This window comes from Rattus norvegicus, chromosome 17 (genome assembly GCF_021556685.1).
Source record: "Rattus norvegicus strain SHRSP/BbbUtx chromosome 17, alternate assembly SHRSP_T2T, whole genome shotgun sequence".
Taxonomy (NCBI): domain Eukaryota; kingdom Metazoa; phylum Chordata; class Mammalia; order Rodentia; family Muridae; genus Rattus; species Rattus norvegicus.
This window is the reverse complement of record NC_141550.1, coordinates 71,709,132-71,853,310: the sequence shown is the minus strand read 5'-3', so window position 1 is coordinate 71,853,310 and position 144,179 is coordinate 71,709,132. Positions and strand designations below refer to the sequence as shown.

The 144,179-nt window shown below is 37.5% G+C and overlaps 1 long non-coding RNA gene across 3 annotated transcripts; it reads right to left on the bottom strand.

Annotated features, from left to right (window-relative positions):
• Positions 1-56,444: 56,444 nt before the first annotated feature.
• LOC120097925 (uncharacterized) lies at positions 56,445-113,020 on the bottom strand. 3 transcript variants are annotated; one of them, XR_015641330.1, is made up of 10 exons: positions 112,825-113,020; positions 111,208-111,360; positions 100,283-100,333; positions 97,864-97,995; positions 96,655-96,781; positions 86,607-86,763; positions 74,358-74,464; positions 74,019-74,254; positions 65,308-65,334; positions 56,445-57,707 (listed from the first exon to the last, which is right to left on the bottom strand). It is a non-coding gene; the product is annotated as an uncharacterized LOC120097925 (long non-coding RNA). The 3 variants fall into 3 exon arrangements; XR_015641329.1 differs by lacking the exons at positions 86,607-86,763; positions 100,283-100,333 and having other exon boundaries at positions 112,825-112,934; XR_015641331.1 differs by lacking the exons at positions 56,445-57,707; positions 65,308-65,334; positions 86,607-86,763 and adding an exon at positions 68,259-68,709.
• Between the last annotated feature and the right edge of the window lie 31,159 nt (positions 113,021-144,179).

Below are 144,179 nucleotides of genomic sequence, written 5' to 3'. Positions count from 1 at the left end.
GCGCGCGCACGCGCACACACACACACACACACACACCCACACACACACGCATGTGGTATATGTATATGTGTGCACATTTGAATGTGTTGGTGTTATTGTTCTTTTAGTATATGAGCCCACAAGGATGAGCATACCACATGGTTGTACATACACTAAAATAACAATAGCAACACCACCAAATAGTATGTAGCTTGGAATGATCGTGCTATGGTTTAGTATTTGGGAGATGGAGGCAGGACCATTGGGAGCTCAAGGTTACACCATGTTGCATGAGGCTGTGTCACAGAAAACCAAAACAAAGAGAAATCGTGATTGGGATCCAAGACAATTTTAATTTTCACAGGGACGTTTATGATAACAGAATTTCAAGCATAGGGGACATGCGCATGAGGTCCCATTCGATTTCAGGTGAGTCAAAATTCAGGAAACTGAGAAGCGATGGCTTGGTGGGCAAGTCTTTCTTTGAGGTAGAGGTAAGAGATAGGGTTGTGCACTGTGGACCACTGCCTATGTTACCCTCTTAAGGTGTTACTAGGAATTATGAATACGATTCATTTCTGCCTTGAGCAGTACAGAGAGGGCAGTGCGAACATGTAATTGGCAGTTTGGGACACAGCTCCTTTGCCTTGTAGTGTGAGGGTCATTCTGTCTACAGAGACAGTAGTAAAGACTTAGTATGGAATAGTAGAGAACCTATGTCTTTGACCTAATTGAGAAGGGTGGACCAGTACCATAAATGCATTTTGTATAGAAAATGTGCTTTTTTTTTCCTTTTTAGTCAGCAGCTAACAGTAAATGCCCCTCCATTGAATTCCTGGGAGAATGCATGAAAAAAAACCCTGTTCTCGGGCTCCCAAATGGCATACGGCTATTAGGGACAATGGACTGAATTTCAGAATAGACTTCAGTGAAGCGAACTATTTGTCCTTAAGCCTCTCCCTTGCCTCAAAGACAAATCTCGGTGACAGAAATTCCAACACTATACATTTATGAATATAAAAGGATTATGACTTGGAGGAATCCCTTATGAGAGTGAGACATATTCTGGGAGGAGTAACTCATTTCCCGTTTCTCAGCATAAGGTCTATTTAGAATTGGGTGAAAGCCTTTTTGCTTAGGGTAGGGCTATCAGAAACAGAAAATAGTCTTAATGGGCAAATAATGGGGCTGTGCAAATATGTCTGCCATGTCTTATTTTGACAAAAGATTTTGTACTCATTTGAAAAAGGGAAGAGGGTTTAGTATTTTGAAATTCTCAACATTCTTCATTTACTTGGCTCTATATGAAGAATCATCTTAAACATTGAATTGATCCCCTCTTAGAATATCAATTCTTCCACGAGGAGTAAGTAGAATAACCTCATAATATACAAAGATGGGAAAAGAGTGTTAAGGTCCCATAAAAAACCTGTTATCTGTCATTCACTTCTAGTCACACAGACAGCAGTTCAATAAAGTATTTCATATCTGAAGAGGGAATATTTCCTATCTGTGTTCAAGAATATGCCCCCTGACTGCCTACTAATATATAGGACCAATTTAGAGTACTGAGGACAAATATTAATTTTGATTATCTCAAAATTTAACTCACCCACTTTCTCTGCAGTTCCATGTGTTCTCTGTGTATGTGTTTATGTGTATGTGTATACATGTACGCTCACATGGTCTGGAGGTATGTCTGTGTGTATGGGGTATACAGAGAGGCTGGAGGTCACCCTCAGATATCAGTGCTTAGGAGGCACCAGATCTCCTACTGAGGCTCGGGGCTCCCTGAATAATCTAGTCAGGTAGCCAGAAAGCCCCTAGGAATTCCCCTGCATCAGCCTTCCCAGTGTGACAATTGCAAGAGCTTGCAGCCATTCTGAGGTTTTGTTTGCTGTTTGTTTTTACGTTGGCACTGGAGTTTGCACTGAAGTTCACATGCTTGTGAGTCTAACACTTTATTACCTGGGAAGCCCCACTGTCTCCTCTTGACTTAGAAGAGGCTGCCAGTTTTTGGCAACTTTAGTTTCCTGTAAGTGACTCAGAACAGATTTTACAAGGCATGCCATTGCAAATTTCTCCTGAGCCTTAGATTCTACGTTACATTTGACTGCTGCTGTAACCCAGTAAATAATAGCATTAAGCACTTCCTGCAGAAGCTGATGGTCTACACTTCATGCGGTCACACAAGTCCAAGCATACATTTCTGTTGAGCGGATGTAACGACAGTGGTGGCGGTTTTTTTTTCCCCTCAAAGGGTCAGTAGTTGCCGCTAAATGATTTTGCTAGTGAATAACCACTTAGCACATTAAGTTTCATTCCTTTTACTAGAAGCTCAGAAAGGCATAAAGGCCGTCTGATGGGAAGTAAAGTGGTTTCATATATGTAACCGACTTCCTGCCCTTGTGTGATAACAAGTGCATTGAACTGAAAAAAATCTCACTTCACAACTGGGTGACTGTAGGACCAGAAGTGACTGGAGCAACCTTTCTGAACTTTGGTTTCCTCTCCTGGAAAGCATTTGCTTTAGAGGAAAGTCAGTTCTCTAGACAGGTTTCTTACAAACTCTACACATACACCGATATGTTGTTCTCTTGGCCTAGTTTTAAAGCCACAGCACAACATTTACATTTTCTTCAATTCTGCTTTCTAGAATCCTCTAGGTAAATCAGTGTCTCCCAAGAAAAGGGAGAGTAGAGACATCTCTGGCAGGACATCCTGACAGCACTCAGTGTCCCCTGGGGAATGACTTTCCTAGATTTTGCTGAATAGCCATTAATATATACACTGGACATATTTCAGAGGCCTCTTCTCCCCTGTAGAACATGGACATTGCACAGCTGTGTCATGGAGTGGTGTATGTGAACAGTGTGTGTATGAATTTAGGAGGAGTAGGATATAAGCAGAGATTTCACTGCTGCTTCATCAACCTTAGGTTACTTCGTGGTTGTTGAAAATAATTTAAAAGGGCTTGGGGGAAAGCCTAGTAGGTAAAAGGACTTGCCACAGGAGTATGAAGATCTGACCAAAAACCCTAAAATACACACAAAGCTAGACATAGAAGTATGCGTCTGTGTATTACCAGCCCTTCTAATAAGAGATGGGAGGCAAAGTCAAGAGAGTCTATGGAGGCCCGTAAGTCAACTAGCCTAGTGTACTCAATGTCCCTCTACGGAGGGAGGGCAGTAAGGGAGGTGGAGGGGGGGAACACCTGTATGGGAGGGTGGGGGGATGGGGGCTTATGGACAGGAAACCAGGAAAGGGATAACATTTGATATGTAAATAAAGAAATACGTCTAATAAAAAAAGAAAGAAAGATGAAAGATGAAGACTGACACCTGAGGACAGTGTTCCATCTCAACTCACATGCTATGTCAGCAGAGTTGCTTTACTCACAGATACAGAGAGAGAGACAGAGAGAGAGAGAGAGAGAGAGAGAGAGAGAGAGAGAGAGAGAGAGAGAGAGAGAGAGAGGTTTACAAAAATCATTCCAGGCATGGATTAATTGTTATAGTCACCAATTGCCAATAAAGTTAAACTAGTCATTTTTCTATGATTTTGATATGTTTAAATGATTTTCTTTAGCCAATGTTTAAAATATATTATACATAAATTTCAACTATTTGGGAATTAACTTTATACAATAAGTCAAAGTATTAAAATATCTTTAAAGGTTAGGTCACAACACGTATAGTACATTGTTTTGTTGTTCTTTTAGTTTGCTTGTTTTTTTTTTCTTTTCTAATTTTGTTGTTGTTGTTGTTTTTAATTGAGATCAGAAGTGGAAGCTAAGGGTTGAATTTGCTTTTGCAGATTCCATTCAGCAGCTGTCTGTTCAAAGAGAGTGCTACACTTTATACAAAGAAAATATCAGATTTCCAGAAAGAAAGGGTTTATTTGGGCTTATAATTTTCCGGGGTCTAACATGGTAGGGAAGGTGGGACTGCAAGAGCTTATGGCAGCTGGTCACACAGTACCCTGCAGTCAGGAAACAGGAGGTAATAAATGTCAGAACGCAACAAGGATTCTCCTTTAATGCAGCACAGAATCCAAGTCCAGCGTTTGGCCCACTAATTTTATCCTGCTTCAGTTAATATAATCAGAATTATCCCATAAGAGCATAGCCATAGACTAAAAAAATCTAGACAATCCCCCGGAAATGTACTCAGAGGCTTGTCACATGATTGTTCTTGATGGCAAATAGATACTTGGTGTTAACTAGCAGAGCCTATTTGGAACAGCTCACTATCTAGTTGAGGCAAAGGTATAGAAACTGGAGTCAGTAACTGGGTCATTACCACATCAGTGTTAAGGACTCAAGCTTTTCAAGGTACAAGGGTCATTTTAAGCCTGGGTATTACTCTCTTAGGTCAGTGTATTATGGAGTTTTTCAAATCCAATTTCTTAGAAGAAAGTCATGCTCATTACCATAAGACTGGTGCCACACTGAGACATCATCTTGGTAAAATTTTGACCTTGACCCATTTCCAAACAGCTTGGCTTCAGTAGGACATTAAGTAGGTTCAGCAAAAGGCATTTGACCCTTGATATGGGATTCCCTAAAAATCTTACCAAAAACCACTCCTTTAAATACCTAAGCACCTTAACTTACCTTTCATTAAATTTTTCCTCTCTCTCTCTCTCTCTCTCTCTCTCTCTCTCTCTCTCTCTCTCTCTCTCTCTCTCTCTTCTATCTGTTTTCTGTTTCCATTGTTTAATGGATAGACTTTGAGGCTTATTCCACAGAAATTCTGTATCGGTCCCCAGAAACCATGAACTCATCTGACTGGTTGCATTCTACGAACATCTGTGGCTCTTTAAAACCATTGTTACATCAAATCTTTACCAAAAATATAAAATAAATGTGACTTTGGGGAATGCTTTTAAGACTTTCTCTTTACCTGACATGACAGCTGTCCTTAAATCATTCTCTTTCTCTAAACTCAGAACAAATGAATTCCATGTTGGTTTAAAAATTGTCTAACACATTGTAGTTTGTGCCAAATTTTTATCCCATTAGATCATTGTGTAATGTTTAGGCTCGTGTTCTTGCTCCCTAAACTGTTCTGGGAATCACCAGAACATTCACTCTAGGAGCAGCAACACTAATAAACAAGTCTCCTCAATGCATCCCTTGACATCCCATGCTGCCTCTCAAACAAATCTTGATTCTCTTCTTTTAAGGTCTGGTGCTTGGGACATCTGTGAGTTGACAATGGGCATCAGTAACTGATGCCACCTGACACTCTCCCCCTGTCTTATGCTGTTTTAACTTGGGGGAAAAGGACTGATCGCACATAGACCCACACACACCAAGAGAATTGTTTATCTTAGCATTTTAAGAAACAGTATTAAGTTAGTGTGGGTGAACTATGTCTGTGTGAAATGCAGATCCATTGTAGAAGGACACAGTAATCTCTTTGTAAGACCATGGTAAAGCTCTGTAATCCCTACATTAGAGAAGCAGAAGCAGAAGCAGAAGGATCTTGATTTCAAGTCAAGATCTCACTACACTGAAATTTTGAGGCCAACAACTCCCTACTCAAAAACTTAATGAATAAATAAAATAAGAGCTAATATCTAAGGCTATGTGAGGAGTGAACAAGCTAGTAGCTGGGGGCAGTTTACATAGCTGCAACTGTCCTAAGTGATGTGTACAACCCTGTATTTAGCTTTCACAGCACTGTACACACTTCCTTATCTCAGAGAGGAAACCTGGATTATCAGAAGTTAAATGTCTAAGACCACGTTGAATGAACAGCCAGATGACTGATCACTTAGACTCGGGTAGTAATTTGAGTTTCATTTTCCTTAAAGTAAGAAGTGTGTAGTAAGCCACTTTTACAGTTTCCTTAAGCTTAAAAGATGCACAAGGCTATAATCTGTATTTTAAAGCACTGGTCTGCAACAAGGATGGACATGGTTGTAGCTAAGAGATGGTTCTGTCATGTGATGTTTGCTGGGAAATGTAAGTTAGAGCAACAAGGATTTCCTTTTAAGGACTCCTGGTGCAAGTCAGTGAGGGGAGAATGGTGAATTCTTACTAGAAAGATGATTTAACTTACTTTACTGAAAAATTACCAAACCATAAATACTAGACATTTGAATGAGAGTTCAGTAATCCCTTTGGAAAGAAAGTCCAAAAATTGGGATCAAATGTGAAATTTTGTAATTTATCTAATCAGTCATTTAGACACATGCTGTGAAGAGGCCCAACATCTGCTTATTTAGTCGTTTACTACATTTTCTCTACTCAGATCTCAACTGTCAATCACAACAGATTTCATTGTTTGGTCCAGACCTATGCCTCATGTCAGTTTTAGTGCTGGCTAACAGTGGTGGGACAACACTTCCTGCTGCTGTTCACTGTGCCAACGTCAACTTTAGTTTGTCCAAGAAAACAGATCTCCAACCATTTTTGCACTTTGCTCTTTGTCATTAAATAATTATTTTGTGTCAGTTTGACTTTTCATATGGACTATAAATTTACAGAAATGGCAGGTTTTTGAGATGCTCTATGATTACTGTGCTCAAGAAATGTTAAAATTCAGATCAGGTAGAAAGCTATAATTTGCAGTGTGAGTGAATTAAGATCTTATGCCTTTCTCGGTTCTAACCATCCATACTTTTGTTCTAGCGAGGTTCTCTTACTCTCTCCATTCTTACTTGGAGTATCAGAGTTTTAAATGTCCCATGGGTTTTGTTGTTGAAAAATACCTCAATCTGCTTCAGTTATTTCTCTCACTTCTGTGAATTTGCCCTCAAATACTTACATTTTAGGTTTGGTTTTCCCTAAACCCCGGTGTCTGTAAATACATGTGTGGATAAGTATATGAGACATTAACATTTTGGAGTGTTTATTCTGACATAAAAAATAAAAATGATAAAATTACATTAACTGTAATAGATGTGATTATCACTTGTCTATCTATCATCTACCTATATTATCTATTATATTTATCACATTGTAACTGTCTCTAGACTTACTTATCACCTTTCTGTGAGTTCTTAAAGTAGAGCTTAGACCAGTTTAGCACTAAACAATGATTTTTGCATCGTTGGACCACAGAGCAAGAATGAAAATCTCTGGGTCCTTCCCTTCAATAATGGTGCAGGGTGTAGAAAATGGGGATGGAGAAGGATAGTGATGGATTATCTTTGTTCAAACTATGATCACACTCTTGACACTTGGCTATATGCTATTAAGTGTCATAGCTTGTTAAGAAAGAAGGAAGAAATCTGAGGGGGACTGTGGAAGCCCTGACAAGGAAGATAGCCAGTAGGAGGTGACAACGACAAAGCAGAGCTTGAGTGATGGATCCAACACTTTGAGTCCTAAGTTCACTGTAACGACCTTCATTATCCATACCACTTGATGTCTGAACTTTCCACTTTTGATTTCGATTTCTCTGACTTTTACCACAGAGAAAACATGCATGAGACTCATCTGAAGGGATATATTTGATCCCATCAGTGAGAAATAGAAAACATATTCCCATACCATACCTCCAGTAGGGAGAATTCAAGGAGCTCACCAGAGTGGATCCTTGGAAACTGGATAGAAATTCTCACGATTTCAATTTACTGACATTAATTGACATTAATTAATTAATGCTGGAGGTTTTAAAGAGTTAGGGTCAGAGGGGATGGGGGACACCTATAAACAAGTCCCCTACATCAACATTAGCAAAGCCTCATATGAACTTACCAAGTCTGAAGCAGTATTCACAGGGCCTTTACAGCACACAATGGGATCCGCAGCAGAACTTCTGAGCTTCTATAATGATTTCCAGTTTAGTGTGTGTATGAGATTCCAAAGTGTGGGAATGCGTAGTTATTTATTTCTTTTTTGTTTGCTTGTTTGTTTTAAGACAGTATTTCTCTGTGTAAACACGGTGTTATGCCTTCTCTTGGTATCTTTGCTTCTGTTGGTTTGTTTTGCCCAACTTCAATGTGATAGTTTTTTCTTTTATCTTATATTTTATTTTGTTATTTTTTTTAAAGATATGAATGAATGAATGAATGAATGAATGAATGAATGAAAACCTAGAGTAGAGTAAGTGTTAACAAGTGAACTGTCATGTATACCTTCCAGGAGAGTAAAAATCAGTTTTCTCCAATGAAACACTGGGTAAATCAACCATATCAGGCCAGGCCTCATGCTCAGGCATCATTGACCTACATCTGGTGGACTCCACATTGTTTTGTGTGTTTTATTTAGTTACAGTTTGGTAGGGTCTTGTTTGTTATTATTTTGGGGATTTGTTATTTTTTTGTTTTTCTTTTGGAATAGTATTTTTTTTATTTCTTGGGTTAGCTGGTTTTCTGTTGTATTGGATTTTTGCTTTTCTGTGTTCTTTTCCAGAAAGAATTTAAATTTCGGAGGGTGGAGGAGACATGATATGAAAGGACTTAGGAGAGGGGCAGAATTACATTGAAGTATATTGAAAGCTAAAAACTGTTTTAAATAAGAGAATATATAATTAAAAAAGGAGAATTATTTTCAATAAAAGGAAAACACTAAAAATATAAAACTTAAGAAAATAAAGTGTCTTGAGTACAATGATTTAACAGCATCTCTGAAATGCCTGAGAGTCCTTTCCATGATGGCTACTTTTAGGTGTTATGTCAGTAGCACTTTATTTTATAATGACTTATCTTGGCATTCTAAAGATTCTGTATGGCAGATATGTAACAATTACAAACATGTTCAATAAAGTAGAGATGCCTGATTTTTCTACTCTATATAAAGTAAACCATATATATCGATAAATGTCAGTAAATTAAAGTCCTGGTAATTTTATTCAGACTGATTGATCATTGGATCAATCCCTTTCTTTTAGCGAGCTCCTCAGGTTCTCCCTGTAGTAGGGCAGTTATGGGAATATATTCTATTTCTCATTGGCTGAATCAAATATGTCCCTTAAAAAATATATATGTGTGTGTGTGTGTGTGTGTGTGCAACATCTAACATGTAATGTGTAACACATGACATAAATGATACATGACATACACATGCTACATATGATATGTAATATGTAATATAAATAATAAAATATATTATTATATAATATGGACATATCTAGAGAGAATGAGTTGAATTTGTAATGATCTCATTTCTCCTTGGGATAACACTACTATGCATACTAAATATCAACGCAGTTTTGATTAGTACGATTAGTACAACATGTGATAAATTGTATTTGTTTTAACTAATTCCAATTTCCTTGACAATCTTTTTTTAAAAATTACATTTATTCTTTTTACTTTATTTATTTATTTACAGGGGTGAGACTCATGTTAATGAACTGGCAGAAGTCAGAGTACACCCTGAAGTAATTCATTCTGTCTTCCATGTAGGTTCCTGGACCAGTCAGATACTCTGCTTTAGAAGAACTGTCTTAAAGGCTGAATCATCTCAGGAGCCCCTCTTTAACAATCTTAATTATTAATAACATAATATAATTTAAGTATTGAATAGTATTGAATATATTGATTAGAATAAGAAATATTAACAAAAATATAAAATAAATATTGATTTTATAATTCATGGCATAGTACTTATATTACTGATATTTATAACAAGTAAACTTATGTTTTATAACTATTTTAATATAAAATATGTTCACCTTGTGGGAATATTTTTGGCATGGCTAGTAATATTTGGGAAAGAGAAAATGCTTGAGGAGCGAGTACTACATAATCACACAAAATATATTTTATATCATCACACAGGTTTTGATGTTAAGAAAATGCAAATTTGAGTTTTAATATTCTAATAAGAGAAAGTAGCAAAGGTGGGGACAGAAAAGAATGCAGAGCCGTGTTCTTAGCAGCTAGGCTAGTTCACGTAGGAGGACAAAGAGAAGAAAAGCCCAAGTTATCTCCAAAAGCAACTTGACACTGCTGTTGTGCTTAGATTTACGTACATGAAAGGCACAAACTTTTCTTGCAAAGTCAAGTACAGTGGCAGTAACTATTTTTGAAGGTAGTTTGAGTCTAATCTTCAGTGTTATAAAAACCAACAATAAAAACCACATGAATGCACTATTAACATTGAATTTTAAGAGATTTTTCCTGAATCCAGTGGTTACAAAATCCATGCCATGTAAGAGAAAGTTCTGACATCTGACATAAAGTTGCTAACTCATTCAATATTGACAATCATGGGCTTAACATGACAAGGACAGTATAATTAATCTCTACCCTTGGCTGTGATCATTACTAAGATTTCAGAACATATAGTCTAGTATCACATATCAATATTTAGGCACTCTTTCTTCTGACTGAATATCATAGAAGGAATTGTCTTTTAAAAATAATTATCAAGTTTCCAGTATATACGTTAATATTGAGAAACATTAAGAAAAGGGAGGGGAGTCACTTACTTAGGACTAGCACTTTACAAATTATCAGCTACGTGAATGGTAATTTCTTGGCCATCAATATCCAATTGTCATATAATTGAGCAATACAACCTTAAAAGAAAGGGCTGAAGTTTCTCTAGCATAATATAATTTAAAGTGTCTCGCTATAAAGTTTTATAGAATTATGGTCTGATAATCACCTTTATCACCCCAAATTTCCTCACATTTTGTGCTTTGCTAACATTGCCTCGTTTCTGGTTCTTAGAACTCAACATGTGCTTCATGCACGTCTTGCACGACTTGGAGCCTCTGCAGTGGGTTTTCTCTCCTTGCTCTCTGACAAACACACCATCCATGCTACATCATTTTCAGATGCATACATTTCTGGAAATACGATTCCCAGTCTCTTTCCACCTTTGTAGAATTATTAATTCCACATCCAAAGGAAATGCCCTACCACTAGCCCTTGCTTAATAACCCTTACACTATCCCTACCAGTGCACTCAATGGCTGCATAGCAGTTACACAGCGCGGCAGTTTCTCTGGTTAGAGTAATACCAAACTCTTCTGTTGTGATTACACCTCAAACTATATTTGCCTAATGAGCTATAAGCCAATTTTAAATAAGGGTTCATACCTTATGTTGATAACATGCGAAGCTCTCAAAGTCTAGTGTGGGCTCTTGGAACACAAAGGAGAACACGAATCCCTAAAAAGAAGGATTGCTCAGCCTTTCAGTAATACGACATTACCATTGGTGCTATATTTCTTGTATACTAGTGAAGCCTGGTGTTATTTAACAATCTATGGTGTAGTTCGGGCGCTCATGTTTCAATTACATTCATCCTGAGGACCTATTAACACCTAGAATTTGAGATTTCAAATGGAAGTTTGGCAAGGATATTTGAGAAAGACTGGAGAAATAGGTCAACTTTTTTTTTTGTTTTGTTAAAAGAGGGTTGGTAGGCAGAATAATGAAATGCAGTCACATGGGTCTTAGCTGTCAATAACAGTAAGGCAGTGGGGTCTATGGCATGCCAAATATCTTCCATTGCATTTGATTGATGGGACACACTGTACCTAACATAATGCATATTGAACTTTCCTTTAAGGATTAAAACGATGACACTGTGCAAATGAGAAGCTCTTTTCCATTTCAGCAGGGAAGATGCTTCTGCTGTGATTCACTGCAGGTAAAGCACTGCCACTAGGGCAGTGAAAGCAACAGAGTCTACCTTTTTACAGAAGGTGGCCTATTACATATATTGCCAGAGTGGAACATCTTATGCTATCATGTCCTAAGCTTTTATTGAAAAATACCATTATCGGAGTCCAATGACACAGGTAGAAAACAAACACTTTGGAAATGTGCCCGTAGGCATTCTGTCTGTAGGAAGAGGGGGGAAAAAAAGTCATTGTAAACTGACCTGGTCTATTCAGAGGAAAAGTGAGATCTGAAGAAATGTATCGTGATTAGTGTGAACTTAGTTCAACAGAAAGATAATAGGTTGAAAATATAAAATAGGTCCCGTTGGGCTTAAGTAAATCCTGGGATGACAGGTCTATTACAGCAATAGAGCTGGATAAACACTCCGAGTGGGGAATGTCTGAGGGGAAGGGCAGCATTCTCTGCGGAACGAGGCACTGCTGTTGTATTTTCGTAACCCTTTTCAAGGAACCGGGGGAGGACTGTGGTCTGTTTCTGGCTCTCCTCTCTTGATGTGAATGAGAAAAATTAGGGTATGTGTCAGAGAAATCACAATTAAAACAAGAAAAATGGGAGGCAGTCAGGTAGATGTAACTATTACTGGGTTGAAAAGTATAGGATTAAATTAAATAATTGGAATCTATGGATGCTTTACAGGTAAGAAAAATGACAAGAAACAAGTTGCTGATTTAATGTCACACAGATCTACTCAGATATGGAGTGATCATATGGACTTTCTTATAGCTACTGCAGTGTTCTTCACATGGCAAGAAGAATCTCCATAAAGCCATTAACAAAAAGAAACAGAGGAACAGAAACAGCAAAGCAATATTCATCTTACCAAACATCCCCAAGTACACGAAATATGGACAGTACATCCAAAGAAAACGTCGGTAATATTATGAATGTCATTATACGCAGAAGCTTTGACCAGTTTCCAGAGGGAAGTTCTCAGAAGTCAGCGTCTGGCTTTTGCTTGCTTTGTTTTTTTTTATTTAGCCTACTCACACTGGCTGAGTTAGTTTTGTGGGGAACTCGGGGCATAGGAGATGATCCTACGATTCTCTGACCATGAGAAATGGTCACTTCAGGGTAAGTATAAAGTCAAAGATTCCAGGGAGATACCCCGTGCATGGAAGTCCTAGTTCAAATCCTCAGCACCTACATTAAAAGCCATTGATGTAGCACACTCCTGTAACTGCAAGCGCTGAGTGAGGTGAAGATAAGAGGATCTCCAGAGCTCATTGGCCGGGGATCCCAGGTGAATCAATGACCATGAGGTCAGGCTCAGCAAAAGACCTTGTCTCAAAATGAACTGACCAATCAAAACAGTAGAAAACTGACCTGGCTCTGATTTCTTTCTTATACATACACAGACACACACAGACACAAACACACACACACACACACACACACACACACACACACACACACCATTATTTGTATACCCTAGAGACCAGATAATTTACTCTGCTCACCAAAAAAGATCATAAAAATGCCGAAACTTCACATCACTTTACAATAAAAGCAACGTACAGATGTTAAATTGGAAAAAGTCATTCAATTAAAACTTAATTATGATTTCTGAACAAAAAGGGGCTGTGCATTCTGCTTCTAAATCCATCCTGATCCTACTAAATGACTGCTGAAGTGATAACATTGGATTTATGGTTTGTTTGTTTGTTTGTTTGTTTGTTTGTTTTAATTCAGAATGATATCAGAAGAGAGGGTAGAAACGGCATCATCTTTAAGACTGGCTAAATAGATTCTCTGGCCTCTGCTTCTTTTTAATCATTTTTTTCTTATACAGGCACCTGTACAGAGAGCTTTAGTTGAAATATACTCCAGCCCTGGAAGTGTGGAAGCAAGACCCCACACCACAGATAAGCAAAGATCTTTCTGAGTATCTATGAATGTCCCTCAGAAATTGATATAATCTACTATAAAAATGCATTCTGGGGGCAGCTTTACCACAGATACTAAAATATCCGTGTCTTTGGATAATCATTTTCTGCTTACAACACGGTGTTGCTATGCAACAATGTCAGAGTGACCTGTAATTTCCCCTCCTGTTTATTCACCAGCAAATATGGGACAGCTGAAGGAAATCTTCCATGTGCGAAGTGCACTTTAATGTCAGCAGTGCCAGCTCTGTGCCCTGGTAGAGTCCATAATGAGCGAGGTGGTGCTATTTGGACTATCCTTGGCCTTGCAGTTGACCAAGTAAGATTTTCTGCAAAAGTACCATCGTACCAAATCGTTATGTTTATTAATAAGGATTACTCAGTTAGTCGACTGCCGTGATGGAATAAAAAATGCTGCCCTCCAGGAATGGAGAAAAGCTGGACTTGGTCAGTATAAACAGAATGTGAACTAGAGTAATAAAGATCCCAAAGAATCTCTGAAAATTTGGGGTGCAGTGGACTACGGGGTCAGAAGACTAAATAATGAGAAACTAAGATTCACCTTGCTCACACTAATTTCTGTGATCATGCTGATTCGTTTCACCCTCTTGCAAGTGCTCTATCACTAAGTAATGTTTCTAGATGTATGGATAGTAACATGGGGGAGGGTACATTTCCCTCCAGAAACATTCAGCTAATGGTGGATATGGTTTGTCCCATAAGGAACTCTCCCAACAACCAGATGTGATGGACAGAGAGGCAACACCTACAGCTACCACCAAAATGCCAACCCAAGGCCTATCAGACCCAGGAAGTCAGCAGGTACATCAGGGTCACACATACCCCTTGGTTCTGGGTAGGGATACAAACCCTGAATTCAGCTGAGTAAATTCATCAAAGGTAGAAATGCTTCACCAATGTTATCATTGTAAATGCAATCTTTTTTCCATCTTTATTAAATTGGGTATTTCTTATTTACATTGCAAATGTTATTTCCGTTCCCTGTTTCCAGGCCAACATCCCCCTAGCCCCACTCCTCCCCTTCTATATGGGTGTTTCCCTCCCCACACTTCCCCCATTACCGACCTCCCCCCAAGAATCACATTCACTGGGGGTTCAGTCTTAGCAGGACCTAGGGCTTCCCCTTCCTTTGGTGCTCTTGCTAGGCTGTTCATTGCTGCCTATGAGGTAGGAGCCCAGGGTCAGTCCATGTATAGTCTTTGGGTAGTGGCTTAGTCCCTGGAAGCTCTGGTTGGTTGGCATTGTTGTTCATATGGGGTCTCAAGCCCCTTCAAGCTCTTTCAGTCCTTTCTCTGATTCCTTCAACGGGGGTCCCATTCTCAGTTCAGTGGTTTGCTGCTGGCATTCACCTATGTATTTGCTGTATTCTGGCTGTGTCTCTCAGGAGAGATCTACATCCGGTTCCTGTCAGCCTGCACTTCTTTGATTCATCCATCTAGTCTAGTTTGGTGGCTGAATATGTATGGGCCACATGTGGGGCAGGCTCTGAATGGATGTTCCTTCAGCCTCTGTTCTAAACTTTGCCTCCTTATCCCCTCCTAAGGGTATTCTTGTTCCCCTTTTAAAGAAGCAGTGAAGCATCCGCAGTTTGGTCATCCTTTTTGAATTTCATGTGTTCTGTGCATGTAGGGTAATTCAAGCATTTGGGCTAATATCCATTTGCAATGAATAAATACCATGTGTGTTTTTCTGTGATTGGGTTACCTCACTCAGGAGGATATTTTCCAGTTCCATCCATTTGCCTATGAATTTCATGAAGTCATTGTTTTCGATAGCTGAGTAATATTCCATTGTGTAGATGTACCACATTTTCTGTATTCATTCCTCTGTTGAAGGGCATCTGGGTTCTTTCCAGCTTCTGGCTATTATAAATAAGGTTGCTATGAACATAGAGGAGCAGGTGTCTTTGTTATATATTGGAGTACCTTTTGGGTATATGCCCAAGAGAGGTATAACTGGGTCCTCAGGTAGTACAATGTCCAATTTTCGGAGGAAGCTCTAGACTGATTTCCAGAATGGTTGTACCAGTCTGCAATCCCACCAACAATGGAGGAGTGTTCCTCTTTCTCCACATACTCGTCAGCATCTGCTGTTGCCAGAGTTTTTGACCTTAGTCATTCTGACTGGTGTGAGGTAGAATCTCTGGGTTGTTTTGATTTGCATTTCCCTTATGACTAAAGATGTTGAACATTTCCTTAGGTGCTTCTTAGCCATTCAATATTCCTCAGCTGTGAATTCTTTGTTTAGCTCTGAATCCCATTTTTAATAGGGTTATTTGCCTTCCTGCAGTCTAACTTCATGAGTTCTTTGTATATTTTAGATATAAGCCCTCTATCAGTGGTAAGATTGGTAAAGATCTTTTCCCAATCTGTTGGTTGCCGTTTTGTCCTAACCACAGTGTCCTTTGCTTTGTAGCTTTTTGAGATCCCATTTGTCGATTCTTGATCTTAGAGCATAAGCCATTGGTGTTTTGTTCAGGAAATTTTCTCCAGTACCCATGTGTTCGAGATTCTTTCTCACTTTTTCTTCTATTAGAGTGTATCTGGTTTGATGTGGAAGTCCTTGATCCACTTGGACTTAAGCTTTGTACAGGGTGATAAGCATGGATCGATCTGCATTCTTCTACATGTTGACCTCCAGTTGAACTAGCATCATTTGCTGAAAATGCTGTCTTTTTTCCATTGGAAGGTTTTGGCCCCTTTGTCAAAAATCAAGTGACCATAAGTGTGTGGGTTCATTTCTTAGTCTTAGTTCTATTCCACTGGTCTATCTGCCTGTCTCTATGCCAATACCATACAGTTTTTACCACTATTGCTTTCTAATACTGATTGAGTTCAGGGATAGTGATTCCCCTGGAAGTCTTTCTACTGTTGAGGATAGCTTTAGTTATCCTGGATTGTTTGTTATTCCAGATGAATTTGCAAATTGTTCTGTCTAACTATATGAAGAAGTGGACTGGAATTTTAATGGGGATTGCATTGAATCTTTAGATCGCTATTGGTAAAATGGCCATTTTTACTATATTAATCCTGCCAATCCATGAACATTGGAGACCCTTCCATCATCTGAGATCTTCTTCAGTTTCTTTCTTCAGAGGCTTGAAGTTCTTATTAAACAGATTTTTACTTGCTTGGTTAAAGTCACACCGAGGTACTTTATATTATTTGGGACTATTATGAAGGGTGTCGTTCCCTTAATTGCTTTCTCAGCTTGTTCCTCTTTTGTATAGAAGAAGGCTACTGATTTATTTATTTAAGTTAATTTTATGCCCAGTGACTTTGCTGAAGGTGTTTATCAGGTTTAGTAGTTCTCTGGTGAAACCTTTGGAATCACTTAATTATACTAACATATCATCTGTAAATCGTGATATTTTGACTTCTTCCTTTCCAATCTGTATCCCTTTGATCTCCTTTTGTTGTCTGATTGCTCTGGCTAGGACTTTGAGAACTATATTGAATAAGTAGGGAGAGAGTGGGCAGCCTTGTCTAGTCCCTGATTTTAGTGGGATTGCTTCAAGTTTCTCTCCATTTAATTTAATGTTAGCTATTGGCTTGCTGTATATGGCTTTTACTATGTTTAGGTATGGGCCTTGAATTCCTATTCTTTCCAGGACTTTCATCATGAAGGGGTATTGAATTCTGTCAAATGCTTTCTCAGCATCTAATGAAATGATCCTGTGGTTTTTATCATTCAGTTTGTTTATATAATGGATTACGTTGATCATTTTCCATATATTAAACTATCCCTGCATACCTGGGATGAAGCCTACTTGATCATGATGGATGATTGTTTTGATGTGCTCTTGGATTCAGTTTGTCAGAATTTTATTGAGTATTTTTGCGTCGATATTCATGAGGGAAATTGGACTGAAATTCTCTTTCTTTGTTGGATCTTTGTGTGGTTTAGGTATAAGAGTAATTGTGGCTTCATAGAAGGAATTCGGTAGCATTCTGTCTGTTTCAATTTTGTGGAGTAGTTTGGATAGTATTGTTATGAGGTCTTCCATGAAGGTCAGATAGAATTTGGCACTGAACTCATCTGGACCTGGACTCTTTTGGTTGGGAGATTTTTAATGACTGCTTCTATTTCTTTAGGAGTTGTGGGTTGTTTAAATGGTTTTATCTGTTCCTGAATTAACTTAAGTACCTGGTATCTGTCTAAGAAATTGTTCATTTCCTCCAGATTTTCAAATTTTGTTGAATAGTGGCTTTTGTTGAAGGATCTGATGATTTTTGAATTTTCTCATATTCTGTTATCACTTTCTCATATCACTTTTCATTTCTGATTTTGTTAATTTGGACACACTCTCTGTGTCCTCTGGTTAGTCTGGCTAAGGGTTTATCTATTTTGTTGATTTTCTCAAAGAACCAGTTTTTGGTTCTGTTGATTGTTTGAATAGTCCTTTTTGTTTCTATTTAGTTGATTTCAGCTCTGAGTTTGATTATTTCCTGCTTTCTACTCCTTCTGGGTGTATTTGCTTCTTTTTGTTCTAGAGCTTTTAGGTGTGCTGTCAAGCTGCTGATATATTCTCTCTCCTGTTTCTTTCTGCAGGCACTCAGAGCTATGAGTTTACCTCTTAGCACAGCTTTCATTGTGTCCCATAAGTTTGGGAATGTTGTACCTTCATTTTCATTAAATTCTAAGAAGTCTTTAATTTCTTTAATTCTTCCTTGACCAGGTTATCATTGAGTAGAGCATTGTTCAACTTCCATGTATATGTTGGCGTTCTTTCCTTAGTGTTATTGAAGACCAGCTTTAGACCGTGGTGGTCTGATAGGACACAGGGGATTATTTCTCTCTTTCTGTATCTGTTGATGCCTGTTTTGTGCCTGATTATATGGTCAATTTTGGAGAAAGAACCTTGAGGTGGTGAGAAGAAAATATATCCTTTTGTTTTAGGATAGAATATTCTATAAATATCTGTTAAGTCCATTTGGTTCATATCTTCTGTAAGTCTGTCTATGTCTCCGTTTAATTTCTGTTTCCATGATCTGTCCATTGATGATTGTGGGATGTTGAAATCTCCTACTATTATTGTGTGAGGTGCAATGTGTGCTTTGAGCTTTAGTAATGTTTCTTTTATGTATGTAGGTGCCCTTGTATTTGGAGCATAGATATTTCGGATTAAGAGTTCATCTTGGTATATTTTTCCTTTGATGAATATGAAATGTCCTTCCTTATCTTTTTTGGTGACTTTTGGTTGAAATTTGATTTTATTTGATATTAGAATGGCTACTCCAGCTTGCTTCTTCAGACCATTTGCTTGGAAAGTTGTTTTCTAGCCTTTTACTCTGAGGTAGTATATGTCTTTGTCTCCGAGGTGTGTTTCCTGTAGGCAGCAAAATGCTGTGTCCTCATTACATATACATTTTGTTAATCTGTGTCTTTTTATTTGGGAATTGAGTCCATTGATGTTGAGAGATATTAAGGAAGAGTGATTGTTGCTTCCTGTTATTTTTGTATTTGGAGGTTATATTATGTTTGTGTGCTTGTCTTTTGTTTTGTTACAAAACAATTAGTTTCTTGCTTTTTCTAAGGTGTAGCTTGCCTCCTTGTGCTGGGCTTTACCATTTATTATCTTTTGTAGGGCTGGATTTGTAGAAAGATATTGTGTAAATTTGGTTTTGTCATGGAATATCTTGGTTTCCCCATCTATGTTAATTGAGAGTTTTGCTGTATACAGTAACCTGGGCTGGCATTTGTGTTCTCTTGGGGTCTGTATGACATCTCTCCATGATCTTCTGATTTTCAGTGTCTGGTGAGAGGTATGATGTGTTTCTGATTGGTATACCTTTATATGTTACTTCACCTTTTCCCATTACTGCTTTTAATATTCTTTGTTTTGTGCATTTGGTGTTTTGACTATTATGTGACAAGAGGAGTTTCTTTTCTGGTCCAATCTATTTGGAGTTCTGTAGGCTTCTTGTATGTTTATGGGCATCTCTTTCTTTAAGTTAGGGAAGTTTTCTTCTATGATTTTGTTGAAGATATTTACTGGTCCTTCGAGTTGGGAATCTTCACTCTCTTCTATTCCTATTATCGTTAGGTTTGATCTTCTCATTGTATACTGGATTTCCTGTATGTTTTGGGCCAGTTTCTTTTTCCGTTTTACATTATCTTTGACAGTTGTGTCGATGATTTCTATGGAATCTTCTGCTCCTGAGATTCTCTCTTCTATCTCTTGTATTCTGTTTGTGATGCTTGTATCTGTGGCTCCTTGTCTCTTCCTTTGGTTTTCTATATCCAGGGTTGTCTCCCTTTGTGCTTTCTTTATTGTTTCTATTTCCATTTTCAATTCTTTCACCTTTTGATTGTGTTTTCCTGTAACTCTTTCAGGGATTTTTGTGTTTCCTCTCTAAGGGCTTCTACTTGTTTACTTGTGTTTTCCTTCATTTCTCTAAGGGAGTTCTTTATGTCTTTTTAAAGTCCTCCATCATCATGATCAAATGTGATTTTAAATCTGGGTCTTGCTTTTCTGATGTGTTTGTATATTCAGTGTTTGCTTTGGTGGGAGAACTGGGCTCCAATGAGGCCATGCAGTCTTGGTTTCTGTTGCTTGGGTTCCTGCGCTTGCCTCTCACCATCAGGTTGTCTCTGGTGTTACATTGTTCTGTTATTTCTGACAGTGCCTTTAACATTCTATAGGCCTGTGTGTCAAGAGTGCTTTAGACCTGTTTTCCTGTTTTCCTTCAGCCAGTTATGGGAACAGAGTGTTCTGCTTTCAGGTGTGTAGTTGTTCCTGTCCACTGGCTTTCAGCTGTTCCTTTGTGTGTGTGTCCTGAGTCCACCAGGCAGGTCACTTGGAGCAGAAAAGTTGGTCTTACCTCTGGTCTTATACCTGAAGTCACTCCTCAGGGCTGAGTTTCAGCTCTCTGTGAAGGCAGCAACCAGAAGAGCCTGCCCCTACTTCTGGGTCCCTTTGCTCAGGGGGCCCTGACAGTGCTAGGTGTTTTCCTCTATAGTTAGAAATGTGGACAGAGAGTAGTCTCCTCTGGTTTCCCAGGCATGTCTGCCCCTCTGAAGGTCTATCTCTCCCTCCCATGGGATTTGGGTGACGGGGGATGTTTGACCAGGTCCCTTCAGATCCAGGCACAGTCTGGACCACAGGAGTCCTGCAGTTTGACTGCCCCTATCTTCCTGTTCCCAGAGCCCCTATGCAGTTTCTTCTTGGGCCAGGGATATTGGCAAGGGTGGGCAGAAGTGGCGGACTCTCCTGCCCTGCTGTCTCAGGATTGCCCACACGTCTGGGCAATGAGCTCTCTCTCCCATGGGGTTTGGGAGCAGGGAGCTGTGGGCCGGGATCAGTGAGGTTCGGGCGTCAGCTAGAAAACCCCAATCTTTGATATAGAATGATGGTTTGGTATGTTTTCTTGTCCTGTCCATCCTATGGAAAATGTTTTGTCAGATAAATGTCATAATACTAACCTCAGTGCTTTCTGATCATTTGAAAGTCACAGGAGAAACAACTAGACACAATGGAACTTCCACAAACCTTCAGGTCCTACTGGGACTAGATCAATTTAAATGGAACAAATCCAAAAGCAACCCTATGTAGTGTAAAGGAACATCCACAGAGACCATACTGTTTTTTGAATAAAAGCCCCATGCCAAGAGTGAGCTACATCCGTAGGACTTGTTGGCCATGGAAGGCTCTGAGGCCCCACAAAGCAGAAAAGCCATTGCTACCGTTGTTGGTTATATGCCAGACCAACATGTTAAAACCCTATTGCTGAAGACACCACATCCTTTCACTGCAGGACACAGAGAAATTAAACTAGGACTAAACTGGAAATTCCCACTCTGCTGGCTGGCTTTTATAGCACCAGAGGGAATCATGTAGGCTGCTAGTGAACAGTGAACAACATTCCTACATGATTATGGCTCCAGCTCGCTCAAATCCAACTTGCCAGACAGGAAGTGACAGCTTACGCAATAGTGGCTCCCTAATAATGGATAAGACCAACAAGCTTTGATTGATTTTAAGGCCTGTTTCTTAATAGCATGTTCACTCCTGGTAGTGTAAGCTAAAATAAAAACCCGTGACTTGGGAAGCTGTAAGTAGCAGTGAGTAAGCCACTTCTACAATTTTACCAGATAGATGTCAAATGTACCTACAAACATTTGCTTATGACCATAAATAACTGCTGTCAGCCTCAGCTCATAATCATCGATGAAGTTCCTATGAACAAGTGACTGTTGTGAAGGCATGGTGGCCTAATTCTTAGCCATAGGTGGACATGAACATTAACACCCTTCAAGGTCAGTTACTATTAGGGAAGAGGATGATCAATGAACATAAGAGGGGAGGAAGGTCTGGAGTTGTTATAGCAGTTCTGAGATTGAGACATTCCATCCATCAGAGAGTCTTATTAACTCAGAAGGTGAACAACTGAAAATGACTTCAGGAAATACCTGAAACTAAGCAGATTCACTAGGCCCCTCCCTTCCTAGAGTAAATAATAAAGAGTACTGAGAGTCACTGTGGACAAGCTAAAAAGATAAATGAAAGATTCTTCAGATGATAATACTCACTTAGAAAATGTACTTTTGTTTCAAAAGAATTTGGAGAATAAGGAATTATTTTATTATAACAAAAATTCACATCATTGACGCTTGCTTCTGTATAACTTTGCCCATGAATAACACTTGATAGACATAGAGAACATTACTCAGATGAATTGAACTCCACATAGGCACATACACACAGTAGTGAATTATGTGCAAGGAGCATTTGTGTTTACAGATGTGCCCTCTTGGCTACAACGGAGAGTTAAAAATCTTATAGTCACTGGAGGCAGCCCTGTTTAAACATAATAAATCACAAGATAAAAAGAAAATTACATGCATGTGCGAAAGGAACCTGTGAGGAGGAGGAGATTTGATAGGGCAATGAAGGGTGATAGGCTGGTGATAGGGAGACTAACCAGAGTGTGTTCACAATACATGTATAAAATTGTCAAAGAACATAAAAATAAAATAAAAGGAGAGATCACTGGTTCATAGAATCACTCTCTTTAGATACAGGTGCAATAAAATGACTGGTGCCCAAGTAAGGAATGCTCAATTCCTAGAAGTGAGGTTAAGAGCTTTAGCCCTGGCACCAGGGCATTCCAATCTGGATACCACAAACTACAGGAAGGGACCGGGTTGGAGGAGAGTATGCACAGTTAGCGCCATTCCTTAATGTCCTTAAAGTTCCCTGCCCACCTATTTCTCCATTAATGCAGTGCAGTGTTCCATGCAGCATCCTCCTTGTCATAAAACATGCTATCCTGAGTTATGAAATGGACGAATGCCAACAAGTAAATGTTTCCTCTTCCTGCCTCATAATCTACTCCTCAAGACTCATCGATGGTGCTGTCTCCAGTCTCCTTTATAGCCCTGGCCCAGCAAGCATTTTATGGCTGACTATGAAGCAGGCCCACCTGTGCCCCAAATCCTTAGCAAACAGGCCTAGCTGGCTGCTTTCCTATTTGGGGCACGTGAATGTAAACATGGGTAAATAATCACACTTCCATCCGTTCACTTGAGGAAAGTTATTATACTTCACATGCTATTAAAAACACAGAGTGTCGACGCGGTGCTTTACGGTGTCACTGCAGGCTAATCCATCATTGTCGGGTCTTCTTACTCTAATAAAGACACCTTATGGGTGATAGGTTTTATTTCTGAGTTTATGACAAATACCTAAAACATCAGGCATTTGTGTTGTAATCGCCTTTTATGAGCGTTAGCCTTCTCCCTGGCTCAGAAAGTGCATGCGCGCGCGCGCACGCACACACACACACACACACACACACACACACACACACACACACACACACCTATGCGTGGGATAGAGAAAGGCAGAAAGCGGGATAATTTACCTAGTAGCCTTGGGCATTTCTCTCAGTGTCTTCGTGTTACAGTCTTATATCTCTAATAGCTGTGTTGCTAATTAATTAGGCATTAATTCTAATGTTCTTTGAAGATTTGAATGAGCGCTGTGTGGCCATCCTTTGAGCATGTTTATGGGTATAAGTCTTTTTCATTAGTTTTCACTGATTGCTTTAAAAAATTAATACATTAACCCCTAAATAAGGATGTCTCTATTGTAGTAGTCTCGTTCCAGAGAGCAGCTTTTCTGTTTGGCAAGGGAAATGGTTGGGGATGTAAGCCAGCGTCTGTCTGACAGAGACCTGCTGTTGTCTTTGTTCTCTGATGCTGGAAGCTGAATGGTCTTCCATCCACAGAGAAGTTTGCACTACAGTCTGGTAGGGATTGTTCTGAGATATGTGTGTTAGTGATGTGTGACTGGATTATCGTAGTACAACCTAACTATCTGCGCTATCAAAGGTTAGGTCCATTTCCATGAGGACAGCTCAGCAATTGTTAACAAAGGGTTAATCTCTCAGACTACAGGGTATAACTCAGAATAGCATATATATATATATATATATATATATATATATATATATATATATATGATTCCCAATGATATATTGTAAAACCTATTCAGTTCCTCTAATATTAATTGTATATATCAGATTTCAGGGCTGACTACTTGATATTGGATAACCGCCTGGGGCCTTTTCTCTCATAAAGACCATTTCTCCTTTATTTAGTATTCCTGAGTTGCCTGTGCATCCTTGTATAGGAAATCTCTCTCTCTCTGAGGTTTCTCTGGTCACCTTCACTATGTCTAAGGCTCAGGAACATTTCAAAAGAGCAGACAGAGAGACTGTAAAAGCCAGAGCTGCAGAAATTTGCCATGAGGTTGAATCTCCTAGGGAGTCAGGGAGGCTCCACCCATGACGTCTCAATACCCTGCCCAAAGAACTCCTGAATAAGGATGATGCCAATAGACATGCTGCCTTTTTAAAAAGAGCAAAGCCTTTATTTTTATGTGTATGGGTATTTTGTCTTCGTGTGTATTCATGTACAACATGGGTGCAGTGGCTGAAGAGGGCCAGGAGAGGATTTTGGATCTAGAGTTACAGATGGTCTGAGTTGGCATTTGGGTGCTGGAAATTGAGCTTGGATCCTTTGTGAGAACAGCCAGTGCCCTTAACTGCTGAGCCATCTCTCTGGCCTCCAGCTTGCTTTCCTTTTCTGGGAGGAAAATGAGCTTCAGAGAGAAAAGTTGAGGGACTCTCTTTCTGGTCCCTGGAGAGTAAGGTAAGAGTCAACAATGTTATGAGTTTCTCAAATGCCAGAATAATGCTCTTTTCAATATATATATCATTGAGTATAATTCAGGCTACATACAAGTCCAAAAGTTTCTGGAAAATATTAGAATGGAAGTAAATTGAACCTGAACCAATATATATATATATATATATATATATATATATCCCAATATATATCATGTAGATATAGATATATATCAATATATCATATATATAAATGATATATTTTATGTAGGTTACTGAAATTTTAGGATCATCCTTTCTAGTTAAACAAATAAAATATTTTATTTTTCAGACTTTGAAGTGTGAATGAAATATCTTTGAATTTCACATAACAGGTGGGTATGTAGATAGAACATAAAGAAAAAAATTCAGAAGTTAATCCAATTCATGTATTAGAAATCAATAAAAGGTGCGTAGGCTATGATAATGAAAGTTAACACTTACATTTAGTTGTGGTTAATCTCAGTTTTCAACCTGACGAGATCGAGAATCTTCTGAGGGATAACCTATGGGAGATGGTTTTAATAGTTCATTGAGTTGAAAGACACACCCACTGTGGGTAGCACTGTTATCTGCTAGGACCCTGGACTATGAAAATGAGAAACTAGCTTCAAAAACCCCGTTCTCTCTCTGCTACCTGTGTTTACAACACAACTCCTCCTGCTGTTGTGGCTTCATCATAATGCATATTTCTTCCATAAGCCAGTGGCTTCTTCCTGCAACATGCTTCTCCGTGAAGCTTTCTGTTTATAGGGAAAGTCTCATCTGCCCAATTGCTAATGACTTCCAGTCTGTGTGTCACTTGCTTTGAAATTTTATATTTAATGTGTGTGTTTTTAGCCCTTGTAAATATGACAAGAAGGAAAAGCTACAATGATAAATGGCTATTTCTGTATTTCACACACGTGCCGTGGTGAGCCTAGCTTGATAGAACTCATTCCAACAAATGAATTTTCAATGTTTAATCTAGAAACTGCAGCCATTGTAAAACCTGTCAACACTGCAAAAATTAAGCAGGCTACATGGTCAGACATATAGTATAAAAGTGTGCAGGGATGAGTTAAGGCCTAGCATGTAGTATATAAGATTTTAACATTAAACTCAAATACTTAATACTCACAGTATTTTGGCCACATATTTGCAATTCAATAAGTTTCATAAAAGATGAAAATATTTTCAGTACATTGGGTTTATACCTTTTTCCATGCTAAGATCATAACAATAAGATATTCATAGAAGCTAACATAAGGACCCAAGGATCTTACAGATACATGTCTGTGCATGCATGTATTTTAATGCACGTATATATTATAGCCTTCCATGGTTCTATGCGTGTCTAACCCCAGCACTGGGAGGTAGAGATAGACAGATCCCTAGAGTTCTCTGGGCAGCCAGTGTAGCTGAACAGGTAAGCTTCTGGTTCAGTAACAGACACTGCCTAAAGACAATGATGGGTGAGAGCTAGTAGAAGTCACCTCACATTTTACTTTGATTTTCTAACACATGTGAGTGCTCACACCTAAATTGTCATCACTCTCTTCAACAATATATATGCACATGCGTGCATGCAGAAACACACACACACACACACACACATCTGCGAATATGTAAAGCAAGATCTATATTTATATATTTTACTAAACAACATGGATATGTTAATAATAACAGCTCATTAATTCATCAAGGCCTGTTTCAGTTTCAATGTGTTAATAAGCATGTCTGAAAGCAATTTATGGTTCACAAAGAGCTCTACCATATACTTTAGGAAATACAAAAGAATATATGCTCATTCAGTGGACGGTGATGTATGTGTTTGTCATTCAGAAATGCAATGAAATAGAGCTATAGTCATGTTTTGGCCCTCTTGTAATGGAGAAACACAATGGCTAAACTCCTGGAGGTGATAAGTTTTGGATGAGGTGAGTGAGAGAATATCCTACGGTAAAAGCTTTGCTATCGGGATGGGAATATGGAGGGTCGGTGGGGGGTGGGGAGAAAGATGTAGATTAGAAACACAGCTTGAGGACACATTTTATGTAGAAGGATCCAAGTGTCTTCCACTCTGTCCTCTCTGCTGTACTTCAGGACATCACATGTATACCCAGAACATGTTACAACACAGATTATTACCAAACATGCCACTCTGAAGACAACTTTAGCTAGGCTCCCAAAGGCTAATTACAGCCATGGTTATTTTCTCATAAGATCATTGAAAAAAGAATTGAGAATAAACAAAGAGGAAGAAATCAGACTAAAGTAGTAAGACCCAGAGGAAACTTCATCCATCTTGATGATTAGGTGGGACTCCTGGAGTATGTTTCCATCAGAAGTCCACTGGGTCCAAGTCTGAGAAACTTCTCCTATGGAATCTTTCCTTTCATTTTAGGGATGAGCTCCCTCATCTCGATGTCTAGGCCTGGGTGCTAGAGCATCCTTCATGATGTTCACAAAGAGCAGCTTTACCACAGAGCCTGTGACAAATACAGTGTCTCGGGCACAAATCCAGATCAGAATATGCATTCTAGTAAGAACTTTGGGTCAGCAGCTTGCACATTAAACTTCACCAAGACTGACTTAGGATTGACTGGGAGACTTTCTTCCCAAACCACATCATTATAAGCAAAAGTCAGTCTCGCGCAGCCTGGCCTTAAATAGGGGTTCCCTTTCTGTGGATTGGACATGAATTGAATGTATCTCCTGGGGTGGAGGGGCATGTTTGTAGGAGGTGCAGATAATTTAAGAGGTAGGATTCATAGCAGCTACTTAGGTCACTAAGGGTATTGTGAATCGAAAGAAAAACTCAGTCCTGAACTGAGTTCTCTGGTCACAGGGTTATAAAATTGCCTCAGAAATAGCTTTTGGGCTCCTTGATTCAAAAGGCAATCCTTGGTTTGCTAGTTGGGTGTTCAACACACAAAACTGTGAGTTCAAGTACCTCTTTCATTATAAGTACCTTGCCACAGACATTCTGTTAAGGTCACAGAAAGTGATTAGTTCATCTTAAATCCCTTGTCACTGGAAAGCACAAAGGAGATAAATGTGTCTGTGTTGGCTTCACAATACAGACTGTTCACCCCAACTGCTTGCCTACATGGATGAAAATAATTTTTTAAAAAAGTTCGTTTCACTTTTCTGGAGCTATAGAATACATAGCCATAGGCTCAACAACAGAGGAAGCCCAGGGGGAGACCTAAAGCAAAAATCTACCAGAGACAGATAGAAAATAATAAATACTGCAGCAATCGAGGCAAAGATGCTCGGGGCTTGCTGTCAAAGGAAAGGTCCAAGGCTCCAAAGCCCAGGGATCTTCTCACTCCTTGACCAATAAATACATTTCCCTTTTCAGCCTGTGTAAAAATTTCTGGTATAATCCCAAACTATTTTTCAAATCGCTTTCTCTCATTATACCCTTCATCCCATCTAGAGATGTTTCAGAAGAACTCGTCTTGCCTTCCCACAAACAGGATGAGCATCTCTGAGCTTCTGCCTATTATTTTCCCCCCTTGACACCCATGCCTGCACCGTTTTCACGTTTCCTTGCAGAACATTTCTCATCTCCGCTACCCAAGGACTTCTACAAGGATCTAGAAAGAATAATGGCCTCCCTCCTAGTTTTATCAAAAACCTCTCCATACCATGGAGGTTATGCTTACCAGAGTGAACTTGATTGTGGAACATTTAATGAATGGAGAAGGACAAAATATTGACCCTTTCCATAAATGTTTGACACATTTTAAAACTTTCCGGGTGCTTCTGTGTGTGCACAGATGGGTGGGACAGTAGGCTTACCAAATGGGTTCAGGAGAACTGGTTAAGTGAATCAAGCTTGACATGGGTAGAGCCAAGATGAAAATGTGAGATGCCAGCAACTCCATAGGAGTCTTTGTATGACACAATGAAAGGAAATATTGGGTTCTGGTGAAGAAGTTATGTGAAGATGTTTCTAAAACACAGGATGACCTAAAAGTCATGAAAATATCCTCCAAAATCAAATAATCAAATATAAACACATGCTGTAATAGCCTTCCCCTCACCTCCATTCTGATTTCTCATCCATACAGACTTATTTTTTCTTTTTCTTATTTTATTTGCCTACCCACAGGATATGTACTCTTCAAGCAACATAAACTAAATTTACAACTCTCCTCTCTTCTTGTTTGAAACATTAGAGTTTGTCTTTAGTCAATGTCTTATGCAATCCTTAGAATTAGAAACGCATTATGTTCTTGTTTTTACATTTGTGTTGCACTGTTTTCATATTTATGCTCTATTTGTTTATTGCATTCAGTAAATGATTTCACCATGGCTTACCTTAATAGACATACATGCTAGGATTATAATGACTTCTGTGTTATGCATTCTTGTCATTCCTCATTTCTGCATATTCCTTTGCCTTCTACATTTCTGTTCCTGTTCACTTGATCCCCATGCACATAGTCTTCCTTTAAACTCCTGTACTTGAGGAATGCAATGTGAGAGGTGTTGTTATAGGAACAGCTTATTTCACTTAGCATGATGATCTCCAGTGCCGTTTGTTTTTTATACAAACAAAAAATTTCCTTTTTCTACATGACTGAGTAAAACACTCTTGTGAATACACACTGGATTGTCTTCATCCAATCACTTGTTGGTGATTCCACAGCTAGGCTATTTTGACCAACCTTATAGCAAGCAATTAATTAAGTAATGTTCAATGCTCTAAGGGAACACAATATCATTGCAGAACAAGCCAAAATCAATCAATTAGGACATGTCTGTACAGAAAAAGGGATCCAGGGAATGTTACTAGCTGCACAATTTAACAGCAAAATATGAGAAAGAAAGGTAGAACTCCTCCTTGAAAAGTCATTTTATGGAGTTCCAGAAAAAAAGAAATGGGTCTCCCTTAGCTATCAGTCAAAAGCAGTGTTTACAATTCTTGTGTAAGTGTAATGACTTAGGTGACACCGTAAATATGTAGAGTCATGAAGCATTATCAAATAAACACCAGCCTCTGCTTTGCATCCTGGAGGCGTTAAACAAGAGAGATCAATCCTAATCTTCTTTAGAGCTCCAAACTGCATCAATGGTTTCCTCAAAGAAATTCACATCTGGCTGAGGCTGTTTTGGTGTTCTAAATTGCTTTTGATGTTTGATATTAATATTTGAAAATCTAACAGGTGGAAGACACTCTCCTCCCTGGTTCATTTCTGAAATTCACCAGTCAGAGAGACTGTTACAGTTTGATCTTTTATTACCTTCTTATCACTGTGGTAGCACTGGATGAGAGGCCAGGTCACATCTGCTAATGGGTGTTTGCTTAAACGAAGCATCATCTACCAAGAGGCAAATGTTGAAAAAAAAACGCCTTTGTAATGAAACCCTTTCAGCTTCCTCCTCCATAGCAGAGTTGACTTTTCCTTTGCAAGTCACATGCTGTGTCTCTCTGACAGAGAGAAGCATATGGTGCCAGAGGGGCCAGAGAGTGTGCAGCGGAGACCAGGGCCACATGTGGCCACCACAGAAAGATCTTCAAAGTTTATTTGTGCAGCTTTCTATAGTTAGGAGTTCTGTGCTGTCACTATGAGAGAGGAAATTCTATTCTCTATATGAATATAAGAAAACAATGAAAGTTCAGAGCCCATTCTAAAAGCAAACGTTGACAACAAAGCGATGTAGACAGGTCAGCAAGCAGGATGCCTTGGAATCAGACTAGGCCACTAAAGAAAATATTGAAAGAGTAATACACCATTTAAAAAAAGTCCCTTTGTTGGCTGAGATATTCAGATACTGGGAGCTAAAATTGTTTCAGGATTTTTTTTTCTTTTCTCCGATTCTAATCAGAATTCACACGAGAAAAACTGAACAAAGAAATTCAATCTTTTTATTTTATCACAGTTCATATGCTGGGCTTTAAAGCATGACTCCACCTAGGTCATCTTAAAGTCACCTTCATGAAACAAAGCTGTACGTATTTTTACACTGGCTTTGGATCAAGTAGGTAGCCAGAGACGGAACATTTCTTTATCTATGGGGAAGAAAATGAGATTGCTAGGCAGAGACTCTGTGTGGTAAAATAAGGCTTGTTCTTCTGAAGTGTTGGACTGAGGAACAGATAACTATCAAAAAGCCTAAATAAGTAACTCTTGATGGGACTTAATCATTGTGGTATTGGCTTCACCAACATTTTAGCCCCTTTACAAGAAGTAAATGTACTTTTGCTTTTTTGCCAGAGGATACCATTCAAGTATAATAAAACACATTATTTATTTTCTAGGCTAGGGCCAAATGCTCCACTTTACTTATTTAAGAGATCAATATAAGTCTCACCTATTAATTGTGGTCCAAGGTGAGACAGTGGTGGAAAGAGCTGATTCATGAGACAGATACACTGAAAAACAAAGCAAATGAAATGTGTGTCCTCAGTTCATTTAGAGGATCACTCTGAGTCAAGAGAAGCATAAGCTAGGTTTACCTCAGTGTAAGAATCTGGATGCACACAAAGAGAATCACTGTGTTGCCAATAAGAGGAGGCGAGGGGTCACTGTGGAAAGCACATGGTAGTTAGAGCCTATTTTCTTACAGCTCACCTCCATAAATGGAATCATACTTGTCATCTCCAGGAGATGCTCTTAGTCTTATGTTGTGGTAATTGTACTTTTCTTGCCTATGATGCTCATGGTATCTACTGATGAATATCTATTTCTTAGAAAACAACAGATTTTTTTTCTAAATTGCGTGCATAAATTCACTCAGTCAGTAAATAAAAGTATCTAAAGGATTCACTCAGAAAACAGAAAAGGAATTATTTTATTTGAAAAGCTCCTAGTTCATAATACAGATTTACTTCTGTGGCCACTTGACAAGCTTTGAATGAAAACTGTGACAGCATCATTATGAGTTTATAACCATTCTCTTCCTCCCTAATTGTATGTCAGTGACAATCTATTGTCATCACGGTGACAACCAGGACCGCCATCTTAAAAGTCAATCATTTCTCTGCAACGCAGCAGTTGCTATTCATGCATAAGAGATGACATATACTAAATTGTTTCTTTAGGAACAGAATTATTAGAAGGGATAATGAATGAATCTATCATATTACTTAACTATCTGTGTGTAAGTTCAGTACTATAGGAAGCTCAATCCTGTGTTGCTCTCTTTTTTATTGAATCTATATAATAAAATATCTGAAATATTATCCTGCTTCGATTTGCCAAAGAAAAGAATGTTGAATTGGAGAAATAGCCCATTCCAGTATCAGAGGGAAATTATAAGACTCATATTGAAAAAGATTTCTTAAGTGAAATTGTAGAATTTCTAGTCATGTGAATCAAAAGCACATTTTTATCCACTGTTATATAAAAATCATCTTTAACTAAAAATTTTAAGCCCAGCATTAATATATTATTATATCCAGAATATACAAAATTCAAGAGAAAAGAAGATATACTGTGGTTTGCTTCAAATGTTTTTGTGATTTGGAAATAAAACATCTCCCATAGGCTCCTATGATTTTGTGTTTGGTCCTGAGGTTCTAGACCTACTTTTAAGATTGTAGATCTTTTAAAGGTTGTACCTAGGAACAGGAAGTAGATTTCTAGATTGCTAGTAGATTTCTTGGCCTTGACGTTTATAGCTCAGCTCAACCTTCTGGATTCCTATGCTTTCTATGTGTCAATGTGAGCAAGCCTTTACCCCAAACTCTACCACCATGATGGGTTATAGCCCATAACCTGTGAGGTAAATAAACCCCTCACCCCTCGAGTTGCTCCTCATCAGGTATCTGGCTACAGACATGAGTAAAGTTACTAATGGAGAGTGTTACTTGAAAATAAAATGAGGTATGTTACTTGGTAGAAAAAAATCTTTTACAGCGACTATGTTCATAGTATTAGAATCTGATGATGCAATTCCAGCAGAGCTGTGAAACTGTCTCTTCTCAGGGACTCCCACGGTCTGGAATTGTTTTCAGAATAACAGGAAAGGGAAGAAAGTTGAATAGAGAGCCCATCTGCTTCTAATTCAGCATTCCCAAAAAACTGTTGTGCACGAACTCCAAAACAGAAAGCCACGTTAAATTGTTTCTAATTTTAGTCAGCAAGTAAGTAGAAAGTCCAAAGGTGGCGCTTCCTCTCTTTCAAAATACTACTTGCCCATGGTTACTAGACAGCCTGTAGCCATGGTCCCTGCTAAGGGTAAGCCAAAGACAAAGACTTTTAAGTTGATCATTTTGGATTATCTAAGAAGTCTCTTCGACTAAATGTCTTGCTTAACTTTGTCCAATCTAGAATAAAGTATTTTTCTTAGGCTTCACATTTGGTGGGCATGTGTGTGTGTGGATTTGCCCTTCCATTGGCCTTGCTGCTTTTCTCCAGGTTTGTGTACTCACAGACTACCCACTCCGGGCTTCCCTTCTACCAGACTGTGCCCTAAGTTTGCTGTAAGTTTGGGATGAGTGTAACCATATACTTAGCACAAAATTAAGGTCAGCTTGGTTGTTAATTCTCCACTTCTATTCTCTTGGACGTTTGGTCCTATGCAATTCTGGTTCAAAGAGTAAAGAAATATATATATATATATATATATATATATATATATATATATATATATATATGATCCTTGTAAAATTTGCAGACTAGTCTAACCTAATATTCAAAAGCATTTCATTTTGCAAGATAGATGTGATTTCAAAATACCTGTGAAATACTGTGAACATGAGGTTCTAAGCATAATGTGGAATTTATATCCATCCACCACAATAGTTTTATAGGATACAAAGTTGCTCTTAAATACTAACTGACCTGTAGACATACAGGAAATAATCAAGACTTAGGAAAGCATGTAACATTGAAAATAAGATCAAAATCAGACAAAACAAATCAACCAAAGCCAACAAACCTAATTTTCCTCAAGTTCTGGCACTAAATTGTCAAAATAAGAAGGATGCGAATGATATGATACATCTTGGATTCAGCAATTAATTATACAGTCAATTAATTTTTTACTTGTAATTGAAAAAATAACCAAGCCACATCCGTAAAGAGCCTAAGTGTGTGTGATTGGTGCACAGGATCTGGGTGATGTCCTTCCTTCCTCCCTTCATACATTCAAATTAAATTAATGCCACTTGTGAATTAATGAAATACATTTGAAGCACTTTCCACAACCATGAAGGACAGAGCACCAAGCCTTCCTAAAGCCAAAAGACCGCTGTCAGGTTTCATGTGTGTTGTCAGTTTATAATTCATTTAAAAAGTAAAATGTCTTGGCATTTTCTTCTAAATTATTTTTAAATTCGCACACCATATTGACTTCCTCTGAGTCAAAACTGATGCCTCTTTTACTTCATTTGCGCAATGTAGGATAAACTGTATATTGAATACAATGGGAGCTATACGTATGATTTCAATGTCTCTATAATACACAGTTATTTTTATAAATGAATACTGCTACCACGAAAAACGGCTTTTGGCCTGTGATTACTAAAACAGACACTATATTTAAAGATATATGGCATTTATATTATATTTATATGAGATACTTCTAAATATAATTTCTAAATGTCACATTTGTTTCTTTTCTTCACAAACTTAAATATCGTGGATATTCATTAAAAAATGCTTTCTCTAATCTGGAAAGCTGGAAATGCATCCTAGGAACTCCAAGTTTAGTTAACTACAATTATGCAAACAAAAACAAAAACAAAAGCCCAAAAGTTGCATACCAATTTAAGAAAAATTATATCTTGACTTCAAAACTCGCAGAGCATAATATGATCAATTTCTCTTTATTTACTTAAAGGAAAATAAGTCACAGGATTTAAAATAACTCATAACCCTTAATGGGTTTATGGTTTTTTTAAAGTGATTTAATACTCTGTAATAAAATGTTCACTATATCAGTAATAAATGAAAGTTAAGGAATTTTGTAGTAGGTGGCTTAGCCATTCACATGAAATGGATTGATATTTCCACACTGATTCATTCCTAGTATGCTATGTGAGTAGAAAGGATGTAAGATAAGTCATCTCTGATGTAAAAAATTTTATCTATTCTATACCATTAAATGGTTAGAGAGATTAGACAGTAATTAAAAATAGTGGTTGTAGAGAAGACTTTTTTCCCAAAAGAAAATACAGTATTCACGATGGTGCTTACAAATAAAATCCTTATTTCCAGACATATCAGTTTTGCTCTTTAGGGAAGATGTTTTCTAAGGACACAATGAGACACTGGGCTTTACATGTGAAAACATGGTATAATTTGCTACAGATCTGAGGCAATTTTCCCAAACACCCATAAAACAACATGCATGCAGACACAAGCAGAGCCATAGAGCTAACATGTATTCAGTTGATTCAGTTGAATTTTGAGGGATTAACTTTTCTTGGCAAACAATGCTGAAATGTGCTTCTTGCAGATTGACACTAGGAAACTGGATGAAAACATTGCTTAGCACATAAGTTTGGTTCTGTTCTGCACTATTTAGGTCGACATTGAACGCTGGCTGATTAGCTCATGGAAGAGGATGTCCCCAAACAAAATCAAGTATTCCCAGCAATGCTCAAACTATATACATTCATCATTTGATCATATCAAACACATATATACACAAACACACATACGTGCGTGCACACACACATACACACACACACACAAATGCATTCTATGCCACTTAACATATATGGATTAGAGTATGCATGAGTTTATGTGAACATGAGCACAGAAACATAAGCACACATGCTCATGCACTCACATGCACACACACATAGTAAAAGAGACAGACACACTTTGCACACTTCTTGCTTCTAAAGTAAAGAATATTCTTTTTTTTTCTCCATACCACACTATTGACTTATTCTTGAAAGCAATTTTAACAGAAACTTGACGATGGATCTTCTTTTAACATTATAGATAATTTTAGTTTACCATTTACTTTAATCTTCCAAGTTTTCAGAAACAAATGTATTAGCCACATTGCATTTCTCTTCTGGCCAGTTGTTCTTGGTATCTTTGATCTGCGCACCAAGGAACTGGCAAAGCCAACCCTGTTTTCTCTCCCTTTGAGAGTTGAAACTCTTTGGTCCCCCATCCCTTGTGTGGTCTTAACAGTTTTTATAAACAGGCTGGGGAGAGAACAATGAAATGTACATGATACCCTGTTCTATGTGTGTTCTTTGAATGTAGAATTAGAGGGGCCCTCCCTGTTGGCTACATATTGGTTTAATTTTCTTCCTACTTTGAAAACTTTTTGCTTCTGAATTACCAACTAGTCCTTTTTGTCCTAAGATCCTGCCTTGGATGTTGCCTGTGTTTTTCTTGAGCCATATTTCCATCCATCCCAGTAAGCTAGAATATGGCTAGACATCTGTCTGACATCTAGGTTATGATCACTGCAACCACAGAACAAGGACAAAATCACCTTGCCCTTGTAGACTGCTTAGACTTGCCAACCCTTACCATTCGGAACTGGGTTTCAATTCTTGCTCTTCGACTTCTGGTTCGAAAGTGGCTTTTGTGGCGATAAAAATCATTCTCACTGAAAGTGGTCCATCCTTCCAAAGCACTGTGACAGTGATATAATAAGAGAGAAATGTAAAAGCTTTTAACAATATTTGAAAAGAAAACTCTCTAAAATGTCAAGATCCTAAAGTATAGGAAAGGAATGAGATAACATGTTTATTAAAATGCAATATGTGAAAACAGATAAGGTCTTCTACATGCATTAACATGCACAATGGCATTTTGGACTGTTGAGAATGTGATCTGAGCTGGTGGAAGGAGAAGATGGAGATAATCTTTTTAAATATTATTTTGTTATTTTTAACTATGTAGACAGACAGACAGACAGATAGATAATAGATAGATAGACAGACAGACAGAGATATGCTCAGTGAAAGAGAGGCAGATCAATGTCCACCACTCTTGTGTGTGTGAATGTATTTGTGTATGCCACATACTTTGAGTGCTGGAGGAAACAAGAGCTGCATTGCACATTATAATGGGTTTTAAGAGGGCCTAAGCAAGGTACTAGGAACTGAACGGGGAGCAGCTATAGAAACAGGACCTGTTCTTAACTGCGGACCCATCTTTCCATTTTCAAAGTTAAAAAACTATAAGTAGAAGTAACTAAAACACTTGTTTCTTTTTTCTGAGGTTATTTTTGTGACAAAGCATCAGGCTGGCATGAGATATACAATACAGAGGTAGTTCTTCCCTTGTATTAGTATATTTTTGTTACTAATTTATCTCAAGACAATGATCTATCAGAGTCAAATAATATAATTGTATATTTATGCAAATAAAACCTTAACAAAGGACAATGTGTTACACTGTAGTGTAGTGTAGAGTAGTATAGTATACTGTCCTGTAATTAGCCACATAAAATACAAAACACCAGAGATTCTTAGCAAAAGTAAAGTATGCCAGAAGCTGACTGTTTTCCTGATTTTCAAAGAAAAATCATGAAGTTCATTCTGGACAAATTCTACTACAAATGTAAATGTATAAAGCAATTTATTGGAAATTACAACACATAAAACAAAACCAAAGCACTGTGATTAATGATTAAAATGCTTAAGGAGCTATGTTGTTCTTTCCGGTCAGTGACCCTGCAGTGTAAAGCTGTCTATCAGGTCAGAGCACTGAGTGTCAGAGCTTGTAACCTGATCGCTCTTCATCTGTGCAAGAGTGGGAAAGGTAAGGAGGCTATTTTCAGTATCATACCGATCTACCCACATGAAGTTAGTTTTGATCTTCAATGTGTCCTGTGTCAAGGCACTTCATTTGGTATACCAACAGGGCAAAGGACTACATAGAATGAGAGAGCTGCTCTTCCTCAGCTCATCATAAGAGACATTATCTACAGAACAGAGCTTTAGGAAGGAGAGGATGGGAGTGGTCTACCATGCAGGAAAAGGAAATGTGGTCCATGGATGTGACAACTGAAGATTGTTGCATTGATAAAGTTGGTAGTAATCTTGGCAGGACAATCTATCCAGAATGTGACCATGAACATGAATGAAAGATGGGTGGGTAATGATAGCAGAAATTACATAGCCTCCTGCTTTTTCTTCCATACAAATCAAACTAAGAAATTCTAAGCATCTGTTAAAGACCCTGACACATAATTAAAAGGATAACCTAAAATAACAACATGGGTAGGCTTTTAAAAAGAATCTTCCAAGCAGATGTAATGTGAGTAATTACTGACCCAGAGAAATAGTATCAAAGCCTAGTGGTGGGAAAATTACATAGCCAATTATTTATATAATTAATATCAGAAAACAAAGAACCACTAGACATATGAGAAGAATTTCTAACATGAAAACATTTCACACCAAGACAAGAACGAACAATAACAAATAATAACAAAGTGAACTTGAAAGAAACAGAAACAAAGCAGAGACAGTAAAACCCCCCATATATGTAAACACAACATTGTAATATTCAGAGAGACTAAAGCAGAGACTTCTTCTGAGAAACAAGAACACATGGTATATGGGAAAATATGAAATATCTTGAGATTAAAAATAGTACTCTAAATCATGTGCAGGATGTAAGAGAGCTCACTAGGAGAATGTCTGGAATTCATATTGAAAAGCCCTCTAAGAACAGCTAACCAAAGGAAGAAACTAGAAAAGAAAAATATTAGGAAAAAAATTTTTAAAGCTGGAGGATTTATGAGTGTCTAACTTTTAGGTAACAAAGAGACAAGAAAATGGAGATAATTCTGAGTAAGAAACCATCAAAGGACTACTTCAATCACATTTCCTAGAGCCAAAGGATTTCTATACCAAAATAAAATAAAATAAAATAAAGACGCAATGAGAGCTCACAGCAAGAGATGGAAATAGAATTACAGCAGATAATTCTGCTGGGAAGTTTCGCATAGTGTGTACAAAGGGAGGGTCTAACAGATTAAAACCAGATCGCATTTAGTAGATCAAAGGCCAGAATGGCTTTGGACTTCTTAATAGCAACTGTGAAAGCTTTGAAACAGCAGGACATCCCTTCATAACTCTAACATAATGATTGATTGCCACAAGAGATCCTATATCCAACTATTGTTTGTAAAAGCTAAAACATCTCCCAAAGTTCGTTTTCTGACATTTTGTCTTTAGGTGTTGCTTTAAGAGTTGAATTTATGGGGTTGGGGATTTAGCTCAGTGGTTGAGCGCTTGCCTAGCAAGTGCAAGGCCCTGGGTTCGGTCCCCAGCTCCGGAAAAAAAAAAAGAAGAAAAAGAAAATAAAAGAAAAAAAGAAAAAAGAAGAGTTGAATTTACCCTTAGAGAGGATGAGTTAAGGAAGATGTAACTATAGAAAGGAGAAATCCTAGTCTATTAGAGTAGGATGTGGGGACTCAATCCTGTGATGGTGGAGGGACACTGGGCAGTGAGCAGTAGTTACATAGGCAATGAATGAGCTGTAGCAGGATCTAGTAACTCCAGGAGAGATCTACTTCAATGGTACCTGGTGTACTCAGAGCAGAATCATGAGATCCTTGGAGAAAGTTTGGGGATAGAATAGGAAAAGAGGCCTTGGAAAACAAAGCCCAAAGATTCTCAGCCCGCAGAGGAAAAACAACCACAACTGCTAACTGTAAGAAGGAAATGAAGAGGAGATAGGGAGTTGGGGAGAAAATTTTTAGACACATGAACAGATCAATCGCATTTTGAGGAGCTTGTATGTGGTTGAGAGAGAAGGTAGACGGCATTGGAGGCTGTAGGTCAAAAGAGAGTTTGATGTTTGTTCACACTGTGCATGTTTTCTAGTCACAAACTTCTGAGATATGGTCTCTGTGTCTGGAAGAATCCATGGGTAGGTGAGAACGATAATTAGAAAAGCCACACAGAAGAAAAGATAAAACATGAGACCCGGAGGCAGAAGGAAAAGTGGGCTTTGCTAGTGAAGGCAGTCTTACTTCTAATTGGTAAACAGGGCCAGGTTGAATACAGGGGCAGGTATCTATGAATTTGGAGCTTTTCTACAGCCCAGAAATAAAACATTCTCTTTTAAATTCATTGAAGAGGAACTTTGATCCACGTTGCTATTTTTCTTTAAAGTGTTTTTTACATCCTCAAAAAGTTAAGAATTATAATAGACTCTGTTCTAGAACAGAGAAAGAGGGCTTAGAGAAGTTATGCCATGTTCCTGAAGTCATAGAAGAAATAAAAGTGCTAAAAATCAAGATCATGATCTATTGGTTTGCAGTGTCCTTGAACATTCTCAATAGCTTTCACACAGTACTGAGAGGAAAACCTCAAGTTGACCACCTGTATCCAAGCCCTGGATATGAAGTTTCTAAGGTGACTCACAACTGTCTACAAGATGAGCTTACAAGCACATGAGATATTATATCTGGAAGAAGGTTTTTCTCTTACCATTCCCTCTCCTGCCCTAATCAGAACATGAACACAGAGAAATAAGTATTATTTTTAGCCCAGTGAGAAATCTGATCAGTACAAAGTTCCCTGAGACCCTCTGAAAATATTGTTCCCTCTCAATAAGGTTCATTCTGACATTATATCTGGCAAATTCACCCTAATTCTCAGATTACAATCTGTGATCAGGTTACATTGAAGCCCAGAACAATCATAAAGCATGAGATGTTCTATCCAGTATATCCGGAGTGGCCATACCTTGTGGGAAGCAACATCCCAAGTCTTCACATATTAGACTTATTTCCCTAATGAGATGTCCTGAAAAAATTGTGAATAATACAGTTTCTGGGGAAGAAACAGAAAGCTTTGTCAAAGTCTAGACTGTTTTCCAAAAGGCCATTCATGTTAGGGGTTCCTAATTTCCCATGAAAGGCTTGTGTTCTGAGCCTCAGTTCAAGAGATGATGCTGTGGTGGAGATTCATAGAATTTCAAGAAGTCAGGGGCCAATGGAAAGCACCATCAAGCCTTTGGAGTAAGATAAGAGTAGAATCGATATCTAAAACTTCAACTTGTAGTTAATATTCAAATTAGCGTAGAAACATATTTTAGCAATAATGATAACGAACAAAATAAATTAGGAGTCTTATAAGGGTATATAGGAATATAGACAACTCTACATTGATCATATGTCCTTGTCTAGGCACAGAAATACAGGGTAAAAAGAAAGCTTCCATTTTTGGATTGGCTTTACTTCCGTTTTCCTGTTTCCCCAAATGGAATCATGCTTTCCATGCTGATTCCCACAGTGTTTGGAATTTAAAAAGGCACTGATTGAAATTGTTCACAGACTCGTTGTTACGTTCAGCTTTTACTTCTATCTCATTGTGTGCTGACACCTGTGGAGCTTACACTTAAAAGTTGTCATTAAGACACTCACGCTGCAACTGGCTGAGTCAGCACCACACCCTATCGCTCTGCCAGATTCTGGAACGAAAAGAAGCCAAAGGTTTCTCTGAATAACTTAAGGCCTTTCCTCCAGTAAAATTCCCGTCACACTTGTAAAAAGCTCTGCCTCACCCACTAAGACACTAAAATCTGGTGTGCCAGCCAGGCCCAAATCATCCCTTGCCAAAGACCTTTGGCTGAATTACAGCCATGGGACATTTGTCACTTTGCTAAGATCTTGCTGCACACAAGCGAGATTCTTATCATTTTTTTTCCCCGAGCACACCCAATAAAACTTGAAAATTCTCTCTGTGAATATTCAAAAATGGTATGTATTTAGAAGCCCGCAAAGCAAGTTATGAAGCACGTTACAAAGCAAGTTAGACTAGTCTGGTTTAGTGGCTTGGCCAAGTCAAGGAACATAAAGTAGCTTAAAATCAAGCTGTGAAAAATAACACAAAACAAGCACTGAAATTAGAAACAAGTTTGTTTATGAGTTAGCTATGTTTCGCTGCCTAATGAGCACTTAAAACCTTCTTTAGGCAAGCCTCTGCTAGTCTCTGTAATGAATTCCCAAGGTGTCAAACCTTCCTTTCTTTCACTGGGCTTCTTCTAGAGCCAATATACATATACATACATATATATATATATGTATATATATATATATATACACACACACACAAGACCATGAAAAATCCTAGTAACAAACCCCAATGTACAAGTTACCATGTTGAGAAACTGCCCACCTAGGAATATATTTGAAAAATGGCAAAAGTACCAAAAGACCACATCAGACATGATGCCCAAGCCAAGCATGTGTCTCAGGACAAATGCCTATTTCACAGCTACCATTATTCAATCAATCTAGTTATCATCTAATCACAGTAGGGTCTATTTGTTGAGCCCTCAACATAACTTAGCATCACCTGTACTCTATTACTTCATTGTTATAACTCCGCAATATGGGTACTTTCAACCATGTAAAGGTTACATTTCTGAACTTAAATCTTTTAGATTCTCTACCCCTGGTCAGGCAGAGCAGGGCAAGAGTAGGAGAAAATAGATTTGTTGACAGCAAGAGCCTTCAACTTAAGCATATTTCTCTCTTCCCACTGTGTTTGCCCTGTGCTAAGTAGGAGAGCATGGGGTATAAAGAGGCCGCATTATCAAATAATTCCTTGTTTCATTTCTAAATCAAATACGTACCCTACCTGACCTTGGTGGGTAGATTGGAAGGCTCACATTTGTTTCCTGAGTCTTGAGAGGATCATGAACTGGGGAATGACTCCAGAATCTTAGCATGCACCCATCGTTTCCATTGACACATAGACTTAATTTCTGAAAACTAGAAACTTAAATGAGGAAGAATTGTTTTGACTCCTAGCTTGATTGCACATCACAGTGTTGTAGTGTGGTCGCAGAATCTGTGATAGAGGAAACATAGTGTCGCCTATGTATAGCTCTGTGAACTGGATGGTTGAAAAAGAAACTGGGGTCACAAACCCAGCAGGCCATCACATTCAAGGCTTGACTCTCAGCAACTTATTTATGGCAACCACCCCTTACCTGCTCAAAACCCAACTACCTTGCAAATAATGGCATCAGCTGTGGACCAAATGTACACCCACAGGGCTGGGAGGGACCTGTTATACTCAAACCATAGGGCAGAGTAACAGAATAACATTTAGTTTGTTAATGTGTGGCCGGTAGAGTGTAAGTCAGAGGAGAGCTTGTCCAGCCAGGTCCTGTCATTCAAGGTGCTCATCCAATACAGCCTCTTTGTGGCTGTGTTGCATCTTCTAGAACAAAGAGCCATGAAAACATTGTGGTCCATTAAGAGAAAAATGTCACAGCAAAACAGACCCCTCATTAGTATTTCATTCGCCAAGTAAAACAGGACTTTTGATAGCCTGTACATTAGCAAGAAATTGTCACAGGTCCATCTACAGGGAAGAGGCTCACAATCATAAGGAAGAACATGGATATTTTATAGGCAGCGACTCAGTATTTGCTTATAGTCTTTTAGATACAGCCCCATTTATTTCTCACTTCAACCTCTTATGGCAAAGAGATAGCTTTTTTTTTTTCATATGTCAAGAGTATATGACACACATTCTACATACATACAAACGATCACAAGAACAAATGAATTTAATTGAAAGCATAAACTATAGAATAATATAATTTTAGAATGTAAGACAAGGGTGTTGAAGCAGGGACCAGTGAGGGAGTTTGAAGCAGTAAGAATAATCTGTGATTTTCCTGTCCGCTGCACGTGAAGGGGCATATCCAAAGGTCCCAGGCATATGAGGGAGCCCTCAGTCTCTGTTCCTTTTCCACCTACATTGATTGTTTATATGACTCTCTCCCATTTCTTTTCTCCCTCCTGATCACTGTCTCTCAATTCCTTCTCTCCATGTTTTTCTTTCTCCTTTCTTTTGCTATCCTGTTATCTCATATAGGAGAATCTGGCCACCTCATCATGACTAACATGCTTTCCTGTTATGAGATTCTCTCTCTCTCTCTCTCTCTCTCTCTCTCTCTCTCTCTCTCTCTCTCTCTCTCTCTCTCTCTCTCTGCTCTCTCTCTGTCTGTCTCAGTGAAAGCAACTGCAATCAAAAACATTTAATTCCAGATCTGGAGGGATGAAAGTGAGGTAGCTCAGCTTGGGGAGAGTAGCCTTTGCAGACTTAATCAGCCATAGGCAACCAGTGAGAACTGTTACAGAGATATACGTTAGAATGTTGTCCTTTAGGTGGGGAAAGGTATTTCTCTGATAATTTTTTTTAATTACTGTATGAAAGAGTACAGAATTTCTGGGAGGGGCGCAGTTACTAGACTGATCCAACCTGTTACAGAAACAGGTTGTCTGAGCATATAGCCACACCCTGGGAGGGTTTGTTTGGTTTTTTGATATTTTTTTCTGATGTTCATTGACTCTTATTATGATTTCAAATGTCACAGCTCAAAAGAGGGAAGCACACAGAATCATCCAAACATATTTGGCACCCAACCTTTAATTTACAAATATAATCATGATCTTATGCAACTCTATGAGAATTCCAGGCTCAAACTACCACTGAAACTGTCCAGTTATTCCCATGGCGTTCTAAAGCTGTAAAATGCAATGTTTCTTAACATCATCAGTTAAAATTCCACTCATTCCTCAAGGCCAACGTTTTTATTCTGATGACCTCTGTAACTTTCACCTCTGTATCCTTTCAATTGTTTGATCCCCCCATACCTACTAAATCATAATATTAGATAATTTAGTCAGCTCAATAAAACTGAAATATTCTGACACCCTTAGAAATAAAATGCTACTACTTTTTAAAAATAAACAAAAGTGAACTTTAGAATCCTAAATATACGACCATGTTACAACTTCTCATAATTGAAGTCACGAGTTCAGGCAACTTTCTAACATATCCTTACCTGAGTTCCCAATCTGTAAGTCATGAAGGATCTCAGTGGCCATCCCGTCTTGTCTTCTCTTGTCTCCTCTCCTCTCCATCTTCCTTCTGCACCTTCCCCCTTCTCATCATCTCTTTTCCTTACTCTTTTCTTTCTATCCTCTTGGAAATATATTAAATGACATCATTTGATGTGACTTTCTAGTACAGCGTGAATACATTATATGGAGGGAGCTACCCAGGCATTAAATTTCTTATACCTGTTGACTCCTCTTCCTTTCGTGCCCTATCTTTCTGTACTCCTATATCTCAACTAATGTTGTAGATCAACCTATGGAAACAGTGAAGGCCATCTAGAAGAAATGACAGAAAAACAAAGCAACAGAAGCCATTTAGAAAAGAAAGCACAACTTGCAGCACAGAAAGAAAACAACTAAAGCCTGCATTTTAAAATAAATGTTACTATATACTCATAATGAGTAATCACAGAAAACTTTTCATAGATGTCAAAGAAATGACTATGTTCCATGGCCTCAGCTTTTTCTACTCTAAAATAAAGCCTTTCCTGGTAATAGAAGCAAATTGATTATCCATCTAGTCCTCTCCTTTGTCTCTAGATTAAACATTTTCTTTATGCTGATTTCCATTTCTTACAGTTGGAAACCCATAGCATGGGTAATGGGTTACCTCTAAATGCTGAATTTGTGGTGACATATCTTTCACTTCCAGTCTGAGAATGAATTACAAACATCTATAAAGGAGATAACGTTGGGGGCCTTTTGTTTTCTGAGTTCCAAAGTACCTCATAACTCCCCTGCATGGCCATCATCCTTGACCATATTTGGAGAATACTAAATACGATTTTCTTTTCTTAAGCTTCCACCCTTGCAGCATGATCCAAGTTTCACATGCTATTGCCTTCCAGAGATTTGTGCTATGTCTTCCAATCTATCTTCTAGCATGAACAGAAAGACCAAGGACCACAGCACTCTACTCTGTAGAAACACAATGTGTTTTATGCCTCATTCCTTGCATGATTTTATTGACTTCCTTTGAATAACTTGTTTTTTTTACCACCAGTTTTAACCTCCTTCCTATTTACACATAGAATATTCACAGTTTTTTTTTAATTAACTTAGGTTTTTGCTTTGCATCCTCAAGGTAACTTCACTTCTCTCTTCTCCTCTCAGTCTCTCCCTTTCACCTCCTCTCCCATCCTTCCTCTCTGCCTTTCTTCACAGAGAGGGGAAGGGCTCCCATAGATAGAAACCTGCCTTGGAATAGCAAGTTGGAGTAGGACTACGTATATCTTCTTCTGTTGAGCCTAGACATCAGTTATTGGTCTAAAGGTGGTTCAGTCTCTGTGAGTCGCACGGGCCCAGGTTAGTCAATTGACTCTGTAGGTTTTCTTATTTTTTTTGACCCCTCTGGCTCCTTCAATCCCCCTCCACCCTTTCCACAGGATTTCCCAAGCTCTGTCTAATATTTGGTTCCACATCTATTTCCATCAGATGCTGGGTAAAGCCTCTCAGAAAACAGTTAGTCTAGGTTCCTGTCTGCAAGTATAGGAAAATGTCATCAATAGTGTCAGGGCTAGGCAATTTATCATGGCATTCATAATTTCTAGATGTCCTTACATATCTAGGCTGTTACTTTTCCTGTTTTAAAATAGCAAATGTTAAGACAATTATTGGCACATGCCCTCCCATTTGAACATAAGGATAGCTCTGGGAAGTCTCTTTGCTCCACACGCTTGTATTGAGTGGAAATGCAAAGAAAGAACAAAAGACAATGAACACTGACTTGGCTAAATATCATGCCAAGATAATTTGTAAAGGGAGTGGCAGAATTTGGAGGCCTCCAAGAAGGCATATGTGGTTATGAGTTTGTACTAAGATGTTGTCAGAGCTAAAAGAAAGAAAGCAGACGTAAGAAAATGGTCAATATATGGTAGTTAATTGTGTTCTTATGGGTGGGAAGGAAATGGAGCAAAATAAGTCTTGGAGGTGAGAAAGTCTCGTCTTGGGTATGTGGAGAGCCTCCCAAACATACTATTGAAATTAAAGGTAACGTCTTCAGGCTTTATTTCTTAGAACAGGCTAGGGCCCTGGAATTGGAAGATACTTTCAGAGTGGGAAGTAATTTAAAATCTATCTTCTTTCACTTCAGCATTCATTTGTGTTCCTCCCTCTCCCTCGCTCTATGCATTCCTACTGATGCAGATTAGAAAGTTCATAAAAATGCATCGTGGTCCCATTTAAGCTATATGATTAACTGCTAATATGTGGTATTAACTTGTAGGATGTTATGGAGATTAACATATATAATTACATTTGATGGTATATGATAATTACCTGTTTGGTTGCATTTAAAAGCACAGTGACTTGAGAATGTTCATCAATCCACATATAGTTCAAAGTCTGATGTGAATTGCAAGTCATTTTTTTTTCAGTAATCAAACTGGCATCTCTCCTAATGTAAAGCCTAATAGAGACCACCTAATTTTATGGAGATGAAGTTAATAATATGGTGATTGGAGGACTAATTGAAAAGTAATTTTTAGAAAATGGGATGTTCTGATCAATATTTTCCAAATGAGCTAATTAAGTGTGAATGTAATCCCTCTGAAGTTCTAACAAGACACACAGAACTTCAGCTTGGGTTCTGGCTTTTCTAAAAGGCTGCATCGAAGACACCTTGACAACAAAATTTTTGGAATGCAGCAGGGAAGTGTCTTCCTACAGAAAGTCTCAGGAGTGAGAGTGCACAAGGAAAGCAACTCAAAGCTCAACAGGGAAAGAAAATATCACAAAGTTCCTTAAAGGACCCAGCGGTCCTCAGAGTTTGTTGTACACTTTTCAGTTCACTTAAAAGCTGATTTGCTTTCTCTGCCACACAGTTCAGTCACACACATATGTCGTCTAGTATTGTCGACAATCCACGCCTCCATTTCCATTCTACTCCTGACACTGAAACTGACCTCTTACGTCATGTAAAATATTCCTTATCCATCATACTTCCTACGCCCATGCCCAAAGTCTTATCTTATGATTCTGAATGACATATAGATGATCTACAGCTTGCCTTGGACTACAGTTTAGCTTAAAGTTCAATTTCCCTTCAGACTTGAAGTATGTATACTTAATGGTCACTCACAGTGCTGATATAAATTAGGCAAGACCAAATCCAAATCCTAGATTTAAGACAGCCCTGCTTTTTGGGTGAACTCTGATTTGCTTTCCAAATAAGAAAAAGAAAAGACGTGGGTTATGACTCCTTGACTAAATAAGCATGTCTCTGACCTTAATGACTTGAGTTCTCTCTCTAGTAGCCACATGGTAGAAAATGTGAACCAAGTCCAGCAACCTCTCCTCTGACTTTACTGTATCTACTGTGGTACGTGAGCACATGTGCACACCACACACACACACACACACACACACACACACATGCACGCACTCACCTCACCTCTACAATATAGATAGATAAATAGATAGATAAATAAATAAATAAATTTAAAAAACAGATAAGCAAAGAAATACAAAAGATTCTTGGGAGGGAATATTTATGCTGTATTCAAAGACAATGAAGGAAGGGGAAGCTTTTCTGTGAAGTCTATCTAATACCAACTCAAAAGAAACCAACTGCTCATAATTCAGATATGGAAAGGCATGGAGAGCCTCTCATTAACTTAAATGATAAAAGATTACCTGACAAATTAAGGCAGAATTACTTAATAAAGGAAGTTTATTTGACTGGCAATATGACAGTAACTTGTTTTTGTCATGACTTTAATTATTACTTAAGAATATGCCTGTATACAGTGAAATATTATCATATCTACTTCCCATTTTCCCCACCCATCTCCCCTCATTTCCTAAAAACACATCTTCTTATATTATTGACAATCCTCTAAGTCTAACTAGCACTACCCACATGTGCTTGGACATAAGGCATCCACTGGAGCTTGGGAAAGCAATGGACATACCACCAAACAAGGATGATTCCTCCCACAGCAGATATCAACTACCTACAGCTCCTATAGACCTCAGCTGCTTATTGAACCAATAGTGTACAGAATAAATGCCAAGAATCTACAAACAAAGCAGATTTTTGCAGTTGTATGAGTAGGAATGGCATCATCATTTTCTCTACGCGCTCTCAAACATTAAAGCTTGACAGACTTTCCTCATCAAGGTACACCAATCAAGAAAGCTATGTGAAAGAATGAGAGACTAATCTGGTACCAAAGAAATCAGGAAGATGATTTGTATAATAGAGTGGAAGGGAGCAAGATGTTTGATACACAAACATGTCTGCTGGCAGAAGTAGAATAGAAATTAGAACAACACTCTGCCCAGGGATCCAGGGATGGTTCAGTATATGGAAATTTATGCATGTAATCCACTATATAAACAAACTCAAAGAAAATAAGCCACATGACCATTTCATTAGATGTCAATAAAACATTTGACAAAATTCAACACCCCTTCATGGAAAAGTCCTGGAAAGATCAAGAATTCAAGGGCCATACCTAAACATAGTCAGAGCAATATACAGCAAATCAGTAACTAACATTAAACTAAATTGAGAGAAACTAGAAGCAATCCCACTAAAATCAGGGACTAGACAAGGCTGCCCACTCTCTCCCTACTTATTCAATATAGTTCTCAAAGTCCTAGTCAGAGCAATCAGACAATGAAAAGAGGCCAAAGGGATACAAATTGAAAAGGAAGAAGTCAAATATCACTGTTTGCTGATGATATGATTCTGTACTTAAGTGACCCCAAAAGTTCCACTGGAGAACTACTAAGTCTGATAAACAACTTCAGCAAAATGTCTGGGTACAAAATTAACTCAAACAAATCAGTAGCCTTCCTGTACTCAAAGGATAAACAGGCTAAAAAAGGAATTAGGGAAATTACACCCTTCACAATAGTCACAAATAACATAAAATAGTTTGATTTGACTCTAACCAAGCAAGTGAAAGATCTGTATGACAAGAACTCAAGTCTCTGAAGAAGGAAATTGAAGAAGATGTCAGAAGATGGAAAGATCTCCCATGTTCATGGATCGGCAGGATTAATATAGTAAAAATGGCCATTTTACCAAAAGCAATCTAGAGATTCAGTGCAATCCCCAACAAAATTTAGCTCAATTCTTCATAGATTAGAAAGAACAATTTGCAATTCATTTGGAATAACAAAGAACCCAGGATAGTAAAAACTATACTCAACAATAAAAGAACTTCTGAGGGAATCACCATCCCTGACCTCAAGCTATATTACAGAGCAACAGTAACAAAAATTGTATGGTATTGGTACAAAGACAGGCAGATAGATCAGTGGAATAGAATTGAAGACCCAGAAATGAACCCATACACCTACGGTCACTTGATTTTTGACAAAGGAGCTATAACCATACAATGGAAAAAAAGATAGCATTTTCAACAAAAGGTGCTGGTTCAACTGGTGGTCAGCATGTAGAAGAATGCAAATCGATCCATTTTATTGACCATGTACAAAGTTTAAGTCCAAGTGGATCAAGGACCTCCACATCAAACCAGATAAATTCAAACTAATAGAAGAAAAACGGGAAGAGTCCCGAACACATGGCACTGAGGAAAATTTCCTGAATAAAACACCAATGGCTTATGCTCTAAGATAAAAAATCGACAAATGGGACCTCATAAAACTGCAAAGATTCTGTAAGGCAAAGGACACTGTCAAGAGGACAAAATGGCAACCAACAGATTGGGAAAAGAACTTTACCAATCTTATATCTGATAGAGGGGTCATATCTAAATTATACAAAGAACTCAAGAAGTTAGACCCCAAAGAGCCAAATAACCTTATTAAAAATGGTGTACAGGGCTAAACAAAGAATTCTCAGCTGAGGAATATTGAATGGCTGAGAAGTACCTAAAGAAATGCTCAATATTCTTAGTCATCAGGGAAATGTAAATCAAAACAACCCTGAGATTTCACCTCACACCAGTCAGAAAGGCTAAGATAAAAAAACTGAGGTGTCAGCAGAGGCTGGCGAGGATGTGGAGAAAGAGGAACACTCCTCCATTGCTGGTTAAATTGCAAACTGGTACAGCCACTCTGGGAATCAGTCTGGGGGTTCCTCAGAAAATTGGACATTGCACTACCTGAGGACCCAGCTATATCTTTCCTGGGCAACAGATGCTCCAACATACAATAAAGACACGTGCTCCACTATGTTTATAGCAACCTTATTTATAATCAACAGAAGCTGGAAAGAGCCCAGATACCCTTCAACAGAGGAATGGATACAGAAAATGTGGTACATCTACACAATGGAGCTATCAAAACAATAACTTCATGAAATTCATAGGTAAATGGGTTGAACTAGAAGATATCATCCTGAGTGAGGTAACCCAATCACAGAAAAATACACATGGTATGTATTCACTGATAAGTGGATATTAGCCCAAAAGCTCCAGTTACCCAAGACACAATCCCCAGACGACATGAAGCTCAAGAAGGACAACCAGAGTGTGGAAGCTTCACTCCTTCTTAAAAGGGGAACAAAAAAATCCATAGCAGGGGATTTGGAGACAACATTTGGAGCAGAGACTGAAAGAACGGCCATTCTGAGCCTGTCCCACATGTGGCATATAAATCACACTAGGAATGATAAACAAAAGACAGAGGAAATGAGAAGTAAAGCAGACCTGACAGTTTCTGTAGTTCATTCATAAGACAGGCTCAAGATTATGGGAATTCTTCCATACTAACTCATGAGTTAGAATAATAAAGAGAGTTAACCTTTTCATAGATAAGCAGTACAAGTGAGGCCACATAAGGTCTCTATTAATTATATCTCAACAAGATACTTTTAAATAGTTTTTATTGGTTATTTTATTTATTTACATTTCAAGTGTTATCCCCCTTTCCAATTTCCCCTCCACAAACCCCCCATGCCCTCCCCCTGCCTCTAGGAAGGTGCTTCTCCACCCATCCACCACTCCCTCCTCAGTGCTGCAGCATTTACCTACTCTGGGTCATCAAACCTGCACAGGACCAAGGGGTTCTCCTCCCATTGATGCCAGATAAAGCCATCCTCTGCTACACATCCAGCTGTAGCCATGATTCCCTGCAATGTGTACTCTTTGATTGGTAGTTTAATCCCTGGGATCTTTGGGGAGTCTGTTTGGTTGATATTGCTGTTCTTCCTGTGGGGTTGCAAAACTCTACAGTTCCTTCAGTCCTTTCCCCTAACTCCTCCATTGTGGTTCCCACACTCAATCTGATGTTTTGCTGCATGCATCTGCATCTGTATTGATCAGGCTATGGCTGAGCCTCTCAGGGGACAGCTATACCAGGCTCCAGTCAGCAAGAGCTTCTTCGCATCAGCAATAATATCTGGGTTTGGTGTCTACAGATGGGATGGATTCCTAGGTGGGGCAATCTGGATGGCCTTTCCTTCAGTCTCTGTTCCACTCTTTGTCCCTGCATTTCCTTTTGACAGGAGGAATTCTGGATTATTATTTTTGAGGTGGGCAGGTGGCCCCATCCCTCAAACAAAGACTGTGCCTATCCACTGGGTATGGTCTCTACAGGTTCTGTCCCCTTTGTTGTGTATTTTGGCTAATGTCCTTCCTGATGAATCCTGGGAACCTCTTGGGTCCCTGGCATCTGGGACTTTTAGTGGCTACCACCAGACTCCCATCCCCCACTGTTACACTCCACCTTTCAAATTCCTGACCCTCTGTACTTCTTCCCCATCTCCCTCAGAATCTGAACCACCCCCTTTTTCTCTCCCCTTCCTCTCTCCCTCCCAGATCCCTCTCTCTCTCTCCCACCCGGGATTATTTTCTTCCCTGCTTCTAACTGTAACATCCAGACTTTGGTGGCATCTTCTTTCTTCTTGGGTTTCATAAGACCTGTGAGCTGTATTGTGGGTATTCTGAGCTTTTTTTTTTTACTTATATCCATTTATCAGTGAGTATATACCATGTGTGTTCTTATGTGACTGGGTTACCTCACTCAGGATGATAATTTCTAATTCCATCCATTTACCTGCAAATTTCACGAAGTCATTGTTTTTAATACCTGAGTAGTACTCCATTGGGTAAATGAACCACATTTTCTATATCTATTCCTCTGTTGAAGGGCATCTCGGTTCTTTACACCTTCTGGGTATTATAAATTAGGCTGCTGTGAACATAGTGGGGGCATGTGTCCTTGTTATATCTTGCAGTGTCTTTTGAGTATATACCCAAAAGTGGTAGAGCTGGGTCCTCAGGTAGAACTTTTCAATTTTCTGAGGAGCCACCAGACTGATTCCCAGAGTGGTTATACCAGCTTGCAATCCCACCAGCAATGGAGGAGTGTTCCTCTTTCTTCACATCCCTGTCAGCATCTGCTGTCACCTGAGCTTTTTATCTTAGCCATTCCCACTGGTATAAAGTGGGATCTCAGAGTCGTTTTGAGTTGCATTTCCTTGATGACTAAGGATGCTGAACATTTCTTTAAGTATTTCTCATCCATTTGAGATTTCTCAGTTGAGAATTCTCTGTGTACCCCATTTTTAAATAGGGTTATTTGGTTCTCTGGAGTCTAATTTCTTAAGTTATTTGTATATTTTGGATATTAGCCCTCTATCAGGTGTATGGTTGGTAAAGATCTTTTTCTAATGTGTGGGTTTCTGTTTTGTCCTATTGACAGTGTGAGATGAAATAAAATAAGATGAAATAGAAAAGGTTAAAATAGTTGGGAGAAGGGAAGGTATTTATGGACGGATATGGGAAATGACACAGAATAGCAGACAGTGGATATGATAGAAATCAAATAAAAATTATGAGAATGCCACAAGGAAACACAACTGTGTGTGCGTGCATGTGTGTGCATGTATGCTTACAAAAGAATTGTTCTATATTATTCTTCACCTCTGTGCTCAAAGTAACTGAAAGAAAATATCTAAAGTGGGAAAACTGTATTGGTTCATGGGTTCACAGGTGTCGGGTTATCACGGTGGAATTGTATTTTGATATGGAGCAGTTTGCCTCATGGTAGACAGGAAACAAAAAGGGTATATAGGAGCAAGCCATGTGAGATCCAACCCCAAGGACAAATTTTCAGTAACGTATATCTTTTTCCTACACAGCCTCTCCAATAACATCTTCATACCATGAAATCATTGAAGGATTAATTTATTCAGTAGGTCATGGGTTGAAGACTCTAGAAATATCATCAGACATCCAGCTTGATGTGTACTTTAGCAAACATTCAGAAAGACCAGATGAAGTTACACAGATTGGTATAAAATAAGGCCATGAACTAGGCCATGGAAGGTAACTATCACAGGTATTAGGGGTGAGAAAACATACAAGTGCAGCAGAAACACTGAGCAAAGGATGCTCTGTAAAGCAAGTGTGGGGCTCATAAAGCCTATATATGGCTAATCTTACAGAAAGAAAGCAGTGCCAGCTTCAGTACGAGGGGAGATAGAAACCCCTATTTGCTGTTAACAGGGTTAAGAATTGTGGTAACTGCTTAGCATAATACTTTCTCCTTATGATCAAACTAATTATATATAAACTTGCCTGCTCTAATATAATCCACCTATTTGAATCTAAAATGAATCCCTAAGGAAATATGTACTGGTATACCCATTGTGGTGTCTCCTGTGGGTCAAGAGTTGGATGTGTTTTCCCAATTCCCATTTATATGAGATAGACAAGAGGCTATGAATTAAAGAGTGTTACTCTAACCAGAACCAACAAATCATGTCTACATGATTAAGGGGCCATTCATGAAAAGAGAATACTTAGTGAAAGAAAATAGTAAGTGCAGAACAAGTTATAAGATACTAAATACAGGAGACTGGAAAGATAGATCAGCAGTTGATCTTTGCTCTTTCAGGAGACAGGAGTTGGGCTCACAGCCTCTCCATGGCAGCTTACAGCCACTTAAAATTCCAGTTCCAGAGTATTGACTACCTTCTTCTGACCTCCACAGGTACCAGGTTTATACACGGTACTCAGACATTCGCACAGGTCAACACTCAAACAAGGAAAAATAGCCTAAATAAATATATGTAATATTTACTTAAAACAAAATTTGTTCCATTAAATAGAAACAAACACATGCGTCATACCCTTGCATGCATTTATTAAGTTATGATATTTTCCACAGGTTGATTAAAGTAGATTAAAAAAACCACAAAGGAGATGGTTAAACAAAATATATAAAGATAAGAGAGTAGAAAAAATGAAGATATCCCAGTGTATAGACAAAGAACAAATGTTGATAATTAAAGAATAATATAGAGTTGAGAAATTAGTGCACTTATATATAAATATATAAGAACTTGGAGAAAAGAAATCATACACGATGGTAAAAGAGCATGTTTTATAGGTCAGTAAAAACTAGATAGAGTTTTCAGAACATAAAATTAGGTTACTATATCACAAGCATTAAGACACAAATGTCAAAGACATATATAGAGATTTTAGAAAACGGTATAAAAATAGCTTCGTGTTCTTTATGTTCACAGAATAAGAAGTGATTTTTATAAGTATATGAAAATTCATAAATCATAAAGGAAATAGACTGAGCTATAACCCGTTGTGCTAAAATAATGATTCAAACTACATTTAAATTGGAATTATAATGCCATAAACTGAAATAAATAAATATAAAGCAAGAGAAGGTATTTCCAGGAACTTCCAAATGTATCAGTTTTTCAGTAATAGGTTGTTATAAAATTAAGGAAATAAATTCAATAATTCAATAGAAAAATGGACAGGACAAAAAAAGAGTAACTTGAAAGAAAAGTAAAAGCGAGTAGCCAAATAATTTGTGACATATGTAGAATAATGCAAATTATAAAATGAATTCAGATCCTAACCAAATGGATTGTCAAATACATATAAATATCTTAAAATATATAGTCTCTTTGAGGATATAATATTTTTCTAAAGCTTATAAAGGTATTAGTTTTTAATGAATATTTTGGAAAATCAAATGTGCATTATTGAGTAAAGAAAATTTTTGCTTTTAGTTATAAAGCTGTGTGTGTGTGCGTGCGTGCGTGTGTGTGTGTGTGTGTGTGTGTGTGTGTGTGTGTGTGTCTACACATTTATACTACACTTGGCATAAAACAAAATAAAACTCCACCTTTCTTCATCATTGGCCAGGATTGAATGTGCCTGCTTAATGTCTGTTTAGAGCAATATAACTAGATATACCTGGATACTCTAAATGCCCATTACCACAAAATGAATAATGATGTTTTATTAAATCCAATGAGCTAGTATCCATGAAAAGAACAGAAGATTGACACATAACCACGTATTTTAATCAAACCTAGAATTATTGAATTTATGTAAATGTCAAAATATGCAGAACTAAATAATATATTCAAGAATATATATATGTGTGTTCAGAATCCAGGAGAGGGGTTGGGGATTTAGCTCAGTGGTATAGTGCTTGCCAACAAACACAAGGACCTGGGGATTTGATTCTCAGCTATGAGAAAAAAAAGACAAAATAACAAAAAGACTAAACAAACAAACAAACAAAATAGAGGAAAAAAAACACCACCAAACAAATCAAGGGAGATGGCTCAGTGAGTGAAAACACTTGCCCATATACACGAAGGTTTGTTTTCTAGCCTTACACCACATAAAAGCTGGATAGGCTGTAGAGTACCAGTAATCCCACCCCAATTCTGAGATGAGAAGCAGAGATAGAAGAGTCTGGAAGCAGTGAAACGAAAGAAGGAGGGGAGACCCTACCTCCAAGCAAGGTAAAGGAGAACTAATTTTCAAAATTTGTCCTTTGACCTTTCCTCATAATCACACAATAGACAGAATAAATGATATTTTAAAAGTCTGTATTAATTACTTAAATATTAAGCAATAATATTGAGGATTTATACAGTAATCACATTCTATAGATTACATAGAGGCTGAGATTACATATGCATTAACAATATCTGTCTCTCTCTCTCTCACACACACACACACACACACACACACACACACACACACACACACACACACACATGAAAGTATCCGCAGAGACATGTTCTTAGTCTGAAGCAAACAGATATTTATTCTACCACTCTTTTTATTTTCAGAGGTCCAGTCTTTAAGTAGATCTTGAAATCTAGTCATTATTTTATAAACTGACAATATTTATTAATTTTTTGGAGCAACAAATGTCTGAGGCAGGATGTTAGTACAGAGATCAAGAGCAATATCAGATCAACCAGAAAAGAGTCAGTGGTTAGTGAAGTTTATACAATGGCTACATTTACACAGAACTTCCAAGGAAGACACAGTTATCCAGAGAGGAAGGCATAGATATTGATTCAAACCTGATACTTAGTTATTTTTTCTTTAAATATGCTCTTCTTTAACATGCATAGACATGCCTGGCAAAAGATCACTATGGCATTAGCCCTATCATAGTTCCTCACAATGATACAATTATATGCAGACTACCTCTGCATGTGGTTTAGTGAGTATCCCATGGTTCTATTGTGAATAGGAACAAAGCTACCTGGCACACAATATATGCAGTTTAGACTTACCTAGGTTATAAAACCATTGCCCATTAAATGTTAAATGTTTCCTAAGTGTTAACAAATGACAAAAGTTATATGCCATTGTTCAGTCAATCCAGTCTATTTGACAAGTTCCAGGCCAATGAGAGTGTCTGTCTCAAATATGATAGAGGTTCATTAGAAATGGAACCCAAGGTTGTCCTCTGGCCTCAGTAAACACACATGTACACTCATAAATACATGAACTTGTACAGACATTCACCTCACAAACTCACCAAATAAAAATTGTACTTAAATGGTCCTTTCCTTTCAGTCTTGTCTCATACATAATGATACAGGCCATTAGATTTTACTTCAGTGGACCAAAACCTCAAAGGTCCTGATTGTTAAGTCTGAAAGATTTTAGTCTTTAGAGGTGATATCAAGTGAGTTTTTGACTGGTTTGAACAGAGCTGGGAAGTTCCTAAACCCATTCTCAAGACAATCAAGGGCATTTCCAGGAAAGGAAATGGACAACTAATTTCCAGAGGTGTGAAGTCACATGATTGAGTACTAGCCCCAGTCTGCCAAAAATCAAAGGGTACAAGGAATCACAACTTACAGTCAAGAAGTGTAGCCTGCTGACTAAGCCACTGTGGTTAAAATATACAGCTAAGTATCAAGTTTATTAGTTATTTATTTTGGAAAATGTTCAGTCATTATTACTTGAAACAAACAAAATTTATCTCAGTTATGCAATGCTGATCTCCTGTTCCCAATGCAAATGATGCAATCTACCATTCCACCAGGCTGAAAAGAAAAGGAAACAAAATTGTGTGCAGGAAAACATTAATAAAATACAATGTCCGTTCATGATACATACACATAAAATGTAAGAACCTTGAAATAGACCAGAGATTCCTCAAACTGACATACTACTCCAAGGATGCCATCAGTATTTCTAGGGTGAAATTGGATACTTTCCTGCTAAGACTGGGTTCAAGGTAAGGATGGCTATTTGTTACAGTAAGAGTGGATGCATGTGTTCATTTTCTACACTTGTGGAGCTATACAGCAGAAAAAGTGGGACGTGACATATACCAATTGTGATGTCGATAAGAATCTATCCAATTGGGAAATCAATCGTAATAAATATATCACACTAATGGAAGATTTAAAATCATGGAAACCTACAAAAACACGATATAATTTTAAATCTGCACTCTGCTCCGAAGAAAAAAACATTCAATAGTTTTCTTTCTAAATTAGACTGTTTTCAGTCTGTTGGAGTTTCACCTATTTCTCATCAAACTTCATGGTTTTACTTTTCTTTAGAACTTCATGTTCTTGTGTCTGTGTGTGTGTGTGTGTGTGTTGTGTCTGTGTGTGTGTGTATGTGTGTGTTGTGTATGTGTGTGTATGTGTGTGTATGTTTGTGTATGTGTGTGTATATGTGTATGTGTGTGCATATGTGTGTATATGTGTGTATGTGTATGTGTGTGTATGTGTGTGCATATGTGTGTGTATGTGTGTGTTTATGTGTGTATGTGTGTTTGTGTGTGTATGTGTGTATGTGTGTGTGTTTATGTGTGTATGTGTGTTTGTGTGTGTATGTGTGTGTATATATGTGTGTATGTGTGTGTTTATGTGTATGTGTGTGTATGTGTGTGTGTGTGTGTGTATGTGTGTGTGTGTGACCACAGTTTATTTTGTTTGCATTATTTCTTGACTACTGTGGTAAGTGAAGTGACAAGCATAGAAGAGCAAGTCTCCCTGTGACATGTTAAATAGGAATCTTTGATTATGCACCTAAGAATGGTATGACTAGGTCATACAGTAGTTCTAGTTTTAGATTGGTAGAAGGACCTCCATCCTGATTATCATAGTGACTGTACAAGTTTGTATTTCCATCAGAAAGAAATAAAATCCTCCAGACACACATCCTAATAATTGTTGTTCGTTTTTTGTTGTTTGCTAAACTTGATGCTTTTTCTTCTACCTGGGGGGACATAGAATGCCAAAGCAATTTAAAGTTTTATTTCCTTGATGACAAACTGTATTGAAGAGTTTTCAAATATTTACAGATAATTTTATTTCTTCTTTAAAATTTATGTGTCTGCATTTGTGTGTATGTATGTATATATATATATATATATGTATTCAGTGTAGTTCATTTATTTAGAAAAGACATTAGGGAAGGGGAGGAATAAATCTTAAGTGTGGAGGGAGAGAAAATAATAGAATAGATGTCATAAAAAAGCAAAAGGGACCTGTGTGGGATCAAGGGAGCAAGGTGTAGACTTAGAGTTTTCAAAATCTACTTTAATTATGGTTAATAAGTGCTTCAACCTCTTTTCTACCCCAGGAAGCAAAGGGAGAGGAGAAGAAGGGTTGATAGGAAATGGAGGATGTGGACCACTAAAGGCTAAGATCAAAAACTCAGGTGACAGCAGATGCTGGCAAGGATGCAGAGAAAGAGGAACACTCCTCCATTGTTGGTGGGATTGCAGACTGGTACAACCATTCTGGAAATCAGTCTGGAGGTTCCTCAGAAAATTGGACATTGAACTGCCTGAGGATCCAGCTATACCTCTCTTGGGCATATACCCAAAAGATGCCCCAACATATAAAAAAGACACTTGCTCCACTATGTTCATCACAGCCTTATTTATAATAGCCAGAAGCTGGAAAGAACCCAGATGCCCTTCAACAGAGGAATGGATACAGAAAATGTGGTACATCTACACAATGGAATATTACTCATCTATCAAAAACAACGACTTTATGAAATTCGTAGGCAAATGGTTGGAACTGGAAAATATCATCCTGAGTGAGCTAACCCAATCACAGAAAGACATACATGGTATGCACTCATTGATAAGTGGCTATTAGCCCAAATGCTTGAATTACCCTAGATCCCTAGAACAAATGAAACTCAAGACAGATGATCAAAATGTGAATGCTTCACTCCTTCTTTAAAAGGGGAACAAGAATACCCTTGGCAGGGAAGAGAGAGGCAAAGATTAAAACAGACACAGAAGGAACACCCATTCAGAGCCTGCCCCACATGTGGCCCATACATATACAGCCACCCAATTAGACAAGATGGATGAAGCAAAGAAGTGCAGACCGACAGGAGCCGGATGTAGATCGCTCCTGAGAGACACAGCCAGAATACAGCAAATACAGAGGCGAATGCCAGCAGCAAACCACTGAACTGAGAATAGGACCCCCGTTGAAGGAATCACAGAAAGAACTGGAAGAGCTTGAAGGGGCTCGAGACCCCATATGTACAACAATGCCAAGCAACCAGAGCTTCCAGGGACTAAGCCACTACCTAAAGACTATACATGGACTGACCCTGGACTCTGACCTCATAGGTAGCAATGAATATCCTAGTAAGAGCAGCAGTGGAAGAGGAAGCCCTGGGTCCTGCTAATACTGAACCCCCAGTGAACTAGACTGTTGTGGGGAGGGCGGCAATGGGGGGAGGGTTGGGAGGGGAACACCCATAAGGAAGGGGAGGGGGAGGGGGATGATTGCCCGGAAACCTGGAAAGGGAATAACACTCGAAATGTATATAAGAAATACTCAAGTTAATAAAAAATAAATAAAAAAGAAGTGGTTCTTTGGGCCAATTGGAAACACAAACCAGTAGTGGCAGTCCAGCCCAATCGGCAAATGCTAAACATAAATCAGTAGCAATGGCTTCCCTCAGAAACAGCAAGAAGCAGGATACCACAGATATTAATGTGTTCTTTGGTACTTTTCTCTCTATGAAGTCAAAACAAGTGGAGATCAGCGAAGACTAGTGAAATGTTGTGAGGCGAACGAGTGCAAGAGCGTCATCAGTGAAGGCCATCGAAGCAGCCACTGTCTGTTGGGTAAAATTTGCACTCTTTCCAAGTGTCACATGGTCTCTCAAGTGTCTGCTCCAGCAACACATCAAATGCCCTTCACAAGTCAGCTTCCAGCAAAACACCACTTGTCTGTTCTCAGAGCAATACCCTCTCACATGTCTGCTCCAGCAAAACATTCTCTCCTATGACACCTTCTGAAAAAAACATCACGTGACACAATGAGTCTCCAAAGAAACCAGAAAATTCACTTCAGGGGAGTCCCCAAAATACAACAGAGAGCAGTGGGACTGTGGGTATGAAAATGCCATAACAAAACCAATGCACTTTTTGTTACTTTAGAAATTAGATCAGGATGCCCTTGGTCGGTTATATAAAAGTTATACATGAGCCTGTTTTATATTTTCTTCACAACTTTTCTATAAACTGAAAAATGTTATTAAGATGTAAGTCAGGGCAGGAGCTGGTATTTTTGCTTAGTGGGTAAGAAATCGGGTTGTTATTGTACAGGACCCGAGTTTGGTTTCCAGCACCAATATGAGGTGGCCCACAACCATCTTTAACTCATGCTTCAGGGGATTTGATATCCTCTTCTGGCTTCTCTTGGCACCTGTCCCCATGTGCCCATACCCATACACGCACACACTAAAGTTTATAAGTACATATATATTTTGTGTATCATTTAAATACACTTATATGATACAAACATATGATACACTATTATATTTATATATTTACATTTTTACATCTGTTTATATTTCTATATGGTATTAAATGAAGCACAATCAGTTATTGTTTCTTGCCATATTTTCCAACAATATATCACTGACGTTCACTATAAAATTTGAAAAGTGTACTATTTTAATTTCAAGTAAAACTTAAATGAAGGAATTTCAGTCAAGAAACAAGCATATCCAGTTAGTATTTGTTTAAATGACCATGGACATGCTCTGTTTTCCCAGCTCCTATTTGAAACAAAGACTTATTTTTTTATATTATTTTTTATTTTTTTTATTAACTTGAGTATTTCTTATATATATTTCGAGTGTTATTCCCTTTCCCAGTTTCCGGGCAAACATCCCCCTACCCCCTCCCCTTTCTTATCGGTGACCCCTCCCCACCCTCCCCCCATTGTCCCCCTCCCCCCAACAGTCTAGTTCACTGGGGGTTCAGTCTTAGCAGGACCCAGGGCTTCCCCTTCCACTGGTGCTCTTACTAGGATATTCATTGCTACCTATGAGGTCAGAGTCCAGGGTCAGTCCATGTATAGTCTTTAGGTAGTGGCTTAGTCCCTGGAAGCTCTGGTTGCTTGGCATTGTTGTACTTTTAGGGTCTCGAGCCCCTTCAAGCTCTTCCAGTTCTTTCTGTGATTCCTTCAACGGGGGTCCTATTCTCAGTTCAGTGGTTTGCTGCTGGCATTCGCCTCTGTATTTGCTGTATTCTGGCTGTGTCTCTCAGGAGCGATCTACATCCAGCTCCTGTCGGTCTGCACTTCTTTGCTTCATCCATCTTGTCTAATTGGATGGCTGTATATGCATGGGCCACATGTGGGGCAGATTCTGAATGGGTGTTCCTTCAGTCTCTGTTTTAATCTTTGCCTCTCTCTTCCCTGCCAAGGGTATTCTTGTTCCCCTTTTAAAGAAGGAGTGAAGCATTCACATTTTGATCATCTGTCTTGAGTTTCATTTGTTCTAGGGATCTAGGGTAATTCAAGCATTTGGGCTAATAGCCACTTATCAGTGAGTGCATACCATGTATGTCTTTCTGTGTTTGGGTTAGCTCACTCAGGATGATATTTTCCAGTTCCAGCCATTTGCCTAAGAATTTCATAAAGTCGTTGTTTTTGATAGATGAGTAATATTCCATTGTGTAGATGTACCACATTTTCTGTATCCATTCCCATGTTGAAGGGCATCTGGGTTCTTTCCAGCTTCTGGCTATTATAAATAAGGCTGCAATGAACATAGTGGAGCACGTGTCTTTTTTATATGTTGGGGCATCTTTTGGGTATATGCCCAAGAGAGGTATAGCTGGATCCTCAGGCAGTTCAATGTCCAATTTTCTGAGGAACCTCCAGACTGATTTCCAGAATGGTTGTACCAGTCTGCAATCCCACCAACAATGGAGGAGTGTTCCTCTTTCTCCACATCCTCGCCAGCATCTGTTGTCCCCTGAGTTTTTGATCTTAGCCATTCTCACTGGTGTGAGGTGAAATCTCAGGGTTGTTTTGATTTGCATTTCCCTTATGACTAAAGATGTTGAACATTTCTTTAGGTGTTTCTCCACCATTTGGCATTCCTCAGCTGTGAATTCTTTGTTTAGCTCTGAGCCCCATTTTTTAATAGGGTTATTTGTTTCCCTGTGGTCTAACTTCTTGAGTTCTTTGTATATTTTGGATATAAGGCCTCTATCTGTTGTAGGATTGGTAAAGATCTTTTCCCAATCTGTTGGTTGCCGTTTTGTCCTAACCACAGTGTCCTTTGCCTTACAGAAGCTTTGCAGTTTTATGAGATCCCATTTGTCAATTCTTGATCTTAGAGCATAAGCCATTGGTGTTTTGTTCAGGAAATTTTTTCCAGTGCCCATGTGTTCCAGATGCTTCCCTAGTTTTTCTTCTATTAGTTTGAGTGTGTCTGCTTTGATGTGGAGGTCCTTGATCCACTTGGACTTAAGCTTTGTACACGGTGATAAGCATGGATCGATCTGCATTCTTCTACATGTTGCCCTCCAGTTGAACCAGCACCATTTGCTGAAAATGCTATCTTTTTTCCATTGGATGGTTTTGGCTCCTTTGTCAAAAATCAAGTGACCATAGGTGTGTGGGTTCATTTCTGGGTCTTCAATTCTATTCCATTGGTCTATCTGTCTGTCTCTGTACCAATACCATGCAGTTTTTACCACTTTTGCTCTGTAATACTGCTTGAGTTCAGGGATAGTGATTCCCCCTGAAGTCCTTTTATTGTTGAGGATAGCTTTAGCTATCCTGGGTTTTTTGTTATTCCAGATGAATTTGCAAATTGTTCTGTCTAACTCTTTGAAGAATTGGATTGGTATTTTGATGGGGATTGTATTGAATCTGTAGATTGCTTTTGGTAAAATGGCCATTTTTACTATATTAATCCTGCCAATCCATGAGCATGGGAGATCTTTCCATCTTCTGAGGTCTTCTTCAATTTCTTTCCTCAGTGTCTTGAAGTTCTTATTGTACAGATCTTTTACTTGCTTGGTTAAAGTCACACCGAGGTACTTTATATTATTTGGGTCTATTATGAAGGGTGTCGTTCGCAAAAATACTCAACAAAATTCTGGCAAACCGAATCCAAGAGCACATCAAAACAATCATCCACCATGATCAAGTAGGCTTCATCCCAGGCATGCAGGGATGGTTTAATATACGGAAAACCATCAACGTGATCCATTATATAAACAAACTGAAAGAACAAAACCACATGATCATTTCATTAGATGCTGAGAAAGCATTTGACAAAATTCAACACCCCTTCATGATAAAAGTCCTGGAAAGAATAGGAATTCAAGGCCCATACCTGAACATGGTAAAAGCCATATACAGCAAACCAGTTGCTAACAGTAAACTAAATGGAGAGAAACTTGAAGCAATCCCACTAAAATCAGGGACTAGACAAGGCTGCCCACTCTCTCCCTACTTATTCAATATAGTTCTTGAAGTTCTAGCCAGAGCAATCAGACAACAAAAGGATGTCAAGGGGATACAGATCAGAAAAGAAGAAGTCAAAATATCACTATTTGCAAAGACTTATTTCTAAGTAGCATGTTCAATATACCAGGAAATGTAAAGATGGAGAAGTGAGGATCATGACATTTACTCTTATGAGACTTTGAATGTTATGGTGGTGGGACAAATGCCATTCAATAACAATAATGCTACAATAGATACTGTAAATTAACATAGCATCAAGTAAGCAGACCTTAAACACGAGGCACTTAGAATGGCCGAAGACTGTAAGAGAGATATATATCCCCTTGCTAACCTCTGTACAAAGTTCCAATATTTATTCTTCAAACAACATCAGAGATGTGAAGCATTACATCTACTGATCCAAAGTAATGCAATTACAATATTCTAAGAGATATGAGCAATAACTACCACAAAACCTATTCAGTTCCCAAGTAGGTAGAGTAGTACCAGCTTTGAACGGCTCAAAGCATTAATAAGATGATATGGAGTGAAAAGACCTGTGGAGACTCTAATAACAAACAATAATTAGGTTTCTTTGTGATTGTTATAATCTACTCCAGAGGTGTTCAACAACGGAAAGTGTTGTTACTGTACAGGCTAGTGTTCTTCCCAAGTTTATACCATTAGGGTACCAACATGGTATTGCTGTGGGTAAGAGCTTCAAAGAGGATATTAGTGCTGGAGGAGTCATGAGGATGGGGTCCTAATCCTATCCAATTAATGTCCTTACAAGGGGAAGAGCATCTAAAGATGCACAGAGTAAAGACACAGTAAGGACACACAGCAGCCACCTATAAGCCAAGAAGATCTTCAGTAACACGAGACTCATCCATACCTTGATCTTGGACTTCAGCCACCAGAACTACAAAAAAATAAACATATGTTATTTCAAATCTCTGGTCCTCTGTTTTCTTTTTATTGGCAGAACTAGTGGATTAATTCAGAGCCAGAACCCACAAGATAATTGATAGCCCTTAACGTATATTCATGTTTAAAATAATCCCAGAGACATGACTGTTCATTATAACTGCCAGAGGGAAACCAACATCTCACAGGCTGAGAGGTTGTCAGTTTCTATGCTTTATCATGAATTAGTTTTTATTATAGTGGAGGTTTAATATTGAAGGAGAAATGTCACCTGTAGGATCATGTGTTTGAACACTTGGTTCCAAATTTGGGGGTGGGAGGGTTGATAGAACCTTTAGAGAATGTAACCTTGCTGGAGGATATAGAATTTATAGTAGCCATATGGCATGGACCTTCAATGGTTATATCCTTGCCTTATTTCTTCTTGTACCCCATGCTCACTTCCTGTGTGCCAAAGAAATGTGCACCACCCTACTAATGATGCCTTGTCATGTCTTCCCTGTCATTATGAACACATAGACAACCTTGTGGTAAACATTACTCTACCTAAGTAATATGAAATCACAATAGAACATCAGTGACCTGTGGATTGCTTATAGAATGCAAAGTAATAGTTACTCTGTACTCATTGTTTTCTATTTACTTTAAATCATGATGCATAAAAGTGTCCTAAAAATGAGTCAATAATTATCAGAGTCCATAATGTTAGCCCGAGAAATGGAGAATGGTATTTCTAAACTTTATTATCTTTATTCATCAGTATCACTGTATGCATGTCTGTTGCAGTGAAAGCAATTTTAGCTTCAGAAATGTTTAGATCAAGCCAAAGTTGCATCACACTGATATTTTCCGTAGTGGCATTTGAAGAATAAAATAAAGGAGAATGCCCAAGCACTCCACAAGGTTGTCTTCCTTTTCCCGACTTTGCTATGTGTTGTTCAGTGTACAGGTTTAACCTACCCCAGGCCATGTCTGTGTCCTTTAGATCTACGACCTTGCCATTACAAATGAAAATTTTTGTCTTCAGAACATGATTTTTTTTTACCTACCAAGGTCAAACACAGGTAAAGTTAATCTGCTACCCCACTTAGTCCCACTACGTCAAACATGCCCATGATCTGCAGGACTTTACACAACAAATCTCTTCTTTACTCTCAGCCTCTCTGATTTCTCACAAGCATCTGGCTTCTACAACAAAGACTTTAAAGCCATATTTTAGAGGTTCGCCATGGAACTCATCTTCTGCCATATTTCAACATGCAATAAACATGTTTTTTGTCAGCTAGTAACCATGTATCAAGTCCCTCTTAGATATATCTTTCTTGGAATGTGTTCTAACAGTACTGGGCCCATACCCAAGAAGCACTAGAGACATCCCCGACCATCTCTTCTCAGAATCAGTCCCACGGGCGCTTGTCAAATTGACCAAAAAGAGGAAATAAATTACAAAATCTGCACTGACTACTGTATTTACAAGTGTGCCACTGTAATTCAATTAAATGTCCAGATAGAAACAGACACAAGAAACCATAAAACACAGTCAGTTAAGAATTGTATGTCTTCTACAGGGAAGCTTCCCCCAAGTGTCCATGTTCCCTGCATTTTGGGGGTTGGCGTGAAAACAGTTATTTGTGTCTTGCTGCATTACATGGATGATCTACTCCAGAGGTGTCCCACACAGTCAGCCTTTCTCAAAAGCTGAAGAAAACATTGTCTCTACCAATGCCAACAAAGCATGTTCTTTCATGATGAAAAGGGAGAAGTGGAAAATTAGAAAAAAAATCTATGGAGATTTGAAAGGAGGAGGAAGAGTTGCCAGTGGCCAGGTAGAAACAGTCTAACAGGGCACACACAACCCCTGAGTCAGCCACAAGCCACTTGCCTTCAAGATAAAAGCAGCATGGGTTCACAGCTCAGCATGAAATCCCCTTGACCTTGACCCCTACGGACTCAAAATGCATCATTCTTTAGGAGAAAAGCTGTCTTTAATCTATTTCTGTCTTCGGACTATCTTTAAACAGTTGAAAACTATATATCTGTATTATATAAACCAGTTTACATAAGAAAGTCCTCCCCCCCACTGAAACCCACCTATTTCATATTTCTCTCCTACTACTTCAGGGACTGTAATCTAGTCAGCATGAAGCAATATATATTTTCCATGATAAATTAATTATGAAATTATGAATGCTAAAGCACTCAGCTAATAGTGCTCAGACATAATCATATTAAAGAGACTATTTCTCTACACTATTATTTTCAATCTTGTTAATTATATCTTAAAACTGGGATAATCATAGGGTAATGAGCCATATGAGAAAGAAAGGCAAAAGAAACAAAATAAGGCAAAATGAGGCACTATGTAAAGGTCTACAGTCCCTAATTTGGTTAGCTACGTTCTTTGGAAAGTCTTATTCATCTTGTTATCCACTGACCAAGTTATTAGATAAAGAGTTGGAATAGTGGTTCTTAACCTCACGTCCTGGCTGCTTTGGAGTTGCATATCAATATTGTGCATATCAGATGTTTATATTATGATTCCTAACAGTAACAAAATTATGGTTATGGAGTAGCAACAAAAATAATTTTATGGTTGGAGGTCACCAAAACATAGGGAACTGTATTAAATGGTCACAGCATTAGGAAGGTTGTAACCACTCAATTAGATGCAAAGTATGAAATACTGGCATAGCACATATTCAAAGATTGGTGTTTGTGGTTTTGCTTTTCTCTTTCTGAGGGTCTGCTAAATCTGAAAACAAAGCAAATAAACAACTAATCAATAAATGTAATATACAGGTATTGCAGCTTTTGTATGCAACTAAAGTGAATTAAATTTTTCATCTAAAAATAGAAACACTGCCTCTATTTTTAAGGGAAATATATTCGGTTTTGTTTGTTTGTTATTATTTTATTTTTCACAGTCCAGTTGTTGCTCCCCTCCCAATATGCCTTCCCACAGTTCCTCATCCCATTCCTGCCCCCCTCTCCCCGGTCTCCAAGAGGATGTCCCCATCCTCACCAGGTCTCACTAATCCCTGGGGTCTCAAGTGTGTCAAGGGCTAGGTGCATCTTCTCTCACTGAGGCCAAATCCGGCATTCCTTTGCTGTATATGTATTGGGGTCCTAAAACCAGCTCTTGTATGTTGCCGGGTTGGTGGCTCAATGTCTAAGAGATCTCAGGGGTCTGGGTTAGTTTAGACTAGTGGTCTTCCTATGGGGTCTCCTCCCTCCTCAGCCTCTTCCAGCTTTTCCCTAATGCAACCACAGGGATCTCTGACTTCAGTCCAACGGTTGGGTGTAACATCCGCATCTGTCTTAGTCAGCTGCTTGTTGGATCTCTCAGAGGACAGCCAGGTTATGCTTCTATCTGTAAGCACAACATAGCATCAGTAACAGTGTTGGGCCTTGGAGGCGCCCCATGAGATGTATTCCAAGTTGGGCCTGTCACTGGACCTTCTTTCCCTTTGTCTTTTCTCCATTTTGTCCCTGAAATACATTTAGACAGGAACAATTCTGGGTCAGAATTTTTGACTGTGAGATGGCAACCCCTTGATACCTTGTCTTTTTACTGGAGGTGGACTCTTTAAGTTCCCTCTCCCCACTGTTGGACATTTTATCTAAGGTATCTCCCATTGAGTACTGAGAGTCTCTTACCACCAAAGTCTCTGGTACTTTCTAGAGTACCTTCCATCCCCTGTGCTTGCTTAGTTCCATTCTTTCTGTTGGCCCTAACACTTTCTCTCCTGCTCTCCCCCCACATACTTGACCATGTTCTCCTTTTCTCATCCCCCTCTCCACTCCCATCCAGCCTCCACCCACCATCTCCTATGATTGCTTTCTTTATCCTCCCAAGTGGTATTGAAGTTTCCTCACTTTGGCCCTTCTGTTTGTTAACTTTCTTTACTCTGTGGATTGTATCCTGGGTATTCTGTTTTTTGTGGGTTTTCTTTTTGGCTAATATCCACTTATTAGTGAATACATACTATGTATGTCCTCTGGGTCTGAGTTATCTCACTCAGGTGGATATTTTCTAGTTCCATCCATTTGCCTGCAAAATTCCTGATGCCCTTGTTTGTAATAACTAAATAGTATTCCATTGTGTAAATGAACCACATTTTCTGTATGCATTCTTCCATTGTGGTACATCTGGGTTGTTTCTAGCTTCTGGCTATCACAGACAAGGCCTTTATGAGCACAGTGGAGCTTATGTCCCTGTGGGTTGGTGGGCAAGTATATGCCTAAGACTCATATAGCTGGGTCTTCAGGTAGATCTATTTCCCCTTTTCTGAGGAACCTCCAGAGTGATTTCCAGATTTGTTGTACCAGTTTGCAATCCCACCAGCAATGGAGGAGTGTTCCTCTTGCTCCATACCCTTGTCAACATGTGCTGTCTCTTAAGTTTTTGATCTTAACCATTCTGATTTGTATAAGGTAGTATCTCAGGGTCATTTTGATTTCCATTTCCCTGATAACTAATGACTATGAAGATTACTTTAAGTGCTTCTTGTCCATTCAAGATTCCTGTGTTGTGAACTTTCTGTTTAGGTCTCTATCCTCTTTTTAAATTGGGTTCTTTGTGTTTTTGGAGGTTAGCTTCTTGAGTTCTTCATATATTTGGGATATTTGCCCTCTTTCAGATGTAGGGTTAGTGAAGTTTTTTCCCAATATGTAGGCTGCCAATTTGTCCTATTGACTAATGTCTTTTGCCTTACAGAAGATTTTCAGCTTCATGAGGTCCCATATATCAATTCTTAATCTTAGAGCCTGAGCCACTGGAGTTCTATTTTGGAAATCTACCCTGCCCCCCATGGCAATGAGTTCTTTCCCACTTTCTCTTCTATTAGATTCAATGTATTCGGTTTTATGTTAAGGTCCTTGATTCACTTGGACTTGAGCTTTGTGCAAGGTGACCAATACAGATTTTTTTTTCATTTTTTACATACCAACTGCCAGTTAGACCAGTGCCATTTAATGAAGATGCTTTCTTTTTCTATTGTAAATTTTGGCTTCTTTGTCAAAGATCAAGAATATGGGTTTGTTTCTGAGTCTTCAGTTCTATTCCATTGATCAACCTGTTTCTCTCTATACAAATGCCATGCAATTTTTATCATTATTACTCTGTAGTATAGCTTGAAGTCAGGGTTGGTGATTCCTCCAGAAGTTCCTTTATTGTAAAGAATTGATTTTGCTATTCTGGGTTTTTTGTTTGTTTGGTTGGTTGGTTTTCATATGAAATTGAGATTTGCTCTTTCCATATCTGTGAAGAATTCTGTTAGAACTTTGATCGGGATTGCTTTGAATTTATAGACTGCTTTTGATAGGATGACCTTTTTTACTGTGCTAATCCTACCAATCCATGAGCATGGGTGATCTCTCCATTTTCTGAAGTTTTCTTTGACATCTTTCTTGAGGCATTTGAAATTTTTGTCATACAGATTTTTCACTTGTTTGGTTAGAGTTACTTCAAGATATTTTGTATTATTTGTAACTATTGTAAAGGGTGTTGTTTCCCTATATTCTTTCTCAGCCCTTTTATCATCTGTATAAGAAAGGCTACTGATTTCCTTGAGATAATTTTATATTCAGTCACTTTGCTGAAGTTATTTATCAGCTGTAGAAGTTCTTAGTAGAATTTTTGAGGTTGCTTATATATATATACTAATGTATCATCTGCAGATAGTGGTACCTTGCCTTCTTCTTTGCCAATTTGTATCCCCTCGATCTCTTTTTGTTGTCCTACTGTTCTAGCTAGAACTTCGAGTACTATATTGAGTAGATATTGATTTTAGTGAGATTGCTTCAAGTATCTTTCCATTTAATTTGATATTGGTTGTTAGTTTGCTGTATATTGATTTTGCTATGTTTAGTTATGGGCCTTGAACGCCTGACTTCTCCAACACTTTTTGTCATGAAGAGGTGTTGTATTTTGTCAAATTCTTTTTCAGCATTGAGTGAAATAATCATATGGTTTTTTCCTTTGAGTTTGTTTATATAGTGAATTTCATTAATGGATTTTTGTATATTGAACCAACTTTGCATCCCTGGGATGAAGCCTACTGGATTGTGATGAACAATGGTTTTGCTCTTTGTTCTTTGATTCAGTTTGCTAGAATTTTATTGAGTATTTTGCATCTATATTCATAAGCAAAGTTGGTCTGAAGTTCTCTTTCTTTGTTGGGTTTTTTGTACGGTTTAGCTATCAGAGTAACTGTGGCTTCATAGAATGAATTGGATATTGTTCCTTCTGTTTCTGTTTTATGGAATCATTTGAGGAGTATTGGCTCTTCTTTGAAGGTCTGGTAGAATTCCATGCTAAAAACATCTGGCCCTATTGGATTTTTTGTTTGTTTTTGTTTTGTTTTGTTTTAAGATTTGTTTAAGGACTTCTTCTATTTCCTTAGGAGATATAGGACTATTATGATAGTTTACCTGATTCAACTTTGGTATGTGGTATCTGTCTAGAAAATGACCCATTTCAATCTAGATTTTCCAGTTTGTTGAGTATAGGCTTTTGTAGTGGTATCTGATATTTTTTTAAATTTCCTCAGTTTCTGTTGTTATGTCTCCCTTTTAATTTCTGATTTTGCTAACTTGGATCCTATCTCTGTACCCTTTAGTTAGTTGTGCAACGGATTTATCTTGTTGATTTTCTCAAACAAGGAGCTTTTGGTTTTGTTGATTCTTTGTATTGTTCTCTATGTTTCTATCTGGTTGATTTTGGCCCTGAGCTTGACTATTTACTGCGCTCTACTACTCTTGCCTGTGTACGCTTCTTTTTGTCCTAGGATTTTAGGCATGGTGTTAAGTTGTTAATGTAGGACATCTCCAATTTCTTTACTAGGTTACTTATAGCTAACTAGGTTCTACTTAGCACTGCTTTCATTGTGTCCCATAAGTTTGTGTATGCCATGTCATCATTTTCATTAAATTCCAACAAGTCTTTAATTTTTCTTTATTTCTTGAGTATTTTTATTTATTGAGTAGAGATTTGTTCACTTCCCATGGGTATATGGGTTTCTCTGATTTTTTTTGTTGTTGTTGCTGTTGTCGTTGTTGTTATAGAAGTTTGGCTTTAGTCTGTGGTGATTTGATAGGATTCTTGGGATTATTTCAATCTTCTTGTATCCGTTGAGGCTTGTCTTGTGTCAGATTCTATGGTCAATTTTTGAGAAGGTACCATGAGGTGCTGAGAAATGTTTTAAGGTGAAATGTTTTGTATTTCATTTGGCTCTCTATTAGGTTTACTGTATCTCTGCTTAGTTTCTGTCTCAATGGCCTGTCAATTGGTGAGTATGGGGTATTGAAGTCTCCTACTATTATTATGTGGGTTTGAATGTGCATTTTAATCTTCAGTAAAGTTCTTTTATGAATGTGAATGCCCTTACATTTGGGGCATCGTTGTTCAAAGTTGAGATTTTTCTCCCGGTAAATTTTTCCTTTGATGAGTAAGAAGTGTCCTTCTCCATCTTGCTTAATAACTTTTGCTTGAAAGTCTATTTTATTGAATATTAAAATGGCAACTTCTGCTTGTTTCTTGAGACCAATTGCTTGGAATTTGTTTTCCAGCCTTTTAATCTGAGAAAGTGTCTCTCTTTGTCATTGAGGATTTTTTCTTGTGTGAAGCAAAATGCTGGGTTATGCCTGCATATCCGGTCTGTTAGCATTTATCTTTTTATTGGGGAAATGAGTCCATTGATGTTGAGAGATATTAAATACATATGCTTGCTATATTTGTTGTAGGTAGTATTATGTGTATGATTTTCTCCTTTTTGTTTTTTTCTGAGATGTTTAATTTCTTGGTCTTTTATTTCATGTAGCTACCCTCCTTGTGCTGGAGTTTTCCTTCTAGAATTCTCCGTAGGGCTGTGTTGGTATATAAATATTGTTTAAATTTGGTTTTTTCCTGGAATATTTTGGTTTATCCATCTATGATGATTGAGAGTTTTGCAGGGTATAATAACCTAGACTGGCATTTGTGTTCTCTTATGGTCTGTATGACCTCTGTCCAGGCTCTTCTGGCTTTTAGAGTCTGTTCCATAGCTTAGTGTAATTCAAATATGTCTGCCTTTATATGTTACGTGATCCTTTTCCCTTACAGATTGTAATATTCTTTCTTTGTTCTGTTGATTTAGTGTTTTGATTACTATGTAATGGGAGTATTTTCTTTTCTGGTTCAATCTATTTGGTATTTCATAGGCTTTATGTACATTTATGGGCATTTCTTTCTTTAGGTTAGGGGATTTTCTTCTATGACTTTGTTGAAGATGTTTTCTAGTCCTTTAATCTGGGAATCCTCACTTTCTTCTATTCCTATTATTCTTACTCTTGGTCATTTCATTGTATCCTAGATTTCCTGAATGTTTTGGGTTAGGAGCTTTTTATGTTTTGTATTTCCTTTACCATTATGTCAATATCCTCTAAGTTATTTTCTATGCCTGATATTCTTTCTTTTCTATCTTGTGTTCTGTTGTTGATGCTTGCATCTGTAGCTCCTAATCACTTTCTTAGCTTTTTCATTTCCAGGGTTACCTCCACTTTTTATTTCTTTATTGTTTCTAGTTCCATTCTTTAAAGTCTTGTACCTCTTTATTCAATTCCCTTACCTGTTTGGTTGTGTTTTCCTGTATTTTTAAAAGAATTTATTTGTTTCATCTTTAAGGGCTTCAACATGCTTACCTGTGTTTCCCTATGCTTCTTTCGGTGAGTTATTTAGATCCTCCTTAAAGGATGCTATTATCTTTGTGAAATTGGATTTTAGGTCAGCATTCTGATTTTCAGGTGTGTTGGGGTATCCAGAGTTTGCTGTGATGAGAGAACTGGGTTCTTGTGGTTCCAAAGTATCTGCCTGCAGCAGATCTTCTGGTAGACCTTCAAACTGTAGGGTCTTCAGAGGATCACACTGATGATGTACCCTGGTGGGAAGGGAGGTAGAATTCAAGTGAAGAGGATGGGATCTGAGTTCACTGAGCTCATTGGGGAGTCCCAGCTGCTACAGTAATTAGGAGTGTCTCTTACCTATTGCCAGGTTGCTATGGGTACAGAGGATCTCCTGGGAGCCTTCAGACTGTGGGGTCTTTAGAGGGGCAGACATGCTGATGATCTGCCCAGGCAAAAGGTGCAGGCTAGAAGGGGAGTCAGGAAATCCATTTGTAAATCTGATGTCAAAACCATCAAGTTTCAAGGCGCAAAGTGCAAGTTGTAGCATGAGTATTTCATAAATTATAAATTTTGTAGATAAATAAAATTCAACATGAGCAAAACCAAAGTTATTAAGAAACAACTTGAGTCAAATGGTGAACCTACTTTATTCTAAACTGTGTATATCGAGATAGATGTGGTAACACGTATCTGCATGACAGATGCTGAGGATAATAAGACTAGACTGTGTACTTATTGAACCACATGGTAATATTAAATCCCAATAATAGTTTTTTTACATTTTCACTTTCACAACAAGTAAATGTTTCTTGAAAAGCTCTTAACTGAGGGAAAGTAAATGAAGGGAGTTTCAATTAATTATCCTCTTCCTGAGTTAGAGCAAATTAATCTTCCTTCTGTAGTGAGCCAATGGTTGAAGTGAAATGTCAGAGGCTGTGCCTGGTTGAGTGGGAAAAGGATTTTCTTTCTGTCGGTTTCTAGAACTAAGAAATCAAAGTACAGATCAAAAGCTAGATTGAATGAACTTAGTATTTTGTTCAATGTTTATGCAGAAACTGTGTTATGTTTATCATTTTTAGTACTCTGAATAGTTTTCCAAATACAATTTCATCAACTGGCTGCTCTGAGAGTTCTATGCAACTTGTACAAATTCATTAACCCAGAATACATAGAAATAATCCTAAAGAGCAAATGCGTACACAATCAAATATTTATTGTGCCCAAAGGTAACCAATAGTTGTCATATGAGTTGGGAAGGTTGTGTCAGCAATGAAGATAAACAACTTGTGTTGAACTGCACATCAGCAGAGGGACTCTACATACACAATAAGAATATCTAAAGGAGTAATGATTAAAGTCCTTTGTTTGAAATTTTATTCAGAAAAAGAACACCATCTAAATATATTTCTATCTAAATATAATAATTGATGCTTTGTGGCATATATTAGAAAATGTTAAATTGAGATTATTTTTAGATACTAAGACATTTAGTGATTACCTTGCAGTAGTATTTTGAATCCATGAATTTTATGAAACCATTAAAAACCTATTTCTATTGAGGAGGAAAGAGAGGCAATTTTAAACGTCTTTCTGGAAATAGGGGAGAATCTGTGTAGAGGATTCTGAGGAGATGCTACCTATATATACCTCCTTAACTCTCCACTCTAACATACCATCATCAAATTCCTCTTTTGTTGTTGTTTAAATGCCAATAGTGTCTTAGCCACTGAATCAAGCATGCTAATGATTTATAATCTATAATACTTGCAGAGAAACTAGACAAGGTTACTCTGTACAGCATCAAGCCTGTAAATCCTAGTTTTCTGGAATATAAGTCAGAGAGTTCAAGGAAGAAGCTAAGAAGACTGCCTAAAGCAATATTGGATTTATATGATCAAGCCTAATCTCTTTGCTTTAAAGGCAAAGGGGCAAGTGATATGGACAGTTTTACCTGCTCTTGAAAGTCAAAGACAGGGAAGAACACTTCATTGGAAGATGAAATGGAGACCTCCTAATTCTCTACCATTGGCCATAAAAGAATAAATCCTTTTGCCTTCCTCTGTTTTTCAGGGCATCTTGTATGTCAGACACTAGAAACACCAGATCTAAGGAACAGGCAGTGAACAAAACAAAACTAGAGATTCTGTAGCCTGAGAGATGAGCATTAAGAAGGAATTAATTCTTCCTTATTCAAAAAAGGTGACACTGGCTCTGTTTGGCTTAGGGGGAATCATCTTCCCTGTAGGTATTCTTTCTTTCCCAGTATAAGAACAACCCAAAACTCAGGGCAGAATTGTATAGGCAGTGATGATAGAGTAAACATGAGGGGGAAAGTAATGGCAAGAGAAAGATAAATATCAAAAAGGAAAGGAAAAGTGTACTTCTAAAAAGTCTCTAAATACAGCTCATTGAGAGAAGAAATTATATTCTGAAACATAGATGCTGCTGGAGAAATCACATAAGACATACTAACAACCCAGGTCCATAGGGTTAAAGATGTCCTTTAGAAACGACAATAATTTTCTTGGCTAGTGTGTGAGACTAGTTGAACACCTTTTGAAGTCAAAGACTGTGTTAGCAGTTCAAATCACTCAGAAAATAGTGATATCAGTTCCTAAAATGTACTAAAAACAAACAAACAAACAAATCAAAACAATAAATACATCCAAATAAAGAGTTCAGGATGGATGATAAGGATTTTATAAATACAAAGGAAAGACAAGTAAAGACCAACATTAAAATGAAAAACATGCTCTGGGCTACTCTCTATGCCCTGAGCTGGCCCTGTGGCACAGATCTCTGTACCCATATCCCACTGGAAGAGAGCTGGTTTCTAAAAAGTGCTGACACTGGTAAGACCACCATTTCTGCTCGTATTCCTGGCCCAACAAGAACCCATCCAGAGTCCTTAGGACACAGGAACTGAGGAACATTCTGGGGCATGATCTTTCTGGTTTCTGCCTGAGCCCTGAGCTGGCCCAGTGCTACAGTTCTCTATACCCAGATCCCCTGGGGAGAGACCTGATCTCCCAGTACTGCTGTCATACAGGCTTACAAGAAGGTAAAGCCACTGTCAGAGGCAGCAAGACCAACTAACCCCAGAGATAAGCAGAGGCAAGAGGCAAGGGCAAGAACCGAAAATAGAAACCAAGGTGACTTGGCATCATCAGAACCCAGTTCTCCCACCACAGCCAGTGCTGGATACCACTTGGAAAGCAAGATTTTGTTTTAAAATCAAAACTCACAAAGATGTTAGAGGACTGTAAGAAATACATAAATAACTCCCTTAAAGAAATACAGGACAACACAGGTAAACAGGTAGAAGCCTTTAAAAAGGAAACACAAAAATCGACCAAACAGGTGAAGGAATTGAACAAAACAATCCAGGACTAAAAATGGAAATAGAAACAATAAAGAAATCACAAAGGGAGACAATCCTGGAGATAGAAAACGTAGAACAGAGATCAGGAGCCGTAGACGCAAGCATTACCAACAGAATACAAGAGATAGAAGAGAGAGTCTAAGGGGCAGAAGATACCATAGAAAACACAACTGTCAAAAAATGCAAAACACAAGGAGCTCCTAACCCAAAACATCCAGGAAATCCAGGACACAATGGATGTTCAAACCTAAGGATAATCGGTATAGAAGAGAGAGAGAAGATTCCCAACTTAAAGGGCTAGTAAATACCTTCAACAAAATTATAGAAGAAAACACTTCCATAACCTAAATAAAGAGATACCCATAAACATATAAAAATCCTACAGAACTCCAAATAGATTGGGCCAGAAAAGTAATTCCTCCTGTCATGTAATAGTAAAAAAAAACCAAATATGCAAAACAAAGAATATTAAAAGCAGTAAGGGAAAAAAGTCAAGTAACATATAAAGGCAGACCTATCAGAATTACACCAGATTTCTCAACAGAGACTATGAAAGCCAGAAGATCCTGGTCAGATGTCATACAGACCTTAAGAGAACACAAATGCCAGCCCAGGCTACTATACCCAGCAAAACTCTCAATTAACATAGATGGGAAAACCAAGATATTCCATGACAAAACCAAATTTACACAATATCTTTCCACAAATCCAGCCCTAAGAAGCATAATAGATGGAAAACTACAACACAAGGAGGGAAACTACACCCTAGAAAAAGCAAGAAAGTAATCTTGCAACAAAACCAAAAGAAGAGAGCCACACAAAGATAATCCCACCTCTAACAACAAAATAACAGAAAACAACAATCACTAATATCCTTAATATCTCTTAACATCAATGGACTCAATTCCCCAAGAAAAAGACAGACTAGGTCCTGACATTTTGCTGCATACAGGAAACACACCTCAGTGATGAAACAGCCACTACGTCAGAGTAAAATCTTTCAAGCAAATGGTCCCAAGAAACAAGCTGGAGTAGCCATTGTAATATCGAATAAAATCAACTTTCGACCAAAAGTTATCAAAAAATAAAAAAAAGATAAGGAAGGACACTTCATATTCATCAATGAAAAAACCCACTAAGGTTCTATTGTTGTGTGTGCCAAACTATGAAGATACAAATAAATGAATCGAAAATGAAATCCAGTTTTATAAATTTAGTGTGCAGTAAACTTTGAACCTAAATGGTTCGTAACAACTTAGGTGCTAAAGCTTTGGTCATCAACTAGTGGCACTGTGTAGAAGTCACTGGATTATGATAGTTCTGGTAGATGAGGATATAAGAAGTGGGCTAGAAGGAGGTGGGATCTAATTGGAGGAAGCATTTCATTAGTATGTGCTTCTGAAGGGATGAAGAATATATCTCCCTGGTTCTTCTAGCTGTCGCCATCTTGGTCTCTCTTACTTTTCTATATCTACCTACCTCTTGTCATCCCTCCATCCTCATTTTTACTTTCTCAGTTCCTTTTCCACCTCCTCTTCTCTCTTCTTCTTCCACCACCACTCTTCCCTCCATCCCCTTCTCTTTCTATCTTTCATACTATCATGATGAACAACTCTGTTTTCTCTAGCATGCTCAATCTCATCACTGAACTAAATGTCCATAATTAAAAGTTTTGAAATATTAAAAAATTACATTGTTTCTGGTGTTTTTCTCCCAGGGATCTATCTGATTAAAACAATGGAGTATTTTAATTTGATTACTTGAAAAGTGGCCTAGTTTAAAAGGTAACACTAATATTCCACAAACCCTTGAATATTGAAGTAAATAAAGGTATACATACATACATACATACATTCATTCATACATACATACAACTACTACTACTACTAATAATAATTTTTAAAAACCCTGCATATCTGACATCAGTTCAATTTCTTTAGCTGAAATATTTTCATTCACATTCATGTGGAATGTTTTCAAAATCAATTACTTCTCTTGGTCACAAAAGAACAGTGGTAGATGCTTTTCCAATCTGTAGGCTGCCTTTTTGGCATATAGATAGTGACCTTTACCTTATAGAAGATTTACAGTTTCTTGAGATTCCATTTAACAACTGCTTATCTTACAGAATAAGCCACTGGTGTTCTGTTCAGGAAATTATCTCCTCCACCATTGCATTCAAGGTTATTTTCCATTTTCTCTTCTGTAAGATGTAGTATATCTGGTGTTATGTTGAAGTCCTTGATCTACTTTGACTTAAACTGTGTACAGAGAGATCTATTTACATTCTTCTACATATAGACATCAAATTAGAGCAGCACCATTTACGGAAATGCTTTCTTGTTTAGAATTCTTTATCAAAATTCAGGTGCCCATAGGTATATGGATATATTTCTGGCTGTTCAATTTTATTCCATTGATCAACCTGTCTGATTCTCAACTAGTACCATACTGGATATTTTTCTTTGTTTGTTGGGGTGGTTGTTTTGTTGAGTATTTTTGTTGCTGTTTTGGTTTGGTTTGTTTTTTGTTTTTTTTTTTAATCAATATTGCTCTATAGTACAGCTTGAGGTCAGGGATGGTGATTCTTCCCAAAGTTCTGTTATTCTTCAGGATTGATTTGGCTATCCCAGATTTTTTGTTTTTCCATATGAAGTTGAGAATTGCTTGTTTTGGGTCTACCAAAATTGTGTTGAAATTTTGATGGGGATTGTATTGAATCTATACATTGCTTTTGGTAAGATGGCCATTTTCACTATTCCTGCCTATCCATGAGCATGGAGAATCTTTCCATATTAAGGTAGCTTCTTCAATTTCTTTCTTCAGGAATATGAAGTTTTTGTCAGACAAATCTTGCCTGGTTAAAGTTATACCTAGATATTTTGTAATATTCATGGCTATTATAAAGGATGTTGTTTCCTTAATTTCTGTCTCGGCCTGTTTATCATTTGTATAAAGGAGGGATACTAATTTCTTTAGGTTAATTTTGTATCCAGCTACTTTGTTGAAGGTGTTTTTCAGCTGTAGGAATATTGCCCCCAAAAGTTTATGTATACTATCCTATCATCTGCAAATAACGATACTTTGACTTCTTTCTTTCCAATTTTTCCCTTTTATCTCCATTAGTTGTGTTATTAGTCTGGCTGGACCTTTGAGTACTATATTGAACAGATAGGGAGAGAGTAGACAACCTTGTCTTGTCCTTATTTTAGTTTCTTTCCGATTAGTTTGATTTTAGCTACTGGCTTGCTGTATATTGCTTTGATTATCTTTAGGTGTGTGTCCAGTATTTCTGATTTCTTTAATATCTTTAACAGGAAGGGGTGTTGGATTTTATCAAAGGATTTTTAGCACCAAAATGAGATAATCATGAGACTTTTTTCTTTCAGTTTGTTTATAAGCTGGATTACATTGATGGATTTTCATATATTGAACCATCCTTATATCCCTCAGATGAAGCCTACTTGATCTTGGTGTGTTCCTGAATTCAGTTTGCAGGAAGGTTACTGAGTATTTGTATTTTTGCATCAATGTTTATAAGAGAAAAATAGTCAAAATCCTTAGTCATCAGGAAATGCAAATCAAAGCAACTCTAAGGTTTCATCTTTCAATCATCAGAATAACTAAGTTCAAAATCTCAAGAGATGGCACATACTGGTGAGGATGTGGCCCAAGGGGAACACTTCTTCATTTCTGCCAGAAGTGCAAACATGTACCACCACTTTGGAAATTATTTTGTCAGTTTCTCCGAAAAGTGGGAGTAGTCCTACCTCAATACCCAGCTATGATACTCCAGGGCATATACCCAATGTTCTTCAACAACCCACAAAGACACTTGTTCAACTATGTGCATAGCAGCTTTATTCATAATAGCTGGAAACCAGAAACAACCTATATGTCCCCTAACTGAATAATGGATAAAGAAAATGTGGCACATCTGCCCAGTGGAATTCTATTCACAAAGACATCATTTATATTGCTGGAAAATAGATGGAACTTGAAAGTATCATTCTGAGTAAAGTAACCCAGTCCCAAAAGGACATGCATGGTATGCACACACTTATAAGTGTCTATTTCCCATAAAATACCAGTACCATGTTATAGTCCACAGACCCAAAGAAGAGAAACAAGAAGGAAGGCACAAGCAAGGATGCTTGATTCTCACTTGAAAGAGGGGAATAAAATAGTCATAAGAAGCATATGGAGTGAAAGAACTGAGAAGGAGGGGGATGAGGAGGAGAATGGGCAGGTCAGCATCAGGTGTGTGAAAGGACATGAGAGATGGGTGTGAAAATGAATGCAAATCTGCAACTGAGAGGGGTGAGGAGATATGTGGGGAGCATCTCCAGGACAAGAGAGAATCCTGGGATAAAGGAGACTCACAAGAATCAATAGGAATGACCTTAGTGTGATGCACAACATTGGGGATATGGAACCTACAAAGGCCACCTCCTATAGCCAGGCACAAAACCCAGTGGAGTGATAGAAGATCAGCCTACCCACAAAACTTTCAGCCCAAATATATTCTGTTTAAAAGGAATGCAGACAGGGGGTATGGAACAGAGACTGAGGGAATGTTCACCAATACTTGGCACAAATTAAGACCCATCCCATAGTCAAACACCAATCCCTGACACTATTAATCATACTCTTTTATGCTTGCAGGCAGGAGCATGTTGTCCTCTGAGATGCTCCACGCAGCAGCTGACTCAGACAGATGCAGACACTCAAAGCCAAACAGTGACTAGAACTTGAGACTCTTATAGAAGAATAGAAGGAAGAATTTCAGCCCTGAGAAGGTAGAAATTCTCAGGAAAACCAATACAGTCAACTAACTTGGACCCTTGGGGCTGTCAGTATCTGAACCACCAACCAAAGAACATACATGGGATGGACCTAGACCTCTCCCACTCATACGTAGCAGATGTTCAGTTTGGTCTTCCTGTGGGACCCAAATACCTGCCAGAGGAGCTAGCCCTAACGTTGTGGCCTGTAAATGAGATATGATCTTCTAGCTGAGTTGGCTTATCTGGCCTCATGGGTAGAGAAAGTGTTTATTCTTACAGAAACTTGAAATGCCAGGATGGGGGAATGCCTGGGAGAAGGGGAGGAGGGATGTGGGAAGGATTGTGGGATGAGGTGAGCAGGACAGGGGCAGTGAGAAGGACATAAATAAATAAGTGAAAAATTAAATTAAAAACGAAGGACAGAGATAGACATGTAACATATGGTTTTAGGATTGTTAATAATATTATCGATTGATAATTAGCCAAGTGGGTTTTAGTCAAAACTACACACAAAGAAGACTAGAAAAGTTAATTGATAGGATCGCACTTCCTATAATTATCACACTGTTCATCAAAATCCTATTATATGTAATATGAAAAGAATAACCAAAACATTTTTGAGTTAAAATATTATTGAACTTTCTTTGAACATAAACTAATAACATCAAAATAACCATAAAAGAGCAAAAGAGCATAACCCCTCATAATCCAGAGTATCTTCATAAATAGACAACTCGAATCAGAGAGAATCACAATGGAACAAAGAGATTGCAATTTGAAAGGCAATAAAGACTCTTGTTTTAGCTAAATCAATGGAAGAAGGTAGAGATAGTCTCTATAAAATCCCCCACTAATAAAGGAAATATGACAGTTAAGGAGGCTGTGATCATTTTAAGAAGACAGAAAATAATTCCAATAAAAAGAAAACAATGAAAATAAACTGATAAACACAGCTAAAATTGATACACAGCAAAACTTCAGTGTCTTTAAAGGCAAACACAATTTTGTATCAGTTTGGTCTACTTAGGAATGCTTTATTATCAGATAAACCCAGAATAAATTCAGCAATCAAGCCACTGCAAAGTATAAGGCTCCGTGATATTAGTCATATTGGCACTCTGCTACAAGATCATCAGCATCTGTCTCTATAACTTTTCAATTTTTTAACACTGAATCTCTGTATCCTCAGACGTCCATCCCTTCATCCCCTTATTTAATTATAGTTCTTGGTAGCCTCCATCCTACTGTCTATGTCTATGACTACTGAAAGTATCTCATACGTATCTCATAAGGGAATAAAATAGTATTTGTTGTTTTATTACTGGCTTGTTTTACTCAACACAATGTTCTCAAAGTAAATACGTATTGCACCAAACATCAGAATTTCTTCAATCTAACTAAAGAATGTTCCATTCTCTGTGTGCTTATTTGTTCATTGCTGTGTATGTATTTGGGTTTCCTCCATGTTTTAATTGTTATGAATAACTATACTATCAACACAGCTATAAAGATATCTCCTAAAGTCTGTATACTCCCAGAATCGAATTTCTGGATCTCTCAGAACTGGAATTTCAGGATCATATGTTAGTTCTATTTTCAAGCACAATCATATTGTTTTCCTCTGCAGGCACAGAATTTTATAAATGCACCAACATACTGCATGTGTTCTGATTTCTTCAATCACACACCTACTTTGTACTTTAATGGTAGTCATCTTAATACAATTAAGTTTAACAGTAGAGTACTAATGATATATGTTAGCTCATTTCAGAAAAAAGAAATGATTTTTAAAACATAATTCAGAGATAAGAATGAGAAATAAGCATAAATTTTGAAGTGATTGAGGCAGTCATAAAAATACATACAAAACTTTCTGACAAGACATTTGAAAGTTTAGAGGAAATGGATTATTTCCCAGCAAAATATGTATTGCCAAAATTCACCCAAGAAGAAAGGGGAAACTTAAATACACCAGTTACCATAAAAGAGTTTAGAAAAAGATGCTTAAAGATCTATCATTGAAAAAGGCAGTGGGAACAGATGGCCATCCAGCTGAGGTTTATGTAACATGCATTTTATATAACCTTTAAGAAAGAGAGCTGTTCAAAGTTAAATTATTTCAGGCCTTAGGGGGAAAAAAGATAAAAGCCTTCCACAGTTCATTTTACAAAGGCAATATAACTTTCAAAATAGGGAAAATGGAACAATAAAAGACGATGATAAAAAGATGTTGTTTATGAACAAAGATGAAATTGTATTAAAATGGGAGGAATTACGTTTAGACTATGTTCCTTTTATGTGTTTTGTTGTTGTCATGTAAGTAACATGGTCAATGGATGCTTCTGTGTCAAAATAACAGAAATGAAATAAAGATAAAGGCACCCTACCATGCCCTCATGAAGCTTTCTCTTTAGCATGATGAATATCAAAGTAAAAGTAGTGAACACACACACTTGCTATATCAGATGATGGTACATGAAAGAAAGAAGACTGAGCAGAGACACGCAGGCAGATGTTAAGATGGAGTTAGTCACTTTGCATTGCGCATACCTTTTATCAGAGATGGTGCTCCACTAGTGATCGAGCAGACTGCCATAGACCAGAAAGCGCTATTGGAGATTAGTGAATAGAATGGATATCACAAGAGGCCATTCCAGGCAGAGGAAAAGTCAGTGAAGAATGCCATGAGACACTGTGGATAGCAGTGTACCTGCTGCAAAGCAAGGCCGGAAGACAGGGCAATATGTTGTCAGGAAGAAAATAGTGCTGAGGTCATCCAGGGTATTGAGTGAAACTGACTCGCCCATGAAGGAGCAGCTGCAGCACTTTCAACAAAGACCTGGAGTTATTTAACTTCTGTCCCAGTGTGCGGCTCTGACCAGTGTCGTGACACTGAAGTGCAGAAACTGAAGGAGGTGTTCTGTATACCTAACATAGGGGTTCAGATGCCTTGGATAAAAATCGTGACAGTCAAAGTGTTAGGAAATGTTGTGTGTGTGTGAACATGTGTATGTGTTTTTTGTGTATATGTTTATATGTATCTATGTGTATGTTTGTATGGGTATGTGTGCATATTTTTGTATGCATGTGTGTTTGTGTGTGTATGCATGTGCATATGTGTGTATGTGTATATATTTCTGTGTATATGTGTGTGTGTTTTATGTGTGTGCACATGTGCATGTATATGTGTCTGTCTATGTATGTGTGAATGTGTTTGTGTGTACAGGTTTATATGTACCTGTGTATGTACATGCTTGTGTGATATGTGTATGTGTTTGTGTAAGTGTATGTATATATATACATATGAGTGTGTGTATGTATGTGTGTGTGTGAGAATGTGTGTATCTGTGTATGCATGTGTATGAGTATGTGTGAATGTGTTTATGCATATGTATGTATGTGTATGTGTAATATACATGTATGTACATATATTTATGTAGATGTATATACATGTATTGTGTATGTTAAAATATAAGATGTTTACATGTTAAATATAGAAATGCATATGTATGTATTAAATATAAACATACATTTAAGATAGAGTGGAATAGGGAAAGGACTGTTGAAATAAAATATAATTGGTGGGAAGATTTCAAAGTCTAGCTAAGATTTGTTCCTTTTTTTCTCCATCTTCAGTGTAACAGATGTGGGCATGGAGTAGAAGAAAGATTAATCACTATTTGGCCATGTAAAATCCATTATGTAAGCCTAAAAGTCAAACTGATATAAAAGTTTATTAAGAGAGCTGTTTAATAAAACTCCCATTAGACATTCTTCTTTACAGTTTTCTTTTTTAAAAAATTAGATTGCTAGATTGCTTTGCTGACTTATTATTCTACATGCTAAAGTGAAAACTCTGTTTTAATTGAAATCAGAAACTAGATATGTATTTGTACTTTTATGTCTTAATTTAATAATGCCTCCAACAATCAAGCCTTTGTAATGAGATACATAATTAAATAAATTGAACGAAGTTTTTAGGAGACAAAAATATCTCCTTTTCAGGACATAAGTTTTTAACTAGAAAGCTCAGGAGGATATAAACAACTGAAATTAACATAAAAATTGATCAAGGTGAATATATAGAAGTTAAATGCATGAAATATTGGTTTTGCTCTTAATAATGAGAGAATAAAGTGTGGAATAACAGTAAGAATAGTATGAGACATTTAGGTATAGATTTCATAAGAAGGAAACTATATACAGAGCAAAACACTGTTTTGTTAAAGAATATAACATATCAAACAATAGAAAGTCATAACAGTTTAGAAGGATGTTTTGAATACAACACATATAATTTTAATGTGCATAATTATATAAAATTTCACACAAATCATCTGACTATTAAATTTATGTATTCAAATAGCCAAAAAATCTGATTTATAATAAGTAAAATCTTCTCAATATTATGACTAGGAAATGAGTGATTTGACTTACCATACATCAGAGGAAATATGAATCCATAGGAATTAAAGTATTTTTGGCATGGAGAGGTTCATGTATGCCGATCGCCACAGCTGCAGCAGAAAATTCACAAGCCTAAAGTCTGTTTTAATTACATAGTGATTTCGAGTCAGCCTGGGACATGTAAAGCCTGTGAATCAAAATACATAAGGAGGGAGAGGTCCTGTGGATGTCTATCAGCGGTAGAGTGCTCAACCTAACATATTCACAGGCAATTCCTCATACTTGAAAAAATGCAGATATGTTGGACATATGAGAAAGACAGTATTTTTATTAAGGAAGAAAAGAACTCTTAAATGAATAGAACAGGGAAAAGTAGACACATGTTTAGAAAGATGTAACATGAACACTATAACCACATAATCATAAATACCACATGGTTAAACACTTAGATGTACAATTAGATGTTAGTATCATGTTAGAAGAGAATCTAATGAAAATACAAACACAGAAGGACTGTAGAGATACATCTCTACGCCCTATAAGGACCAGAAGCTACTTTGCTATATTGAGGTTAGACATCCCCTGAGTTCCAGGGAAATTGCTGCTTCTATTCCATATACCTAAGTAAAGTGCTATGGAATCCATATGAATGCTGGATAAGCAGGAGATATGCAGTGTCTACACCATTTGTAAGTTACTCTAATTATATGTGTTTCTGCAAAATCACCATCACCACTAGAGCTGTCTTCATGCTATTTAGAAATGTAGGCAACCACCACTATAATAAGAATTAGACCAAACCCTGACAAATAGAGGCAGATGCTCACAGCCAATCATTAGACTGAGCACGGGGTTCCCAATGGCAGAGTTAGAGACAAGACTGAAGGAGCTGAAGGGGTTTGCAACCCCACAGGAAGAACAACGATATCAACCAACCAGACACCCCAGAGCTCCCAGAGACTAAACCAACAACCAAAGAGTACACATAGAGTGACCCATGTACTCCAGCCGCATATGTAGCAGAGGATGGCCATATTGCATATCAGTGGGAGGAGAGGCCCTTGGTCCTGTGAAGGCTCGATGTCCCAGTGTAGGGGAATGCCAGGGCGGGAAGGCAGGAGTAGGTGAGTGAGTGGGTTGGGAGAGCACCTTCACAGAAGTAGGAGGGGATGGGATAGGGGGTTTCCGGAGAGGAAACCGGAAAAGGGGATAACATTTGAAATGTAAATAAAAAATCCAATAAAAAGGAAATAAAGAATTAGAGAATCCGACTTAAGAAAGATCGAAATCTTAGAAATTACAAAGAATATATTCACATTATCTACATTATATAAAATGAAAATTACTCTGTGACAAAATGTAACACAGGCAAATAGACAGGCAACTACTTTCGGAAGGAGACTCTAACAGAAAAAAAAAGTCAAGTAAAGATTTGTCAGATTCACCTGAGTAGAACAGACATTGAATGGAGAGATGGGCAAAATAAAAAGAAGCAATTTGTAGCAGTGTAAAGCTAAACTATTGCAGGGTGTATAACAAAATGTTCAAGCTTACAAAAGAGATACAGATTACAGTGGCAATGGACTCATTACATACTCACTGGGCAGGAAAAAATAATGACTGTGGCTAACCTACATACAGAAATTGCATGCTCTTATAAATTAACAATTGAAATGTAAATCATAATATTTATTTTTCAAAAAATCAGTGCATTTTAAATCACATTTATAGATTTGTGTAAGACTGTGTGCAAGTGAAAAAAATGTTAAAAATATAATGAAGAGTACATTACTATATGATGAAAGATTCAGTGCAGGTTTGAGTGGCCAGTTCAAGTTTGCATTTTTGAAATAAAAAAATTCAGGCTGAAATGCTGTTTATAATGGCTTCCACTTCCACCCAAGATATAGAAAGGTGTGAAAAAGCTACTCTCACAAATAAATAAACATTATTTTACTTTTCCTGAACTAATTTTAAAGTTGGGATAGCACAGCAACCAAATGGTGTGAAATCTTAAAGATTGATGAGCAAACAAGAGGCAAAACAATGAATGAAGCATAGAGTAGAAAGAGGCCAGATGGAGCATCAGTGGCTACGAAGACCTGAAATATCCCAGACATTCTTTCATTTTTGAACACTGATTGGCCTGTAAGAATGGAATTCACCAGAGCCAAAGACACATAGGAATTTTGTGCTATATGGATTTGCATCTTTAAGACACTTCATCAAGTGGTAGACAGAGAGGACCAGCATTTCTGATATTTGATAATGTCATCAATATATGACGTGGAAAATGAAATATTAATATAGATAAGATCTGAACAATGGCAATCACAATTGACACACCAAAGTGAATGAAGGAAATGTACCAAGAACTCACCAATGAAGAGGGGTGATTAGCGATAACGGCTGCCAAAGTACAAAGAGTCTGTCTTCTCCGAGAATGAATCCTGTGCTAGGTAAGCCAATCCCAAAGAGCCAGATCTAGACACATACAAATTATCAATAGGAAAGGACCTCAGCAGTCTGTATTTATGAATTTATACCTTTGCAACAAGATAATTAAAAACAAGAGGCTATGAATTTGAGGATTTGTGAAGGTAGGTATGGAAAAGACGGAGGGAGAAAATGGAGAAAGGAATGATATAAATTCCTCATAAACGAATTTCATCCAAAAAAATTAAAATTATCTAACATTCATAGAGTCATTGAAAACATGCCATGGTCTACTCAGTTTCTCCTATTTCTGTCACGAGAGCGGGAACTTCTACCTCATATAGCACTTTCCAACGATGCAAGGTTATGCAGAACACCACAGAAACAATGGACAGAACGATTCAGAAACCTCCTCTGAATCTGAGACTAGAGCAGGACCATGGAGAGTTCCCAATTTCTCTGCCAACTCAACAAACCCATGGGAACAAGAGCAGTGTATCCAGTGTAACCAGAGCTTAGAGATGAGTTTCACTGCAGCTCAGATAAACAAGAATGCTTGACAAAATACACAGGGACATGAAATACATCTTCCCACCCTGCTTTCAGTCTAAGCCCAAGGCACTTCAGAAGAAACCGAAACTAGAACAATTAAAATGTACACCCATGCCAAGTTGGGCCCAGGGGTGCACACCTTAATCCCAGCATAAGAAAGAGATAAATGGATCTGTGTGAATTCTAGGCCAGCCTGTTTTGCATACAGTTCCGCAACACTCAGAGCTACATAGTGAGACACTGTCTCAAGAGAAAACAAAAATCAACAAATATCAAAGCTAATGACAACAAACAAAATAACAACAAAGGAGAGAGAGAGAGAGAGAGAGAGAGAGAGAGAGAGAGAGAGAGAGAGAGAGAGAGAGAGATGACACATCCATAACTTTAACTGACCAGGTAAACCCAACCTCCTATACTGACTGAAGGACTAACTGGAGTGGTAAGTGACCAGTATCTGTTGTCACCAAATAATATTTTGACTCAATTATTAATTTTGGTAGCGGTAATTGAGAAGGACAGAATAAAATATCTTCTAATCCTCTGCTTAAAAAAATAAACTTGCAATCTAAAAATAGGATGTAATCCATTTTATTAGAGTCAATTATTATCAGCACAGTGACCAGGAATATTCAAATAAATACCACTCTACTGTTTTTCCCCATGCACTTGCTTTCTCGCGTTTCTGTGTGTACCCTGCCTTTCTCTGCAAATGTTTTTCTTCCTGTAGATGCAGCATTAAACAGAGTTTGAGGTCCGTATTTTAAGTTAGGAACTCGTAAAGATGTCTTGTGCAGTGGAAAGAATTTCAGGAGAAAGGCGGAGATTATACAGAAAAGCCTAATGGAATGCTAACCGTGGAAATTATTTAATAACATAATAAAGGGATGTGTTTAACAGACCTATTAGTAGACGCGACGCTGTAAAATGAGAACCAACTTGAAGCTCTAGAGCAATAAAAGTTAATGAAACTGTGAAAGTGTCAGTCCACATCACTTCTAATTTGTTACCCTCTGATTTGCCTTCTTCTTGTTTCTCTACCCTAGGGTTTTACAAATACCTCACTGACCATTGCATTCCCTCTTCCTTCACTTTCTATTCATTTCTAAATAATGGTACAGGATGACAGCCATGAATGGCAGCCAGTTGAAGTATGGATTCCAACAATAGGAGACACTTGGTATGCATCCAAAATCTTAAAATCTGGTTCAAAATTAAGTAACCAAATAGAAAATCGCCTGGCCACATGTCAAAAGAAAGTAGGGGCTTATTTACATGAAAGAATTGCGTTTCATGTAGGTCACAAACTTTTCTGCTCAGGGAAAGTTCCCTTCAAATTTTCTTTTCTCATTCTTAGATCTTTGTGAACACTGGCCTTGGACAAATTAAGCATCTATTGTTGGTTGCAATAGATGCAGAACAATAAAGATCTTAATGACATGTAAGTATGAGTTAGTGAAAACAATATCCATAACCAAGTAGGCACTGTGTAAATAAAAGTGATTTGATGCTGATTTCTTTTATTTCAATCTCATATTCTTGAAGAAAAATGGGCAAAAAGAATGTCGAGTGTGTACAAGCTATGAAATATTGAATTCTGGACAGCAAGATAAATATTATCTGTCTGTCCAAAGTTGTTCAAGTGAACCATGAGTCAAGCTGACTGAAGAGACAGTCTCCAGGTTCAGTTTCTCTCTTCCAATTTTAGAATTTTATTTTACTAATCTTATGTATATAAAAGCCTCCTCTCTACTCATTTCTGAGAATTTATGAGAGAGTGCAAGAATATCTAAACATATTGTGAAGAAATAACAGTAATAGTTGAAAGTAAAATTTATAAACATATATCTTGTCCCCTTTCCTGTAAGGCTATGACTCTCCTATTACCCACCTGTGACAACAGTTATGTTAATAGCTTTGTTTTCCCAATGATGGAAACAAAATTAAAAGCTTCATACGTGCTGGGCATGTAATTTACTCAGAAAGGGGGTGTAGCCTTTGAACACCACCATCTTTATGATCCCTGGTACTGAAAGAAAAATAAAATCTCAGCTACGCTAAACTAATATAAAAAGAATCAGGTAAAATTGATTCAAAAACAGGTTTAAAAAAACTAGAATTCTAATCTGGTCTTTGTTCATTGTATTTGATATATATTAAAAATATTTAAAATATTACATTGTATTAATAATTTTGTGCAAATGTGGTATGCTAATGCTGCGCATATATTATCCAGCCATGTAACTATGAGTGCAATAATTAATTTTAACTGCAGGAAAGCACATTAATCGCTTGTGAAAACTTAAACTTGCACATCATTTGTCAATGTTTATGTCACGAAGGATCTCTAGTATCTTAAATCCATACACCTGCATTGAAATTATCTAATAATATTTCACACCATATTAATCAAATACAATGAATAAAAACGAGCCGGCTCATACAATGTTCCTCTTACTTGAGATTTCTAAGTTCTGAGCAAGTTACTGGCTTAGGTGTGCAGTGCTTAGTAAACACTACAAAGTCATGACCCTATTATAGCTCATAGTCAGCCTTCAACATTAGGGCTCATTTGCTGTAGCACTAAGGTCTTCTAGTGTCAGTGTTTATAACAATCAGAAAGAGAGAGATCATGTCTTACCATACCTTGTTAAGAGATGTTGCTCAGGCAAGGTAAAAACTGTCAGAAAGATCTAGTGAGGATTGAAATGTTCACTTTGATTCTACAAAAACAAGACTGTCTATCTATCTATCTATCTATCTATCTATCTATCTATCTACCTACCTACCTACCTACCTACCTACCTACCTATCTATCTATCTATCTATCTATCTATCTATCTATCTATCTATCTATCTATCTATCTATCTATGTGTATATATATATGTATATATATATATATATAAACTATTATTTAGGAGAGGACATCCCATACCAGTTGTGTTTTGTTTGCTCATGAGCCATTTCTTACGTATAAAATAATTCTAGAAATTTAATTACTATTAAAGGTGGATAGTTTCAGTGATGTTTTAAAGTACAGCTTACTTCTGAAATGTTTACAGAATGCCTTGCCATCATCATGAAGGGACTACTGAGACATTTCTCGTGCACTTTGCTTATTGTGTGGCACATAATTAGCTCCAGCTTGATGTGGCTGATGGCTGAAATAATATTGAGTCCACCTGTTCCATTTTATTCAATTCATGTTTTAGCATTCTCTCTCTCTCTCTCTCTCTCTCTCTCTCTCTCTCTCTCTCTCTCTGTGTGTGTGTGTGTGTGTGTGTGTGTGTGTGTGTGTGTGTGTGTGTGTAGGAATATGTGCACATGAACAGCGATGCTTGAAGAGCCCAGATATGGGGTGTGTCCTACTCCTTGGTGCTAGTTACAGATTATTTTACTGCCCTTGAAGCCACTGCTGGAAACCTAACTAACGTCATTTGCAAGAACAATACTTGCTCTTAACCATGCTACCATCTCTGCAGCCTCTGTAATTCAGTCCTCTTTAGAAGAAACTGCTACCAAAACTGTCTGGAATGTCCACCACCAACCAAAGCTTAAAGTCTGAGTTGAACATGGTTCTTTCTGTCTCACCATTGAAATTACTGAGCAATTTCAATTAGAGCATAGTAGAATGATGCCATGACTTCAGTTACATTTTTTACCATGAGATGAAAGCGTTTCATATGTTTATTGGTGTACTCTTTTCTGAAGCACTTATTCTGTCCTCTGGGCTGTACTTCTATGGATAGCCTGTCTTCTGTACTGATGGTTCTCTATATAATTTTGGGTATCATTCTTTGGTACAGTACAAAATAATCTGTGGTTTCCCATTGTAAGGATTTCTCTTTCTCTTTTCTCCATTATAGGGTATGTTTTTTTATAAATTGTTTAATTTCAGTGAATTCAGTTTGTGAAATTTTCTTCTATACTCAATATTTTGAGTCCTTTTAAACAAAAGCTTTACCTGAAGCGATGGCATGCCAATGCCATCCTATTGTACTTAAGAGGTTCTGTTCTTTTACTATTAAATTTACATCTGCAACCCATCTAGACTTAGTTCATTTAATTAAGTGATGTGCGGTTGAGTCAGGAGTTCACACTCATGTTGATTAAAGCACAGTATCTACCATCCAAGACCTTGCTTTCTAATGATTGTGGCAGACGACAGGACCATTTACGATGACATAGTAGTTTTACTTCACACTATAACCAAGGAAAATGTTTGTTTTCAAAATACACTCCTTGATTTGCATTTCTGAACACGAGGAAAGGACTTTAATTACTTTCTTTGTTAATGAGAGACATGATTCACGGCCCCAGGTGATATGGACATTTGTAGAACCAGATTCCCTTTACTCTGCATAATAATTAACGAGATTCTTCGGCTCTCCTCCTCTCAGATCTTCAGGGTGTTCTGAAATAGAAGACCATTGTGTTTCTTCACCAGCAATGGCCCTTGAGAAAACTTATGGCCTTGACCTGAGAAGAAAGGAGGTGCACAGAGGCTCAAATGGCAGCTACTATGGCATAGAAGACTTGGAGCACTGTGGTAACTGTTCAATTTTTGCTTTGTTTTGTTTTGTTTTTGTGGACTGTTAGATAACCTTCACTAATGTTTATATCATTGGATAGATGCTTTAGGTTTACAACATAGAAAGACGATAAATTATTTGATTGGATTCCTTTCTGCCTTTAGGATTTTATTTCCTCTGTGTTGATTTAATGTTTTACACTTTATTATTAGCACATATTAACTATACAAATGTGTTTGCATTTCATATTGACATCCCATTCTTACACATGATATAGTTTACCATATTCACCCCATTTCCCTCTCTTGTCTGCACATCCTCATTCTTGCCCCCTTACTCTTTTCAAATTGTCCACTTTTACTTTAATGTCCATTTTTCCTTAAATGTAGATGTCACATATGACAAAAATTTGATATTTGTTATTGGAAATCTACCTTGCTTTGTTTGAATAGATATGAAATAGGTATGTGTCTCTGTATATCTGTATGTCTAATGCCTCTCTCTCTCTCTCTCACTCTCCCTCTCTCTCTCTCCCTCTCTCCATATATATATATATATATATATATATATCATACAAGTGTATCTTTCTATATAATTGGCATGTTAATAATAAATTGAAATTTATTTTATGGCAACTCCTTAGACAAAATTAAATTTAGTAGTGAGACTTTAGTGTGCTTATTTACCTTTAAGAAAAGATTAAATTTTACTTTTTGAAGCATGATATATATTTTTTTATTTTATTAATTTTTATTAATCATTTTATTCCTTTACATTTCAAATGATATCCCCTTTTTGGTTACCACAAACCTCAGATGAATATTTGATAATGAAGATGCAGGGTCTCCTCAACATTTTCTGAGCTGATAAAAATTTTGATTTTACAAGACCCATTGTGGAATACATCATTTTGCTTACCAAAACAAAATGACAAATCTATGTTTAAAGCCATTTCAGAAGTGGTTAGAATTTCTGACTTAATCTCAAGCCAGAATTAATTGAATGATTTTATGTGTGTAACTGAAACTTAAATCAGCAACTCCAAAAGCAGTTTTAAAAATTGCACATCCTGGGGTTGGGGTTTTAGCTCAGTGGTAGAGTGCTTGCCTAGCAAGCACAAGGCCCTGGGTTTGGTCCCCAGCTCCGGAAAAAAAATTGCACATCCTAATAAAGTCATAATAATGTAATACTCAGCTGCTGAAGAAGGATAGAAGATAGGTATGCACTCACTGATAAGTGGATATTAGCTGAAAGCTTGGAATACCTAAGAAAAATTAACAGATCATATGATGCTCAAAAAGAAGGAAGACTAAAAAGTGGGTGCTTCTTTCCTTCTTAGAAGGGAGAACAAAGTATTCATGGGAGGAAATGCAGGGACAAAGAGTAAAGCAGTAACCAAAGAAAAGGTCATCCAGAGATTGCCCCACCTGGGAATCCATCCCATATGTAGTCATCAAAGCCAGTCACTATTGCTGATGCCAAGAAGTTCTTGCTGACAGGAGCCTGATAGTGATGTCTCCTGGGAGACTCTGCCAGATACTTAATGATACAGATGAGGATGCTTGCAGTTAACCATCGGACTGAGTACAGGGACCCCAATGGAGGTGTTAGAGAACAGACTAAAGGAGTTGAAGGAGCTTGCAACCCCATAGGAAAAACAACAATATCAACCAACCAGACTTCTCCAGAGCTCCCAAGGACTAAACCACCAACCAATGAGTACATATGGAGGAACTCAAGGCCCTAGGCAGGTATGTAGCAGAGGATGGCATTGTTTCACATCAATAGGAGGAGAAGCTCTTGATCCTGTGAAGGCTTGTTTCCCCAAAGTAGGGGACTGCCAAGGTGTTTAGGTGGGAATGGGTGGGTGTGAGTGGAAGCGTCCTCATAGAAGCATGGGGAGGGGGGAAGGGGGAAAACATTTGAAATGTAAATACATAAACTATCCAAGAAAATAAAATTAAAAAGGAAAACAGTCTAAAGCAAAAAAAAATTCAAGAGACTTTTTCCCCTTAACCAAAATGTGGTGTTTTTAATAGCGGAGAACTATACATATGTAGTAAAAACATTTTTTAAAAACTTTGCAATTCATGACATATGGCAGTCTTGAATCTGAGCTGAGATGATACTGGTAGGACAAGTCACAATGCATAGTATGGCCACAGTGCAAAGTGTCAATTTTGTGTGTTCAGAACCAAGATGAAAGTGGAGACGTAGATACCAAAGAAAGAGCTGAAATTGCTTACATCGTTTTTTTCCCAATTAAATTTTGGTTGTGAACAATGATTAACATTTACTGATGATGATGTTTTTGCAAGCTCCACACTGATGTGCATGATCCCCATATGGGTTTGAAATCTATAGTTTTATAAACTGCTTTAGACATCCACCATTCACCTTCTCTACACAAATTTCCATCATCTTTTCTGCCCCTATTCTCATCCCTAGTCAGTGTCCTCTGCTACATTGAGGGAATTAGAAGAAGCACATGAGAACTTCCACACATCATCCTTGCCTCTCCATCACTGTCTCAAACCATGCACCATTGGTTCTTGTTTACCTTTGTTAATCAAGTCCTTCTGTTGTTGGGTTGGCTCGGTCCGTCTGCTGATTTGGAGTCCTCGCTTCATCTCACGTGGTCAAATGTTCCAGGAAGGTTCCATTTTCTCTTTAACCAGTCATTACTACTATAAAATAAACATACTCTTTATACCAACGTGCTCAAGAGTGGACCTACTTCTCACACCAGCTATCATCATAACCTTCGTTTTTGCAATTGCTTGTAGCCTATGCCCTTGACTTGTTCCTCTCTGTATTCTATGTTCAGTCTTCTCCAACCACATTTTCCCATCATCCAATTATCCCACCCAACAGCCCACCAAAAACAAAATCAAAAACGAAAACACTTTTCTAGTAGACCAAGGATCACCCAGAATTCTCAGTCTTAATTTAAGAGTTGCTTCCTTCATTGTAAAGAACTATTCTGAACTGCACGATTCTCCTTATCTGATGGATTCTACCCTCAGCTCACTAATGCTGTCTCCCTGGACATTGCTCTTTCTTTGCTTGCAACCTGGTAACTCAAACTGTGGCCGTCTCCATCTGATATTTCCAATTTATACTCACTTCCTTCATGTTCTTTGGCAATGAAAGGATCTTATAAGAACCGCTATTATGGTGTGCTTTGTGAACCATACTAGCCTACTCTTTCCCTGGCCAGGAGATGGATGACAATGGTCCAGAGTTGAAGACATGTCCACATATGCGTAAATCATCCATTGGAACAAAAGAATGAATTAGAAAATGTTATAAGTATTTAAATATTTGGACTAAATTGCAATGTCAAGAGAAATCATGTTAAGACTGAAAAAGAGTCTAGAACTTATAACAATGATAATAGTTTTCTTTTTATCTTTCATTTATAAAGTGAGTTACATTATTAAAGATTATACAAGGTGTCATCATGAAATTGAAACAAAGAAGTCACAACCACCATGTCTGTGTGTGTGTGTGTATGTATGTGTGTGCATGTGTGTGTGTGTGTGTGTGTGTGTGTGTCCTCAATTCAATGCAAGTCATTTTACCTTGCTAAATACAGCTCTTTATTCCCCCTAACCTTTCCTTTTAAGGTACCCATTGAGTTTAACCTCTGTCTTATTCCATTTCTGAAAGTGAAATGTTTTGGGCTGAACTTGGTTGCTTAGTTTTCACAGTTTGTTTTCATTATTATTGTTAGGAGGCCTCTCTACCTCTGAAAGTAAAAACGTACCTTAAGGTGTCTTTCTTCTTTCTTTCTTCTTTCTTTCTTTTCTTCTTTCTTTCCTTCTTCCTTCCTTTTATTTCTTTTTCCTTTCTTTTCTCTTTTCTCTTCCTCTTCCCTCTACTTCTTTTGCTTCTTCTTCTTTTTGAGGAACAAAGACATGTAGAAATGAGATCTAAAATCTGCTGGTGGGGCAGATTATACACTAGGATAGGAAGTTGGGTTTTAGGTTGCTTTAGTGGAAAGGAAATTACTCATATCAACACTACTATGTAATAGAGTCACTAAATTTAGCTTTTCTTTAGTGTAAGACCTAATGTTTATACAGTAATATGAAACTTCATTTTACAAAACTGTGATTTTCTTATTGCCCTTTCCTATCTTTCAACCAATTATTACATCTTTCATTATTACATATTATGACATTTTTAGCACATAAAATCATTTTGTAAAATCTGTGCTGATTTCACAGAAGAAGCTGACTTGGGAAATGGGGCCCAGTAAACTAGGTAAGATCAAAAGGGTCTGGCTTCCATTTGAATTGTTTGAGAAAGCACTAATAGACTTGGGGGACTTTATTTCTTTGTCCTTTACAGAAAAGGATATGCATATTTACAAAGAAATTTTATGCAGTCATTGTCATAGATGAAGGTTATATAATTATGTCCATTTCCCATGTGATACTATTTATTTAGAAACATCAGGTATACTGAAACCGCATAACCAAATAACAAAAATCTTAGTAAGTACTCTTATCAGAAGCCATGGAACAAAAGAATCCATCCACATGTCTATTTAAAAGCTACTTAAAATTTGTATTGATTTGCATTAAATATCTCTTAACTACTTTTGACATTTATTCTAAGATTTATGGTAGATCAGATTACGGAAATAACAGACCTCTTTGCATTCAGCAATTTTGCTTCCCTGTCCAGTCACAGTGACAATTAGTGCAAACCCCAGCAAGATGCTATGGAAGACGCTTGAATTTAGAAGTGAAGTGTTTGGATTTTAGAGGTATTCACATAACTAAATGGTTTACAATGCATAATCATATGTAGTTCCTACCCAAGTCAAAATATTTGATTTTCCTTTTAAATGACCTTTGTGTAACTGACCAAGCTTTCAGAAAAGTTACTGAACCTGGAAACTAGTGAGACTTCAAGGGGTTGGAGAGAGTTTTCTCATGCCCACGTGGTTAAACTGAGTCTCTAAAACTGACACTTGTCAGGAATTTGCCAGACACACTCAATAAGTCACAAAGGACCTAAGGCTTCATTCAGTGCAGATAACCTGATCCCCTAGAAAAATTTTTATTTTCTTCATATTGCAACTATTCATAGATACCTGCAGATACCTATTCATACCTGCAAAAATGCGTATTTGTCACATAGAGAAGGAACACTATTAAAATAGCATTATGCAAATGAAAGAAAAGGGAACGATCATTTGACCAAATAAAGTGTGTGATTAGAGTAATGATATCTCATTTCTCTCTTGTGTTTCTCTATTGGCTGTGTGGCATAATTCCTACCAAACCTAAGGGTAGTACGGCAGCTATTTCAGTGTCTAGAGAAACCCATAAAAACAAAGGTCCCCATCTTTTAGTTCTGCAGTCAGGTTTTGCCCCTGCACAGTTTTGTGTTAAGGCGAAAGTGCCAGAATAAATGTGGTGTTACATTCAGTTTCCTCAGTAGCTGTTTTCTTACTCTCGATCCAATTTAGTCTGTACCCAATGAAATTATCTGATTCTAATTAACTAAGCTAAAGTACTAAAGGGGAAGCTGTACTCTTTGTCATTGTTCATTTGTGGGAAAAATTTTGTCTATTAAATGATAGCCGGATGATGCTGTCAGCCTGGGATGGCTGGTTGTCTCCATTCATGCATATGGAGAGCTTTTACTTACAAAGTAGATGCCCTCCCAGAATTCTCAATTTCTGCAAACACACTTGGATTTACACAGAGTTGCTTTGGGTGCATGGAATTATTGGACTCCTCTCTCTCTCCCCCTTTCTCTCTCTTTCTCTCCTTCTCTCCCTCCTTTGTTCCCTCCCCCTCCCTCCTCTGTCCTCCTTCTCTCCCCACCCCCTTATGTGTACAGAGAGCAGAGCACCTGGCCTTTAGGTGCTATCCATCTACACTGTTAAATGTGTTTGTTTTGATTTTTGAAACGTAATCTCTTCATGGCCTATCTGGAGCTCATCGGGCAGGCCAGGCTGGTTGACCCGTGATCTCAGAGATTCATTCGTCTCTTCATCCCAAATACTGGAGTTAGAAGGACATATCACCATCACCAGCACTTTTCTTGCCTTAGTCTTGAGAAGGAACTGCAGTCTGAGTAAAGTCAAGCACTTAACCAGCTGAGCTATTTCTGTCTGCTCTTAGATTCGGCGTTCCATTGGAACGTTCTGGTGCCAAAGTACATACCTGATGTTTGTATTCTTCAAGTACTGGTGAGGGCTCCTTGGGTAAAGGATGCTGGGAGACAGGAGGTGAAAATGGGTTCTGAATAAAAGGGCATTCACTTCTCCAGAACTACTAAATTGTAAGCAAAATAAAGGACAGTTGAAATGTTGAGATTTCTTTTTAAGTCAACAGATTTCTTCCTCTCAGGATTGATACTGTTTATCAATCTCAGTATGTGGGCGTGCTTTGTAACTTCTTAAAAGTTTCAAAGTGAATATTCCTCTTTATGGAAATGAAGCTTTCATCAATTAGATAGCCATCACAATGCAGCCAATAACACTGTATGGGAGGAGATTTTTGTCATACCAGTTTATGAAATCTGACCTTGGAGAACTAGAGATTTCTCAGGAAAATGATTCAGAACTACTGGCAGACATTTATCCTAAACATTACATGTAAGTGGTGTTGGTTTAATATTTTAGATATCCAAAATTCAAAATTGAAAGGAGAGAGTAAATATTAGCTGATGATCTGGATATATCAAAGTTTAGTGTTTGGTGACTTAAGATAACCATTGGTATTAGTTGATCAATTAGCCCAAGACCAGGTTTTTCATGACCTGATATTATTTGAATAACCAGAACCTTACCAAGTATGCTCTTTTTATTGTGTCTAAACTTATAAATGATGCTTATTTGAATAAATATCTCCTTTTACTCATTTTGAAGGAGTCAATTCAATTAGAAAACCTCAAGTACGAGGTGTAGACACTGGACTAAAACTTCTGAGAAGATTGGGTTCTCTCAGATCTTCTTGATAGTGAATACAGAATGGTGGAATCCGTTGCTTGGATGTTGTTTGCTTAGGTTTTAGAAGACTATGCACCATGACACGTTATAACACACAGCCATATGGCCTTTTTTCTGAGTGGCTGTGTGGAGCAGGACTAGTGAAGAGCTGGGGATCTATGCCAGAGAGATTATTGTCATAACTGGGCTTAGTCATATCAATGCTTACAAAATTACAACAGTCTTTGCTATGTTCCCTGAAACACAATGATTAAAGAAAAGCAGTAAGTGGAAAATGCATATCTCAGTAGTCAATGGGTTTCCATTTCTGGAGCCAGTGTGGTTTCAAATGTACAGCTGACTGTACGGTAATCATGTAGGGTCTCTTAATTTCAATTTTTTCATTCCTTAGTCAATACTTCTTCAGTGTGTTATTCTCTTGATTTACTGCTCTTGCAACTTGTTTAAGGTATTTGTAAACAATTTATACATTATAATTTACTGAATTAGGTAGATTAAGCTTGTTCTTAGCTTTATTATTTCAAATGGATGAGTTGTTCTGAGACATTCATTGTTTCCTACAGAGAGCCAGCCCTGTATGCTATGCCAACTGCTCTTGTATTGTCAACATCAACCTTCCTCCTACTGGCACATGGGTCAGTTGTTGATCCTTGAAATCAGGTTGGTCCTCAGTTACTATGAGGCTGAGTAGTGCTTTCTCTTCTGCCTTGGTCTCAGCATCCTCATGTGTGCAGCACTGAGTCAAGTCTGACAGCCCTCCTGTGGCCCTGCTGTGAGGAATTCCAGACTGACTCAGGTGGAAAGAGCTCATGGAGCAGCCCTGAGGCTGCATGAAGACATGGAGATCTTCACCGAGATCTCAGCTTCTCCAGCTATTGCACTAGCTACCTTGTGACCACAGTACATACCTAATCAAGTTTTCTTGTGCGTATATCTGTACCTACTCATTTTGAACATTTGTGCAGGTCTGGCTCTGTCCAGGTGGCTAGAACTCCCAGTTTTTTCATACAAGGAAACACTGACAGGCACATTCTTCAGATCAACACTGGCAAATAAATTTCTTGAGAGATGATGGAGGAAACATATCTGCATTAAGCTATCTCACAACCAAATACAGCATGTATTTGCTATTTTAGATGACCTGATCTTTCATAACAAAGGTTCTAAAAATGGGAACATATTTTACAAATGCTTAATGTGCCTTAAAATGCATAATTAATACAACTGTCATTTTCATATTTATATCTAATAAAATCAACTCTGAGCCTTGAAACAAGGTGAGAGGGTAGTCTCTATCACATTATGTAAATTTATAAATGAATATTTATATACTTAAGATAACCAAAGCATTCTAAGCATGAAAGTTGTGGGGGGAAAGTAGTGGACATCTAATACTTCAATTTAATGCAGAGCAAATAAAATTTTAACAAATTATTGTTTTTGGGGATTTTATAAATTGCTTCAAGTCATACCTATATTCCCTCATTATTTTCTCTCTTGATATCTCCAGCGCTTGTAGAGTTGCCAGTAATTAAGATTTATGTGCAGATTTATGTGATCAATCCCTTATTCCATGACGCATCTCTCATTTAAGTTTTCCATGCAACACGTTTTTGTGTTATTAGTGCCTTAGCATCGTCCAAATAGCAACACAGACACGGGTCTCCATGTCCCTTTGAGTACTCACATTTAATACTGACGTGGCTGTTCATATGAAAGAGAAAGAACTTTATTCCTTATGTTGGGTAAGTTTTCCAAGAAAGTTTTATGGGCAAGGATTTTATTCTTAGACTGCAATGTCAAAGGCTCCTTCCCACACAAGGAATAGGCTTTTATCTAAAATGACTTATTGAAAAGATTAAAGATTTTTCTTAAACTCTATTTTTAAGTCTTTGTCTGAAATGACCTTAAAAGTGACTTATGACAAAATTTAATAGATTTTTTTTCAAATAATGTATTGACTGACTTTGGCAATTAAAGAATTTTTGTTTATTATTGTTGGCAGTGTGTGTGCGCATGCATTTGGTATGTGGTGTGTATGTGTGCATTTGTGCGCATGTGCTATGTATATATTGTGTGTGTTATGTCTATGTGTGTGTTTATATCGTGTGTATGTGAGGGGGGAGGGGGGAGCGTGTGCCATGGTGAACATAAAGATGTCCCTGGATGAGTCAGTTGTCACCTTCTCTCAGGTGGGGTCTCTGAGATTGAACCCAAATCATCAAGATTGTGCAGAGTACCTTGACCCACTGAGAAATCTCACTTGTGGACTTTCTACATTTATAAAACATAGATACTTTCCAAACTGCAATCACTTCCTTTAGCAAGTAAGGGGGATTTGGCAGACATTTCATGTGGAAGTTTCCATATTGATGCAAATATTTGCTTTTTAAAAATTTGTAGCTATTAAGTTTATATAAATCAAGACAATAACAGTGGTAGCTGACAATGGGAAGAGGAGACCCGAATAGGAAAGGTGGAAGAAATAAAGGAAACACTTGGAAAAATTGGCATAAAAATTAATGCTGGAAAATGAGACTCAGGCACAGTGACTGCAAAGAGACCAAAAACACCAGAGGCTAAATGTGACACCATAATTACAGCATTCCTAGTCTTATCGCTTCTCAAGAGTGTGGTGACACATTTCTTGCAAGTTTACCTCTTAATAACGTTTGTCCCTATTTTGACAAAGAGGAAAATTCTTTTCTTAGACTAGAAAGGTCAGGAAAAGAAAGTTGTTCAAATGTAGTATGCTTATATTTTTTTCTATCTGAAGGTTTATATTTAATCAGTATAGTTTTCAAATAAAGAACTTGTTACTTATTGCCAACGGAAACTTTATATATACATATATATGTATTCCCTTATCCTTATCCTTATTGATAGGATGGTGAATTGTAATTCCAATAAGTCAGTGTTTGTAGAATTTTACCTTCACATTCTTATAGAAATGTATAGTCTGAAGTAATTCGATTTACTTAGCTCACTCAGCTCATATTTAAATTTTTTATTTCATGCATACATGTGTGTGCCTGCTTGTCTATACCCAGCAGAAAGTCTAACATTTCCTGGAACTGGAGTAAGCAGTGGCTGTGTGCCACTTACTTTGGTTTCTGGATACTGAACCTAGATCCTCTACAAGAGTAGGAAGTGCTCTTAATCACTGAGGGCTTCTTAATCATATCTAGAACAGTCCATCTCATAAATAAATAGCAATGAAGTCCTAATACCTATAACTGAACTGGTGAACACTGTCCCATTGTCCTCCCACTGACTAAAGGAGAAGATGTCAGCTCACTGGGACATCCCTCAGTTAAGTACCCCAGAGGTAAACTACCCACCAATTAAAATGCAAGAACTCAACTTCGAAGAAGTCCCAGGCTCCAACCACTTTGAGAACTGTCTCTTGGACTTGCAAAGGCTTCCTTAGAGAGCTGCCCAAGAGGAATGTATCTAAGCTATTTTCTCAATCCTGCACAGATGGTTCATAAAACACATAGATTTATATCACAAGTCTCAAAATACCTTTCTGTTTGACAAGCACTGCCTTATTTTATTGAGGCTATACACGTATGTGTGATAGTTATCCATAAACCTTTAATTCTGTGGAGCCAAAGTCTGAAAGGACAATATGGATTAGACAATTTGGCAGGGACCCCTTGATCTTTCTAAAATTAATATTTCATTTTTTTCATGTAGATACTGATAGGTTTAAGTTATTATATTTGTTTGATGTTGTCTTGAGAGCTCCAGTGGCTGAGAATGTGAAAAAGGAGTTGTTTAATCACAATGTGAGCACTGTAGAGCCTCTAAGGATCAGACTACCTCCAGGCCAAGCCCCTACCTTTCACCATGGAGACCAAAAGCTGAACAATGGAACAACTGTGTAGTTTCAAAAGCAGCTTCTATCAAGCCATGTGTGGAAAGATGCATCCACACATTTCCAAGATGCTTCTTGCATCCACATGATATAACAGGTGTGGCTGTTACACACTTGATAATTAAATCTGGTCAATTACTTTAAAGTCTGGAAGAATCTGTTCCATTTTCAATTATGAAGCCATATATATATGCAGGCTAGGAAACTGGAATGACCTAATAATTTCACAACTATAACAAAGTCAATGACATACATACCTGAACAGATTCTATCTACATATGATAACAATGTAAATACATATCAACTGAAAAATGCAGCTATCAGGGAGGGTCTTTTCCCTTATGAACTTGTGTCAGATCTGTGAGTTCTGAATGCAGAGCTGTCTCTTCATGAGTTTATCTTCCAGATCTTGTAATGATGCATTAACTGTGGAAATTGATTTCCATTGTTGTTCTATTCATTGATCTAGTGTGTATGTCTGTGTAATGGGGATCTATGTGTCACTGTACACATGAGGTCAGATAATAAACTAAAAGACTTAGTTCTAACTTTACACCATGTGGGGCTTAGGGATGGAACTTAGGCAATGAGGCTTCAGGCTTCATGTCTCTCTCTCTCTCTCTCTCTCTCTCTCTCTCTCTCTCTCTCTCTCTCCTCTCTCTTTCTCTCTCTCTCCTCTTGCTCTCTCTCCTCTCTCTCTTCTTCATTAACAAAATCACTGTGTATCTTCATCCCATCAGTACGTTTGTACTACTATATTTATTGATATTTATTGCAGACGCTGTAACTTGCATTAAATTCTATGAGCCTTTCTCATTCCCTCTTTGAATATTGACTCCATTGTTTTAGTTCATGTGCTACCTATGTGGACACCAGGTACGTGGCCTTATATGTGATGCCTTCTATCTTATTTACTCTTTGTTCTTAGATGTTTTCAAGGTCAACTATTGGTCTTCAGGCAAATTCCTTGTCTGACTTGGTTTTGATGGTGTTTTCTTACCTTTAACTTCCTTTACTGGGAATTATTCTGCTTCCCCACACATCCTGGCATTTGTACTTTGTTACACAATTTTTTAAACTGTGACATTTTTATACCAGACATGTCCACTTGCAACTACACATGAACTTCTCTTACTGTCCCAAGATGGAGATTGTAGAATGTTTGATTTTCAGACCTCTGATGCAAAGTCCTGCTGACTTCCACCTGTCCTTCCTGCTGCTGGGAACCCTGAGTGAATATGTCTGGTTTTCCTTTGAGGCCAATGCAAAACCCACTCTTCCTCTCTCTTTAGAAGTTTTGAAGACATATCCTTTGTTCCAGGTGTGCTAAGATCTAAAACAATCCATCTACGGATCATCCTTTTTGACCAGTAAATCATTTTTTTAAACAAAAGTCCCTTGGTTCTCTTTGACTCTAGAAAAATTTTACTTTATATTGTGACCTTTACTTTTGTTTCCAGTTTCCTTGGCTCTTTTAAGCTACCTTAACATTACCTCGATTTATTGACATAGTCCCTTGTCACAAACTCTGACTCTTTCAACTTTTTCACAAAATAGGAGAAATCTCCTTAACATTTTCTTCAATTCCTTTAACATAGTTTTCAGAGATATATTTTATTTAAAACTTTCAAACTTTAAGCAAAGACTGTCTCCAAACTGACATAGAAAAAAAAAGTTGGTTTTATCTCTCTTCACTAGCCAATATAAAAACTAGAGAGCTGGAAATGAAAATTTCCTACTAGATCACCAGAGAACTGACTTTTATAGAGCAAATTGGGAAATTAGGAGAGAGGACAAATTGAGTCACAACTTCTTGAAGCAAAAATCTAAGAATGCAAATTATGGCAGAATCAGAAACAAAGTAGGAAGACCTGATCCATGAATAGAAAGACCTGATGCAGAATGGATGACTAGCTGGATGCCAGACATGTACTAGACATGTACATGAAATATTTCATGTACTAGACATGTGGACATGTACTAGAACTATTTCAAAGGACCAGTTTCCTTGAAATTTTGCGCTGTTATGCAGTTTCCTTCAAGAAGGATTGCAAGGTTTTCATAGTGAGGACCACAGAAAATCTCCTATCCTGCCTTGTATTAGGAAGGGGGAAAAAAGGTAGGCATGCTTGTAAGTTTAAGAATTTATTCCTTTTTCCCATGCTGTCATCAGAAGAAAGAATTTTAGCTGATTCCAATACACTGGCGTGTTAACAGAGAATAACATAGACAACAGAAAAGAAATATCAACTTCAGCTCCTTCCAGTCTTTCTGTCTGGTCTCAAGAGGAATGATCTTAGACAGAATTTTCAAAGTCATAGTCTAGGCACAGGACACAAACTCATAAATACTGAGATCTGATCATAGAGTTGACCTGTTCCCTCCCACCAAAGATGACTAGTAAAACAATAGTTTAGCAGGTGCTAACAAAAGATACAGAAATAGGAAACTAAGCTAGGTGGACACCAGGTGGACAGCAGACCAGAGGATTAGGAAGCCTCAGACCGATACCCACGAATCTCAAAGCAAATCTATCCTCAGATATAGCAAATTCAAACTACAGACAATTTCTAGGGACGTGAAAATCCTTGTCTATAGCGTTACAAAGCCAAGAATTTCATTGGTGTTCTCTCTACAGAGCATAAGGAAGATAAAGATGTATTTCAACAATGGTAGCAGCCTAGGATTCTGAATTCTATGAAATACTTCCTGGAACAACATGGAGAAACAAAGAACAAACAGTAAGATTAATTACTGGAGCTACACTTCAAGGACTTAACATTCTTTTTTTTTTCTCCATTTTTATTAACTTGGGTATTTCTTATTTACATTTCGATTTTTATTCCCTTTCCCGGTTTCCAGGCGAACATCCCCCTAGCCCCTCCCCCTCCCCTTCTATATGGGTGTCCCCTCCCCATCCTCCCCCCATTACCGCCCTCCCCCCAACAATCACGTTCACTGGGGGTTCAGTCTTAGCAGGAACAAAGGCTTCCCCTTGCACTGGTGCTCTTACTAGGCTATTCATTGCTACCTATGAGGTTGGAGCCCATGTATAGTCTTTGGGTAGTGGCTTAGTCCCTGGAAGCTCTGGTTGGTTGGCATTGCTGTTCATATGGACTTAACATTCTTAAAGAGAAGGAAGTTGCACACATTGAAACTTACATCTACATAAGAAAAACTTGATTTATAAGATAACTATCAAGACAGAATAAAGCGTTTTATTTATCATTAGGTAATAATTATTACAAGTTATTAACTCTCACCATCATTGTTTAATACATATTAGAGCTATTCGGGTGGTCTTTTTCTCTTTGAGGGAAATCTGTTTTATAAATGTCATCAAATTTACAGAATTTATTCATATGAGCTTTTTATTTTCCTTTGAAAGAAGATGGATCCATCCATGGCGGTGTTTTCTGATACAGAAAGTGTGAATCATCACCCTTTTTCCTTTGATAACCTCACTACAATTTTACCATGTTACTTCATATTGTCAGGGAGCCATTTTGAGGTTGTTGGTTGATATCATAGTATCCTTTTCATTAACTTTTGGTTGTTTCAGTTTTGTGTTTGGTTCGGTTTGGTTTAGGTGTTTTGCTTACTCCACATTTTCTTTTCATAGTCTTATGTTTTTCTGAGGCAAAAGTTAAATGATTAATTTTAGGCCTCCGTTTCTAACACATTTTCACACTGCAAATGCCCCTCTGAGCACTGCTTTCACAATATCCCACAATGTTTGATAAATGGTGCTTACACTTTACTTCTAAGATGTCTGTAACCTTCAAATTAACAAGGATAAAAGTCATGGAATCATTGTGTGCTAGTAACTGCCTTATTACCATGACAAAATACTTGAGGAAAGCAACTTAAAACAGGAAAGGGGTGCTGTGTGGCAGCAAGAACCTGAGGCAGATTCTGGGTGCACCCCTTGTCAGGGTGCAGTGTGAGCTCAATACCACCCAGCCTGCCTTCTGCCTTAAGTCCAATGGCCCAGCCCATGCAAAGGCACTGACCACATTCATGGTGGGTCTTCCTACCTCAACCAAATCTAGAAAACACTTCACAGACTTTCACAGGAGCTCACTCCCAGGTGACGCTTGATCCTGTCAAGTTGACGACCAAGACTAGCCACTGCAACATTCATGATTTTAATCTGCACTGAAGGATTCCTAATACTCCTCTAAAAAAGTGCTCATTAATTACAAAAATCAGGAAACAAAATTAAAAGCTTAAAGACATATAAAACTGCTTTAAAATTTACAAAGATTCTAAGGATTCCTTAGTACTTTTGAGGTATGTTTCCACTACCAATCCCTCTCAGTTCACAGAAGCACTGACTTCACCCTCTGTGTCTGGTAATAGAACTAAGCCGCTTCCGCTTCCTTGTTCTTGGATACCATTTCTTCATCTTTGCATTTAGGGTGGGGAAGTTTCTAGCGTTCTAATAGTTGATAGGTGACCTTTGATTTTTTTTCTGCTCCTATTTATAAATGAGGGACCATATGCATTATAAAGGGTTATTCAGAATGTTTTCTATAACTCTAGGGTGGTCTTCCTTCCTCAGCCCTCCATGATCTGACTACAAGCTCAACTCCCCTAGATGAGCTCTGGTGTTTGGAAATGTCATCCTGGAATACAAACGTGGGAAGCTACCAAGAAATACACTATTCTGTGTCCACCCATGAAGGAATGAGGAAGGTTTGGCTCTGGGCAGCAGCTAGAGTTCAATTTCCATCATATTTAATCTTGGGTTCATACAAAAAACATTTCTGTATTGTATGTCTGTGCTTGTTGTATTTTGTGTGTTTGTATAAGCTTCCAAAATAACACTAACAATTTTACATATTATCGGTTGTTATCTCTGTCTTACTTCATTCTCTCTTTGTCTTGAATTTGGGTAAAAGGATTAGGTTTACTTCAGAAAATTTCAGAAAGGTTTTGATTTACTTCTTCTCCTACTATTTCCTAGGAGAATATCTAACTGCGGACAGAACTATTTTATTTTTGCTATTTCAAATATTGTTCACAGTTCAAATATTTATCATATTTCTGGTTTTCTGTTGGACCTATTTTTACTTTACAGCCAGGTCTTGTGAATAGTTCTGTTGTAATTCTTTCTGACAAGTGTTTTAGGAAGCAAAGGCAACAATGGTCTGCCTTTTGTTATTCTTGAACTTGAAACACAAAATCTTTCAGTAGTATTCTCCGTCAAACATGCTAAACATCTTCATTTTCTGTTAGTGATAGAATACTATTCTGAGCCAGAACTCCATCATGCATTTCCTAATTGTGTATATTTATCATCTTCTCACGTTTTGCTCTTAATAGAATATTAGACAATGAATTTTCTTTTCCAATCAGCTTTTGCCTTCTTTTATTTACTTTGGACCAATTCCCAGAAATAGGATTACTGCGTCAAAGGAGATACGTGTTTATATGGTCCAAATTTCTTTCCCAGGGAGTGATGCCAATGTACAATGACACCAAGAGTAGATGTAATAATAGTGTTAGTGCACTTTTTCAAAACTGGGCTTTAAAACTATTTTAAATATTTGCTTCTCTGTGACTTTCGAACTGTTTCTTAATTAGTTTGTTAAGACTCTAATTATGACTTTTGCCTGACTAATTAGTAAAACAAGTGCTTTAAAAGTAATCCCTTTGATTTCTTTTTTTAATTAAAGCATAGACTGTGTTTGGACTTTTTCGATTTTAATGTATTAATTTTAGGTAACTAATTAAGAAAATGTAGTTATTACATTTTCATTCATAATTTCACCTTTCTCTATTTCTCAACTAAATCCATGCTCTATTTTCCCTACTAACAAATTACTTTTTACTAAGCAACCAGCTTCCCTCTTGCCTGTATAATTATAAAACACCAAATAGGAATTACTATTCCATTTTGTTTTAAAATGTGAAAAGTTCTTCCTCTTGTGCTTATCAGGAATTGTTTATAACTCACATATAATTGCTTGGAGATAAGCTTTCTTCTGGGGCTATGTGCCATGTAGACACAAGTGTCTAAAATCTAAGTGTCCATGACTGCTTTCAAGACCTTAAGGGTATTAAAAGAGTTGTCGCATACAAAATAGCATATTGGCATAAAGATTTTGTGCTTTGTTTTTCTTAAAAATAATAATTCAATTAGCAGAAAATGTCTACATTCTTTCATCCTAGAGTATAAGCATGTACTTGATGATATTTCGGCATGTATCCTATCCAAGACATAGAATTCATTCATTTTTTTATTTTTGTACCTGCTTTTCCTGGAAGAAGAGAAGTCAGGTCATCACCAAGCAGATGATAGGAATGATGGCATGTTGCATGCTAGAAACCAGATGATTTGTAGAAATCCTCACAAACTCTTTGATGTGAAGTATCTGCAACAGACTAAGTGCTGGAATTCTTGTCTTTAACAGCAATGTTAGAAGGTGGGTTATACTAGGATATATACAAGTCACAAAGGCTTCTTTTTCATTTGAATCTAATGTTTAAGACTGACAAATAATTTATTAAACAATTTTCTTCCGAGAAATATATGAATGTTATGTGATTTCCAAGAAAACCTTATGAAATGTGTGTGTGTGTGTGTGTGTGTGTGTGTGTGTAATTTTTGTTTGTGTGTGATATATGTGGGTATACATATTCTCATATGTGTGAGAGCATAAATAAGGGTGTACATGTACATCTATTCACAAGCATGTAGCCATAATTTTACATCAGGAGTTTTCCTCAATTATACCCCACTTTATTTACTGAGGCCGATATCCTTCTGAACTCAGACTTGCTAATGTGGTTATTTTCACTAGCCAGTTTGTCCAGGGGATCCTTTGTCTCAGCCTCCTGAGTTAGACCACTATGTCTGCACAGCATTTTATATGGGTGCTGAGCCTTTGAACGCTAACCCTCACATTTGTCCAAGTATGGTATCCATTGAGCCATGTCCCCAACCCAATTACCTGATTTTAGATGAAGAATATAATATTCAGGGGCTTTAAATACTTTGTCCTACATTATATAGTTTATCAATAAGCATGTAGAATTCAGTCATGTCTAAATTGTCAGTGTTCTGTGGCATAACAGTTTCCTAATGAATTTAATAGTGTTTATCTTCAGTCAGTCAAGTTAGAGACTGAAAGCAATTCAATAACTGATGAAAATGAAATCCATTCTTATATAGATGTGCATTATTCACATTTCAATTAATAAAATAGATGTTATGTCAGAAGTGATTATTACATATATAGCGCAATTTTCTTAGCAATGTCAACTAAAGCCTGTCTGATTTAATACTTCAAACAAACAGCCTGACAGTGATTTTTCTTTCTTTTAGCAGACAGAGATAGTGCATTTAAGAATTACATAAACACCTGTAGTTATTTTTTCTTCCCTGGTCTTACTCTGCTTCCAGGCAGAGCCAATGTAACTTTGCTGAAACACTAAAGGGAGAAAAGACACTGACCCTACTATCAGAATTCCTACTTGGATAGCCACAGCTGTTCATACAGAGTGATTTTCCACCCCCAAGGTTGTCATGAAAGTTGATAACATAATTGTGGGTCACCCAAGCTCTATTTAGGAGAGATCTGGGTGAAATTGTCATTATACAGAATTTTGATCCAGCAGCATGGCTCATTTGGCAAGGGCTCACATCGAAAGATATGATCTAGGCAAAATGCAAAGACACCTTGCATTATAGTATGCTCTGGCTGGAATACAGACACATCCTTAGTCCACACCTTAATCCCTAAAAATGAAGGTAAGGTTAGGAATCAGTCACATTTGAAAGTGACATTTAATTGGGGACAGACAAAGTAATGAGTCAGATTAATATTTGACAGAAGGAGTCAGGCATAGGATATGCCCAAACTTACCCAAAAGCAGCAGAGAAAGAGAAACTGCTTAAGAGCAGTGAGGAAGAGTGCAGAAGAAGCAGTCCAGTTGAGTGCAGTTCATTTCACTGCAGTTGAGCTTATTTCTATTTGAAACAGTTTAGTTTGGAGAAGTTAAGTTCAAGAAATTCAGAGTGACCCAGCCAGTCAGAGTTCAGAAAGAGTAAGCTTATTCAACAGTGAGCCTCTGAGATGACAATTACATCTGGTGAATAAAAGTTATTTTTATACATGGCCTTATGCCTATCATTCCATCTAGTCATATTTATAATTATAGACTCTAAAATCCTAACAATTTTTTTCATCAGTTGGGGGGAATGGGTATGTTTTGAAATATCATTCCATAATGTCTTTGGAAGATCCTGAAATTAATTACTCTTACCGTTGCTTATTTTCTCACCAATAGTCTTAATTCACCCAATACCTGAAAAATACATTACCCTTGTTAACCTGTTCACATTAAATTTCCTTTTTCAGGGACTTGCCCCATTCCTCATCTGCTTGGATCCTTGCTTTGGCTAAGATCCAAAGAGTACACTGTAAGTGCATATTATACGATATATTATCTATTCTACAATGTTCTAGTGGCTGAATGGTGTGCAATTGTATTGTTAATAATTATTCCCATGGATAACCAGGGATGTCTATATGGACTTATTGTACCTCTTTGGGAACATTTAAGAAACTAGATGACTTGATGCAGAAAATCTCTGATTTTGCATGTTTTAAAAGTATTTTGTTTGTAATTTTGGTGTTTCTGGATTCTTTTGCCGAGTCAAAAAAGAAAATGTTTTCAATATACATCAAAATATCTAGAATCATGCGCTCCCTGCCTCCGAATCTCGCGCTCCCTGCCTCCAGCTCACTGCTCCCAAACCCCATGGGAGAGAGAGCTCACCACCTAGACAGGTGGGCACTCCTGAGCCTGCAGAGCGGAAGAGACCACCAACACTGTCCACCCCTGCCCACATCCCTGGCCCAAGAGAAAACTGTATACGACCTCTGGGTTCCCTTGGATAAGGGCACAGGAGCAGGACATCCACTGCATCTGAGACACCGCAGGAACCTGAAGAGACCGACATGATAAACAGTTCTCTGTACCCAAATCCCGTGGAAGGGAGAGCTAAACCTTCAGAGAGGCAGACACGCCTGGGAAACCAGAAGAGTCTACACTCGGCCCACATCTCTGACTCCAGAGGAAAACACCAAACGCCATCTGGAACCCTGGTGCACGGAAGCTCCCAGAAAGGGCAGCGCAGATCTTCCTGGTTGCTACCTCTATGGAGAGCTCATAAGCAACACCCCATGAGCAAAGTTGAGCTTCAGGACCTCAGGTAAGACCAACTTTTCTGCTGCAAGTGACCTGCCTGGTGAACTCAAGACACAGGCCCACAGGAATAGCTGAAGACCTGTAGATAGGAAGAACTACACACCCGAAAGCAGAACACTCTGTCCCCATAACTGGCTGAAAGAAAACAGGAAAACAGGTCTACAGCACTCCTGACACACAGGCTTATAGGACAGTATAGCCACTGTCAGAAATAGCAGAACAAAGTATCACTAGAGATAATCTGATGGCGAGAGGCAAGCGCAGGAATTCAAGCAACAGAAACCAAGACTACATGGCATAATCGGAGCCCAATTCTCCCACCAAAGCAAACACGGAATATCCAAACATACCAGAAAAGCAAGATCTAGTTTCAAAATCATATTTGATCATGATGCTGGAGAACTTCAAGAAAGACATGAAGAACTCCCTTAGAGAAACACAGGAAAAGATGAATAAACAAGTAGAAGCCTACAGAGAGGAATCACAAAATCCCTGAAAGAATTCCAGGAAAACATAAATAAACAATTCGAAGCCTATAGAGAGGAATCACAAAAATCCCTGAAAGAATTCCAGGAAAACACAATCAAACAATTGAAGGAATTAGAAATGGAAAAAGAAGCAATCAAGAAAGAACACATGGAAACAACCCTGGATATAGAAAACCAAAGGAAGAGACAAGGAGCCGTAGATACAAGCATCACCAACAGAATACAAGAGATAGAAGAGAGAATCTCAGGAGCAGAAGATTCCATAGAAATCATACACTCAGCAGTTAAAGATAATGTAAAGCGGAAAAAGCTGCTGGTGCAAAATATGCAGGAAATCCAGGACTCAATGAGAAGATGAAACCTAAGGATAATAGGTATAGAAGAGAGTGAAGACTCCCAGCTCAAAGGACCAGTAAATATCTTCAACAAAATCATAGAAGAAAACTTCCCTAACCTAAAAAAAGAGATACCCATACGCATACAAGAAGCCTACAGAACTCCAAATAGATTGGACCAGAAAAGAAACACCTCCCGACACATAATAGTCAAAACACCAAATGCACAAAATAAAGAAAGAATATTAAAAGCAGAAAGGGAAAAAAAGTCAAGTAACATATAAAGGCAGACCTATCAGAATCACACCACACTATTCGCCACAGAATATGAAAGCCAGAAGATCCTGGACAGATGTCATACAGACCCTAAGAGAACGCAAATACCAGCCCAGGTTACTGTATCCTGCAAAACTCTCAATTAACATAGATGGAGAAACCAAGATATTCCATGACAAAACCAAATTTACACAATATCTTTCTACAAATCCAGCACTACAAAGAATAATAAATGGTAAAGCCCAACATAAGGAGATAAGCTACACCCTGGAAAAAGCAAGAAACTAATCATCTTGGCAACAAAACAAAGAGAAGAAAGCACACAAACATAACCTCACATCCAAATATGAATATAACAGGAAGCAATAATCACTATTCCTTAATATCTCTCAACATCAATGGCCTCAACTCCCCAATAAAAAGACATAGATTAACAAACTGGACACGCTTTGAGGACCCTGCATTCTGCTGCCTACAGGAAACACACCTCAGAGACAAAGACAGACACTACCTCAGAGTGAAAGGCTGGAAATCAAATTTCCAAGCAAATGGTCAGAAGAAGCAAGCTGGAGTAGCCATTCTAATATCAAATAAAATCAATCTTCAACTAAAAGTCAGCAAAAAATATAAGGAGGGACACTTCATATTCATCAAAGGAAAAATCCACCAAGATGAACTCTCAATCCTAAATATCTATGCCCCAAATACAAGGGCACCTACATATGTAAAAGAAACCTTACTAAAGCTCAAAACACACATTGCACCTCACACAATAATAGTAGGAGATTTCGACACCCCACTCTCATCAATGGACAGATCATGGAAACAGAAATTAAACAGAGACGTAGACAGACTAAGAGAAGTCATGAACCAAATGGACTTCACAGATATTTATAGAATATTCTATCCTAAAGCAAAAGGATATACCTTCTTCCTAGCTCCTCATGGTACTTTCTCCAAAATTGACCATATAATTGGTCAAAAAACAGGCCTCAACAGGTACAGAAAGATAGAAATAATCCCATGTGTGCTATCAGACCACCACGGCCTAAAGCTGGTCTTCAATAACAATAAGGGAAGAATGCCCACATATACTTGGAAATTGAACAATGCTCTACTCAATGATAACCTGGTCAAGGAAGAAATAAAGAAAGAAATTAAAGACTTCTTAGAATTTAATGAAAATGAAGGTACAACATACCCAAACTTATTGGACACAATGAAAGCTGTGCTAAGAGGAAAACTCATAGCGCTGCGTGCCTGCAGAAAGAAACAGGAGAGAGCATATGTCAGCAGCTTGACAGCACACCTAAAAGCTCTAGAACAAAAAGAAGCAAATACACACAGGAGGAGTAGGAGGCAGGAAATAATCAAACTCAGAGCTGAAATCAGCCAAGTAGAAACAAAGAGGACCATAGAAAGAATCAACAGAACCAGAAGTTGGTTCTTTGAGAAAATCAACAAGATAGATAAACCCTTAGCCAGACTAACGAGAGGACACAGTGAGTGTGCCCAAATTAACAAAATCAGAAATGAAAAGGGAGACATAACTACAGATTCAGAGGAAATTCAAAAAATCATCAGATCTTACTATAAAAGCCTATATTCAACAAAACTTGAAAATCTGCAGGAAATGAACTATTTCCTAGACAGATACCAGGTACCTAAGTTAAATCAGGAACAGATAAACCAGTTAAACAACCCCATAACTCCTAAGGAAATAGAAGCAGTCATTAAAGATCTCCCAACCAAAAAGAGCCCAGGTCCAGACGGGTTTAGTGCAGAATTCTATCAGACCTTCATAGAAGACCTCATACCAATATTATCCAAACTATTCCACAAAATTGAAACAGATGGAGCACTACCGAATTCCTTCTATGAAGCCACAATTACTCTTATACCTAAACCACACAAAGACCCAAAAAAGAAAGAGAACTTCAGACCAATTTCTCTTATGAATATCGACGCAAAAATACTCAATAAAATTCTGGCAAACTGAATCCAAGAGCACATCAAAACAATCATCCACCATGATCAAGTAGGCTTCATCCCAGGCATGCTGGGATGGTTTAATATACGGAAAACCATCAACGTGATCCATTATATAAACAAACTGAAAGAACAAAACCACATGATCATTTCATTAGATGCTGAGAAAGCATTTGACAAAATTCAACACCCCTTCATGATAAAAGTCCTGGAAAGAATAGGAATTCAAGGCCCATACCTAAACATAGTAAAAGCCATATACAGCAAACCAGTTGCTAACATTAAACTAAATGGAGAGAAACTTGAAGCAATCCCACTAAAATCAGGGACTAGACAAGGCTGCCCACTCTCTCCCTACTTATTCAATATAGTTCTTGAAGTTCTAGCCAGAGCAATCAGACAACAAAAGGAAATGAAGGGGATACAGATTGGTAAAGAAGAAGTCAAAATATCACTATTTGCAGATGATATGGTAGTATATTTAAGTGATCCCAAAAGTTCAACCAGAGAACTACTAAAGCTGATAAACAACTTCAGCAAAGTGGCTGGGTATAAAATTAACTCAAATAAATCAGTAGCCTTCCTCTACACAAAAGAGAAACAAGCCGAGAAAGAAATTAGGGAAACAACACCCTTCACAATAGACCGAAACAATATAAAGTACCTCGGTGTGGCTTTAACCAAGCAAGGAAAAGATCTGTACAATAAGAACTTCAAGTCTCTGAAGACAGAAATTCCTCAGAAGATGGAAAGATCTTCCATGCTCATGGATTGGCAGGATTAATATAGTAAAAATGACCATTTTACCAAAAGCGATCTACAGATTCAATGCAATCCCCATCAAAATACCAATCCAATTCTTCAAAGAGTTAGACAGAACAATTTGAAAATTCATCTGGAATAACAAAAAACCCAGGATAGCTAAAGCTATCCTCAACAATAAAAGGACTTCAGGGGGAATCACTATCCCTGAACTCAAGCAATATTACAGAGGAATAGTGATAAAAACTGCATGCTATTTGTACAGAGACAGACAGATAGACGAATGGAACAGAATTGAAGACCCAGAAATGAACCCACACACCTAAGGGCACTTGGTTTTTAACAAAGGAGCCAAAACCATTCAATGGAAAAAAGATAGTATTTTCAGCAAATGGTGCTGGTTCAACTGGAGGTCAACATGTAGAAGAATGCATATCGATCCATGCTTATCACCCTGTACGAAGCTTAAGTTCAAGTGGATCAAGGACCTCCACATCAAACCAGATACACTCAAACTAATAGAAGAAAAACTAGGGCAGCATCTGGAACACATGGGCACTGGAAAAGATTTCCTGAACAAAACACCAATGGCTTATGCTCTAAGATCAAGAATCGACAAATGGGATCTCATAAAACTGCAAAGCTTCTATAAGGCAAAGGACACTGTGGTTAGGACAAAACAGTAACCAACAGATTGGGAAAAGATCTTTACCAATCCTACAACAGATAGAGGCCTTATATCCAAAATATATAAAGAACTCAAGAATTTGGACCGCACGGAGACAAATAACCCTATTAAAAAATGGGGTTCAGAACTAAACAAAGAATTCACAGCTGAGGAATGCCGAATGGCTGAGAAACACCTAAAGAAATGTTCAACATCTTTAGTCATAAAGGAAATGCAAATCAAAACAACCCTGAGATTTCACCTGACACCAGTGAGAATGGCTAAGATCAAAAACTCAGGTGACAACAAATGCTGGTAAAGATGTGGAGAAAGAGGAACACTCCTCCATTGCTGGTGGGATTGTAGACTGGTAAAACCATTCTGGAATTCAGTCTCGAAGTTCCTCAGAAAATTGGACATTGAACTGCCTGAGGATCCAGCTATACCTCTCTTGGGCATATACCTACAAGATGCCCCAACATATAGTAAAGACACACACTCCACTATGTTCATAGCAGCCTTATTTATAATAGCCAGAAGCTGGAAAGAACCCAGATGCCCTTCAACAGAGGAATGGATACAGAAAATGTGGTACATCTACACAATGGAATATTACTCAGCTATCAAAAACAATGCCTTTATGAAATTCATAGACAAATGGTTGGAATTGGAAAATATCATCCTGAGTGAGGTAACCCAATCACAGAAAAACACACATGGTATGCATTCATTGATAAGTGGCTATTAGCCCAAATGCTTGAATTACCCTTGATGCATAGAACACATGAAACTCAAGACGGATGATCAAAATGTGAATGCTTCACTCCTTCTTTAAAAGGGGAACAAGAATACCCTTGGCAGGGAATAGAGAGGCAAAGATTAAAACAGACACAGAAGGAACACCCATTCAGAGCCTGCCCCACATGTGGCCCATGCATACACAGGCACCCAATTAGACAAGATGGATGAAGCAAAGAAGTGCAGGCCGACAGGAACCAGATGTAGATCTCTCCTGAGAGACACAGCCAGAATACAGCAAATACAGAGGCGAATGCCAGCAGCAAACCAGTAAACTGAGAATAGGACCCCCGTTGAAGGAATCAGAGAAAGAACTGGAAGAGTTTGAAGGGTCTTGAGACCCCATATGTACAACAATGCCAACCAACCAGAGCTTCCAGGGACTAAGCCACTACCTAAAGACTATACATGGACTGACCCTGGACTCTGACCTCATAGGTAGCAATGAATATCCTAGTAAGATCACCAGTGGAAGGGGAAGCCCTGGGTCCTGCTAAGACTGAACCGCCAGTGAACTAGACTGTTGGGGGAAGGGCGGCAATGGGGGGAGGATGGGGAGGGGAAGCCCATAAAGAAGGGGACGGGGAGGGATTAGGGGGATGTTTGCCCGGAAACCGGGAAGCGGAATAACATTCGAAATGTAAATAAGAAATATTCAAGATAATAAAAAAATATATCTACTAAACAAAAGTGTAACATTTTCAGAAAGGTATTGCTTTTTCAACAAGGAACTGAAAATTAAAAATATGTATGTCATATTGAATCAACACTTTGAGACAGAGCATGAATCCTCTTTGATACTAGATTCTCCATGACCCTTGTCCACCTGTTGACATCAAATTCCTTTTGCATGGACTTGCCCCATTCCTCACTCACTTGGATCCTTCCTTTGCCTAACATTTCTTCCAGTGAAACCTAAGTGCCCTTCATAGGGATGGTGTTTGAATGATCATGCTGTACATTTTAAACCTCTTTAATCTTCATCTTGTGATATGAAACAATAATATTAAAGCTGTTTCAAAAAGAAGAGTACACAGTAAGTGTATACTATCCAATATATTATCCATCTACAATGTTCTAGTGGCTGAATGATGTGCCATTTTATTGTTACTGATTATTCCAAAGATAAAGAGCCAGAGATTTCTATATGAACTCATTGTACCTATTTGGGGACATTTAAGAATCTAGATGACTTGATGAAGAACATGTCTGAGTTTGCATGTTTTAAAAGTATTTTGTGTATAATTTTGGTGTTTCTAGATAATCTTGATGAGTTAAAAAAGAAAATGTTTTCAATATAAATCAAAATATCTACATAAATTTAGGTCTGTTTTTGCTCCATCTTTGTATACCATCTAGTTAGGTAGATAGATAAATAGATGATAGATAGATAGAGGATAGATAGATAGATAGATAGATAGTAGATCGATAGATAGATAGATAGATAGATAGATAGATAGATAGATAGATAGATAGATAGATAGATGATATAGAAAGATAGGTAGGTAGAAAGAAAGAAAGAAAGAAAGAAAGAAAGAAAGAAAGAAAGAAAGAAAGAAGTAAAGGAAGGAAGGAAGGAAGAAGAAAGAAAGAAAGAAAGAAAGAAAGAAAGAAAGAAAGAGAGAAAGAAAGTCTTTTGATCTTTTGCTTGTTAGGTAAAGGTATCAAAGCATATTACAATTCCTGTCCCAACCAAATTGCCAATAAAAATAGATACAGACAAGGAAACAAAGTATGTTAAGTGAATTTTCTGTGAAGAAATGTGAACAAATATGTACTCACTCCAAGTGTAGCACCACTAATGGACAAAAGAAATCACTCCATCCACTTCTATTTTGATGAGTCATTTAGAGAAGCATGCATGTTGAGGAGTTACTTGCTAGGGTATGAGTAACCATCTATAACACCCAAAAGTTCCACCCAAATATTTATGACAACTTCCTTAAGCTGCGTAGAAGGAGTGGCCCTTTCAGTTGCCTTTCAACCTTCTAAATCCTCTAGCTCCTCCCGAGGCTCTAAGGCTACATGTAGTCAGAAGATTATTACATACAGCAAGGGCAGAGGTGACAGTGAGGGAAAGGTAGTGAATGCCTGTTTTATTGGTGAGATTCTAATGATCCTCCCTAATTCTTCCCTCTGTGAGGGACCATCAAAGTCCCTATAATCTTAAGGGTCTCTTGTACCTGATAAAGACTGTTCTAATTAAGATGGTGAGGCTGTTAAGCTCTGAGGACAGAATTTCCCATACAGTACTATATGCTGTGGAGAAAATGGAACAGAGAAGTTCTTACATCGTATTTTGGTCTATTCACTATCATTTCATCTTCCTGTTTCTATTCTTAATCTTTATTTGCTATTTGGGGGTAAATAGTCTTAAGAATATTAAGTTGCATCTTATTCCTCAAACTAAGATGTGAGCAATTGCATAAAACAGGAAATGTCAGATAATTGATTCCAAAGGGAATTCAGAGGTTAGAATTGTAATTTCCTCTAAAGGAAACGCTCCTGTTTTGAATCTTTAGTAGCTGTGTCTAGATTATTAACAACCCTACTTATATTTGATGGACAAGTAATAATGTGGCCATCTATCTACAAGACAGCAGGGCTGAATATATTTCTAAGTTTATAAATGATTTTTAAAAGCCCTACAGACAAATTTCATTAAAGCAAAGAAGAAAAATCTAGTAAATGGAGTCTTCGGATTGTATTGATGAACAAATCTTGACTTTCTACAGTTGCTAATAAGGATCTTGAAGGTAAAATAAATAAACATCTCCTGGGGGTTAAAAGCAGAATGTTTTGAGAGTGAGTACAAGCAAACACTTCTTAAGCTAGCCAGGAATAACACAGTGTCTTCTATGGCAGTGCCAGTCTTAGAAAATTCTATAAGAGGCTCAACATTAAATAAAGAAAAGTGGGGCTAGGGACCTAGTTAAGTAGGTAGAGTGGTTTTCTGGCCATCCAAAAGGACACTTGTTAACAAAGCATTTATATATATATGGAGAGAGAGAGAGAGAGAGAGAGAGAGAGAGAGAGAGAGAGAGAGAGAGAGAGGGAGAGAGATCGTCCAAATAAAGCATAGAAGTAGTTCCAAGAAAACCATTTATTTATTTACTCATTCACCATGTATGTCATGTGCTCAGGGTCTGAGAGTTTGGAAAAATGAGACAGAATGAGGAAAATGGCATCTCTCTTTCTTCATGAATGAAGTTTAATAAAAATCCACAACATAGAATCATCAGTTCAGTAATTTGTTTAACTGATCAAAGCCCCCACAGGTCAATAAAAATACCTCCATATAGAATGCATTTTATAAATCATCATTTAGTCATTATACCATGACTATCTACCATGGTCCAAATTTGGTGCCACCCCAAGTGCTGATATCTAAGCACTAAAAACCATGAGTAATCACTGTCTATCTAATGGAGAGGCTACATAACACATAGAAGTAAAAGAAAATCAAGGGACCGTAGAAGGAAACTAAGAAGTGATAGTTTGATCCTGTGAAATGATCGGTGAAAGAGGAAAGAATTTGGAGAGTGGGCCAAACTATGTAAAATGATACTCTACGTCCTCCAGAGGCTGGGTAGCAGATAAGAAATCTGAATTATATGTTCCATGGCAGATACAAAAATCATGTTATCTGATATCTCAACCAATGAATACCTTTCAATGCCAACTGCATCTTAACATAGCCAAAGTGCATGATCCTGGAACTATTAGAACAGAGACAGCTGTTAGCTGATGTTTTCTGCTAGGAATCATATGATAGGCATCATTCAATAAATCAAGGAAGTGATTTAGAAGTAAGTCATAGGACTCCTCAGAGGGAAACCTGAGATCTAATCTAGGGCAATATGGTTCTTCTTGTTGTATGACTGTGTGTCAGGCCTGTGGAGAAATAATCTACAAAAGTAATATATGTCCAATATCAAAAAGGAAGACTAAGAAGAAGCCAGAAAATGACTCAAAACAAGCTGGGGTAACCTATACCATGTTACCACAGGAAGTTATACATAAGTATAGGAAATAAAAAAATTCCAAGGTACAGAGTTCAGGATGTATTGTAATTGCTAAGAGATGGTATCTAAGTCTAGGAACTTATTCAAAATGTCATTCAGTGAAGGCAAATGAGGTTTCTTTTTGTCTTGGAAGGTTTTTTTTTTGTAGTAGTAGTAATAGTTGTTGTTGTTGTTGTTGTTATTGTTGTTGTTGTTGTGTGTGTGTGTTGTCTTTATTTATGGTATAATTTGTTTGTGTTTGTTTGTTTGCTTGCTTGCTTGCTTAGCTGCAAAGAATATAAGCAACTTTAACAGAAAGTTACCAGCAAGAAAGACTATGAAATTCGTAGGCAATTGGTTGGAACTGGAAAATATCATCCTGAGTGAGGTAACCCAATCACAGAAAAACACACATGGTAGGCACTCATTGATAAGTGGCTATTAGCCCAAATGCTTGAATTACCCTAGATGCCTAGAACAAATGAAACAAAAGACGGATGATCAAAATGTGAATGCTTCACTCCTTCTTTAAAATGGGAACAAGAATACCCTTGGCAGGGAAGAGAGAGGCAAAGATTAAAACAGACACAGAAGGAACACCCATTCAGAGCCTGCCCCACATGTGGCCCATACATATACAGGCATCCAATTAGACAAGATGGATGATGCAAAGAAGTGCAGGCAGACAGGAGCCGGATGTAGATCTCTCCTGAGAGACACAGCCAGAATACAGCAAACACAGAGGCGAATGCCAGCAGCAAACCACTGAATTGAGAATAGGACCCCCGTTGAAGGAATTAGAGAAAGAACTGGAAGAGCTTGAAGGGGCTCGAGACCCCATATGAACAACAATGCCAACCAACCAGAGCTTCCAGGGACTAAGCCACTACCTAAAGACTATACATGGACTGACCCTGGACTCTGACCTCATAGGTAGCAATGAATAGCCTAGTAAGAGCACCAGTGGAAGGGGAAGCCCTGGGTCCTGCCAAGACTGAACCCCCAGTGAACTAGATTGTTGGGGGGAGGGCGGCAATGGGGGAAGGATGGGGAGGGGAACACCCACAAAAAAGGGGAGGGGGAGGGAGATGATTGCCCGGAAACCGGGAAAGGGAATATCACTCGAAATGTATATAAGAGGGGCTGGGGATTTAGCTCAGTGGTAGAGCGCTTACCTAGGAAGCGTAAGGCCCTGGGTTCGGTCCCCAGCTCCAAAAAAAAAAAAAAAAAAAAAAGAAATGTATATAAGAAATACTCAAGTTAATAAAAAAAAAGAAGGAAAGACTCAAAGCAAGGGAAATGAATAAAATGTACAATGGTCAGTAATATGTCTAGGCATGTGAAAGTCTCAATGTATGATCATTAGCTTGATAAGTATACTACTCTTCGAAGTTGAACCTGTGAATAGCAGATTTCATCAAAAGAGGAAACTAATATGCCCTATAATGCTAAACTCTGCCCCAAGTAATGCCTTTCATCTCAGCACTCATGACACTGGGGCAGGTGGAACTCAAGTTCTAGCCTACCTAGGAATACACAATATATTCAGAATCAGATTACACCATGTAAGAAGACTTTGTCTTTCTATATATATGAGCTAGGTAATGCCTGGTATCATTTTACCTCTTTGATTATTTCATTGCTATCAATGTCTTGGAATGATCTGTTAAAATTGGTTCAACCATAAGTCACATGCTATTTATTTAAAATCCATTTTCAAAATTCCCTTAAAAGTAATTACAGGAAATTATCTGCCTTTGTATCTCACTGGCTGACACATCTTATACATCATCCAATGTGTCACTTCTGATAAAGCCCCTGTAATCATATTACATGACAGGAAATTCCTGTCATAAATTGACATGATAACCTAATTTGGAAAATTCAGACAAATACAATTTATTTTAAACTTTAGTTCAAACACACTGATGAAACTTTACAGAGCAACGAGAGATTGACATGCCTTTGAAGAATACGTTTTCTTTTTTCAAACTTGAAAATTATACTAGTTCCAGACTTTAGTTATAACCTCATAAAAATTTATTATATGAAATATTTAGAGCAAACATTAAAAAGAGAGAATGATATAATTAGTCAAATTTTACTTAGTTTACTAAATGAAGTCTCCTTTCAGTACAGGGTGAACCAGAGTCTCACATCTGGCTCAGGAGCTGAAGTTGGCCAAGGAAACCTATCCTGAGAAAAACCAGTGGCATATGAGAGAGAGAGAGAGAGAGAGAGAGAGAGAGAGAGAGGCTCAGAATGGCATCTTCATGGACATGTTTACTGAACTGTGAATTTCATAAGTGTTAAGAATACCACAAACCCAGAAACTGTACTTCTTACATGCAGAAAAAATACTTTGCTGAACTTTACATATCAACAGCAGAATGGGATATAGACTGTTATTGTAGAAAGCTGAAAACTTCAGAGCACAAAGTAAGTCTGTATTCATTATACAGTTATTGAGTCTTGGACAAGCCATGGTCAATACATGTCTGGCTGTTTTCCTAAGACTGACATAGCACTCCATTCTCTAGCTACTATCTAGGAACAGTGGGGTGACTATAATGCACTTGAGTTTTATCATTTGGTCCTCACTTTCAATGTTCAAGCAGGGTGTACATATACAAAGTGAGTTCTAGCAGAATGAATTATTTTGGCTATGTACAGACCAGAACTTAGTTTGATCAAAATTATAGTGTTGTTTATTCTTAGTCGAATTACATAAAAATAAAAGCGAATGAAGTATTACTCGGAAACATTAAGAGAGGCATTGATCCACTAGTGATAGCATCTCATAGTGTAGGAATCTTTTAGTCAGCTCTGTAGGATGAATAATTGCATGATCTACTGTAGACATTTAAAAATCAGGACTACATTAAGTTGTAAAACTATAGCCTGTGCATGTGGTAAATATTTTGTCTCAACATTTTATCATGTAGAATCATTGCACAGACTATCAACGATGTTCATTTAAATTCCAATGCCATCCATTGCTACCAGTACCTGCCATTCATGTGACAGCCAAATGAACATGGCTTCTGTGCCCAGATGAAAGCAATGTACCAGGAATGACAGCTCTGCCACGACTTCTCTCTTCCAGCGACAGCTGTAGAAAGCACATTTTCACTGACATTGATTATAAACCATGCTTTGATTTCAGAGCCATTAAAATGTGAAGAAGCCATGCATCTCCACATGATAGAAATGATGATCAGACAGTTCAGTAAATGTGCTTGAGTAAGAAATAATTACAGAAAGCCCAAATGTTTTTTTTTCCTTTGACTTAGGAATAAAAAAAAAAAACTAGCATAGTTTCTTTTGTGAAGTTATAGACTTTGCTAGAAATGATTCTTCTACTATAATATTTGTGCTATTGTAATGTTAGTTTTGTGTATGCGTACATAGGGACACGTAAACTCCTTGCAAAAAATGTACTGAGAAACTTCTTAATGTGATAATAAGAGAAACAATAAGCCCCGAGTCCAGCCTTTTGTTGGAAACAACACTAAAGGTGCCACATAAATCACCTCTCTTAATACACAGGATTTTCCAGGCAGAACATAATATTACTTATGGGGAAAAAATGAGGCTTAAACAGTAAGTTCAGAGATGACATGGATATGTTAAAAGACACAACTCTGAGTTTATTGTAAGAGCATTCAATCTTTTACTCTAAGGTTTTAAGAGTCAAACAAAGTTTCCATAATTACAATGCTTGCAAAAGAAAATGTTTTATCTTTTAGAAAGTGACCTGAAGTAGCCTTCATATGTTAACAAGGGAAATGATTACTCCATTTATTTAATTTTGTTTTTGTTAAGTTCTTAGCCATTGTAAGAAAAAGATAATCAAAGAAGATGAAGTTATATTAAAATATTTTTTGAGATACTGCTTTGAAACTTAGCAGAACTATCAGGACTCTCTGATATCATGAACAGAATCAGACAGTCAAAGAAATGTGACTTTCTGTCCTCAAACTAAGGACAGTTGTGGATCTCGCTTTTACAAAGTGATTTGAATCTGTTCATCTTTCTTTAATCTCCAAATCTAAAGGTCACCAAGGCAATAAAACAACACTGTGTGGATGTACCTGGAAAAAAACTGTCTTCAAGTGAAGATACTACAAAATTCCCAAATAGAGTAAATGATGACCAAAAAATAGTTAAAATTAAGTTAAACAATTGTGTGAACTTTTTATTTGAATGAGAATTCCCATTATGCTTTGATATTAACACTTTATTTACATATACTATTTCTTAATTTGATTCCTTTCTCAAAATGTGGACTATTAAGTTAAATTCTTACCAACTATAATTAAAACAAAAGCATGGAATACAAACCACCATGGAGTTAGGCATGTAATTAGCAGTGTTCACTACTGTTTACAGAATGTGAGAAGCAAGCAAGTAGGTTTCAGCCACATACTGCTGATCACAACTTGTCCAAGTAAAGTGTTTTGCAAATTTACATCGTTCTTATCCAGATGAGTTGTCTCTTTTGGCAATTACGAAAATGATTGTAAGTCTATCACTCTCCTTGGAACTTAGAATTGTTTTACCTAGAATACCATTATCTCCTTTAAAAATAAAAACAAAGAGTTGTTCTCTATATTCCACATCACAAACCATTCCCAGTTCCATAAGTGATGTCATTGAACTCGAATTTCTGAAATTCTTTAGGGCCTTGCGTCATGCCTGTCACACTCCTCTGATGCTGATGCTGGTACTTATCATATCCCTTTAAGTAGGTCCCTAAGGAAGGAGTGCAAGTTCAAGTCTGGCAGAGAATTTCTGAGTGAGATGCAAGTTTATAGAAAGAATGGAGACATGTGTGCACTTGGGGAATTCCACCATCAAATGTCGAATCTAAGATGGAGACCATAAGTTATACTTCCTGTTGTAATGACAGAGGTGTTATCAGAAGAAGTGAGAGTCTGTCAGCATTGAATGCAGGGTGTGTCATTATGCCTTTGTGTACTGACTAGATTTATGTCGACTTGACATAACTAGAGTTATCTGAAAAGAGGGAACTTCAATTGAGAAGAATTGGTGAAAGCCTAGCAGTTTCTGCTGGATCATGCTGCTGTTGTTAATTTGTGTTGGGCGATACTTTTGAACTGGACTATTTGTATCCTGACAAATACTACTGAACTGGACTTCTGGTATTCTGACAAATGGAGATTGGAATCGCCTCAAAGAACTACTTCTAAATAAGTCCATATCCCCTTGTCCTATTTACCATCTTTTCTTGCCCGCCTTTGGATGATAGGCTAGAAGGGAGGTTGAAGCATTTGGGAACCCTCATAAAAGTAGGTTTGGAAAAATCTCTGTCTACAATAATTCTATAAGACCTGACTCCAGGGCATTTTATTAATTAGTGATTCATGGGGTGGTGCCAACCCATTGCAGGTGGTGCCATCTCAGTGTGGGCTGGTGGTCCTATGTTCTATTAGAAAGCAGTTTGAACAACGATGAGGAAGTCAATAAGCAGCACTCCTCTGTGACCTCTACACCTCTTTGACATCATCTCCTGCCTCCCGATTCCTATGTTGCTTGAGTTTCTTCCCTGACTTTCTTCAACGATGGACTACAATCTAGAAGTATAAGCCAAATAATCCCCTTCATCCCAACTTGCTTTTGGTCATGTGTCTCCAAAGAGCAATAAAAACACTATCTATCCCACTTTGTGCAGATTTATTTCTCTTTTTGAAGTTAGTAGAGTACAATATAATCAAAAGGGGACAGATGTCTGTGGTATTAAAAATGTCACCCCATAACCATATTTATTATATAAATCATTCATAAAATGGTTTTAGTGCTACAGGACTAGTAATTACATGGGTGAAAACCAAATTTGCAGCCACTGTGGACACACCCAGAGCATTTCTGAAGCCATACAAATACAGGGCTGAGGCTCCTTTTCATATACTATACAACACAACTGAGTGATTTTATTGCCCCTCCACTAAACCCTGAATGCTTTCTATAACAAAATTGAGTTAATTATTCATTTCACAGATATCTGCCAACATAGCAAACATTGAGTGGTCAAGAGGCTTGGATTTACATCATCAAATAGGGAAGGAACCAATCATTGCACCGACTCACTTCTTTTCTGCTGAGGAAAAGAGGGAATGATTCGTAAACATCACAAGTAAGACTACAATGTTTTCAAATAAGAAACATGTTAAGTCCAAAGCTACATGGAGGGAAAATATAGCTGTAAGACCTTGTTACAAAGGGCTAGGTTCTGACTCAGTGAATAAAATGCTTGCTCCTCAAACACAAGTACGTGGGTGTGAATCTCTAGCATTCACACAAAATCTGAGTTTTATGGCAGGCACCTGTAACCACAGTTCAGATGACAGAGAAGGTTCTTGGAGCTTGCTGGCCAGCCATTCTAGCTAAAACTCCAAGGTCAGTCAGTAATGGAAATACTATCTCAGAGATAAGGTGGGGAAAAATAGAAGGAACTACCCTGTTTCAGTTTCTGGCCTACTATCTCACATTTCCAGGCATGCAAACAAAAGTCTCCCCACACCCCCACACCCCCACACCCCCACACCCCCACACCCCCACACCCCCACACCCCCACACCCCTACACAAAATGAAAGAGGCATAGCAGAGGCATTGCGATAAATAGTTGAAAGGTAGATCTTTAATTGTTTTTAGTGTATCATTTTTTTTAGTCAACCACCAATATCCGAAATTCCATATCATATATACTTAGAATTTGGTTTTATCCACCTATCGTACCTAACTTCTGTAGTTTCCCAACTCCATATGAAGAAAGAAGAACTAATTTCTGTTTGACACAGACAAGAGTTTACTCTGAGTTCCTAGTATCTTTCTTCCAAGTTTAATGGTTAGTCTCAATTGTCAACTAGAATCACCTGGGAGATCCCTGGGCCTGCCTATAGAGGATTACTTTATGTTACTTGAAAAGGGACAACCCACTTATTGTGGGTAGCCCCACTCTCTGACCTGGAAGGCTTAAATAGACAAAAAGAAGGTGAGTGGAACACAAGTATTCACAGTTCTCTGCTCGTTCTCTACAAATGTAGTGGGACCAGTTAGTGCCTTGCCCATTAATTATAAACTCGATGGAGAGTCAAAATAAACCGTCCCTTAAGTTGTTTTTGTTAGGATATATTTGTATTACAGAAACAGGAAAAGAAGCTAAGACACCAAGTAAATTTAGTTTCATATAATTTTAAGAAACTGAAAATTCAGACAACACACCAATGCTGCAAACACTGAGGTAAAAAAAATACTATTTGAAGAAAAATAATGATGACAAAAGAAGGGATTCCTATGGAAATTCCATGGTCATTTTTCATATTCAAATAGGACTCAATTTTCACATAGAGCCTTCAAGTAATTAAACATTTCTTACATGTATTTTAAAGAATCATAAAAGGAAAATATTTATTTCATTAATGTACATTTATAGCATTGTCATACACATCGTTCCCTTGAAATGGAGAAAACACTGAAATTGTGTAAAAACATGATAGGAAACATGTTCCTGGAACTGAGTTTCTACCAATGGGATGAAAAGGCCGATAGAAATGGACATGGATTGAAAATATAACAGACATAGAACAATGATCCCAACAGGAATTACTACCTGAAAAGATAAAGAAGGATGCCCCTGTTTTCCAGAGCACAAATTGAAGCCCACAAAGGTGAGACTTGACCAATGAAAAGCCAAAGATTGTTTAGGGGTGAAACTTCCTTGACGTTTGTGAAGGCACGTGCAGTGTGTCTTTGCCTTTTAAGATAATCAGCTGATAGAGACAACTTCTCCTGGTCTATTCCTTGGTATACGGTAGGCAGGCCAAGCTTGGTGCTTGCCTTGTTTCTCCTAGATGACTAGTTCCATCAGAAAGCCCAGAGAGCAAGCAGACCAATGCCACGTATGTGATAGATCTCCATTAGGAAGGAGGACACTCTGCCTTACACAGTGGCAGCTAGCAAACATGCCCATGCTCTCTTTTGGAGATAAATGGTATCTCCAGTCTTCAGCACGGAAGCACATTTCTATGGGGAGGATAAAAACTATCTTCATCTTTGTTATCTTAAATTCAGGCTCACCAAGGACATTTCTGTGAATGACTAATGGGTAAATCCCTGTGAAATTTTTTTCGATGACTATCATCTCTTCAATTTACTCCTACTGCATTCCCTGCAAATGTTCTCTTTCACTCATTCATCTGACCTTGAGAGTAAAACCAATGTATAGATGCAGTCTTCACATGTATTATCTTCACTAAATTTTCCATGAAGATGTAGATAATTCCCACTCCTTGGCCATTGTTCCTAGTGTGATGTAATAAACTTAAGGTTGCAGAAAACTCTTTCTGAAACACTGATTTTATCTTCTTTGATTATAGACCTAAAAATATGATGGTGGAACCAGACAGTAGTTCTATTTGTAAATTTTTGAGGAGCCTTTGTTTTTAATTGAATATATTCACTACTTGTATCAATTAAAACTTTAAAAAGGAACAGGGTTGAATCCACTTGACTTTTCTCATTTATAGTTCAACAAACACATGCTGAAAATTGCAAAAGAAAAAAATCACAAAACCTTTTAGGAGATTCAGGTGGATTCACATTATGGAGTATGAATACATCCTCCAAATTTTGATGATTTGTATTGAAGAGACACTTGACTTGGCCAGGTAATGCATTCCTAGGTTGTTTTTACTAATATATGTATGGAGTCTTACAGAGAACTTTGTACATGTTTCCCTGCATCCCAAGGAGTATCTCAACCCACTTATAAAGAGTTATTTATTATTAACTATTCTTGGTCTGAGTGTAGGAAGGCTTATACAGATTCAATCTACATATTTATTCTAGAGTATTTTTTCTTAAGTGATTACACTGTGTTAAGCACACTGTAAATCATCTAAATTCTTTAAATGCCTGCTTGGTTGCCATTGATAAATAGCCATGAAAGGAACAAAGGAAGTAAAACACCTATTTTAACTCTGACAGGCATGTCTTAAAGACTTCACAGAAATATGCCATTTTTTTTATTATCTGAAGGACATCTTCAGGATCTGTTACATGCAAGATGTTATTCTCATCCAGGTCTTTCTGCTGAGCTATTTTTATGTAATGCACATCATAGCTTATCCTGACTAAAAAAATTTCATTGTAATGCCACTTCATCACTTTGCAAATCAAATGCAAATATATTCATGACATAACAAGTCCTGTCATTGTGTGAACTTTCTTCATCTCATCCTTTACCACCGCCCCATTCACTTTCCCAGTTTTGAAAAGGTGGTGTTCTTTTCCATGCCCTGAGGATTTGCAAATGTTTGTCTCTTCCAAGAATATTAGATATCCTTCTTAAGGATTGATGGACTTCTTTTTCTCATGGCTAAGATGGTTGAAAGTTATACTGTTCTTGAATCTTCTCAGAACTCAGCTGAAATTGATGATATTTTTTATGTTCATTAGACACTTCTCACTTTAAAAGAATGAACCTATTTTATATTCAATATTATTGAATGTATTCATACTGTCAATTCAATGTCACTGTTATCCATTCTGATACATCTTTTCAGATTATTATATGTAAAATCTATCCACTAAACTTTTTTCTATTCTACTATTAACCTGCTTGTTTTTAGCTAAGTCTTTTATGCAACTGGAATCATATAGTGTTTGTCTTTCTTCAAATTATTTATTTCACTAAACATGATATTGCCAAGATTCACCTATGTTATATATGTTTCCAATTTTCTTTCTTTTGTCAGCTGCATAGTACTTAACTCCAAAAATATACTACTTCCTTACTCGTTAATAGGCCAATGAGCCTATTTCAATGAGTCTTATTTCAATGTTTTAGTTACTTTTTAAAAAGTGTTATGAACATAATAAGTGTATAAATTTCTCTTGAAGTCCTATATCAGTGCTTTAAGAGATATATGTAGAATTCTTCAAATGTATGATATTTCTTTTGTTTACTTATTTTAAGAGCTACATATAATTGTTTATTGAAGGTATACCATTTACATGCACTGACAATAAGCAGATATTGTAGGTAGAAGTCATCTTTTAGGAAGGAGAAATAACCTCAATTTTAGATTTTTCAAATTTTTCTATAACTTTAAACATCTCATTTGCTTACAGACCATTTCATATCTTCTTTGGAAATAGTATCACTTAGATCATTAGCCCATATTTGAATCAAATTATTTGGTTTCATATTGTTGAGTTACAACTATTTTTAAAAGTTGCTTAAATTTTGTGCTTTCTTCGAAGTTCAAATCATATTTTATTTACCATATATCTCATTAACAACACAATACCTACCACACAGTGAATAATCTACAAATATTTATTTAAGAAACAAATACATGAGTGCATTGATAGTATTTCAATATTATTCGAATAAAATGCTGCATGGGCTTTCACTGCAGCAGACCATTTCCCAGATTTCTCCACAAATTTGCTTCTCTTTTCTTCTGTAGTGATGATACATTAGTCTGTGAAAAACCGTTTTATCCAGTGACTAATTGCAAAAATATCCAGGAAATAGAAATATTTCTATTGAGTTTCATCAAGAAGAATATAAACAGAAGAAATCTGTGTTGACAGCTCAACCTAAAATTCATGTCCATTTCTTCCACCCTGGAAAAACAAGATAAACAAGATTCAGCTTGGTCAAGCTGTTATAAAACTGAGAAGCCATATACTTTTAACATAGCCTTAGTATAGTTGTGAAATATGCAAAGATATTTCTGTGTCAATAAGATATCACATCAGAGAACTGTTTTTTATTGTAATGACTCTGTTTGTCACTTGACAAAGAAGGAGTCTTTACAATAACCATGTCAAGTTTTTAATCCAACATTCTTATGATGACTTCTGCAATATTAATTCCCTCACAGGTAGCATCAGGTCACTCATAGTGAAAATTCTGATAAAGTATTAAATATTGATTGGTTGAGGCAGGAGTATTATTGAATTAATGATCAACCTAGTCTACACAATAAGAACCTATCACAAAAACTGTTGTTCAATCAATTAATTATTTTTCTTCATATTTTCTGTCAACTAGTTCAAAGTATAGTCCAGAACTATGTAGATCATATGAGAAAACTATATTCATTTTATATTTAGGATACTGTCAACTCCCTAGAGTCTAGATTTTTCTACAACATAGGTATGGCACTTGAACCCATGTTTCGTACATTTCTTAGATAAATGTTAGATTGGTCAAAATACGTTTTCACTATTTGTTTTATGTATCCTGCATAAATAATATCTACAAGTTCTACTACTTTCTAGAACAATTGTTTACATGATCACAATTTTAATACTAGCCTTCTCTATACAGGAAAACACTATTTCAAAAACAAAATCCAAAGAAACATCCAAAAACAAAAGGAGAAAAATGATGAAAGAAAGATAGGAATAAAGGAAGGAGAGAGGAAGAGACGAAGGAAGAAAGGGAGGGAGGAATAAATGAAGGAAAGGAAGAAAAAAGAAGGGAGGTATGTAGGTAGGAAGGAAGGGAGGGATGTAAAAAAGGAATGAGGGGTGGAATGAAGGAAGGAAGAGGGAAGGAATCCTGTTCTGTATTGTTTATACAGATAACTTCGTTTTCACTCAGCAGTGGTTGGGTGCCTCTTAAATGTCTGGCATCCCTTCAAGTGCTGGCAAGTAGTACAATCTGTGCCTTCCAAAGGCTCATGAAACACAGAGATTAATTTTCCTTCAAAACTGTTAGAACTTAGCATTCTCTTAGGCCCAGAAGACTAGTCAAGTAAGAAGTTTTCTCTGACTATAAATATAAACAAACTCAATTCCTGACATCAAGAGAGCCTCCTGATTTATTTTCCCACTGTGGTGAAGCTGCCATGCAAGAGACAGCAGGCTCACTTTCTGATCTTTAATATTCTTCTTTCCAAATGTATGGCCAGAAAATAGTCTTTTATTTCTACTATTGAAGAGCCTATTTATCAATAAACACTTCTCATGGACACATTCTTATGAATATCACTCTTGGCAGACAATCTGGCTGTCCCTTTAGCTAACCGAGAGTTCATCTACAGATTTCATTATATAAGTATAGTTTTTATATATACATATACATACATGCAGATTTTCACACATTCATATACATACACAAACACAGAGAGAGAGAGAGAGAGAGAGAGAGAGAGAGAGAGAGAGAGCATTTAAAATGGAAGATAAGTGTAGTGTGTTTGATCTAGGGCACTGTACCTGTTAGATAAGCACTCAACCTGTAAGCCACATCCTAAGCTCTCCTTTAAATTTCTATGTGTAGATAGGGTCTCACTAAGTTTTATGAACTGAACTTCTGATCTTCCTGCTTCTTCTTCCTAAGTAAATGGGATTTTAGATGTATACAAGGCCTGGCTCTTTTGAAAAATTATCCAAGACTTTCTAAAACTTTCTGAAAGTAAATGGATATCCATCAGACTACTGTCTTTCTGATCTATGTTATCATTGATAAAAGTACAGGTGGTAAAATGAAGCATAAAGGATTAGGCTATTTCAATTTTGATAGATGATTTCTAAAATTGGACTCATTTTTCTATTCAACCCAAAATCTGGCCTTGCAAGAGCAACATGATACTATTTCTATTTTCTAAGCATATAATGTATGTTTTAAGTGCCTATCTTATGTAATGCTTCATTTAGTTGCTAAGAACTTCAGCTTCAATATATTAGTGATTGTGTTAGACTTAAATGATGTCTATAAGAAAATATCATAGTTGACAATACAGGCTAAATAATTATCAATAACACGATTTTTGAATGAATCTTTCTGTGATTAATACACAGCGGGTAGCCCCTATTCAGTATCACTCTATCTTCTAAAAGTTCCACTTTATGGAGACCTTTTATATTTGTTACAGTAAAGGTGTTATATGGAAAAGTTTGATCAACCCATAATTGTGTAAATTAGGTCAATATATTTTAATGGAACATGCAATATGGTGCCTCTATGAGGTGAAATCTAGTAGTTCAGGGGCAGCAATGGAATAGCACAGAGTCACTAGGACCTAAATGATCACAGAATCCAAATTTCTTCTAGGGCTGCTCCAGACAATTTTCTCTCAAAAAATCCTTTAATACAAAACCATGAAGAATTTAAAGGACCTTTTTCAGCATACCAAAAAGTTATAATGTAATCATGCTGCAAGTTCAATAGGTGACTGTCCTGGTAAGGTGAACATAAAAAAAATGTAGCCCCTCTTTTGTCTTTTGTAAATATTTATCTTATTATTTATGATCATAACATCATTAATTAATTTTACCTTCCCTTTCCTACCTCTGAACACTCCGATATGTTCCTTCTTACTATCTTCCAAATCTATGGCCTCATTTTTCATTGTTATTATGTGTATATACATTATATGTACATTTATAATAAATATATAAATCTACATAGTTATACTTACTACATATGTTCCTAAAGAAATCAATACAACCTTCTCAGTTTGTATAATATGCCTTCTTGGTTTATTGACTATTCTAACAAAACAATTTTACTTTTATTCTTCCAAAGAAATACATGACTTTTTATGTTAGGAAAAATATTAAAGATTGTACACGTGTAAAGAGGAATAGTTGCATTTTAGAGAAAAGCTGAGTCTTAAATGAATTTAAACAGATTGAAAGTGATGAAAGAATTAGCCAATATTAAGGCCAAGATTTATCAACTTTGAATCAAGTCGCAGTTAGTACAGAAAGAAACATGAAGAAGACTGTAAGGCTCTAAACAAAATCTGATAGTCGAAGGGTGGCTGGTGTTTTGACTGTGATACGTACAATTTGGAAATTCTTTCCACTTGATTGTCCAGACCCATGTCCTTGTGGAAATGGCTATGAAAAGACATTGAAAACACTATTTGAAGGTATCTAAACTATTTTTACATGAAAATATGTGTGATTAAATTAAACAATATATATTCAAAAAGCTGATCATTCCCAAAGAAGAATAGAAGTCTCTTTTGAAATTGGTAATTTGAGCACAACTCACTAGTAGATCAACAGAAGGCAAAGAAGTACCTTTAACTTGTGCAGTCAGCTATAAAACCAGCTCCCTGCATGATAGCTCACTATTGAGATCCAGAGTTGGTTAGTGCTGTTGCTGATGCCTTCTGGCTTGCTGGATCTCTCTGTGAACAAGAAGTATCTATGATATTTTACAAGTATATCACTTGGATGAAATCTGGGGATGATAAAATAGTTTGCAGACAATGAGATGAGATTCAGAGACATATTTTTATTGGCATGCCCAAGCTAGTAAATGAGATGCATCAGCTTCACAACTGAAGCTTGCTTCCAGTTAAGACCAAATATGAATGATACTGTCTATTTTAATCGATCTAGAAAACAGTGGATCAATTAGTTGGAAAAATTAGAGCAGAAGTAAAAACATAACGAAACTGTTTGGTTCCCTAAACCAGCTGATAGCTCACCACCGTATATATAGAGCATAAGATACAAATCAACCACAGATATATAAAGTGCTTGCTTTTATTTAGAAAACATATTCCCCTATAAATAAATTGAATTTCATAAATTAGTATCATATTTACCCCTTGGTCATAACTTCAGCATAATCTATTTATATTTATAACAGAAACTTACTCAGAAGTATTAGTGAATAGGTCATTTTTTTCTGCATCCTTGAATAAAAACTAGATTTACAAACTGCCCAAATACCCCAAGAGATTTGGTGCAGTATCTACTACCCCACTTTAAGCTCCTAGCAGACAGCACTACCAGCTACGTTCCTGGTTCCCTTGAATCCACAGATACACACACACACACACACACACACACACACACACACACACACACACACTTATCTTCACTCCCAGCTCAACACCCCTAATTCTGACCTCAACTTGGTGGCTCAGTTACCTTTAGTCCTAGCTCAACCCCTCTAAATCTTCCCTCAACTTAGTTGCCTGATTAACTTCTCTTTGCTCAGCACCCTAAATCTTCCCTCCTTTTCATTGTATTTTTAATCTCCTGCCTGCTATCGCAGGCTCAATCAGGGAAGTGGACAATGGCCACTCCACCTGAGATCTCACATGGAAGGTAGCTATCTCTCCCTCTGAAGCATGGAAAATTTACTTTTCTCCTCTTGCACCTCCCAGCCTGTCTATGGAAATCTGGAAGTTCCAACCCTTTCGCTCAACCACTGGCCACAAGTATCTTTATTGATTGATCAAGAACCAATTGGGGAACAGGACCTTCAGAATTCATGAGCAGATTCCCAATCAAAGCATCAGAATCACCCCCTACAGAGATTTGCTGTCATTCAACTGAGAAAGGAGATGGAATTTGTTTACTATCCAGGTGTACAAGGAGATTGAATTGTTTAATACTCATGTGTAAAAATGATGATATCTGCTCACTATTCAACCACATAGGGAGATGGTGTCTCTTACTCTTCAACCGTAAAAGGAATCAATATATTTAAGTATATAACAAATACTTCTAATGCTGTTTTTCTAAAGCTTTTCATATCACTCTTTAAATTATTTCATCATTAAGTTAATATAGAAAATGTTTGATAAGAATGGAGGGAAGTTTGATAACAACATAGCTGATTTATCATTTCTTAAAGTTCTTGATGTGTCTTGTCTTTCATACATCACTTTCACAAAGTAGGCCCAATCATTGGAAAACAGATTTCAAACATGATCTTTTCATTTATCATGACTTTGGTTATAGACATGCCTCCTTTATTGACATGCAATAATGACATATGACTATGTTTAGAAGGATGGAGTAGATATTACAAGATCAGGTATCAGAGTTCATACAGTAAGTCAATGCTATAATCAAACCTATTCTTTCCATGGTGTTGTTAACAGACAAGAATATTGTCATCATTGCTTCTCTCTTATTAGTTTTATTCTCTTGTTTATGTTCTTGCTTATTATATATTTATGTGTTATTATTTTGAACAAATACATGACATAAAAATTTTTAAGAAAAGAAGATTGTATTAGGGCTCACAGTTTGAAGAAACACAGTCCATCATAGAGGAAAAGGCATGGCAACAGGCAGTTCAATATCACTGAGAGTATCTGGGAGTTGCATGTTACATGTTATCGACCAAGAAACGGAAATACTAGTTGGAAGAGACAGAGAGACTATAAGTCATAATATCATGTGGGTTTGTAGCACTACATTTGCCAGATATATCCAATGTCCAACAGTTTACATAACCTCCTAAAAGATCCCCTGGCAGCCAAAAGCCTTCAGGGAATAATTCCTATTAAATTCATAACAGTAAATATGTTACAAATGGTCTTTTTAGTGTATCCAATCTCTGTTGGAAATTTTAAATGTTTATGATATTCCTAGAGCAAGATCTGATTCACTGATCCTGTGGATAAACAATGGTAGGAACATAGATAACATGTAACAAGAGGATATACTTATAACCATTTGTAACAAAAAGATCAGCTTTATTTATCTGTCAGTGTATAGATGGATCTGCATATATATATATATACATATATATATATATATATATATATCATTCCACTTTTCTATCTGTATAGTTCATAATGTGATTATCAAGAAAAATTTCTCAGGAAATTTTAGGAGAAATTTAAAGACATGACTAAATCACTTCTGTATGACACAAAAGATTTTGACTAAGGAAAAGAACCATTTGAGAAAGAGTAAAGGAATTTGCAAGCTTGAGAACATGGATGAGACTCAGACTGTTCCAAGGCACATGTAGAGCACAGGGGAGGATACACAGGTATGTGAGTAGTAAGAGAGGAGAGAGGATAAGCAGAAAAGTAGGTTAAATCAGGAGGATTCTTGTGGAGAAGATTCAAAGGTGATTTTCAACAGAGTGGAAAATTGTCATATTGTACCACACTGGAAATTTTATGAGTGGGATTAGGAGTTACTGAACTTTATGGGTGGGGCTAAGGTTATTTAGGTTTATGAACGGAGTTGGGGCTATTAAGCTTTATGGATAGGGTATAATAAAATCTTTGAATATTGATGGCCTTGGGCCTAACAAGAAGAACATTTCTTTACTTACAGGGGGAAATCAGGAAAAAAGCAAACACATATCAGTCTCAAGAACAGGATCTCTTCAACTTTGCTGCTACATGTTCTACCAGATTTAGTATTTAAAGGAATTGAAAAAATATTTACTTCATATAATATGATAAAATATAAATTTAAATTGGAGAATTGGGATGAGGGATAATTTAACTTATTTTAGAATTGTCTAATACCCTTCTGTCTTAGCATACCGCCACCCTTTGCAATCTCCATTCCTCTCCCAGTTTTGATGACTCACGTGAATGCCTCATCTTATGATATTGAATCATATCTTTACTCATTACTCTGACCTGTTAGATATTCATTGATATGACAATTATATACAAGAAGTGCTAGAGCCGACTCTACCTCCTTTCTGCTTATATTTTCTTGCCTAACAGGTGGCCAGGAGCTTAAATGTACCAAAAAATATTTATCAAGTAATCTGAATGATTCACTTCCTTATTTTGCTTGATTTATAAATATGTGTAAGGATCCAACTAAAATGAAACTCCCGTCTTTGAAATTGCCAGAAAGAAAGACAAACTGATAGATAGATTACAATGATGTGTAATGAAATCATGTTTCAAATGCCTCAGATGCATGCATACATGGACAACACAGGAATGCAAGAGGTCCAGTGCTCTCTGAGGAATATTTCAAAGCCTATTCTCATGCCTTGTGCTGTATAAAATTCAAAATCACAAATAACTCTAATGCTGGGCTTGTTGCCAAGGAGCTATGGCAAGATAGCCAGTCATGCCATCCTGCCTGTCTGAGATTCATGGCAGAAGAAGTAGATCCCATGGAAAATTGTAGTATAGGCTTGCATTGATGTAAAGCAAGTCAGACTTCGAATCCTACCTCTTGATGTCCATAGATTGAGAAACTCACTCCTCATGAAACTTAATTTCAGGGTTGGTGAAATTGAAAATGCATTACCTACCACCAATACAAGTGGGTGGCCATAGTGGTCAAGTGATAATATACCCAGACTATCCACTGTAATATATGCTACACTGAATGTGGTTAACAATTGTAATTGAGGGGATTTTTGTTGTAATGAATGATAAGTATATAGGAACATTTTCTAGCTCTTTGGTGTATATGTATGCATCCTGTGATATATATTCATGCATGTGTATGTGTGGTTGCACATATGAATGCATATGAAGGCCAGAGTTAATGTTTGTGTCATCTTTACTCCTCTCCACATTTTTTTGCCAAACCAGCACCGTTAGTTGAAGTACTCATTCACTTACTAAGCTAGTCAAGCTAGCCAATGTGCCCTAGTCTTCCCTGTCAATGCCTCTCAGGCCCTGGGATTACATTCAGGGGGCCATGCCTAGCCAGATCTTTTGTGCATGCTGGGCATTCAAACTCTAGTGCTCACATTGCCTAGAAAATGTGTTACCCACTGAGCAATCTTGCCAGTCTATTTTTATATGCTAAGCAGATATGACACCATGTAAGGAGTTGTCAAATATGTTCTTTCTAGCAAAACCTCTCATTCAATCAATGAGTAAGATATCAAGCAACTTAACTGGGGTAAGTAAACTAAGATATATTAAAGCGACAAACATTTACAATTATTTTATTGCTGTTGCCTCGTTTAGAAAGATGCCAAGCAAGTAGGCAGTTGATAATGACCCAATATAAAACTGTCCTTTGTAGGCCATGGGTAGAAGTAAATTGCCTTAAGAGAGTTTTCTTTCATGACCATAAAATCTCACAATTGCCAGAAGATATTGCAAAATGTCAACCTAGCCCATATTTGTGAAAGCTCTTGAAATGATCAATGCAATATCGAGGAGAAAGCCAAGAGGGTGGAAGAGGGTCATTGCACATCCTCTCTCTGGCAAGTACCCACATCAAAAACCCGTTTCTCTGAGCCAGCTGTCCCCATTCTGCTAATGATGCCAATATACAATAAGAGTTGCAGAGGGCTGACAGGTCATGAAATAAGTCAGTTTCTTTGGAATCCCTGAGTCAGAGCTCTGCCTACCTCAACTACACCCTCGAAACACCCAGGACAAAAATCTTCCAACACACGCCCTGCTCTTGGAATTTACTCTCACAGACTCAGGAGAGCCCCTTCTGCCTGGCAGGAATATGCAGTTCAAACAAAGCCAACCTCATTTCTACTATCTCCCTTCAAAGCTCTAATGCTTATCACTTGGCCCCCTGCCTAGACAATGCTGTGAATTTCCATGAGGATATTAACACTAGGTATCAGAATCTACCACATCGAAGACATCTGCTATATGTCAGCTGCCATTCTCTTGCAAGTTTCTCTTCTGAATGTTAATGAGGAGTGGCACTAGTGGCTACAAAACCCAGAAGAAGATGCCTGAACTTTATCGTGTTTCAGCACCTAGCCTTTCTCAGAACACTGTCTGTGGAATTATAGCTTCATCCCTTGTGTGTGTTTGGGTGTGATTTATATATGTGTATGTGTACACACAGATGTATGAATGTGTATGTCTGGAGGCTGGGGGATCAACCTGGGGTGTCACTACACAAATGCCATCCACCTTGTTGAGTTTTTTCTTGCAGGGAGGGTTATTCATTGTCCTAGAGTTTGTTAATTAAAGCCACACTGGCTCCAGAAAGCCTCAGAGATCCGCCTGTGTCTTACTAGATTCTTACAATCTAGTCATCAATTCAAATATAAACTCTGAATACGAAAATGAGAATCTTGATCTACAGCCTTGTAGTTTAAACTATTTTCTAGTAAGTGATACATCAGAAAAAGGAAAATGAGATTTTTCATAGAAAGAATTGTGGATGAATCAAGTAAGGTTCTGAAAATGTAAATTTTCCCATCTTAATGCTTTATATGTGCTAGACTTTTACAAGTATTCTGATTATTAATGTTTAGTACTTTAGCATAACAAGGAATGTTCCTAATAGAATTGAAAATGCAAACACCTTCCATCTTGAAGGATAGGCTGTTTACCAGCATAATAGCAAAGCAATTAAAAGATGCCAGGAGCCAAACCTGGTGACCTCACTTCAAACACCAGTACTCAGTAAGGAAGGATATAATTGACTTTACATAACTATCCCTTGATCTCCACGCGTATTCTCTCTCTCTCTCTCTCTCTCTCTCTCTCTCTCTCTCTCTCTCTCTCTCTCACACACACACACACACACACACACACACACAAACACACACAGAGTTTATATTTATCATTGTTCTGTATAACAAAATATTAAGCACTCATTTTTTCTGATATATGGGAGATTATGGATCAGGTAAAACTTAACGAAGATGATCATGGCACTGTCTAAAACTGACTTCATCTCATTGAATCAAATGCCCTTGAGCATATCAATTTATATCTCTGAATTTACCTGTCAGTAAAATGGGGATAAAATTATGCATCTTACTACTTTATATCATAAATTATATAAAATATAAAAAAACAGACTTCTCTGATCTGGCTAGTATTCTTGTGTAGTTGTAGGTTGAGGATCTAATTCTTAGTATATCAGAGCATGACCTAACGTGAAGACAGAAAGACAGAGAGCTAATGAAGATTTGCTTTTAAAGGCAATACATTTTTATTAAAAGGAGGTTGGGATGCAGTTGT